The sequence below is a fragment of the Myodes glareolus genome, chromosome 6 (genome assembly GCF_982192425.1).
Source record: "Myodes glareolus chromosome 6, mMyoGla1.1, whole genome shotgun sequence".
Taxonomy (NCBI): domain Eukaryota; kingdom Metazoa; phylum Chordata; class Mammalia; order Rodentia; family Cricetidae; genus Myodes; species Myodes glareolus.
The window spans coordinates 17014630-17129118 of NC_142031.1; the positions used below are offsets into that span (position 1 = coordinate 17014630).

Below are 114489 nucleotides of genomic sequence, written 5' to 3' on the forward strand. Positions count from 1 at the left end.
GGTTTCTGCAGTGCTGGGGACTGCATAGGCAAGCACTCTACAGACCAAACCACAACCCCAGCCTGTGAGTTGCTTTCTACTTGTGAGACACGGTCTCACATAGCTCATGCTTGTCTTAAACTTGCTGTGTAGCCAAAGACGATGCTGAACCCTGATCCTCCTGCCTCCATCTCTAACCTTCTAGGATTCCAGGTATGTATACCCGGCTTCACAACTTCTCTGAACATAAAGAGAAACCTCTTATTCCTTTAATGCTAGCACTCAGGAGGCAGAGGCAGAGGCAGGCAGATCTCTGTGAGTTCGAGGCCAGGCTGGTCTACAGAACAAGTCCCAGGACAGCCAAGGCTACACAGAGAAACCCTGTCTCAAAGAACCAAAGAGAGAAAGAGAAATCTCATTTCATTCCTCAAAGTGAACCCTTCCCTGGGCTTTCTCCCAGGGACAAGGGCTATGACCTTCACTTTTGTCACCAATGTCCAGAGCCTAACTCACTGGAACATGAAGAAGGGCTCCAGATACTGAAGAGATGGTGATTTGTCTTATGTAACTCTACTCTGGCCAATTTGGGGGACATCCTTCACTTGTAGAGGTGGGAGTCCTCTTCCTTCCTGGTGTATGTGGGGTCCCTTCCTGCTGTTCTTGGCACTGTGACCAGGGACTATGGGATTAAGGCCCAGGGTTGACCTACTTCTGCAGCATAGGAAGTGGGTTTTGGAAAACTGTGGATCATGGCACCGAGCCCAGTTCTGAGACCGTAGTTAAAGTGTTTCTCTCTCTGGGCCTTGAATTCTCTCATCTGTCAGAAGAGGCCTGTGGTGGTCCTGACATTCCAGCCAAGCTATGAGAAGAAAGATCTAGCAAGATCCAGAGACATATAGGATGTTGTCAATAAATGAGGCACCCCTGCCTTCCTGGTGGTGATGGTGCATGCCTTTAGTACCAGCACTTGAGAGGCAGGTGGATCTCTGTGAGCTTGAAGTCAGCCTGGTCTACAGAGCAAGTTCTAGGACAGCCAGGGATACCCAGAGACACCTGCAAGGAGAAGAGGAGGAGAAGAAGAAAGAAAAGGAAGGAAGGAGAAAGAAGAAAAGAAGGAAGGGCGGAAGGAAGGAAGGGAGGAAGGAAGGGAGGAAGGAAGGAAGGGAGGAAGGAAGGAAAGAAAGAAAAGAGAAAGAAAGAAAGAAAGAAAGAAAGAAAGAAAGAAAGAAAGAAAGAGTGCAGGTCTGACGTAGCCAGGTGGCTTGGGTTCAGATTTCTCAGCTCATTAACTGGGTGACTGCTGCATCTGTCTTTTTCTAATAGAGTCACTCAGCTCACCAGACTTCATAATGAAGTAGTGGAGAGTGCCCGGTGGGGACTGTGACTCATCGCTAGAGCATGTGCTTAGCATCCACAAGGCCCCGGGGTGCAAATCAGTGAAAGTGTAAATCCTCACAAAAGCAGTGTGAACCAGCTCTCTTCCAGTCCAACAAACTCACACATTGACTTGTGTGAAACATCCTGCTAACCGCCCAGGACCCGCCATCCCACCGGGACTCGGTTTCTCCGGAGAATATTTCGGCTTCCATTCCTTACTGATTCTCACTTCAGTCCAGACCTAGAATCGAAGGGAAACCTGACCTCAGTAAATGGACCCAGGTGTACGGCATGGCTCCAGTGTGTACCCCCAAAGTTCATGGACTGAAAAACGGAACCCCCAGAGATTACACCGATGGTACTTGGAGGGTAGAGGGTGGATCTCGCAGAGTAATGAGGAGCCAGTGAAGTCATGAGAGAGTGGAACCCAGTGATGGTGTTCGTGGAATAATGTCCACAGTCTGGACATGCCTGTGCAAATGTATGCACACGTGTGAGCGTGCACATGGAGCTAGAGATCAGCTTTGGATGTCATTCCTTTGCAGATACTCACCTTGTTTCATGAGACAGGGTTCTCCTGGGTCCTGGACTCACGGATCGGCTACGTGGGCAGGCTCCTGGTGACCAAGTCTACTTCTTCAGCACTCGGATTACAGAACTATACCATGCAGCTGACTCTTTTACATGGGTGCCGGGGCTCAAACTCTGTTCCTCACGCTTGCAAAGCAAGCGCTTCACCGACTGAGCTGCTCATGGGTTTTTAAAAGAAGGAAGGGAGCGGCAGGGTGAATGGTTCAGTGGTTAAAAACATGTCCTGTTCTTGAGAGGACCTGACTTCAAGTCCTAGCCTCCAAGTCAGGAGGCTCACAGGCACCTTCAACTCCAGCGCCAGGGGACCTAGTGCCCTCTTCTGACCTTCTGCAGACACTCACTCACATGTGCACTGACATACATATTATGATTAAAAGTAAAATATGTGAGTCAGGCATGGTGGCACATACCTTTAATTCCAGCACGCAGGAGACCAAGGCGGGCCGAGACCAGCCTGGTCTACATAGTGAGTTCTAGGACAGCCAGGGCAACAGAGGGTGATATCCCCCCCATTTGGGTTTTCAAGAGTTTCTCTATGTAGCCCTGGCTAGCCCGGAACCTGCTCTGTAGACCAAGCTGGCCTCAAACTCAGAGATCCACCTGCCTCTGCCTCCCAAGTGCTAGAATTAAAGATGTGCACCACCACTGCCTGGCTTTTGAGACCCTTTCTCAAAATAAATAAATTATGCAGTCTGTGGTAACAGTTGCAGCAACAGTAAACAGACGAGGAAGATGTGAAAAGCCAGGGCTCTGGATCTGGATTCGAATCTCAGCCTCGTATCTCTAAGGCTCCTCTTCTCCAAATCCCAGGTTCCCATTGAGAATGACCATATCCATCTCAGAGAGCCGACTTGAAGAGCACATGGTCAGAGGCTTCATTCTGGGGCCAGGCCTACCGCCAGTGCTCAGGGAATAGCAATTTCCCTCCTCGCCCTCTGGCATCCGGCTCCTTTCCCAAGCAGGCACTACACACTGAATTCCAAGCGGCCACGGTGGCTATTATTTCTGAGAATACAACCCTTGGCTATTCTGTGTCTTTTCATTCACACCATTCTCCAGCCCTCAGCATTTCAAAGGAGGAAAAGCCCAAGTGTTGTGCCACGAGGTTGGCAAACATCCCAGAGAATCTTGTGGGCCAGCCACTGAGCCCGACACTCAGCCCCTCGGTCCCATTCACCCAAATCTGACAAGGTCAATGAGGGAAATACACAGCAGTGATCAAAAGGGCGGTCTAAAGCTCTCAGGGGCAACTCTCCCTGCAGGATTTCTCACCACACAAAAGTGCATGCAGGGGGTGCTCCATAAAAGCTCCTCCGCTCGCAGACATCCACCATGCCCAGAGATACCAAAATCTGGTTCCCATGACAACACTGCTGCAAGCGTTATATATAAATGTGGGTGTGTGTGTGTGCGCGCGCGTGCTCCTGTGTATGTGCTCCTGTGTGTACACAGTCACCCAGAGATGCACGGAAATAAACTCTTGGCACAATCTCCCCCACCCACACTCCAAACAGGAAATAACCTGCAAAAACTTACTGCTGGCGGGCCAGCTTTTGAATAAACAGGCTTCCAACCCAAGGCTTCCCAACGAGTGACAGCTGTTTCGGTGTGCATCTGCTTTGTCTCCGGCACCTGGAATAAAGCCACAAATCACGGCTGAAAGAATGAAGAAGTGTGCCGTGTGCACGCCTTTAATCCCACACTCAGGAGGCAGAGGCAGGGGGATCTCTGAGTTCAAGGCCAGCATGGTCTACAGTGAGAGTTCCAGGACAGTTTCCAAAACTTTCCAAAGCTACACAGAGAAACCCTGTCTCAAAAAACAAAAAAACAAAACAAGCAAACAAAACCAGAGATAAGCAAACAAAAATAAAAAATATGAATAAATGATGGATAAAAAAGAAAAGAAAGCCAGGTGTGGTGGCACATGATTTTAATCCCAGCGCTCAGGAAGCAGAGGTGGGAGGATCTTGTGAGTTTGAGGCCAGCCTGGTCTCAAACAAAGTTCTACAAAGCAAGTTCCAGGATAGCCAGGGTTACACAGAGAACCCCAAAAAAGTCGGGGAGGGAAGACGGCAATTGGGGCTATAAATGTCTCGCTGAATGTCGAGTCACATCTAACCCATTTTGTTTTGTTTTGTTCTCCGATGGAGAGACTGCGGCTCACGAGGAGGATGGTGTTAAGTTGGAAGCATAGCCCCCAGCCCCTGGCATCCATCCCAGCTCTGGGAATTTTATTGCTCTGGACACCAAATCCCAGCATGCCAGGTCCTGACCCCTCCCTGGGTATTTAAATGGGCTCCCAGAGGAGAAACACATGGTTTTCGAGTCTGCAGGGGCTCTCTGCCTCCTGTCTCCCCGCCATGCGCTTGACCACCCAAGGGCGTCTTACTTAATAAAACGATGGGCATTTTGATTCTGTTTGATTTGACCTAATTAGATTTCTTGCACCGGCAGAGCTGCCCGTTTCTTATTATTTTTTCTTAACAGATGGAATTGCTAGGCACAGAAGAATCTGTAATCTCAGCACTAGTGGGCAGAGGACCCGAAGGAGGAGGATTGCACATTGAAGACCACCTTAGGATAAAAACAGTGAGTTCAAGCTCAGCTTGTGACACACAGTGAGATCCTCTCTCAACTGGTTGATTAATTTAATGAATGAAACAAATCCTCCTGGAGAGGACATGTGCATTGCACTCATGAACTCCCCTTAGCTGCGATTACCTACACAGGGTCAAGTCAGCACTCTGGCAGGCCAGCACTAACTGGACTTGGTTACAGAAAACCAACCACCTGTCCTCCCACCAGCTGACACAAAAGCAAAGGACACGCGACAGGGAGAGTTTGGGGTGGGTGGACATGGCTGGGGAACATTATTCTCAGCTGCGTTACTTCTGTTCATGCTGCATCTGATTAACTGTGAAGCTGTGAGTCTTTGTCTAAAACACCCGATGGTCCAATAAAGAGATGAACGGCCCATATAGAGAGGGAGGAACAAGGATAGGCGGGCTCGCAGGCGGAGAGGATTAATAGAAGGAGAAACTGGGAGGAGAGAGAATGAGGAGCAGGGAGAGAAGAGGAGGACATCACCGGGGCCCAGCTGCCCAGCGACACAGCAAGCCATGGAGAAAGAAGGAAAGTAAGGTATACACAAATAGAGAACGATGAAAGCCCTGAGATAAAAGGTAGTTGGGATATTTTTTCTTTTTTTTTTATTGATTTTATTGAGCTATACATTTTCCCATGCTCCTTTCCCTTCCTCTCCCCTCCCCTTCAACCCTCTCCCATAGCCCCCACGCTCCCAATTTACTCAGGAGATCTTGTCTTTTTCTACTTCCCATGTAGATTAGATCCATGTATGTTTCTCTTAGGGTCTTCATTGCTGTCTAGGTTCTCTGGGATTATGAATTATAGTCTGGTTTTCTTTATGTCTAAAAACCACTGATGAGTGAGTACATGTGATAATTGTCTTTCTGGGTCTGTGTTGCCTCACTCAAAATGATGTTTTCTAGATCCATCCATTTGCCTGCAAATTTCAAGATGTCATTATTTTTTTCTGCTGTGTAGTACTCCATTGTGTAAATGTACCACATTTTCCTTATCCATTCGTTGATTAGGGACAGTTGTTTCCAGGTTCTGGCTATGACAAACAATGCTGCTATGAACATAGGTGAACACATGTCCTTGTGGCACGATTGAGCATCCTTTGGATATTTACTCAAAAGTGGTATTACTGGGTCTTCAGGAAGGTTGCTTTCTAATTTTCTGAAAAATCGCCACACTGACATCCAAAGGGGTTATACCAGCTTGCATTCCCACCAGCAAAGCAGGAGTGTTCTCTTTACCCCACAACCTCTCCAGCATAAGTTGTCATCAGTGTTTTTGATTTTGGCCATTCTTACAGGTGTAAGATGGAATCTCACAGTTGTTTTGATTTGCATTTCTCTGATGACTAAGGATGTTGAATATTTCCTTAAGTGTTTTTCAGCCATTTTAGATTCCTCTGTTGAGAGTTCTCTGTTTAGGTCTTTATTTCATTTTTTTATTGGATTATTTGTTCTTTTGGTGACCAATTTTTTGAGTTCTTTGTATATCTTGGAGAACAGACCTATATTTGATGTGGGGTTGGTGAAGATCTTTTCCCATTCTGTAGGCTGTCATTTTGTTTTGTTGACCGTGTCCTTTGCTTTACAGAAGGCTTTCAGTTTCAGGAGGTCCCATTTATTAATTTATTAATTGTTTTTCTCAGTGTCTGTGCTGCTGGTGTTAAATTTAGGAATTGGTCTCCTGTGCCAGTGAGTTCAAGTGTACTTCCCACTTTCTCTTCTATGACTGACTTGATGTTCAGTTCTTTGATCCATTTGGACTTGAGCTTTGTACATGGTGATAGGTATGGGTTTATTTTCATTCTTCTACATGTTGATATCCAGTTATGCCAGCACCATTTGTTAAATATGCTTCCTTTTTTCCATTTTATATTTTTTGCTTCTTTGTCAAAAATCAGGTGTTCATAGGTGTGTGGATTAATACCTGAGTCTTTGATTTGGTTCCATTGGTTCTCCTGTCTGTTTGGTAGTTGTGATGATTTAAGTTAAGAAAAACTGGCAAGAAATAGTCCACACTAAGGCTGGGCATTCATAACTAAGAAGCCTCTGTGTGATTTATTTGGGAGCTGGGTAGTGGACCCCTCAAAAAACCAAGAGTAAAACATCCACAAGAGGACATGATCAAGATACATTGTTTACACATGTGAAATTGTCAAAGAACAAATGAAAGAGATTCTAGTTTTTAAATAGGGGCTATGTGTGGTGGCTGGCACGCACCTTTAATGCCAGCATTTGGGAGACAGAGATCAAGGCCGCCTTGTCTACAGAGGGAGCTCCAGAACAGCCAGGGCTACACAGCTTGTCTACAACTAAACAAAAGACAAGTCTGTGCTGGCTAGTCATTTTGTTGTTGTTTGAGACAGGGTTTCTCTGTATAACAGTCCCGGCAATTTTGGCACTAAATTCATAGACCAGGCTGGCCTCAAACTCACAGAGATCCGCCCGCCTCTGCCTCCGGAGTGCTGGGATTAAAGGTATGTGCCACCACCACGGCACCACAATGTGCTGGCTAGTTTTCAGTCAACTTGGCACAAGCTAGATTATCTGAAAAGAAGGACCTCATTTGAGAAAATGCGCCATGACGATCATGGATTAACCCTCTGAAACTGCAAGCAAGCCCCCAATCAAATGCTCTCTTTTATAAAAGTTGTCTCTTCACAGCCGAAGAATGGCGACCAAGGCGCCTGACTTGCTCCAGTACTTCCTTATCCAGCCCAGCACCGCTGCTTAGGGGCGGTAGGACCACAGTGGGCTGCATCAAGTTAGCAATTAAGAACCTCCCCCCATGCCCGCAGGCCAATTTGATGGAGGCAATTCCTCAACTGAGGTTCCTCCTTCTCTGGTGACTCTAATGTCAACCAGGTTATGGTTAGGGGTTGGCATGGAGATTAAACTCAGGTCTGAAACACTGAGTTCTGAGCCTCCAATACTGGCCGGCTGTCTCTAAAATGAGGGTGATGTGGAGCCTGGGCCTGGGTTGTAACTTCTGTTTTTGTTACTGTTAAGGTTCAGAGATCAAAGTAGCGTGCCCAAGCCAGGAAGTTGTGGGAGAGGGACTAGAACTCACATCTTCAGGAGCCTAGTCCACGATTACTTTAAGTGTCCGCCCTGCCTCTTAAAGTCAGGGTGGGTCCTGTCAGCTAGATTACCAGGATGTGGACCCAGGCCTGAGTCCTTTGTGTTTTGGCGCCACCTGGTGGTCATATACGAACACTGTCGCGAGAAACTGCTTGCTTGAGCCCGCGTATGCCCTCTGGAAACGGTGGGTAGAGCCCAGACACGGGTTCCTTGCTACCCTGGGTGTGTCCATGCTCCCTACTGACTGCTGTCTCCTTTTCTGTTCCAGCCACCTGCCACTCCAGTCTTCATACAGCTCCAGAACCAGCTGTGAAGAACCTTTCAAAGCTGGGTCAGGTGTGGTGGCACACACCTTTAGACTCAGTGCCCAGGAGAGAGAGGCAGCTGAATCTCTGCTTGATCAAATCCCACATTCTCCCTTACACGGTGCCACTGCCTCATATGTGACACACTTCCCTTTACCTTAGGTCACTGCATGATGTGTTCACCTGGCAGGGTCAGAAGACACATGTTTCACATGATGTCCTGGGTTCCACCTGGTGCACACCTGTAGTCTCCATGCCTGGGAGGTGGAGGCAGGAGGACCAGGAGTTTAAGATCGGTCATCCTCTACATAGCAAGTAAAGGTCGGCCTGGGCTACATGAAATTCTGTCTTAAATAATCAGAACATAACATAAAACAAAATGGTCTTTGGTACTGTTGTGCATTTTCTCATCAACATCAGTCAGCTTAACAAATTCTGTTTAAGATGACAATGTATCAGTCGGGTGGTGGTGGTGCACCCTTTAATCCCAGTACTTGGGAGGCAGAGGCAGGTGAATGTCTGAGTTTGAGGCCAGCCTGGTCTACAGAGTGAGTTCCAGGACAGTTGGCGCTACACAGAGAGACCCTGTCTCAAAAAACAAACACTACCAACAAAAGACACGTAGCTGCGGAATACTACTTTAACTAGGCGAAGGTGTGTTACATTTGCTTATACTGCATTTGTTCAGCTACGGAAAGATGTGCTGCCTACCTAAGGCACCTGATCGGTCTGAGGAAAAGCTGACCAGCCAATAGCCAGGCAGTAGAGGGATAGGCAGGGCAGAGACAGTAAGATGGAATCTAGGGTTGGGAGAAGAGAATGAGAAGAGAGAACTAGGGAAAAAGGGAGACACCTGGAGCCAGTCAGGCAGGGAGCCGCCAGCTAGACACACAGAGTAAGAAGCAGTAAAGTAGGACATGCGAGAGAAAGGGGGGGAAGGAGGGAGGGAGGGAAGAAAGAAGGAAGGAAGGAAGGAAGGAAGGAGGGAAGGAAGGAAGGAAGGAAGGAAGAAAATAAAGGTAAAAGGCCTGAGGCAAAAACGTCGATGAAGAGAAACAGGTTAACTTACAAGAGCTAGCAAGAAACAAGCCAAAGATAAGGCTGGGTATTCATAATTAAGTTTCCGCGTCATGATTTGGGAGCTGGTTGGTGGCCCACGAGGAAGCCTGTTACGATGACAATGTAGTTTAGTGGCTGTGGTGCCCACTAGCACCGACGCTCTCACCCAGCACCACACCCACCTTCATACACACTCTCTCACAGATAGTTCTGGTGGGATTTCGGTTGTGAGAATGCTGGTGCTGGGATTACAGATTGGCTCGGGGGAGCATTTGAAGCATTTATGGTATGGACCTTTCTGTGCGTGGCTGGGGGATGCATCTGCGCTTACTCATCACAGTGAAGCAGTAAAGCAGTACAGTTCTTTGTGAAGTCATCTGTCCGTAGGCCCATTGCTGTGCTGGCGTCTATGAGCACGGAATGGCTCCTCTAATCCCTCCGTGCGCAGGATACCCTGCTGGCTCTCTGGCTCACAGTTAATGACTTCAGATCGCTTACGTTTTCAGTTCTTCTGAAGACACAGCTCTGTTGTCTCCACCGTCCTCAGCTGGAAGGGCAAGCCCCAAACAGCCACGCAGGAAGTTTAAGTCCTACGTGGAGAGGGGCATGGCTAAGGATGGCAAGGATGCATTGTTTTCAAAGAGGCGGGAGGAGAAGGCTGGGGACCTGGAGGCCATCTGTTCTCTTGGTTGTTGGAAAAGGGGTCTGCTAAGAGTACTAATGTGCCGGGCGGTGGTGATGTGCAGCTTTAATCCCAGCACTTGGGAGGTAGAGGCAGGCGGATCTCTGTGAGTTTGAGGCCAGCCTGGTCTACAGCGTGAGTTCCAGGACAGTCAGAGCTACACAGAGTAACCTGTCTCAGAAAAAAAAAAGCAGGCTGGAGTCTGGGGGTACAGTGGGAATCTGACAGATATTAGGTGTCTCTTCTTGGGAAAGGGGTGGGCAGCAGCCAGTGCCACCTCTGTCCTGTGTGTGTATGGGTGTGATGCCTTCAGGAGCCAGGAGAGAGGCCTGGAGCATTCTTCCTGACATGCAGAGGAGGAACCAAGCCTGTCAACACGTTCATCTTCAGCTTTGAGCTTCCAGAACTATGAGGTAGTGAATTTCTGTCATGCTAGGCAGTGAGTTCGTGGTAACTGTGTTGGCTCAGAAAACAGACACACCCTAGTTGGAAAGAGAAGCCCGTGGAATAGGAGGTGAGGGAGGGCTTCCTGGAGGAGGTGATACTGCATGGGCCTTGAAGGATGGGAAGGAGTTCATGAGGCAGAGAAGCCAAGGGAGAATGCTGTAGACAGAGGATGTTGTGGGCTGTTTTACTCTTTTGGCTTTTTGGGGGGCTCACCACCCAGATCCCAAGTAAATCATACACACAGGGAGGCTTATTATTACTTATGAATGCCGGGCCTTAGCTTGGCTAATTTCTTGTCAGATTTCCTTAAGTTATTCCAACTGCCTTTTGCTTCTGGGCTTTTATCTATCTCTATTTCTGGACACCTTTCTTTACTTCTGACTCCATGACCTGCTGTGTAGCTGAGTGGCTGCCCCGATGTCCTCCTCTCCTTCTCTCGCGCCTCTTTCTCCTTGTTTCTCCTGCCAGCCCTGCCTACCCTTGCTCCTGCCTCGCTATTGACTGCTCAGTTCTTTATTTTAGACCTGCAGAGAACCAACAACAGCCTCAGTTAATCAAATGCAGCACAAACACAAGTTACACACCTGAAAATAATACTCCCCAACAAGAAGATGCACAGAAAACTGCTGGCTTGCTCTTGAGCCTCTTTGAAAACCCTTGTTCGACCCAAACGTCTGAGATTGTAAAGTCCTTTGCTCTAAGACAATGAAAACATGACTTTTCAGTGTATGTGCACGCATGTAAGCATGTATGTGTGGGGGGCACAGTTCTCACCAACAACGGGTACTCACACGAGCACCTCCTTGAAGGATGAAGGAGTGGCCAGGAGTGGGCACAGGAAGCAGTAACTTGGTATTTCTCAGGGTCTGAGACTTCTACAAGGGTGGGCAGCTTTGGTTGACCAGGGTCCCTCTCATGGTCCCACAGAACACACATCACCGAGGAAGGACGGACACTCAGACACACAGCGCTTGGTACAAGAACTTTATTGTAATTACAATAGTGCCACGCCAAAACTACAGTAGCACAAACATAATAATACAAAAAATAGATTCCCCAGCTCCGAACCCCACATTCTATACCCGCAGGGAAGCTCCCAGCATTGAGAGAAGGGGTCTTTCTGAGAGCAGTTGCCCGTCTCGAATCTCCGGGGGGCAAGGAGGGGGGGCAGGCTGTTGCTTTTACACCCATCCATCCTTGCTCAGTCTGGGTTTTCCTGCTACGGCTGCCTTGCACACCCTGAGCAATGACCGGATTGCCGACTCCCAGCTGAGGACCCTGCCTCTCCGCAGGGAGGCAGGAGGACAGAGAAGGGGCAGGGGCCCAGAAGGTCCACCTCTACGTGGCAGGACATGGCTCCAGCACCTTCCTGCTTCCCGTGTTACCTTTCCCTGAAGAGCTATGAGACCTTGAACGAGCTTACAGGAACCAGGAACTTTGTCAGGGGCTAGCTTGCAGCTCCCTGGCTAAGAGCTAAGGCTAACCCTAAACTGGCAGGGCAGAGACTACGTTTCTGAGCTTCTTGGCAAAGGAGGAATGGGGTTTGCTGTGTGATGTGGGGCGTGGCCTGCCAGGTGGTGGGTGGCACTCCTGGGCTCCCTGCTCCCAGGTCTGGGGGGAGGGAGGGGGCTTGCCTCCCTACAGCAATCATGAGAACCACAATAAACACCACCTAGTGGGGACCCATACATCTACTACTGGGTGATGCTGTTGGGTAGAAGACTTCCCTGTAGCCCAGATGGGGCCGGGATCCTTCCATTCTCAGCTTCCTCTGGCTCACAGACCGACCCCCTCCCCAACCCCACCTATAAGAACTGGTTTAATTCAACTTGAGTGCCACGGGAGGCTGGAAGCCTGAGAGGGACCAACAGCTCCCAACACTGGACATCTGGAGCAGCTGCCCTGTAGGCAGGCTGGGACGGCAACCCTGGGGTCCTGGGTGAGGGGCTATGGTAGTGGCTTCTGATCATGTGCTGCCTCCTTGGTGGGACTCAGGGGCCACAGCCTCAGTTAAGGCACTAGAGAACCTGGGAACCAGGCCAGGGCAGCTCTGGGCTACAGAGCTTGGAGGGAGAACTGGGCTACTTTCTCTTTTCCTTTACCTTGGTGCCCAGGGTCAGTGAGGCGGATCACTTCAGAATGTCAGGATTGCTACAGAGCGGCATCCGATCCCCAAGGCCAGAAGAGGTGGGACCAGAAGAAAGACATCTTTGGAGAAGAGTGTGGGTCATGGGACTCAGCCCTGAGGGGCTCCTATGGTCTAGTCCAGGCTGCTCAGGTGCTCCCATGGGAGGGCCCTACTCTGGCCTCAGCCTGCCTCAGCTATCAACTCTGGGTAGCAGACCATCCTTTTGGGGTTCCCATGGTTAGATTCCACAGACAGGGCAGGTGAGCTGAGAAGGGTCATGCCCAGAAGGGAGGCCCCTCAGCTGGCTTCTCCCTCGTCCTGGTCCCTACGTCTCCTGTCTGCACAGGTGACAGTCACACCAACAATGGGCTAAAGTGTAGGGGCTTGCTCAGCAGCCTGGGGTCTCCCGGGGTAAATCAGTGGGGCTTCCTTTGTCCACAGGTTATTTAGAAAAAGAGAACATAATAAATATACTAATTTTTCCTTTTTTTTTTTTAAAAAAAAAGTGTTTTAAATGCATTTTTCCCTGAAGATTTCCAGTGTATTCCATAATGCTTAAAAAATAGTCTCCCCAAAAATATATCTTTAAAGCATTTGACACAGTGGTATTGTGGTATAACTGGCATTGGATGTGGGCGAGGGTTGTGTCCCATTGCCGTTGTCAGTGTGAGGCCCACCAGCTTGCCACGCAAACACCCTCTGGCATCCGACATGGGTGCCAGGGCTTCACAGGGGTCAGATCTTGGGTCCGAGTGATGAACCGCCACCATAGGCTTAGACAGGATGGCTGTATACCCTCCAGGGTGGGGAAGGGGCCCTAGGCAGCTGAGGGGCTGGGTCAGGAGCTGGCTGTGGGCCCCTTCCCCTCTTCCATGTGTGCTTTCTGCGCTGCAGCCCTTACCAGACTTCGCATTTGTGATGAGGGTTCATGGGGGAGCCAAGAGGGCAGTGAAAGTGTTCTGAGAACTCCTTGGAGTTGGAGACGGAGCCGATGACCCGGAAGCGGGAGGGGCTGTGTGGGTCGGTGATGAGGCCTTCATGGGAGCTCTCAGGTGTACGGACAGAGCACCAGACCTTGGGAAGGGGTTAACAAAGGGAATCTGGGGTTACCATGGGGCCCTGAAGCTGCTCAATTGGGCCCACCATGACAGCAACAGAATGAGCCTGAGATCTTGGGGAGCCAGGAGAACCTTTAGGTGGATTCCTGCCCTTCCTTGCACCTTGTCTTCATACAGGGGAATGTCCCAAAGACAGTCTGCTAATTTAGGAAGGTGCCATTTGTGGGGAACCTGCCTTTGGCTGTGGAGCTCTTGTACATGCCCACGATGGAACACACCTGCCTTGCCTCCCAGTGAGCTCACCTGTGCAAATCCCAGGAAGAAGAGCTGGTTGTTGGTGAGACCCAGGGTGGGCAGCGTCTGCTCGGCTCCATTCTTCTTCACCCAGTTCTGGTAAGCCTGGAAGGAGAGAAAAGCAGAGGTGAGAGACGATACAGGTGAGGGTGGGTCCCTTGTGGAGGTTCAGGGAAGCCCTGCTACCGGGGCAGAGGTGGGCACCTGGGTGTCAGGGTCCTTCTGTGTTCTCGTTCAACCCGATGACCTAAAACACACACCCAGTCAGGCCAGTTGTCAACTGGATGCTTTCCACTCGAATCTCTTTCCCACGTACACCTGGACAGATACCCACGAAGCACCTCAAGTTCAATACAGCAGGAATGGGATGAGAGCTCTTCTCCCCATGTCCCCATGCACACACAGGTGCACACCAAGCTTTCCCATCATATTCAGCAGCCACCCTCCCTAGCTGCTCAAGCCCAAAGACTAGACAGAGCACTCCTTTCTTTGATTCTTTGCTTCCTCCTCCTCCTCCTCCTCCTCCTCCTCCTCCTCCTCCTTCTTCTTCTTCTTCTTCTTCTCTCCTCCTCCTCTTCCTCCTCCTCCCCCCTCCTCCTCCTTTTCTCCTCCTCCTCTTCCTCCTCCTCCCCCCTCCTCCTCCTCCTTCTCTTCTTCTTCTTCTTCTTCTTCTTCTTCTTCTTCTTCTTCTTCTTCTTCTTCTTCTTCTTCTTCTTCTTCTTCCTCCTCCTCCTCCTCCTCCTCCTCCTCCTTCTTCTTCTTCATTGTTTTTTTTGAGACAGGGTCTCTCTGTATCATTGGAGCCTGTCCGGAACTCACTCTGTAGACCAGGCTGGCATCAAACTCAGAGATCTGCTGTGGGATAATACTCTGTACCCTATAAAGATTTGTCACTTGTATTGGTTTAATAAGATGCTGATTGGCCAGTAGCCAGGCAGGAAATATAGGCGGGGTGACCAGACTAGAAGAATTTGGGAAAGAGGAAAGGCAGAGACACAGTCACCGGCCAGATGCAGGGAAGCAAGATGAGAATAATGCTTCACTGATAAAAGGTACCAAGCCACATAGCTAAACACAGATAAGAATTATGGGTTAATTTTAAGTTGTAAGAACTAGTTAATAATAAGCCTGAGCTAATAGGCCAACCAGTTCATAATTAAAATAAGCCTCTATGTGTTTTGGTGGGACTAAAGAGCTGTGGCACTGGGCAGGACAGAAACATTGTTCTACAGATGGCACCAACGTGGGGCAACTACATCTATATAAAACCTGAAAGAGCTTGGGAAGGAATTCTAGACACAAAAAGAACAGAGTCAAGCATTCTGGTGGCAGCATTTTCTCGGGTGGGCTCTGTTTCCTAAAGGCAAGCATGTCTCCTTTAAGAGAGGCTTCTTGACTCAGCATTAGCAGCAAAAATGGTGCAGCTCTTTCAAGAGGCCCTACCACCAAACACTTAAATGGTGTTTATAAGCAGCTGCTGGCATGCTTCTTGGTGGTGGCATGGACCTAGGAACGCCACAGAGTTGTGGAAAAAAACAAAACAAAGCAAAACATGGCTCCCACCAGTGCCTCTGCCATGAAGCTAATCTCTCAGGAAGCCAAGGAGTGGGGTGGATGCAGTTGCCAAAGCTGCAGACTAAAGACTTGTGGTCAGAAAGACATACAGTAAAGACAGATTTAGAGAAAAAAACACCTCTAAACGGTTTACAGTGTGTTTAAAAATATACATAGCCTTGGGAGAGAAAGAAAAAAAGAACAGAGAAAGCCCTTAAAAAAAGAAATATAGTTAGGTGTGGTGACACATGCCTTTAATCCCCACACTTGGGAGGCAGAGGCAGGTGGATCTCTGTAAGTTTGAGGTCAGCCTGGTCTACAGAATGAGTTCCAGAATAACTAAAGAACACAGAGAAATCCTGTCTCAGAACAACAACAACAACAACAACAACCCAAAAATTAAAAATAAAATAAAGAGTTTAAAAAAGCCACATAAAGATGGAAAATACAGACAGAGTCTGGATAGCATATGTTATTTTGTTGTCTTTGAAATGTTTGACTGCTGAGAAAGGAGTAACAGCTGCTAAAAAACATTTGATTATAAATGTTGCAGGATTAATCCAACCTATATATTTTGAAAATGCCTTGACTTCAAAACTTAAGCCCAAAAATATGTTACTTTGGATAAGAGGTTTTGTTTTTGTTTCCATAGGAAATGAGAAGCTGTAGATTCATTCTGGGTTAAGAAAAATCAGGTTTGATCGAGGAAGAGATCTGGAAGCAATCTCCCGTGGGGGCAGAGGATCCAGCATCTCAGAGCACCTCTTCCCGTGGGAGCGGAGGATCCAGCATCTCAGAGCACCTCTTCCCGTGGGAGTGGAGGATCCAGCATCTCAGAGCACCTCTATTGCAGTTTCCTCTGAGTTCTGCATCCAGAACAGCTTCAATGCTGCTTGAGGTGATCAAGCCTCAAAGGATACTCCAGTCAGGACTTGACCATAATCTTAAATTTTCTTTAGGTCCCCATAAGATTATTAGTGCCTCTAATCAGCAGGAAGTAGCCTAGAAAACTATGCCCACATTCCCAAAAAATGGATTATGGATGTTTTTCTTTGTTTATCATGTTGTTTACAGGTTGATAATGGTCAGGAAAAAGGCTAAACAAAGGAGATTAGATTTTTCTTGTTTTGAAAAGAAAAAAAAGGAGAAAGTGCTGTGGGATAATACTCTTGTACCCTGTAAAGATTTGTCACTCATATTGATTTAATATGGTCAGTAGCCAGGCAGGCAATTGGTTTAATTGGCCAGTAGCCAGGCAGGAAATATAGGCAGGGTGACCAGAGTAGGAGAATTTGGGGAAAAGGAAAGGCAGAGATGGAATCACCAGCCAGACTCAGAAACCAAGATGAGAATGCCTCACTGATAAAAAGTACTAAATCGCATGGCTAAACATGGATATGAATTATGGGTTAATTTAAGTTGTAAGAGCTAGTTAATAATAAGCCTGGCTAATAGGCCAATCAGTTTATAATTAAAATAAGCCTCTGTGTGTTCTGTTGGAACTGAATGGCTGCAGCACTGGGCAGAACAGAAATTTTCTGCTACAGAGGTCTGCCTGTCTCTGCCGCCTGAGTGCTGGGGTTCTGGGACTAAAGGTATGAGCCACCACTACCTGACATCCCCCTCTTTTTAAAAATAATTTCTACTAAAGTTTCTTTTAGATTTATTTGCTCTAAGAATCTGAGTGTTTTGCCTGCATGTACGCGTGCATATTGTCAGAAAAGGCTATCAGGATACCCTGGAACTTGTGTAATAGATGGTTGTGAGCCATTCTGTGGATACTGCAAACCACTTTTTTGTTTGGTAACCTAATCATGCAGTTCTCAAGCATGAAGTTTACTAACAATAACATCATGTTGCAATGTCCAAGGTTGGCCGCCCCTGGTAGGCTACAATTCAAATGTCATTCCTTCTGGAAGGCCAGCTTTGGACCCAACCATCCATCACTGGCTCTATTCAATGCTCTTTGCACAATCAGTAACACACAGGCTCTCCCTTCTGTCGTCAGGCTCTCTGTGCTTGCCTTCTGCCCCCCAGTTCACGTCACAGGCTGGGCAGGAGCAGCTCCCACCTGCCAGCGACACTCTGTAGCAAGTCAAGTGCAGCACAGATAGGCAGAAAGCTCCTAATACCTGCCTCCGGGCAGACAGATGTTAGGCCAACTGCAAAATGCTACTGAACTCAGTTTCCAAATCTGCAAAACGGAGATTCAGTGCTGCTGTGGAACAATCTTTGTACACTGTAAATAAGTATTACTCTCGTTGGTTAATAAAGAGCTGACTGGCCTAGAGCTGGGCAGGAAGGGATTGGGTGGGAGAGCCAGACTAGGAGGACACTGGGAAGAATAATGGTGGAGTCTCGGGAGTCATGAGGAGATGCAGAGAAAGCAGGAGATGAATCTGTTGTACTGAGAAAAGGCACTGAGCCAGGTGACAGAGCATAGATAAGAAATAAAGGTTAATTTAAAATGTAAGTGTTAATAAGCCTGAGCTATTGATCGAGTATTTATAATTAAGTCTCCGGTTATCTGGGGGAGTGGTTGGTGGGGCAGAAAAGTCCGCCTACATGATGCCAACACCAAGTGTTGAACTTGCTGGGGACACCGAGCCTGCTTGCAGAATGGCTCCAGCAAACAGCACTTTTCGGCATGTCAATGCTTTCCGTCACAGCTAGGAACCCCTGTACCATCCTCTGCCCGATCCTACCTGTTCTCAGCCAGTTCTCTCTTCTAACTGACATCTCCAAGTGCCTCTGTGGGTCAGGAGTGGGTCCCAGGCACCTGGCTGCTCTTTCCCAACAGCCCATTGGTGCAGCTGTGAGTTCTCAGCCACACAACTCAGGTCAATTATGCTAGCCCTGAGGCTCGAACCCAGAACTCTCAGTTCAGCTGGGATGTGAACATGAAATGTCCCCCACAGGCTCACATATCTGAACACTTGGTTACCAGGTAGTGGTGCTGTCTGGGACTGCTGTGGAATCTTTAGGAGGTGGCGTCTCACTGGAGAAAGTGGGTCACTTGGGGGGGGGGAAATCCAGGCTTTATAGTTCAGTTCACTTCCTATTTACTTTCTAAACCCTGATTACAGAGGCTATGTGGCTCCTGCACCACGCCTTCCCACCACAACAGACTATCTCCCACTGCAAACCAGGACAGTGCCCATGGGGAGCAGACGTACCCGGTAGGCAGCCTTAAGTCCCCCATTGTCAGCGATGTTCTCCCCGAGGGTGTGCCGGCCGTTCACAGGCTCCCCATTCACGCTGTAGTTGCTGTATTGCTGCACCATGCACTCGGTCTGCTGCTTGAACGCCTCCACAGATGAGTTCTTCCACCAGGGCCGGAGGTTCCCGTCCTTGTCATACTCCCGACCTGTGGAGGAAGGAGGGTGGTCACATGGTGGGACCGGCTGCTACTCCTCTGCCACCCTCCAGGCCAGGTGACGGAGGCTTGGCCAGTCACACCAGAGACCACACGGGGAAATGGTCCAGGCCACTGATGGTAAGTTCCAGGGCACAGAGGACTGGGGCTGGCTTTTAACACTGCCAAAGAGTCTGTAACCCCAAGGAACAGACTCCTAGCCAGGGCTGGCAGTGCCAGGATCACAGGCAGGCCCCAGCTTTTCCCTCTGGGCTATGGGGTTCCCAAGGCAGGAAGCAATAAGTGGGATTCTGGCTTTTAGCTAACGATGTGGGCTTGACGGCCATTTCCCTACGGTCAGACCAGAGAAGTTTCTAGAATGGTAGAGCGTGGACTATTCCTTTAAACGATGTCACTGTGATTGGTTTAATAAAGAAGCCGACTTCCAATAGCTGGACAGGCAGAGGCAAGGTGGCACTGGCAGACAAAAAAGAGCTGGGAAAACAAGAGACCACCTCTCGGGAGTCTCAAGGAGACGAAGAGAAAGCAGAAGAATGGGCCATACTGAGAAAAGGTACCGAGTCACGTGGCAGGCGTAGAGAGGGATATGGGTTAATTTAAGTTATAAGGGCTAGTCAGTGACAAACTGAGCTAGCAATCAAGCATTTATAAATAGTAAGTCTCTGTGTGGTTATTTGGGAACTGACTGGCGGGACAGAAAAATTCTGTCTACAGTAGAGAACTGTACACTCCCTGCCGAATACTGCTGACTTCTAAGTAAGAGCAGGGGCTTCAAAGTAACCATAGACCTTCCCACCACTACACGAAATCCTCATGTTCACAGCAGAGAGAAGAGGCGTGGACAGGAGATGGGACTGGCTGAAGCTCATACTGAAGGCAGCAGAACCAAGCTTTGGACACTGATCCTTCCGTACTAAGAACCTCAGCAGTGAAGAGACCAGGAAACAGGGCAAGAAGCAGCCAGGGCAGCAGGAAGCAGACGGGGTGGGCAGGGAAGCAGACAGGGCGGGCAGGGAGCAGCCAGGGCAGCAGGAAGCAGACGGGGCAGCCAGGGAAGCAGACAGGGCGGGCAGGAAACAGCCAGGGCAGCAGGAAGCAGACGGGGCAGCCAGGGAAGCAGACAGGGCGGGCAAGAAGCAGCCAGGGCAGCCAGGGAAGCAGACAGGGCGGGCAGGAAACAGCCAGGGCAGCAGGAAGCAGACAGGACAGCCAGGAAAGCAGACAGGGCGGGCAGGAAGCAGTTAGGGCAGCCAGGGAAGCAGACAGGGCGGGCAGGAAGCAGCTAGGGCAGCCAGGGAAGCAGACAGGGCGGGCAGGAAACAGCCAGGGCAGCAGGAAGCAGACAGGACAGCCAGGAAAGCAGACAGGGCGGGCAGAAAACTGGCCGGTTCTGCCAGAATGGGGTCCCACGTCATGTGTACCTTGATCGTCGAATGCGTGTGTCAGCTCATGGCCCACGACAACACCAATGCCACCGAAGTTCAAGGCGCTGGAGGAGGGTGAGGAGCACAGGTGAGGGTGAGCCCGCTGTGTGACCTCTGGTTCCAGTACCCAGTAGGGACCTGCAGGGCTTTCTGGGAATGTGGACCCTGGAGATAGCAGGGGGCTGGGCAGAGTTAGCCACAGCTGACTCTGCCCTCTGGGAGCCATGCAGCATGTGTAAATCACCTCAGCAGAGTTGGGTCCTTTTTTTAAATTGATTTTTATTGAGCTCTACATTTTTCTCTGCTCCCCTCCCTGCCTCTCCCCTCCCCTTCAACCCTCTCCCAAGGTCCTCATGCTCCCAATTTACTCAGGAGATCTTCCCGAGTTGGGTCTTAATACTCATGAGGGTCCAGGTCAGCCTATCTGCCTCAGTGTCAGGCAGTGAATATCCAGCCTGGAGTTCAGATCCAGGACGGTGCCTTTCAAAGCCTGTCTGCGGGAGATACAGGCACAATGTCTGCCCTTCAGCTGTGTTTTAAGATGTTGTCCAGAGAGAACCTGATCCTGTGACGTGCTCCTCCGAGTCCCACAGAAGCTGTTCCTTCCACTATCTCTGTCTCCCTATTTCAGGCTTCCTGGCACCCGTGGCTGGCTAAGTGGTCGGCTATGGGAGCTGGGCCAGACTGGACTAGGGGCTGCTGAGGCTGGCGAATGGTTGGTGTCAGAGCACCCGGCATGACCTACTTGGGCGAGGAGCGGGTATAGAACGGCGCCTGCAGGATTCCAGCTGGAAACACGATCTCGTTCTTGGTGGGAGAATAGTAAGCATTCACCATGGGCGGGGTCATACTCCACCTGCAAGCCACAAGCACACGTGAGATCTCTGGCAAAGCCGGTGGAAGTGGAGGTGGTCATGACTTAAACACTGTCAAGGGGCTGAGCTGGGCGGTGGTGGCACACGCTTTGATCCCACCACTCGGGAGCCAGAGGCAGGCGGATCTCTGAGTTTAATGCTGGTCGGCCTACAGAGCAGTTCCAGAGAGTCAGAGCTACGAAATCGTGTAACTCTGTTCCAAAAAAGGGAACGAACAAACAAACAATGTAGACTCTGGGGCCTAGAAATATAGTTCAGAATGGTAAAGTGTTTGTCAAGTTGTACGAAGCCCTGGGTTCAGTTCCCAACGTTGTATACACCAGGGTAACAGTATATGCCTGTAATCACATCATTCGAGAGGTGGCATTCAAGGTCACACATTTGAGCAGAAGGCTCAAAAGCTGCTATCAGCAGTTCTCCAAGTGCCTTAAGAGCCACCAGGGCCTCCCCAGCAGGAACGCTACCAAAACCAGATCAACATGTAGGGATACTTTGTGTTTTACCAGATGAAGCTTGCCTGAAGATCAGAGTGCAGAGCTAAGCCACTAGGGGCCAGGCAGTGGTGGCATACACCTTTAATCAGGACTTGGGGGATAGACGGATCTCTGTTAGTTTAAGGCCACCTTGGGCTACACGAAATTGATCCAGTCTAGAAAAAAAAGGGAACCCAAACGAAGGTGACCCCATCACTTGGGATCCCACGACTTTAATCCCAGCACTAGGGAGATGGAGACAGGAGTGATGTGGTTGGGCTGAGAGAGGAACATAAGGAGACAGGAGCTCAGAGCAGTCTGAGGATGCAGTCTGAGGATGCAGTCTGAGGACAGGATCACCCTTTGGTCTGAGCACTGGGAGAGGTAAGAACTCTAGTAGCTGCAGCTCTGCTTCTCTGATCCTTCAGCTTCCACTCCAATAACTGACTCTGAGTTTTTATTATTAAGACCAATTAGAATTCCAGATACACAACACAGCTGGGAATGGTGGGATATGCCTGAAATCCCAGCACTCAAGATGCGGAGGCAGGAGGATGAGAGCAGGAATCCAAAGCCATCTTCAGCTGATGTGAGGTCAAGGCCAACTAGGGCGACATGAAATCCTGTTTCAAAAACATCTAAAAATACAGGGCCGAGGTGGGGTGGGGGAGGAGACTGGGGAGATGGTTCACTGGTGAAGCGCTGGCTATGCAAGTATGAAGATTCAAGTTCAGGACCCCAACAGCCATGTAATGCCAGGTGTCATACACAAGGCGGCTGGCCTGCAATTCTAGCACTTGGGAGGCAGAGATAGGAGAACCTCGGAACCAATGTGTTAGCTAGATTAGTGACTCTTGCTGAAGCAGGAGACCCTTCCTCAACAGAGGGAGTGGAGCTGACTGAGGAGGACACCCACATTTGCCCCGTGTGGCTTCAGAGGTGCACGCGCTCCCACATGTGCTCACACTCATGCAAACATGCACACACATGCAAACAAATAAAAAACAAGTCAGAAAAACCCACAATCAAAAGGAAAAAAGAAACAACGCCCCAAGCCCAGCCTATCAAAGCCACCGTGGCTCTCTGAATGCCCTTGAGGGACATTATAGCTGCTGAGTCCATTAAACCCAGACACTCCCCTCCCCCATAGGAGCCTCTTAATTTTCTGTGTGACCCATGGGATCACCCACGAAGCACTCTAGCCTTCTTCTTCTTTTTTTTTTTTTAAAAAAAAGGTCTTACTTGCCTGCCTTCTTTTTTTTATTTTTTATTTGTTTGTTTATAAAAATTTCCACTTCCTCCCCTCCTCCCCATACCCTCCCATTCCCCCCACTCCCTCTCCTCCCCACACTCTAGCCTTCTTGATGCTGTTTCCGGCATTTCTTTCAGGGTGGCTGACAAACCACAGTAACCTTGGATACTGAATGCTTTCTTGCAAATGGGCAGAGCAAGTTCACAATCTCTGGGAAAACAACTGATGTCATCTGTTTACCCATGACAAGAATGTGAGGCTTCAAAATAAGTTTTGGGTGGGCTAGAGATGACTCAGTGGTTAAGAGCACTGGCTACTCTTCCGGGGGATCTGGATCCATTCAGTTCCCAGCTGCCACAGGTCAGATCACAAATGCCTGTAAATCCAGTTTCTGGGGATTTGATGCCCTCTTCTGGCCACTACAGGTATTGCATGCATGTGGTACAAATACAGGCAAAACACACAAAATGAGTAAAAGTTTGAAAGGGATGAGAGAAATTATGTAGTTATATTATAATCTCAAAAATTAAAGAAAGTTATAAAATTGTATAATCTTGGATGGGGTGTGTGTGGTGGCGCACACCTTTAATCCTAGCACTCAGGAGGCAGAGGCAGGTAGAGCTCTGTGAGTTCAAGGCCAGCCTGGGCTGCAAAACGAGTTCCAGGACAGCCAGGGCTGTTACACAGAGAAACCTTATCTCAAAAACACAAAAATAAAATTAAAAAAAAATTTTTTGGTTTATTTTTTTGAGAAAGGGTTTCTCTGTGTAGCCCTGGCTGTCCAGAAACTTGCTCTGTAGACCAGGTTGGCCTCAAACTCACAGAGATTCACCTGCCTCTGTCTTCCAAGTGCTGGGAATAAAGGTGTGCGGCACCACCACCTGGCTATTTTTTTTTTATTATAAGCAGAATAGGAATATATATGTGTGTGTGTGTGTATGTGTGTGTGTGTGTGTGTGTGTATTAGAAAAGACTATTAAAATTTTTCCCCTTCCTGTGGGACATGGTGGTACATGCTTTTAATCCCAGCATTTGGGAGGCAGAGGCAGGTGGATCTCTGTGAATTTGAAGCCAGTCTGGTCTACAGAGCAAGTTCCAGGACAGCCAGGGCTATGTAGAGAGATCCTGCCTAAAAAACAAAACAAAACAACCCCACAAAAATAACAAAAATAAATCTTCTCCCTTCCTAATCATATGTCTGTGTGAGGCTGGCTTTTCTATCTCTACTTCAAAACAACTTGTTAGAGGAGAGGATGTTGAGGTAGCCATGAAAACCCAGCTGTCTTCTGTTCAGCCAGAATTAAAGAAATCTGAAGAGGCTGGGGTATAGCTCAGCAGTAGGGGAAGGCCCTGATTCTACCCCTAGAATGTGTTCTGAAAAGAAATGTACAATACTTCTGCCTCTTTCTCCTTCCTCCCTTCTTCCCTTCCCCCTCTCACACGCGCGCGCGCGCACATACACACACACACACACACACACACACACACACACACACCCTATGAAGATTTGCATTTCAGGGGCCAAGAGATGGCTCGTCAGTTAAGAGCACCTGTTCTTACAGAAGATCTGGGCTTGGTTCTCACCACTATGTGGTGGCTCATGGCTACCTGTGGCTCCAGTTCCAGAAACTCTGACCTATTTTCTGATCTCTCTGGACACCAAGCATACCCACAGTACACAGACAGACAAGCAGGCAAAAACACTCATATATGTGATTAAACAACTATAAAACATGCATTTTATTTATGTGTGCATGTGTGCCTGTGTGGGGGTATGTGCAGGGGTCCAGAGAGGCCAGAGGCACTGAGAACTATATTTGGGTCCCTAGAAAAGTAGGGTATGTTTTCAGGTTTTTGTCTTTGTTTTATTTTCGAGACAGGGTTTCTCTTTGTAGCCCTGGCTGTTCTGGAACTCTCTCTGTAAACCAGGCTGGCCTATGCCTCCTGAGTGCTTGGATTAAAGGTGTATACTACCACACTTGGCCTCAGGATGTGTTCTTTACTGCTGAGCTATCTAATCTCTCCTACCCCGATTAGAGATAGAGACAGGGTCTCACTATGGAGCCCTAGCCGGCCTGGAACTCTCTCAGGCTGGCCTCAAACTCATAAAGATTTGCCTGCCTCTGCTTCATGAGTGTTTGGATTACAGGCATGTGCTACCATACCCTGCACATAAAATACTTTTGAGAAAATATTCACATTATAAACTTTTCATAAAACCAGAAGGATGCATGTTTTAAGAGCTCTCCGGATGTCTGGTTTGTTTTAGATCGTTTCATGTGTGCGAGGCCGAGCAGGGATTTGTTATGTCGCAGGGGTGGCCTTAATCTCCTGCTCCTCCTTCCTCCATTCACCGAAATTCTGAAACTGCAGCTGTGTACATCCCCCCGTTTTTATGAGGTGCCAAGGGTCAAGAATGCCATGCAAGCTCTCCATCGTCCGAGCGACACCCACAGAGTTGAGGACCCAGTAATAATTTCTTAAGTATATGGAAGGGCCCTAAGACCACAAAGGGGGTAACTAACCATATAAAGTGAACCAAACAGCTGGCATTTCAGCGTTTTCCTGGTGCAGCGGCGAGAGACAACGAAGAATGGGAAAAGAGAAAGGACATTTTCCACATGGGCCCAGTTGTTCTGTTTGCTCCCAGCGAGCACCACAGAGGTTTTCTGTCGGGAGTCATTAAGCCATGTAAAGATATCGAGAGCTTTCCCACATGACATCTGTATCCAAATAACCACCGACACATTCGCGGGTGCATAACAAAATTTAGCTGATAGACCGAGTTAAATACGCTTAAAAGCCCATCTCTTGCTTTAGGAAGTACCGCTGAAGCCTTCAGAGGAAACAGATTTCTGCGGCTCTTGTCCACAAGAGGGCGCCAGAAGCAAAGAGGAGTTGTCAGTAGTGAGGTGAGGAATTCTGCAAGATGCTTTTGGGATGGAGAAAGGAAATCACAGGAAGAAGACTGAGCTGAGGGGTGCCTGACTTTTCTAAAGAGACTTAGTCTGTTTGTTTTATTTTATTTTGTGTTTTTGTTTTGTGCCTGGGGATAAAACCCAGGGCTTTATGTACACCAGACAAGTACTCTACCCATGAGTATAATAGACGTGCTTAGCTGAGGAGCCAGCGTGTGCGTGTGTGCGTGTGCGTGCGTGCGTGTGTGTGTGTGTGTGTGTGCGTGTGTCTGTCTGTCTGTGTTTGTGTAGGCCAGAGGTCATTGTTGAATGTCTTCCTCTGTTGTTGTCCACCTTAGTTTTTTGAGACAAAGTCTCTCATAGAACGTGGAGCTTGCCGATTTGACTAGACTGGCTGCTGCTATGGTGTGGTACAGTTCAACAGTTACAGCGGTTGGGGCCCCTCCAGAACCTTCCACAAGCCCCTACGGAGAAGTCACCACTTTTGTTCACGAGGAATGGAGGACCACCTGTGGGGCCTGCCCCTCCCCAGTGCTTCTATCACCTCACCAGGGCCCAAGAGTGAGCTTCTGCCTCTGAAAGCTGCTGAGTCAGCAGAGACAGGACAAGAAGTCAGCTCCAGAGCTCCACCCACTCCCCAGCAGGCCGGGCGCTGGGGAGGATGCTGACTTGCCAGCCCCCAGCCAGGACCACTCCGGCTTTCAGTCTCTGTATCTACCGAGTGGGAGCACCGCCCTCTCCATTTCTTAGACAGCACTCACGACCACTGTATCTGGCTTATGGCGAGCCAGTGATGAAGCCACACGCCACCCAACACAGGTCACTCTGGGTCTCCCCCGTGTTCAAGGAGCCCACACCTTGGGGAACTCACTGATCTCTGTTGGGGGCTTTCCTGAGCTGGTCGGCTGTGACTCTCCACGAGAAGTTAAAAAATCGCATGGCATTCTCAAAGTAGAGGTCGGGAACGGCCGTGTACTGCGGAAGCAAAGCAGAACGAAAGATCAGCGCATGCCCGAGGGAACCGAGGCCCCACAAAACCAACCCATTAGTCTACAGGCCAGAGACAGGATGGAGGGCACAGGGCTGTAGTCCCAGAGCCTCTTTCAGCCTTGACCTTCCTCTTTAAAGACACTAAAAGCATCACCCAGGGGTGCCCGAGATGCTCTGTGGCTGCATTTGGGACTTCGGCAAGAAAATGCCCAGCATGACAGACGTAGCCTATGCCTGCCCTAGCCAATACGGCAAACACTGATTACGAGGAACTTTAAATGGACTTGTGTGGCTTTTACACTTTAATTTAATTGGGTTAGGGGCGTAGCTCAGCTGGGAGAGTGCTTGCTTGCCACGAGAAAAGCCTTGGGGGCCCAATCCCCAGTATCACAAACCAGACGTGGTGGTGTCTGTCTGGGACCCCAGCACTTGGGAGGCAGAGGCAGGAGGATCAGAAGTTCAAGGTCACCCTTGGCCACACAGAGTTCAAGGCTAGCCTGGACTATATAAGACCCTGGCTCTGAGTCAGTAAATGAGAGAGAAATGAGTTGTTAAATAGGTCCCTGTGGGCAGCACAGACCCAGTGACCGGAGCGAGACTATCTCAGAAGCGGAGGGGTGGGCACACTCCTTCACATGCCCTTCAACACCCAGCCGCACCTCATACATCCCTCAACCAGCAGCCTGGATTCTGTCCCAGACAAATGCAGAGTTCAAGTTTAGATCTTTCTAGCTACTGGAAACAGCCAAGGAGTCAGGTAGCACCTGGCGGCCTCCAAGAGTCCTTGGTTCTGACAGCCTGATACCCAGGGCCACTTTAAATGATTCTCAAGAAATCGGACTATGGACAAGAGTCTCACAGCCTCAGAGGTAATTTTAACAGATTCAGGGTTTAAATGTAACCACAAGGTGAGGCTGCTGTAATGTCACAAGTGCCCCAGCTCACAACTCTAAACCAAGAGAGCTTGGAGGACCAATCACAGAGATGGGAGAACAGCAGCCTGCTCAAGGCAGCTGATTGGCTGAGGGCTCCAAGGGCAGGGAAGGGCAATTACCCCTTGCTGCCTGAATGAAGCTTAATGCTTTTGGGGTGTGTGTTTCCTCTTTCTGTTAGCGTTTCAAGGTCAAAGTCAAAAGTTCAATCATCTGAGGAAGGAAGAGAGGACCTGGGGCAGGAGGACGTCTGGGAGGAGCAGCAGGGGGTGGGGGCCTCACTCGGATGCTTTCGGCTCACCGATTCTCACTGTGCCTTTGAAGGTCTGCTTTCTTCCTTCATTTCTTCAAAGTAATAATTTAAAAAAAAAACTTGTGTGTGCGTGTGTATGTATGTGTGTGTATACTTGTGTGTGCATGGTGACCACGGAGCAAGAAGGGGTCAGATCCCTAGAGCTGGAGTTGCGGGCAGGTTTAAGCTGCCCAGCGGGAGTGCTGGGAACCCAGCCCAGGTGGTCTGCAGGAGCGGTGTGTGCTCTGAAGCACTGAGCCAGCTCTCCAGCTCCTCTTTAACCTCTTCACTGTTTGTTTGAGACACACTCCACCCCATAGTCCAGGCTGGCCTTGAACTTGCCAGGTAGCCAAAGATGGCCTTGAACCCCAGCTCCTCCTGTCCAAGCTTTTGGAGAGCTAGGATTAGAGACGCGTGGAGCCATGTCTGGTTATTCCCCTGTTCCTTTTTTCTGTTTTGTGGGCGTTGGAGATGGAACCTACGGCCTCACACGCTCTAAGTGCATGCTCCGCCACTGAGCCACCCGGCCCTGGCCATTCTCCTGCACTTTCCTACTTGCTCCCTGGAGCTGGCCGTTTCTAGTGGAGCACACAGCTTGTGTACCAGTAACAACCACCGAGCAATGGCTGAGGGTGGCTCTGGGGAGACAAAAACGCCCACTGACCCATCACCCAAAGGAACAGGAAAACTGTCCTTAGGCCCATATCCCCAAACTCCACCCCAGGTCACTTTGATACAGGCTGATAATCATGTTATCTCCGGTGTCTAAATCAGGCCAAACCTGAACTTTCTCACATGGGCATACGGGAGTTTGCGAGGCAGGTGGAAGCCACTTACATCATTGAAGACTTTGTCCAGCTCCTTGGGGTCCATGATGAAGTTGGGGTAGCCTATCATGTTGTAGATGGCGTCCGCCTGGACAGAAGGGATGGAGTATGTCAGTGCCAAGTGATGTTGGCCAAGCCTGCCCCGGCTCTGTGGGGTCCAGGGCTCAGGGTGTACGTCAAGGAGAGCCAGGGATAGCCTTCCGCCTCCTTAGGGCTTCTCCATCTTTTCCTGGAACAAGTCTGTAAATTCTGATGAAATGCCACTTCCCCCAAGAGAGCCATTATGGTTTGGATGTGTGCCCCCAGAGCCGATGCACTGTAACTGAACCCCATGTGGAACAGAGGTGAGAGGAAAGCCGATTAGATCACACAGCCTTCCTTGGCCCTCGTGGATGCCGCCACGGTTGCAGGAATGAGAGGGGAGGGAGGATTAACTATCACAGGCGTTAGCTGGCTCTTTATGAGAGGGTTGGTCCAGTCTCTCTATGGTGTGCATCTTCCTTACCCTTCCCGCCTCTGCTGTGGGATATCTCTGGATATCTCACGCCAATGTGGGCTTCAGGGTATCAAGCGTCCTGATGAAGTCGCAGGGCACAATGGCATCCATGCGCATTTTGACTGGACAGAATCTCTCCCACCCACTCCCTCCTCCATCAGCTCTGTCCTGGAAGCCTAGTGCCCTCTGAACTCCCAGGCAGCCAGCCTCACCTTTTCCTTGGCTGATCTCCGGGTGTCTTCATCCATCCACTTCAGGGTACTCAGGCTCTCCTCAAAGGCCTTCTTGATCTCCGAGATTATCTCGCTGGCCTGAGGGGACAGATGCCAGGACAGTAAGGGCTGGGCGATGACATCACCGAAACGCAAGAGGAGCTCTGTGTAGGAGGATGCTGCCAGCCAAAGGTTACTCTCTGGTGCTAGGTCAGGGAGGAGCCCAGTTTTCCACGAGTCCTCTCCCGATGACATCCGGCAAGACAAGACAGGCCTATCACTACCATGGCTCAGGTCAAGTAAGATGAGGCAGGCTTTGGGGAAGCTGGGAAAGCTTCCGTTGTAGGACTTTTTCAGAGTCTCCAACATGAACCAGTACACCGAGATTCCTTCAGAGAAGGAAGTAGCCTCGCCCACACTGACTGGAGCAAAGAAACCATTTTTAATGGAATAAACTTTGAATTCTAGAAAATTTGCTTCTGAGGGATAGTTCTCAAAAGATTGTGATCACTCCAGAGACAAACAGCAGCTCCTGTCACGGTTGGACCAGGAGGCCAAAGACAGGTGGAAGATTCTAGAGGACCGTGGCACCGTCCAGCAACAGGAGGGGTGGGGTTTAGAGGCAGAGAGCCCTTGACTCCGACGGAGTCTGTCTGCTAACCACCAACTGATATAACGTCTGTGCAGTCGGCACTATTAGCAACAGAGCCTGCAACAAAGGCTGGGGACGCGGCTCGGTTGGTAGAGTGCCCACCTGGCATGCACGGGGTTCACACCCCAGCGCCCCTAACCACAAGAGGAACTTACGATGTTCTTGCTGTCTTCGGCAAAGGTGGCTTTCACAAACATGGGGCCCAGGGCAAAGCCCAGGTTGTTTTCCGTGTCACTCACACAAAACTTCCAGCGGGGCAGGCAGGTCTGGAAAACACACGTGTGGGTGTCAGTGGACTCAACCCTTCCTCCCGGCCCCTTCCTTCCGGGAAGCGGTGCCACCAGGGGCCTGTGCTTCCTTCTGGAGCTTCAGAGAGAGACACCTTTTTTGACTGAGTAAGGGCTTCTCGAGGCACTGAACCAGGAAGACACAGGCCTAGAGGTATAGCTCAGTGATTGAGTGCTCGCCCCGGTATGCAGCAGAACCACATCTCCCTGGGACCTGAGCCCACAGCCGCAGCAGAACCACATCTCCCTGGGACCTGAGCCCACAGCCGCAGCGGGACCCACGTCTCCCTGGGACCTGAGTCCACAGCCACAGCCACAGTGGACCCACGTCTCCCTGGGACCCTGCCCATACATGGGTGCGTACAGCAGTGTGCTCACCTTCTTGGTCCCGTACATGACCTCCATGAACTTCTCATCGGCATCTTGAAAGCGCTGATCCAGGAAGGAGCTTGTTTTCCTAACCAGGTTCCACATCATGTAGTTGTTGAGGAGGCTGTGGCAATAGGGCCAGGGAGAACTCAGAGACCCCAGGCAGCATCTCAACTCAGTTTCTGCTCTCAGCTCTTCCCCAGCCTGCCCCCAGGGCTGGCTGTTTACCACCCTCTCTATGCAAAAGGAACATAAGCTCTTCAAGGTAAAGCTTAGCTCTCCCACCACAGAAACCCCCGGGGTCTAACGCAATCACTTGGATGCCGCTTGTACTCAATAAACGCCATGGCTTGATTACTCCACCTGGGCTTGAACAAAGGGGCCCATGGCCTGCCAGACTCAAGGTTCCATGGTTGGCAGCTCCCTCTGACCCATTTCCAGGGCATAGGAAACCTGCCAACCACACTTGTAAAGAAGCCACCTTAGCACAAAGATGTCTGTTTAAGCTGAACGCCTGACAAACGTATGTAGCCAAGCAAACTTATGTATACGATGAAAGACTTTGACCAAGAAAGACTCTGACCGAGAGCTGGGACGTTATTAGGGAAGATGACAAAGGCCATGGGAAAAGCATCCGGTCCTGATGACGGAGGAGTACCATGTATCAGGAAACCTCTCTTTCTCCGTGAGCACACATGAACAGAAGCTCCTGGGAGCTTCCCCTTTCTCTACACCTTCCAACATACACCCTCTGTCTGTAAAACCCTAACGGCATCTCTGAGTATCCGCTGGAACTAGTACCTAGCATGTACTGGACTGAAGTACTTGTCAGCGTTAGCCTCCCTTAGCCCTCTCTCTCCACAGCCTGACTGGGCGGGAGGCGACCCCAGGGAAGGATGAGACCTGCCCCAAAGTTACAAAGCTCCAAGGAGAGGGCCTGGGATTCGAAGCTGCACTCATGACCAGAAGTTTCACACAGAAGCCTACCCAGGGCCCCTTTTCTGAGTCCCCACGTCACCTGTCCCCACCAGGCTTGAGGGCAGCGCTGCCAGCTAAGGAGCTGTCCCAGACCACCTTGTCCCTTCAGCACCCGTGTGTCGCTGTTACCATTTGTCGGTGTTGTTGATGAGGGTGGAGACTTGTCCCAGGTATTCCTTGTCGTAGACCACGATGGGCTCAGATTCATTGATCTCCACCGGGTAAAAAATGGTGTTGAGGAAGGGCAACCAGTTGATGGCGGGTGCCAAGGTCTGCAAGGGCAAAGGTCAGTGTGAGGGTGGCCAGGCCACATCCCCCTCAACCCAGGTTTCCAGGCCATTCCTCAGAAGAAGGTATCATCATGACCTGACTAAGGGCAGAGAATGATGCTGTCTGCCAGGGCACAGGGCAGGGTCAGGACCGGCCGGCCAGTTTCTGTCGGAAGCAGCCTAAGGAGCCAGGTGCCAAGACCTCGTGTGAGGGTTGGCGAAGTGACTTGGGGTTTAAGAGTGCTTGCTGCTCCTGTCTGCAAGTTTGGTTCCTAGCACCCACGTCAGGAGGCTCACAACCACCTGTAAATCCAGTCCCAGGAGATCCGACCCCTTCCTCTAGAGTCTGCAGGTACCTGCACACACATATACACATCCCTGGCAAAACACACATACATATAAATAAAAGTTAAAAGTAGACCTCACTCGAGAGCTGGTGCAGCTGAAGCCAGCACTGAGGAGGCAGGGGCAGACAGATTTCTGTGAGTCTGAGGTCAACCTGGTCTACACAGCAAGTTCCAGGCCAAACAGGACTACATAATGAGACCCTGCCTCCAACTAATTAAATAATTTTAAAAATGGGGATAGCTGGTCAGTGGTGGCACATGTCTTTAATCCCAGCACTCGGGAGGCAGAAGCAGGCAGATCTCTATGAGTTTGAGGCCAGCCTGGTCTACAGAGAAACCTTGTCCTGAAAAACCAAATAAATAAATCAACAATTTGAAAAAAGTGAGAGTACGTGTGTAATTTTGTCTTCCCCTTGGGCTCTCCTACGGACTAGCCAAGGCTATCTGGTACACGCATGAAGCTTTTCCAGTGCACGTGCCATGCTTGGTGGATGACGGCAGCGACATCTCCATCTTCCCTTGTTTTGTTGTGGTTCCCCTTCAAAAAATAACAAGAGCCTCCTACGGCCTGTTGGGATGAGAGGCCTGCATCACCACGACTGGCTTGCCCCATTTAAAAACCTACAGCTGGGTATCTGCATATGTGTACACACCACAGCGTGCCTGTGGCGTAGAGAATAGCTCGAGGAAGCCACTTCTCTTCTCCCACTGGGAGTCACGGATCCAGCTCAGCTCGGCTTGGCGCAGGCGCCCTTCACTTGCTGAGCCATCTCGCCAGCTCTGTATCATCTCAATTCCCACCCCCCAGAAAAGCTTCATTATGTAGACCAGGTTAGCCATGAACTCGCAGTGATCCTCTTGCCTCTGCCTCCCGCTGCTGGGCCTGCACCGTCATGCCAGGCTCATCTTAAACGTGACTGAGTCTAGTTGAGTGGCATTAGTCATTCACTGTTTTGCCACCATTACCCCGTCCCCTACCCAGCCTCAGGTTCTTTGCCTCTTGCCAGGCTAAAGACGTCTGCTGACAACTTCTCAAGTCCCCAGAAAGTGGAATCACCCACTCTATTCTCTGTCTCTATCAAATCTACACCAAGAGCCTCAGCTAAGTGACAACGAAGACAGGTTGCTTTTGTATAGTTTTTTCTTCTGATGCTTGAACCGGGAGCTTTGCACACAAGGTCAATGCTCTTCCACGGAGCTGCCCCCCAGCTCCCAGTCCCCCGAAGTTTGCCCTTTTGTAGCTGGCTGGTTTCACTTAGCACAGTGTCCCTGAGCAGAGTTGCACAACTTTGGAACCATCAGTCCCAGCCCCGTGCCACCCACATGTCCTGTTATTTTTAGTGTGCCCACTCTTCAGAGCGTGCGGTCTTTCAGGGCGACGGAGACTGAGCGTCAGCACAAATGACCATCTGCAGAACGCGGCACACCACGGACACCTGGCTCTTAGCAAGCAAGCCGCCAATGGCAGTCATTCTGCTCATTGTTCAAGTTCTGTCCCAAGCGGCCCTGGCCCTGAGGAATTTCAAATTCCGTTCTCACCTCCTTGAGGAAATAGAAAATGTCAGTTAAACAAAGGCAGGAGTGACAGCTACGCTGTAAAAGCCCTTCGCGTGGTAAAAACCAGGAAATGCCACAAAGTTCGTCTGTAAGATCAGAGCAGCACACAGCCTGTACTCGGGGAGAGTGGAGGTCAGCTCTAAGACTCTCGACTTAACAGGCGACTGTGCGCGGTGAAAGATGACCTTCCTGAGGTCTCGTGTGAGCTGAAGCCTGTGCAGGGCTACAAATCGGGTTCAGGCACCACTGGGTTTGTTTGCTTGTTGGCAGTGTTGGGAATTGAACTTGGCCTCCCAAACGCTAAGCACGTGGGCTACACCCATAGGACGCTACTTCTGGGCTTCAAAGGGCATTTCAGCTATTGCAGTTCAGAGAGCTGGAAGGACGGACATGAAGCTGAGGGTGTGCCTGGCTCCCAAAGGCTTTGGTGAGCCTCTTAAAGCTACGAGTCAGCTTCCAGCAAGGGGCTGATTTGTGCCATTGATGGTGACTGTACCGGGCTGGAGACTGAACAGCACAGCAGGCAGGGAGCCAGTGGGCCATAATACATCCCTGCTGCACGGGAGATGTGAGCTGGATGTGAGCAGAGCTGATGGGAGTCCCCGGCAGGAACCAGTTCAGGGTTCAGAGCCACTTCACAGCCTTCCTCTAACATGCAGACAACTCCCTCAGCTTCCAGAGCCGCCTGCTCTGCCCTCTGGAAACGGCCTGCCCTGTACCAAGCATCCTTGTCCCCTGGCTCGTCCTCCCTGCCCTCCTCCTGGCAGATCCTCTGGCTCTGGGAGGCTCGGAGGCTGAGAGGTGCACTCGTGAGATCTTCAAATAGGCCTCAGTCATCAAAGCCACCTGATGGCAAGATCCTCTGGCAAAGACCCGGGGAAACGGATACACTTTCAAATGTCACTGCTCACATAATCTGTGAGAACCACGAGTCGCTGGGACTCTGACAGAGATATGGATGGTGAAAATCACCGCGGAATCTACACAACCTGTCCCTGTGGGGCAAGCAGATGTTAACAGTGGGAAGTGCCCTGGCTCTGAAGTAAGGAGCTGTGGGTGAACATTAGAACTTTCAAATTTCCAGCCTCGATTGCTTCGGTGATTCTTAACTTAACATGTTTCCATGGAGATGGCTGTTTTAGTCAACTGGGACATTCTCCCGTGACTCAGTCCCCCTGAGGACACCGATGAGCTCTATTTTCCATACTTGAAGCCAAGGAGCCCTGCTGAGTACCAACCAACGAGGCTTGAGGAGTTAGAGAGACCAGCAGAGCGGCGCACAGCTGTAGTCCTGGCACTGGGGAGGCAGAGACAGGAGGATCACTAGTTTGAGGCCAGCCTGTACTATAGAAGACCCTGACTCAAAATTCCCAAGGCTGGGGTGTGATATGGACATCTCACTGATGGCTTGACCTTGCGCAGGGCAAAGCAGTGTCTTCTGGGACACAATCGGGCACTGTACTCATAGCAGCTGTGGCTACCCGCTTGGGATCAAACCAATCAGCATTCCAGCATGGAGTGAGAGGGTCCCCCAAGCTCCCACCCCAGCTGGGGAGCTGCTGACATTGATACTCCCGGAAGACAGGTTAGCTTTCATTAAGGGTGTGATCCTTGGTAGGTCGACCACGTCCAGTGGATGGCCCACACCCATGAGTACAAGGGCGGCACAAACACAACTTGGTAGATATATATATATATATATATATATATATATATATATATATATATATATATATATATTTAAAAAGGAATGAAACTGGGTGTCAGTGGGATCTGGGAGGAATCAGGTAGAGGAAGAGGACAGGGTGAATTTGGCCAAAATACATTGTATAGCTAGTTGGGTATGGTGGCACCTGAGTGTAAGTCTAGTACTTGGGAGGTAGAAACAGGTGTTAGCTGTGAATTTAAGGTCAGCATGGTCTACACAGCAAGTTCCAGGTTATGCAGTTTGAGGCCAGCCTGTTATACTTACACACACACACACACACACACACACACACACACACACACAAACACACACACAGACTGTGCTATAGGCTAGCACAGGCTGGCCTCAAACTATATAAAACACACACACATATACATATATACACACACATATATGTGTATATGTATATATATGTGTGTGTGTGTCTGGAGAGATGTCTCAGTGGGTAGCAGCACACAACACTTTTGTAGAAGACCCAGGTTCAGTACATAGCATCCATTCAGGCGACTAACAACTGTCCATAATTCCAGCTCTAGAGGGTCCAACACCCTCTTCTGAACTCTGTGGGCATTTGCACTCATGTGTACATTCAAGGGACATACACATATACAGGCAATTTACAAATAATAAAAATAAATCTCTAAAAATCAAGCTAAGACTGGGATGCGGCTCAGTGGTAGCCCAGTTGTCTAAATGTGCAGGTTCAGTTCCCAACACTGTAAATAAAATGGGAACAAAGGGAAGAACTGACACTCTAAGATTCCTCCCCAGGGGAGAAAACAGGCAGAGAAGGGAGCCTAGCCTCCAACAACCTTTGACACAGAAGCTCCTATGAAGGGATGGACACGTGTCTGGAGAAGGGATGCAGGGTGTTTGATTCGTGGGCCTGAATTCAGCCTTTACTCCGGGCTAGCCCGAAGCCATCTGATACAGCAGCAGGGCTAGCCGAGAACCACCATGAAGCTGGCAGTGCCTTTATCTACCCAGAGTCTGGAAAGAAAGAAAGTCTCTGGCAATCAGAAGAGACGTTGTGTGCTAAAGTATTTGTAGCTATTTTAGTGCCGGGGACCCAGGCAGCACTGCCAGTCACAAAGAACAACCACCAGCAGTGTGCATGCTCACCCCCCTCTGCCCCATCATACCCTGTGGGCCGGTGGGGAGACAGGCCTATGCCGGCCTCATGGGGTACAGGGTACCTGCACATCTGCCCAATGCTCCTGGCTAACATCCCCTGGCAACCGCTTTCCAAAGACCCCAAGAGTTACAGTGGAGAATGCTGGCCGCTTGGGCAGGCAGGGGCTGTGTCCCATTTACCTTTGTGTTCTGACCCAGAGCAGGCTCAGAGAATGGGTCATGTGTTACTTTACCAGGAAGGAGACTGAAGCTCAAGGGGATGAGTCATGTGATCTGCCTCAACTCACACAGCTTGAGATGGAGTAGGGCAGTGCCATGTTCTGACCCCAAGCCCAGGCTAGCCCTTGTAGGCTGCTGCCTCTGAAGAGACTGTCCCACCTGAGCACTGAGGAGCAGGCTAGGGAGAACCAATCATCCATCTTTTCCCCCTTTATTCTGTGGACAAATAGCTCATAAGTAAGGGGCAGAGGAGGTGGAGCCCAGACTCCAGTGACCACTGGCTGACCACAGTTGTCCCTTATACCATTCCGGGCATCAGTTTCAGCATGGTAAGCCCTGCGGGGCTGGAGCAAACTGAATTACACCAAGCAAACAACATCTCCCTCAACCTTTTAGCCTCAGAGCGGAAAACAGTGCCAGATGGTGCCCGGCACAGACTACCTGTCTCCATAACAACTCACTTGGTGCCATGTCCCCTGGGAACCTGTAGGCAGCTGGCAGCTACGGGAGGCCTGAGTGGGCTCTGGCTCCTCCTGGGACTCTTACTGCCTGGCGTGAGTGTGACAATCATTAAACTTGAGTCCCTGGCCTTCCCTGCCCAGGTCACGGCCCAGCTTCCCCTCCTCCAAAGCTGATAGCAGAGAAATACAGACTGTCTCCAGGGCACAGGAGAGCAAGCCCATATACACCAGAAGGAAGAAAAGAGGGTAAAACATAGTGTACCATCTGAGGGAAGGAACAGACAGACAAAATCTGGCTGGGTCAGATGGGAGGACACGGTGGTGAAACTTTAGTTCCATGAAACAGACATGGTGTCCTTCCTGGGGCAAGAGCAAGGCTCAGTCAACAGTGTCACCTGATGGAAGGCCCTCTCCCCTTGGGACTTAAGGCAAGGCTGAACAGCAAGACAGACCACAAAGGAGGATCCAGCAGGCCACCAACTGAGGAGTCCTGAGGTCCAACCAGCCAGCAGGGGGCAGCCGAGGACAGGCCCGACTAAAGAGGCCACCGCGGGCCTCTAGCAAGCCTCTATTCTGGTCACGCCAGAGAAAGCACAGGGCCAGCTGGCAGTGACAGCTCAAGGATGGGTCACAATCAAGAGCGGAGCTCTAGGAAGTCAAGCCTGAGTCCCAGCTTAGGAGCCTCTGGGCCCTAACCATGCTACTTGGCTGACCAGCTCAGAAAATGCTGGGGGTGGAGCTCAGCTGGGAGAAGGGCAGAGGCAGGTGGATCTCTGTGAGTCTGACAAGGCCAGCCTGGTCTACAGAGGGAGTTCCAGGACTGCCAGGCTACACAGAGAAACCCTGTCTCAAGAAGAAAAAAAAAAATTGACGTGGCATGGTGCGGCCCACCTGTAGAGAGATAGAGGCAGGAGGATCTGAAGTTCAAGGTCTTCTTCCTTGGCTACCTAGTGAGTTCAAAGTCAGTGATATATAATGCTCAATCGCAAAATAATGAAGTGCATTAGGCTTTGTAGGAGTTTTTATAAAAAAAGAAAAGAGAAAAACTATATCCCACAACTCCACGGTGCTCCATCACCAAGCACGGGACACACGGTACACAAAAGGACGCAACTATTCTACCCGTGGGAGCTGTCATCACCACCACGGTCTCCAGGGAAACACCTCAGAAAGCAGCCTCGCTCTGGCACTCCTTCCTACCCTTGTGGTCTTTACTGGGTAAGGTTCCCTCCCTGAGCGCATGGATCGACACCCTCCTTCATCAGGAGGATGATCCTTGATCCTTCATCAGGACCTGGTAAGGTGGGTCCGAAGCGCCCATGCCCAGCGGCTTCATGAATGCCCTGGCCCCGCCCGATGCACGGGTACTCTTCAACCTACCTGCAGCTCGGCAGCCGTCACTTTGTGGTAGATGAGCTCCTCATCACGGCGCTTCTCCTGGGGGATGGTGATATTGGCCAGCGCTGTCTCAAAGTCCAGGATCTGCTGCATCTGGGGCCGGATGGAGTCCTCGTCCCCACCGCCCAGCAGTTTTCCCAGCTGGACCATGTAGTTCAGGTAGCCAGTCAGCACCTGTGGGATCCAGCACCCCAGAACTGTTGGTGGCAGCCACCTGCTGTCCTCTGAGTTAGAGGAGGGCAGGACAGACTACAGCCCAGTACTTATAGCCAAGGAACTCACTATGTAGACCAGGCTGGCACTGAATTCACAGTGAATCCACAGAGATCCACCTGCCCCTCCTCTAAAGGTATATGCCTGAATTGTTTTCCTATTTTTTTTAAAGATTTATTTATTATGTATACAGTGTTCTGTCCGCATGTATGCCTACAGACCAGAAGAGGGAGCCAGATCTCATTACAGAAGCCACTATCTGGGAATTGAACTCAGACCTCTGGAAGAAGAGCCAGTGCTCTCAACCACTGAGCCAACTCTCCAGCCTTTGTTTTCCTATTTTTGAGACAAGGTTTTACTCTGTAACCCAGACAGGCCTGGAACTCATGGCAATCCTACTGCCTCAGTCTCACAAGTGCTGGGATTACAGGCATGTGCCACCAAGTCCAGCTTCTGAAACACAGCTTCAAGAATGATTTTGATGCTGTGTCTGTCCACTGTTCCCTACAGCCCTCAGGAGTGAGCTGAAGTGTTCCACAGGTCCCAGGAAGGCCCTGGGGGACCCTGCTGCCCCGGCCCTATCTCTCTGGGCTCATTCCAGAGTTGATCTATAGTTTCCATTTTTAGTTTTAGTTTTACACTGTGTGTATGTGTGTGTGAGGAGTGTTGGAGGCTGCATGCACCATGCTGTGTGTGTGGAGGCAGAGGACAGGCTTCTGGGCTCGGTCCTCCCTTTCCACTTTTATGTGGGTTCTGGAGCTCAAACTCATGTTGCCAGGCTTATGTGGCAAGCCTCTCTGCCTGCTAAGCCATCTCACTGGCCCCATTTTTATTCCTTTAATGCGCCTGCTCTGAACCACCTGCCGCTGTGTGTCTTCTGATCTGAGCCAAGTCCCCGCATTACATTTCCTCAGCTGCCTCTCCACACGAGGCTGGGCCTCTAGCTGGGTGATCAGCCAAGCGAGGCTTGCCTCTGCTTGACCTCGAAGTCCCTGGGGACCTCCTCCTGAGCACTGGGCACTGAACAGGTGCAGGAGGAATAATGGAAGGGCACGGGGCGTGAGCCTCTGACCAGGTGTCCCTGAGGGCATTCCAGGCACAGAAGGTTCTGGAGGAGCTGGCTTGGGTGTACAAACTGACCTCACCCCTATTATGACCGTGAGCAGTCCCCGAGTGTCCCCGAGTTAAAGGTGAGGTAAAAGGCCCATCAGCTTGACAGCGGTGGTGCCCAATAAAGGCCCAGGGTCTACAAATGGTGGCGGCTGTCACCATGGTCTTCTTCAGGGAAGGGATAAATGATGCCCTTGTGCCTGCCATGGCTGACAGTGATGTAGGAGGATGGGGGACACCCCTCCCCCACCAAGGGCTGCCTGTCCACCCTCAGGAAACTGAGCCCTCCGCAGAAGCTCAGTTGTGCTGGCCGTGCACAGCGGAGCAGGCTGGGCAAGCTCACCTTCTCGTTTTCCGTCTTGTTCAGGTAATAGTCCCTAGAGGGCAAGCCGAGGCCAGACTGGTCCACCTGCAGAGGGACACGGGGTGAGAGGGAGGCTCCCTGCAGGGCTACCACCTTCCCTGGGGCAGGTCCCAGCAGGAACAGGAGGAGCTGCTAGCCGGCACAGACACATCCACCCAGGGACCAGGGATGGGACATACACATTCCCAACTATCTGAGGGACTTGGGTTCTTCCAAGGGGCTGGACAAACTTCTTTAAACCATCCCTGGCCTAGGCAAACACTCTGTTTCACCAAACACTGTCCATGTGGCTCAAGCTACCCCAAGCTATGTGGTTGTGGTGAAGTGACCAAACCTTCCTGATTCCTTGGTTCTTTAGAAACTAAGGGGAATGGCAGCTCCCGGTGGACCTGGAATGGGAACTTGTGGAGAGTCGGGCAGGGAGGAGAGGAGCATTCTAGAGAGCTGCCACGGAGTCTTTTGGTTCCCATCTTGGCATACCTCATCTCAGGCAGGAGTCATTATAGTGCATTTGGCCAACAAGGAAACTATAGTTCAGAGAGACTGAACCACTCGCCTAAGATCACACAGCAAGTGTGATGTATGGATGGGTCGGGTGAAAGCAGGGAGAGACGGACTCCAACCCATTCCAAGCAGAGCCACAAAGCCCAGGGGCTGAGGTAGGGGAGCAGAGGGTGTCACCAGTCCTGTCCAGGAGTTAATGTCACTTCCTAGGCTCGGCCCACCTGGATCACATTGCTGTTGGAGTTCTTAGAGTCGGCACTGACGTAGACAGAGAAGAAGGGCGAGGTGCGGTAGTGAGCTGTGACCACCTGCAGTGTGTCCTGGAAGTTGTCCTTGGCCCAGGGTCCTGTGATATTCCAGCCTCCAAGCTGTGGGGAGAGAGCAGATGGGGTGATGTGTGTGTGCACAGGTGTGTGCCTGTGGTGAGCTGGTGTGAGAACACTATGCAAATCAGAGTCACATGTTCTATGACCCTGGAGCAGTCCAATCCTCTTCCCTTTTAAGCAAATGAACAAATGAACAGGGTGATGGTCACTGAGGGGTTCTGTGCATCTTTGTGTCTGCGTGTCTTGGTACTTAGGGCACCATTCCTCTTGGGTTTTTAGATTCTCTTTTACAGACAGGGTCTCACCATGTAGCCCTGGCTGTCCCGGAACTCATTATGTAGATCAGGCTAGCCTCAAACTCACAGAGATCCCTTGCCTTCACTTCTACAATACTGGGATTAAGTGTGTGCCAACACACCCAGCCACTTATCCTTAAGTGTGCTAAGAGCACACAAGGCTGTTGCTCCCACACGGCTGGGAGGGAGGTGGGTTGGGAATCTGCCATGGACAGTTTCTTGAGCCACACAGACACGGTGGTATTAAAACGTAATTCCAACTTATTGGGAAAAGTCTGAGAAATCACAGTGGTCTTGTCTTGCAAACTGGTAATGAGTGCTTGCTTCACAAGCATGGAAATCCAAGTTGAAATTCCTAGCACCCACAATAAAAGTTGGGTACAGCTTCTTGCAGGAATGGAAGGATCGCTGGGGCTTGCTGGGTATTCCCCAGCCCCATGTTGAGTGAGGAGACCCAATCTTAGGGCAGTAAGGAAGAGAGTGATAGAGTAGGACACCTGATGCCCTCCTCTGCCTCCATGTGCCCACATGCACGCATGCGCGCGCGCGCGCGCGCACACACACACACACACACACACACACACACACACACACACTATACCTTTGGTACCCCCTAGCCTGGTACAAGCTGGCCCATTGGACCTGTGCAAGAGAAGAGAGACAGATACTGCCCCACAGTCACTAAACCCCCATGCAAGACCTTCCTTAAGGTGAGCTGAGAGGCAAAGTCCATGAGGAAGCAGGGGTGTCTAGAAAACATTTCTAGCCACCTCTTCCTGCACCGGAAGTCTGGCTAGCCTTGGGCAGCCCTCCCTGGAGGCCACTCGAGACTGCAAATGTGCCCAGAATGGACTGATTGGGGCGGGAGACAGCGATGTAGCTCAGCCGGCAGAGTACACATCTAACGCATGCCAGGGCCTGGGTCCAGTGTCTAGCACTACCCAAAACCAGGCAGGATGGCGCACCCCTGTAATCTCAGCCCTCAGGAGGTCAAGGCAGCAAGAACAGAAGTTCAAGGGTGTCCTTGGCTACACAGCAAGTTTGAGGCCAGCCTGGGCTACATGACTCTGTTTCTAAGAAACAAAACAAAACAAAAAAACAAAAGAAAAAACAACAAAGGAAAGAAGAAACGGTTGGATGATTAGTAGAACCAGCAGGTCCTCCTCCTGCAGAGAGCTTCACATATATACACAGGGCCGCAGCAGCAACAGAGAGGAAGATTTTGATACTGATATCTGGCCTCCACCTAGACATACACATTCCTCTCCCCCCAGATGTTGATACACACCCTATAACATCCACGCAGACAGATCCACCCACATGGAGCCATGCACACACATGCTCAGGCAACCCCAACACCCACAGCAGACAGAAGGGCACTGAGCTCCGCCTGGGTGGGGTAGCTGGAGGTGTGGGCTGGCTGAGAGCTGGGGCAGAAGCCGGAGAGGGCCTGGCAGGAGGCTGAGCAGAGGGAGGCAGTGGACGTCCACCTGAGCACCCACCTTCTCAATCAGCTCCATCAGGGGCTTGGCCCGCAGCTCCTCAATCCTAGTTTCGTTCATACACGCACGGTAGTATACTTGGGCCTTCCTTTCTGCCTCACTCACGCTGGCCGTGGAATTTTCTAGAACGTCAAGAAATAACAGAGTTGTGTCCCAAGTGGGTGCGTCCTTCCCGGCCCTCAGAACTCTGGACTGTACACGGCAATTACTGTCCATGGTGGAGAAGCCTTGTCCTGGGGCCATAAATGAGGGTCTGTGGGCAGAGCTGACAAGACCAGAGGCACCCTGAATCTTAGCTGACGTTTTCCCTCTCTGCAAGATGGCCTTACAGACATGTCTCTGGGATGGCAATGTGTGATGTGTTGGACAGTGTTATGTCAACTTGACACAGACTCGAGTCATCTCTGAGGAGGGATGCTAATTAAGAAAATGCCTTCAAAGGATCAGGCTGTAGGCAAGCCTGTAGAGCTTTTTCTTAATTAGGGATTGATGGGGGAGGGAGGGAGGAGAGGGAGGACCCAGCTCATTGGGAATATATACACCCCTAGGCAGGTGGTCCCGGGTTCTATCAGAAAGCAGGCTGAGCAAGCCACAAGCACAAGCCAGTAAGCAGCTCCCCTCCATGGCCTCCGCATCATCTCCTGCCTCCAGGTTCCTGCCCTGACTCTCTTCAGCCATGGGCTGCAATGTGGAAGCCAGATAAACCCTTTCCTCTCCGACTTGCTTTTGGTCATAGTGCTTCATCACAGCAGTGGTAACCCTAACAAAAATATGTGTGCCCACCCAACAGGATGGTTGGTTTTCCTACCAGCCAGCACATGGCCCTGCATCTCTGCCTGAAAGGTGGGCATCCTGCCATGGTTTTCAGATCCCAGATGACCTCGCCTGGGAGAAAGGCAGGAACTGGATAAGGCTTGAAAGGCTTCATTCATTAGGCACTGACTTCCCACTTCCTCCTGGGAGGGCTAGATTATGTTTGCCAGGCTTACAGAGGGTTCAAGGGGTTGTTTTCCACGTCCCACCCTGGGGGCCCAGGCTGTGACTGTATCTCATCCCATTGGGGGTGGGCTGGGCACCCAGGAGACTCCTCCCCCTCCCCTTCTCCTGTGCTTCCTGCCACCTGCTGAAGGCCACATGTCTGCACAGGTGAGGCCTGGAAGGTTCCTGTTGCTCCCAAGGTTGATGCTACCACTTGATGCTACCCAGGTTCTCAAGGGGTCTACTGTGTACTAGAGCTCCTGCATCTGAGCAACCACACACGCATGCACGCACACACACGCATGCATGCACATGCACGCATGCACACACAAACACCAGAGTTCAGCTTTAGAGTGGGCCACTCTGAGATGCTGAGACCATCTTTTCTTCCCCTCACATCAGTTTCTGACCTTGAAGCCTTTTCCTTTGTCTCCTTCCAAGATCTCCCCAGCCCTTCCTCATCCTGAACACATCTCGGGTGGGACCCTAAGCCTCCATTCACCGGGCAGACATCAGAGGATCACTCTGGACCACACACGGTGTAACCACTGGGATACCAAAGGCAAGGCCCCTGCTCCGTGGGGCTTCTGCACAAAATCCTGTGGAAGCCAGGCTCAGCTCCCAGGTCTTCTCAGAAGCTCACGGATCTGAAACTTTTTATTCTAGGTCTTCAGCACACTGGGCAAGGCCTGGATGCCGGACACCAGGCTGAGCATGAAGTTTTACGACAGACATGGGACCTGCCCTCTGACCCCAGAAAGCTCATGAATGACGGATGGGGATGTGCAGAGAAAAGCCTGCAGGGGACAAAATGCTTTGAAGAAGGTGATGGCTCTGGCTTCAGGCTAGGATGACCTCAGGTGCCACCCATGCTCACATTATCCAGTGCTGGTGCCACCCCCAGGGCCCGGCAATGCTGGGCAATGCTGGCCAAGCACTCTACCAACTAAGTACAGCCCCAGATGATGTCCTGTCTGAGCGGAGTCTCAAAGATTAAAGGGGTTCACAGGATGGGGGAAGGGCTCTTGATGGGGGCAGGACGGTAGAGAACTAAGGAGAGGAGCAGAAAAGAGAGAGCCCTTCGTCACAGGCAAGTGATGATACTTCCTGGGAAGTGTCTCTCTCTCTCTCTCTCTCTCTCTCTCTCTCTCTCTTATTTATATGTGTTGATGTTTTATCTGCATGTATGTCTGTCTGTATGAGGGTGTCAGGTACCCTGGACCTGGAGTTACAGACAGTTGTCAGTTGGTGTGTGGGTGCTGGGAATTGAACCTGGGTCCTCCAGAAAAGCAACTCTTAACAGCTCTTAACTGCTGAGCCGTCCCTTCAGCCCCTCATGGGAAGTTTTAATCACCAGCTGCATCTCTCCAGAGAGTCCCATTACCCATCCTCACCAGAAATGGCACCAAAACTGTCACTGATCAGCAGTCCCCAGGGGAGTGATGGGACAAGGCCTCTATTAGAGGGAGGGTGGAAACAGGAGAGCCAGTGAGTGTCTCAGGCTTGATAGGCAAAGCAGGGATGGGAAGGGGGAGTGCCCCACACCCCAGGGCCTCATCTCCATGGCAACACTCCCACCAGCTCAGCTCTTAGAAGGGAAAGCAGGAGCCCCAGGTGCTGGCCAGGCCCCAGAAGCTTTCCCTCACCATTCACACCTGGCTCTCGTTAAGACCCTTGGAGGTCAGGGCCAGCATCAGAGGCAGAATGCTGTGCTCAGAAACCGGCCTGGCATCTGCTTTCCCCGGGGCCCCAAGGCCACGGAGATAAGAGACCTAAAGACAGGCTCCCCAGGGACAGCCTGGCTGTGCTCATCACAGAGTGTTCTGAGTTCCAGCTGGAGGCCACTGAGGGTGGAGGACACCCCTCCACCCCCACCCCAGCATCTGGAGGGAGAGAGAACACTTACTTCACCAACAGCCACCCTTTCACCTTTCCTGCGAGGCTTCCTTGACCAAGTTTGGTTTCTGTGGCCAGGCTCCTGGCTCCCACAGCAAATCCCTCAGTTCTCAGGGTTTGCAGAGGCTGGGCTAGGCGTAACGGATGTACGGGGAGGGAGCCAGCCACTGAGCAGTGGCAAGAGCATCTAACTATATACTGGGATAGGGGCTACGTCTAGCCTGCCTCTGCCTCATGGCCTCTTTGTGTCCCTAGGACCAGGCACACAGTAGGCCCTCAGTCACACGTGTTACAAGAGCAGAGCTCAGTTCATGGAGAATAAGGCAGAACATCCTATCTGGAAGAGCAGGGTGGTATGGCTCTCTAGCAGGCCCGAGCATGGCAAACATGGCAGGACTTGCCCCCCTCCCCATTGCTAAACCATCAGATTGCACTCCTAAAGTTAGCCCCCAAGGTCCATTCCTTTATTTTGCCGCTGACTCCTTCCTGAGACTAAACACCAAGGTCCAACTATCAAACTTCATTATTTGGCTACACTGGCTGACCTGTCAGGTTAGGACTTTCCAACTCTCTAGCAGAGACTTCCCCTTTTCTCCTTAAGAGAAAAGTCATTCCTGCAAAAACCAAAACAAACAAAAACCACCTGCTGCTGCTCCTTGCTGCCTGCTTTTGTCTGATCCAGAGGCAGCCCCCTACCCCTGGGTAATAAATCTCCTTTCTGCCGAGAGACTGCTGTCTGGGTAGTCCTGTACTGACTCCAAGGCCCCAACCCCATCCGCTACAATAAGGCCAGAGACAGGTTAAGATCTGTCAAAAGAGGAAGGTAGGCAGGATGTGTGGGCACAGTGGGGAATGGGCATTCCTATCTCTGCCCGCTGTATCTCACCTGTGCGCCCATGAAGACCTGGGTGGGGCAGAAGTTGAGGGGCAGCCTGAGGCACAGTGGCCTCCTCTTCTCCTCACTCCTCATTTGGGAGCAGCTACCACTTTGCAAGTTCCAGAGGGACCTGAACCGAATCAAGTTAGCCATATTGAGCTGGGGGATGGGCTTGGTTGGGAAAGTGCGCTATGCAAGCAGGAGGGCCTGGGTTCAGATCCCCAGAACCCATGTAAGAGCTGGGTATAGCTACACACACTTGCAACGCCAAGGCTGGAGGGTGGGGGTGGGGACACGGAGACATGGGTGGATTCCGGGAGCTCATGGGTCAGTCAATCTAGCTGAGTCAGTGAGCTCCAGGCTCAGGGAGAAATCCCGTCAAAAAAAACAAAACAAAAAAACCAAACAAACAAAAGCGATCGGGAGCAATGGAGAAAAACTCCTGCCCTTGCCCTCCGGCCTCCAAATGCAGACTCACACACAGACACACACCTGTGAGAGAACACACATGACGGCTGCAGGAGAGGTACTTCCCTAGACCAGGTAAGAAAGGCAGGTCTTGGTCAGAGGGTAGCAGAGGAGGGAAGCTCTTGGGACGTCAAATGAAAAATTGAGCAGTGGGCTCGACTTCTTCGGCAGGAGAAATCTGGGAGAAAAGGAGACCTCCAGGGCTCCAGTGGCGTGGAAATCGTTTGGCAGCATGGGACCAGACAACAGAGTTTCCAATTGCCTAGGTACTTCCTTCCAGGGACCCCATGTTCCAGAAACTTCCACAGTCTCTTCCCCAAAGTCCCAGAGAGGAAAGACAGCACACTGTTTAATTGGCCCTCATTTTCCTCTGGGAGTTTTTCTTGGATCCCTTTCTCATATCAGCGCTGGGCTTAGGAAGCAAACGCCCAGGCAGCCAGGCAGGCAGGGGGTCGAGATGGGCTGCAGGAACAGGGTGCCTGCGAATTCCGCGGTCTCCCTGGCTGCCACGGCATTGTCTGGGCAGAAGCATGTGGGGCCTGGTGTCTCCATCAGGGCAAGGCCAGTGTTTGTTTTAGATAACACCACAGACTCAGTTCGGACAGCTCCAGGCCTCAAGAGTTACGTACTAGAGGGGAGAAGAGGGACTGATAAAGCGGAGGCCAGCTCTTTGTGACAATACCATGGGTATTTCCTGGTGCCGAGTGCAGGCTGGGCCAGGCCTGTGTCTCATCACCACACGACACAGAGGGATGGATGTGGTGTTATCAGCCAAAGGGAAGGAAAAGGAGGCCAGGAAGGTGAAGGAGCCTGCCAACAAAGGCTAATCCATTAATGAGCCTCCTGGAATTTGAACCCAGGCATTCTTAAGTCTCCCTGAGAAAGCAGACTGCCTCTTTGCACGTGGGTGTGGCCATGTGTGCAACTAATCATAACACTTCCCACAAGTGGCTCTTACTTGGATCACACCCAATCTAGAGCCAAATAACTGGGAAACTAGTCCTACGTCACATAAGCAGCTGAGGCCAGGATGGGCGCTCCAGTCTCTCTGTTTGCTTGTTTATTCTTGCCAGTCAGTGTGCTGAAAAATCAGGCCAGAAGACAGACCATTCACAGCCCCCACCGCCCACCCCCGTCTCCCCTGAGAAGTCCTGCACCCACCTCTCTGCCTGAATCATCAAATCCACCAAAACCATTCTGCACTGAACGTCCGCCAACTGCGGGAGACACTACACCAGGGGAAGCTTTTTGCATGGCAAACAGAGGACAGGAAGAGGAAACCGAGTGAGACAGTAAGCATTGGGAAAATGTAACCCAAATGAAAACGAGATGATAGCATTCGTGCCAACTCACCAACGTGCACTCATCATGAGTCTGGAATGTTCTGTGCTCTCAGAGTGGCTGGTATCAGGGATATAGGAAAGGAAGGGAGATAACTATCTCCCTCCTACCCCCGCCCCATGCACCGCCCCCACCCCCTAGCCCTGGAATTGGGGGTGGACCCTGGGGCTTGCGCATGCCAGGCCAGCACTCCCCCCCCCCCAGCTGCCTCCCTAGTCCCGACAGCCGATTGTTCTTTACGGCGGGCGTCCGTGCTGCTTCAACCGCCACAACAAGTCTGTGTTAAATACTTTAAGTATCTACCCTTGTTTGGCTTTTGAGTCTGGGTCTCATAACCCAGGCTGACCTTGTACTCCAATATATAGCAAAGGATGGCCCTGCCCTCCCGCTCGTCCCACCTCTGCCTCCAGAATGCCAGGATTACAGGAATGCACCACCATGCCCAGCCTTATGTTCTCATCTTATAAGATGTTGCCAGTCTGAAAGGTACAGCCAGCAGTGTGGTTCACTGGTACAGGCCCCAAGAGGCCCTCTGATAGAAGACATAACAGGCAAATAGGCTTAAGAGAGTTTAAAAGGGCTTAGGAGATGGCTCAGTGTCCTAGAAACATGAGGATCTAAGTCTGGAACGCCAGCACCCACGTAGAAGCTGGGTGTGGCAGCACAGACCTGTCACCCCAAAGCTGGGGGATGGAGACAGGTCAATTCCCGTCTAGCACTAAGATCTAGTTTCAGGAAGAGACCCTGTTTCAAATACACAAGGTAGAGGAGTAACTGAGAAAGATATTCAGTGTTGACATCTGGCCTGAACACAAATGTGCACAGGCAAGCACACACACACACGCACACACATGCACACACACAAATACACACCAAACAAACACAACACTGTACAAGACAGGGAGGGAGCTATTGGTCTGGAGGGTTTGTGGGGCAGGCTGTCTAGATGGTGAAATAATATGAGCTAAAGCCAAAGGCACAGCCAAGTCTAAGGGCTGACAGAAGCCAGTCCCAGTAATCCCAGCACTTAAGAAGTGGACACGGAGGCTAAGAAACTGAAAATCATCCTTGGCTTCCTTGGGAGTTCAAGGCTAGCATGCGCCAGGGACTCTGAGGGAGGGGGGGGAGGGAGAAGGGAAGGCAGGGCTCCTTCAGAAGACACGGTCTGTTCAAGGCTACACGTCTGTTCATGCTAACACCGGCGCTGCTGGGCCAGGAGCACAGTCCTCACTTGACACTCCAAATGCTTCACTTTGTCTCCCTAGCTCCCGAGAGCCGGCCCCTGGTTACCCTGGAGGTGCTAAGCACCCCGTGTTTCAGTGCCTGCCCACTGTTAGCCCTGGCGCCTCCTGAGGCCTGAGAGCTGCTGACCCTTTGTCTTAGTGAAGCTGAAACTGGCTGTTCCTTTGGGGGTTCCCAGGTATTTAAGACCCAACTGAGGCACTTTTAGATTAGTTCCCAGTAGGGAGGCTGGGGAAGGTGACCCTAGGACACGCCTTGGGAGTGTGTGGGGGTTCCTGACCAGCACGACTTGGAGGTGTCCTCAGCGATGTGGGACCCAGGGCTTGCCTGGTCTACAGAGCTTAATCAAACAGCCACTGAGGAAGCAAGTCACAGGCCTCACTCCCAAGCAAAACCAGGCCTCTCCATAGTAGATGTGGTTTAAAGAGAGCCAGGAATGAGCCAGCACAGACTGAGTCTCCACAGCTCTCGGTCTGAACCCCTAGCTCCACCACTTCCTAGGAAACCCATTTTTGCCTCTGAGTGTCATTTGCAACAGAGTCACAGGCCTGGACCTCTGTGGATGCATAGGGAAAAACCAATTAAAAACTTAGTACCTTACAGAAAAACCCAGGACCACCTTCCCTGATAACTGGTCCACATCATGTTGAGATATAAGATAGTCTAGGATTTTGCCATCCTCTGATCCTTCGCCACATCCTTACCAGTGATCTGTGTGAGATTCCATGCTATGGAGGAGTCAAGGACCTGGGAGCCCCTCTACAGTCATGCAATTTGCTAGGCAGGAGTCTTCTTGGAATTCACACAAAGCTATGCTCTGCGCAGCACTTCAGGGGCCATGCAGCCCTCATGTTCCGCCTCTGAACCGCTGCATGAAGGGCAATACTCACAGCGGCCTTCCCTGTCTAATGGCACTGAGAGCCATGTTTTAGAGGGTTTGGAACGGTGGCGTAGAGCCGCCAGCCTGGTCTGCAGGGAGCACACCTGGCTTCAGAACTCTACAGTGTGGTCCCAATACTGCCAGACTCTACTGTTCCCAAGGTCTTAACTGGTTGTTACTGCACAGGGCAGATCCCTACCATCGACTTGACCCCGAGGGACGGAGTGGATAGAAAGTCATAGCCCAGGACTGGAGGTCACGCCCTGTGAACCCTGACAAGTTAGTGGGTAAAGTGATGACCTGAGGGGTCCTGTGACCTGAGGGGCCCTGCTAAGGAGCTGCTGGGGATGGTGGGGAAGAGGCTAGGTAGGTAGCTTGGCAACAACAGCCCTGGTCTGAGGCTGGGGGTGGGAAAGAAAGGTAAAGTCCTTAACCCACTTGCGCCTGAAGGACATGGCTGCCTAAAAACCAGCTGTTAAATCGGAATCATTCGCTATCTCCTGAGAGGACTTTCGTCGCTTAGAGAGGATCTGTCCTCTTTTAGGCAGCTCCTTCTGTGTCACCTACTCCTCAGTATGTTGAAGAGCCGGGCGTGGTGGCTCACCCCTGTCATCCCAGCCCTGGGAGGTGAAGACAGGAGGATTGTTTCAAATCCAAGGCCGGTCCCGACTATACAGGGAGACCCTGTCTCGAAAATCTGAACAACTGCCAAGACACAGTTAAGTATTCATGGGGTTAAACTGTGTCACTGACAGATGGCCTAATAGATGTTTCACTACCTGACCCTTCCCCAGCTTTGGGAGCCTCCTCCCCAGCAGAGGGCAGAGGGCAGAGGGCAGCAAGAGACGGGGCTGGAAAGGATTGCTTGGGGTCAACGCATGTGGTCTAACACACACTGGGACTCCTGGGGGAGGAGGCAGTGGGTGGGCAGAGTCTTATATATTAATCCGGAAAATAGCACAAACAACACGGACCTGGGGTCTAACCATGGACTCTACGGTCAAATGGACTTTGGATAGTCAGGTGTCCTTCAAGGCTGATGATCACCAGCAGCCCAGGTGACTCTTACCTATGGAGTGATGAACTCTCTGATAATCTGTTAGTATACATTTTTTTCCCCTGTTTTTTCTTTTTGAGACAGGGTCTCATGCATAAGTCCAGATTGACTTTAATTTATTTATTTTTATTTTATGGCATAGATGTTTTGCCTGCATGTAGGCCTGTGTGAGGGTATCAGATCTTGGGGGTTACAGACAGGTGTGAACTGCCATTCAGGTGCTGGGGATTGAACCTGGGTCTTCTGGAAGAATGGTCAGTGCTCTTATCTTAACTGCTGAGCCATCTCTGCAGCCCCCAGGTTGACTTTAAATTGAACTTTAGATCTTCCCGCCTCGCCCCCCAAGTGCTGGGATTGCAGGCATGTGCAGATGCCACACCAGGTTTCACATGAGCTGGGGACTGAATCCGTGGACCTGTGCTTGCCAGGCAAACACTCTAGCAACTGAGCTATATGCCCCGCCCTCTGGGACACCACCACTGATCAAAATATACAGTCTGATCTGGACCGTCTCGCCTCCATTCCTTTCACTCACAATACTGCAGACTCAGTCCGTTTCAAAGAGCTCAGAGCTAGTGCCAACCAGGCGCTGCGCTGTGCCTTGAAAGCTTCGGCGAGAAGCTCTGTGTGCCTGCTCAGTGCCAGCGGCCTCACACAGGCTCTCTAGTGCTACGAACTGTGCGTGCTACTGATCTCATGTCACAGACGGAGAGACTAAAGCGCAGCTTTAACCAGCTCACTCGGGCTCGCACAGCGAGGGACATCGCCCCCCTCAGCCCCTTCGTTGGTCCCCCTGGTTCTTACCCAGCAGGTGCTTGATGATGGCTTGATTGTGTTCCCAGAGGTTGCTGAAGGTCCCCCAGCGTGAATGTCCATCGGGCACGGGATTGGCCTTGATCCAGCCCCCACAGGCGTAGCTGAAGAAGTCCTGGCAGGGGTCTACCGTGGGGTCCATGGAGTTTAGGATGGAGCTGGTCACTGAGACGCAGGCCTCACTCAGACATACTGGGGGTGTTCCTGAGGGTCAAGGACAAGAGACCAATGAGAGGTGGGCAGTGTGGGTAGCCTGGAGCCCAGTGTCCCCGGGGCCATAAGCCCCACCAGGCCCGGACCTAACTGGGCAGGTACTAGATCCCTTATGGGATACAAACTCAGCAGATTTAGCGTCTCTTGGCGCTTAGAATAAAACCTCTGTTAGCTGAGTAAACTCCCTTCCGTGGTTTCAAAGAGCTCGGAGCTAAGCCGATTTTTCTCTCAGCGATCTCTTCTCCACAAAGACTTCTGATCCTGATGCCAACAAATTCATCTGACTTTTCAATACAATTAACAATGAATGTCTTCCAGGTTCTCTCTCTCTCTGTACAAGTGTGTGCGTGCGTGCGTGGGTATTTGTATGTGAGAGAGAGAGAGAATATTATGCAATGTGCATGCCACACACATGTGTGTTCATACAACATACATATGCACACATGTACACATACACACATGCACAAACAAACACACACGCATGCAAGCACACAATTAGGGCAGAGAATGTAGCTCAGTTAGTAGAACCCTGGGTTCAGTTCCCAGTACCACATAAAACAGGACATGGTGGCACAGGACTGTCATCCTAACATTTGGGAGGTAGAGGCAAGAGTATCAGAAGTTCAAAGTCATCCTCAGCTACAAAGAGATGCGGGAAGACAGTCTGAGGTGTATGAGACCCTACCTCAAAAAAAACCCAAAAAACAAAACAAAATTATTGTGCTATTGGCATCTGAGTTGAAAAGAATCTTCAAGGGCAGGGAACGGAGCCAGGGCCTTCCTTGCATATTCTACCACTGAGTCACAGCCCACAGGGAGACGTTCTATGGCAGGGGCGACAGTGTCACTTACAGTAATACTCAGATCATCAGAGTCGCACACCCCAGTTCCCGGCCACAAGGAAGACCAGCACTTGGCGAGGGGAAAGGGAACGTGCGCGTGTTTGAAAAGGGCTATTCGCTAGTATGGCATAACTTCGTACCGGCCGAATAATACCCATTGTTACACTCAGCCAACTGCAGGAAGTCTAGCCTGACAAGATCTTGGCTGGAAATGCCCAGAAGACAGACACTGAGGGGACTTGGGTTTGAAAACAACATGAGAAGTCAGGCGGTGGTGACGCACGCCTTTAATCCCAACACTCGAAGGCAGAGGCAGGCGGGCCAGCCAGGTCTACAGAGTGAGGTCCAGGACAGCCAGGGCTACCTAGATCAGCCAAGGCTGCACAGAGAAACTGTCTTGAGAAACTGAAATAACAACAACAAACCCAAGCATCCCTGGCCCATCAGGAACTTAATGTCTATCTAACTGACTAGTTAATGGTTTGGGGGTCCCCATCTGACCAACTGTCATTTGGGGTCCTCTCACCTAAGTTTGCTGTTCCTCAGAAACCTTCCCAGGCCATCTTGTTCTGTGCTCCTTCCTGCCTTTGCACCTGCTGTCCTTCCATAGACTGTGCTACACCACAGCCACATCCTTGTCTGCCTCCCGGCGACGATATGAACTTGTTCTCACACAGCCTTTGTCCAGCCCCGTGCTTGGCATCCACTGCTGTTCAGTGGATGTTTGTGGCATGTATAAATGACCTACTGAATGAAAGTGTTTGGAGACCTGGTCTCCTTCTGGAGAAGAGACACATATTCTTTTCTTTTGGGACACACACAATCAGCCGAGAAGGCAGAAACCAGCTCAGATGTAATTTACTCATCCGACAGTACCTGGCCTCCATGCCAGCCAAGGTGCTTTAATTCTTTAAAAACACGTATTTATTGTGTGAGAATGTGTGTAAGTTCACGTGTGAATGTGTGTATGTGTGCGTGTACTATGAGATTGCATGCCACAACATGCGCGTGGAGGTCAGAGGATAAGTTCCAGGCACCAGGGCTCTCCTCCGTCTACTGTGTAGGCTCTGGGGATTAAACTCAGGTCATCAGGCTTGACAGCAAGTGCCTTTACCCACTGAGTCATCTATCTGGCCCTCTAGATGCTTTAAAATGCTCTGCGGAATAGGGTTAGGGAAACAGGTTAGTCAGTAATCCCAGAACCCACGTACAAATGCCAGGAGTGATGGCACACACTTGCAATCCCAATGCCAGGTGCTGGAGACATGAGCATTCATGGGTTTGTTGGCAAGCTGGTCAAGCGTAATAGGTGAGCTCCAGGCTAGTGAGGGTCACTATCACGATGAATGGCGTCCCTAAGGATGACATCCAAGGGTTGCCTGGCCTCTTCAAACACACACACACACACACACACACACACACACACACACCCCACAATAAAAAAGCCAACCATAAAGAGATGGCTTGGTGGTTAAAGAGCACTGGCTGCTCTTCCAAAGAACCCGGGTTCAATTCCCAGCACCCACAAGGCAGCTCAAAACTGTCTGCAATTCTGGATTCTAATTTCCAGTATCTGCTTCTGACCTCTGCAGGTACCAAGCATACATGAGGTGCACAAACACATGGGCAAAATGCTCAGACAGATAAATAAAATAAATAAAAAATTTTAAAGTATTTTTTAAAAAAATTCCCAGAAGAACCTTGCGTTGGTTTCGTTGCCATTTGGAAAGCAGCTACAAGTCTCTGGAAAGGAAGCTTCCGAAGCAGGGAAATGGGTCAGAACGTCCTCAGGGGCCCAGACACTGCTTAGAGGTTAAGGCTTCCAGAATCGTCTGAGGAGCTGCTTTGCCTGGCCTGGCTGTTTGCTCAGATGTGGCCAAAGTCAGGGCCTGCTGATGTACAATGAGGTTCTGCCAAGTCCCAAGGCGGCTGCTGCTTTCTCAGGTGCTGCATGGATTTCCTGAGCCTTAGCCCAGTTCCACCCTAAGGCGAGAGGGCCATTCCATCCCAGGTCCAGGCTTGGAGACAGAGAGAGCAATGGACCGAGGCGGACACTAGACTCCTCCCCAGGAGCCCAACCGGCAGCAACAACAGCTGTGTGAGGTCTGGGTATCAAACTCAGGCTGTCAGGCTTGGTAGCAAGCACTCTAACCACTGAGTCATCCTGTCAGCCCCCACCATGCTTCTTACTTTGAGTTGTCCTTTGGGAGCACCCTTTGAGTACTGAAGAAACCTGTTGAGGTTCCTAAGGGGAGTCCCAGGGCAGCATATTTGCTGAGGTCCAGCCTGCTTGTCATTTCTGGGCCAAGACTGAGCAGACAGTTCTGGGCCCACCCTGCCTGGCAGGATGCTCTGAACTGAAGTTGTCTCAGGATGGGGTAGCTGCAGAGAGTGCTCTAATTTTCACACACTCATACACATACCTCCACTGTCACACACATGCACACACACGCGCGCACACACACACTCTCCTTTATGCACCTTTGCCCACCCAGCCACTCATTTATTTACTCAGCTTCCACACACCTGTGGTTGCAGACACTATGCTGAGCACAGGGCTGGAGTATCAAAAATAAGGACTTAATCAGCAAAGTATGATTTCAGCACCTCTGAGCCAGGCACGTTTGGAAAACTAACTCTGCAAACCATTAGTGAGTCGGTTAAATAATCAAGTAATTATTTCTGAAGCACCTTGTAGACACTTGGGCTAGTCTTAGAGTGAGCACTCATGAAATGTTTGAGGAATGAATGAATTAATGACTATGTGCCCCACACAGGAGGGGCATATGAATGAAGTCCCAGCCCTCTATTTAAGAATCCAAAATGTTCCCTCTCCCATTCCAGGATAGCCACCCTCAATCAACTTCACAGTGGAGGAAGGCTCAATACAGCCACTATAATGGGGTGGGTGACAGTCGGTGGGTGGGACCCCAAACAAAGTCCTCCTTGGATTTCTCTGACTGACAAAAATAGTAGACAGTTAGGGGTGGGAGAATGGAAGACCCTAGACTTGATTTTAATGTGGATCCATTCTTCCCAGATCTTTCAGTGCTAACCTAGCATGGAGGCAGCGGCTGTATTCACTTGACTGACAGACAGAACCAGACTCCAACCCTGACAGCAGAATAGGTCACTGTCATGACACCAGCATGACAGCGGGGTCAGAGGGGACCCACCATGACAGCAGGGGCAGGGGGACCCACCATGACAGTGGGGTCAGAGGAACCCACCCTGACAGTGGGGGCAGAGGGATCCATCATGACAGTGAGGTCAGAGGGACCCACCATGACAGCGGGGACAGAGGGACCCACCATGATGGTGGGGGCAGAGAGACCCACCATGATAGCGAGGTCAGAGGAACCCATCACGACAAGTCAGGAGGAGCCATCATGTGCCCATTCAGTGTGGAGGAGAGTCATGTGTGCACAGGGACACACAAAGGCCCTAGGGCCTTTCCAAAGAAGCTGCCTGCCCCGGAGTACACTCAATTACAAAGAGAGGTGGGGCCCTGACTCTGGATTCCTCTGAAACCTGGAAACTGGCAAGCAAACCCAGACTCCCCCACTTAATCCCCCTGGCCTGCAGCCTTGGCTGAGTTGGTCTCAGTGCCTCCACCACACCTCACAGGGCTCCTGGGAGGAGGAAATAAGTTGCGCGTGTGAGGAGAGGGTCCACGGGAAGCACCCAGTAAACAGAAGCCATGACTGTCCTTCTACTGAGAGTAGGAATGGCAGGAAGTCACGCCTTGAGCAAAAGCTAACTGAAAAAGTCCTCGGGGACACCAGATACACGTCATCAGAGTCATCCCTCAAACTGGCATCCCTCGGCCCCGTTTAGAGAAGGAAAAAAAACCCACGTAATTAAAGTGGTTTGTTCAGCCATTAAGTTGCCGGACCAGGGTGTAAACGTGCGTACTTTTCATTGTGTGGCCTTGGTGTAGCCTAGAAAGGCTCTGAACTCACTATGTGATCCAGGCTAACCTTGAAATCCCTATCCACCTGCCTCAGCCTACCAGGGTATTGAGATTATAGGCAGGAGCTGCCACACCCAAATTTGTTCTTCTGACTTCAAAACCTTTACAGTACCCCTTCCACCCACCTCTGTCTGCACTCCGAGCCCCTAGGCATCTCTCTCCTTGGCTTCGGAGGCCAATCCCAGCTTGAACAGAGACCCCCGCCTTGCACCAAGTGACAGGCAGAAAGGATGGTTACGCCTACCACAACTAGCAGATGCACCTACTTGCCCGGTACTGGACTCCCAGGGCTGCCAGGCAGGCTACCAGCCCTGCTGCCAGAAGTGCCACCAGCACCACCAGCCGCTTCTCCACCGAGGTCCGAGCTGCCCAGCACCTCTGGCCGCTCCGGGGGCTTCGAAAGTTCACCTGCAGGGAAGGAGGCAAGAGGGGTGGCAAGACTGTGAGCCCCGAGCCCCCCTTCTCCAAGGGGAAGGGGTTCTGCTGCAGGCCCAGACCCTGGGGAGGCATCAGGCTGCCGGTCTGTCTCAGGGGTGGTCCAGTTCCCAGAGTCTGCCTTAATCCAGGAACAGAACCACCACCCCGGTCAGTAGCTTAGACTTGCGCTCAGACATCAGAACTAGCAGCTCAGCCCAGGAGGGCTTGTGTTTTCTGTGACACCCGATACCGGTAGATGAAAAAAATCTACAGTGTTCCCATTTCTCCAGTAAGGAGCTAAAAAAAAAGAACAGGATGTTTGGACTTGAAGGCATTCAGAGGGTGGCCAGCTGGGCCCTCCTCAGAGCTCCCGCATCTACAGAGTCAGAGACGAGCAAGACATGACCGATCACAGCTCCTGCTCCCTACACGTGGGGACACATTCAGCTTATCAAGCCTTTCTAATCCTATCAGGGCTGCTGCCTCGTTGCTTCTCTTTTTACAAAGGAGGAAACTGAAGTTCCCGGTCTCCTGTCACATAGCTGAATGGGGAGGTCTGAGATCTGAAGTGGTCTGTAGATGCCAGAGCCCACCAACGGGCCAGAGACATGGGTCTCAGAAAATGGTCAGGGAAGACAAGAGAAGAAAGAGCTTCGTTTGGGCAGATCTTCTAAGGGAGAAAAATGTGCCAGGCCTCCATCGTCTGGCTAAACAGGAACGGAGGCACAATGGGGGGAAGTGGAGGGTGTGGCAGGCCCTTGGGGGCAGGGGACTCGAGGAGGGACATGCCTGCCAACAGCACTCAGAACCCTCAACCCACGCTCTTCTTCACACCCAAAGCCAGTCGGGGGGGGGGGGGGGGAGGTGTCTTCTCTTCTGAGAGGTACTTCCTGCAAAAGCCAGGAGGGGCAAAGCCAGGAAGAGTCCCCAGAAGGTGGGGCTGTTCAGTGACGTCACCCTGGACAAACAGCTCGGCACCGACTCAAAGGGGAAGAACTGGATTCCTCTGTTTTCATCAACGGCAAACAGCCAAGATGGGAGACAGATAATGAACAGATGGGTGGGCATGGAAGGCTTCCTGGAGGAGGTGATGTCTGGGTTGGAGGTGGAGATAAGACGGCCAGGGATGCAAGGCATGGCTCTGAGAAAGAACAGGAACTTCCTCCACAGGACTGGCGAGAGATGTCACTACACCTGGCCTTTAGGGTGAACAAGGAGGAGGGAGAGACGCTCTCAGGAAACAGCAGAGGAACAACATGAGTCCCTAAGACGTCCCTGGCATGCCAGGGGACCTAGCGATACCTGACTCTGTCTCTCTGACTTCCCACACAGCTGTGCAGGGGCTGCCCCCAGTGCAGACGAGATCTAGGGTGGGGCACCTTAGGGAAGGGTATCTTGGTCATCCTGGGGTACCCCCTAGGTGCTAAGAGAGAAAGAGGAACACGGATGGGGACTTCTTATGGAAGAAAAACTGGGATCTAAAACTGAAAAGGGGACACCAAGAACTGGGACACTCTGTGACCACCCAGGAGGCGTGCACCCCATGGCGGTGGCCAGCTGGGAGTGGGGTGGCCAGGTGGTGGTGGTGGGCCGCTTGAAGAGATCCTCTCAGCTTTCTCAAACAGGCTTCTGACCAGGGTATCTTCACCTGCTCAGAGACAGCCTGGAACACGTACTCTGGTGCAGACAGCACCTTTCGGTCATCATTTACCTCACTCAGGTTTATCTCAGGTTCTGGTACACAGAGAGGCCTCAAGGTCTTCAGCCAGGTGCAGCCTTGCCCCGGGGACACTGACATCAGTGTCCCTTCACCTGGATGTTCTGTTCCGGGACTTGTCCCAACCTTTCTCTTCCATCTCGTAGCCTCTCCTGCCCTACGGTCATGGTTCAGTTGACAGAGCATGGACCCAGGGAGACCTTGGTTTAAGAGGCCTCCTCTGCTTGGTGGCAACTCTGGGGAACGGGTGGGACAGACTGTTCAGCTTGGGGAAAAGCAGGGGAACCACCTCATCGGGACACCAAAGGGCTGCGGTAAGGGGAACGAGGAGACAGCCAGGTGCAGAGACATCAGGCAGATGAGAGGACGGAAGAGACGGCAGATGAAAACAGACGGAGAGCAACTTAGAGACACTTGAGAGCTGACGTTTCTGCACCTGCCACCCATTTATTCTGCTTTGTTGACTGGTGGGGGAGCTCCCAGGAACAGGTCAGCGGGAGCCCTAGAGGAGGCACAGCTAGTGGGGGGTTAGGGGGACAGACGCGGGAGGGCAAACCAAGAGCCACCTCTCTAGACCATGCAGTCTTGACTGTGAGGCCCTGCCGCCTCCCCTACCAGAAGACAGGAAGGCTGGGACCTCGTTGCTCCATGTCAAGCTAAGTGTTTAATCTAAACAGATGGCATCCACTGTGAATTAAATTAGAATTAAGTCAGAATTGAATTAAAAAGCCACAGTTCCAAGTAAGACCAGCGAACGGGATTTGAAAATAGGGCCATTAGCTTTTGTCATGCTTATTGCCGTCTTTCAAGGCTGGGCCAAGCACTTCTAGGTTTCTGGACAAGCCTTGCCTCTGAGGGCAGAGGGAATTCGGAGCAGTTCCTGGGGATAAGAGTCACCTGGAAGTTCTGGGTTGGGAGCAGGGGAAGCTGGGTAAATGGTGGTATGGTAGACAGGTCTGTGTGGTTTTAGGGTACCATTCTGTCCCTTTTCTCTGAGCCCCTAATACATGTGCCTGGAAGTGGATTCCATGAGATAAGAGAACAAGGAAATATGTTAAGTGTTTTCATGTTTCCTTTCAGAAACGAGGGCATGTCAATCACAGGAGACCACGCTATGGCCACCTGGATTAGTGGCAAGCAGCCCATTCCATTTTGGGAGAGGTGACTGGGAAGTGGCTGTTGTCCAAGTCACAGAGCTGACACCTCGAAGACAGATTAAAGTCACTGGACTCTCGGCCCACTGGCAGGCTTAGCATCCTATGATACTGTGAGGTAGAGACAGAAGGAGAGCGGGAGACAGGGATGCCCTCCCAAGAAAGAAGGGGAGGGAGCTCGAGATGGGAGGGAGAAAGCAGAGGTGTGCAGCCCTAGTGTTCCCAGGGTTTGCAGAGCGCGGGAACAAAGCCTATTAGAAGCGGGGATAAATATTTGGTTACAGAAGTTGAGTGCCTGGCTCACCTAGGCTTGTAGCAAGAACGAGTTCTACAGGTGAGGAAGGGTGCCTGCCCCGGGGCCCAGGAGAAGAGCCAGCAGTGCAGGGTTGGGAACTGGGCTAAGCCTGCTTTCAGAGTCTAAGGGCCCCCAGCAACCTGGCTTCACGGAGCAGCAAACAGGGGTTGCCTGCCAAAGCTCTGGCAGGGAGCCTACTCCTCACAGCCCAGAGGCCTAGCGTCGTGATGGCTGGCAGGGGGACCAGGTTCTCTGTCACAGACTCAAGTCTTTCAGAGCAGGCGGACCATGACAGCTCAGCCTCACGGGGGGGCTCTACCTCCGTGGGGGAATCATCTGGGGAAGTTACTTCCAGGAAAGTTTCCATGAGGTAGACTTCCGGCTGAGGCCACTGAGGTCAGCTCTGAGCAGAATTCTGATGTCTTCCCAGCTCTGCCCGAGCACCACCTGCCAAAGGCGCCTCCATGCCTGACCTTGGAGAGACTAGGGATAGCTGAATAACCCCTCCTATGGGAGCGGACTTCAGAAAAATCAACCTTTAAGGGGAATCGCAGTTTCAGGAAATGTGTGTGTTCCCAGAAGGAACAGGCAGCTCTCAAGCATGAGGGGAAAGAGGTGAGCCAGGACCCTGGGCGTGGGCCAAGGCAGCCTCTGGGCCTGTCTCCCAGCTCTAATACTAGGAAGCTGGGGTGAAGTCCCCAGGAGTGACCATGTCAGATTCTAGAACCTGCTGGCCAAGAGTCTTACGTTGTAACTGGTGGACAGAGCCTGAATGTCTCTCCTGACAAGAGGAAAGTTGTCTGAGAGTCTTAAGTGGGTCTGTCCTTCAAATCACTCGCCTAAGACAGCCCTATGCAGAGGGCGGTATGTCATGGTTCTGAGATTTTCATATCTCAGTTTTCCTTTTCTTATTTTTCCCCAGAAGTAAGTGGATGTTTTTCAAAGGTTTTGGTAGGCAGCTGTGGCCAGGCCCCTCAACTATTTTCCTTCAAGAGACTGCAATCGGGGTGTGTGTGCATGTGTGTGTGTGTGTACCCTCATGTAAGTGCGAGAGAGAGAGAGAGAGAGAGAGAGAGAGAGAGAGAGAGAGAGAGAAACGGGGAGGGGGGGTAGCTGGCATTTACAAAGCAGAGATTTGAAGGAAAATGCTACTATCACAGGGTATCCCAGAGGCATCAGGCACGTTAAGTTTCTGCAACAGCTAGACTCATTTTCAGAGCACTGGGCATGACATTTTTTCTTAAAAATCAATATTGTCTCATTTGAATCTAAGACATGGGTTGCCAACAATAACCCATCTTGTAAAGAAAGCTGTAGGAGTAAGGTTCCTTTAAGTTTCTAAAGCCCCTGACAGACAGACAGACAGACAGGGCTGCATGGCTTTAAACCTGTGCTTAGAGTGCTGGGGCATGGAGCTGAAGAAACAGGAAGCCCCAGGTTTGGTCCCCAGCACTGACTGACTTGTGTTTACTCTGGGGATGTCATGGAGGCTCGAAGCAAGACTTGCAGAGCACCTAGAGAAATGGCTCCAAATTCTCGGCAACCTTTCTGCGGGGAAATCAGGAGATACACCTACACAGGCAGCTTGCTATGGAAACACCAAGACTGAGGTTCAGCCCACACAACAAGTATACCTTCATACCTGTCCTGTGCCTCACTCAGCTTCAGCACCTACAATATAGCTACCATGTGGCTACCAGCCCTTACGTTGTGGGTCACAAAACGGTGATCCCAGCAGTGACACAGGTCACTCTATTTTCTCTTGTTCTATCTTACAGATGAGGACTGGAAGGGACTCTATGGCTTGCTCAGAGTCTCCAGTGGAGTCAGAATTCACAGTCAGGCCCCTGGCTTCAGAGAGAGAGAGAGAGAGACAGAGACAGAGACAGAGACAGACAGAAAGAGAGAGAGACACAGACAGACAGACAGACAGACAGACTTCTCTGTGCTCCAGGGGAATCGCACTCAGATGAGCATGCTGCTGATGTGGAAAAGCTATCTATATACACCCAGGTGAACCGCTGCAGACAGTGTAGTAGTTCCCTGTGAATTTGGAGGTGCTTTCACGCTGACACACTTAACATCTTCTAGGAAAAGTCAGACTGAAAGAGATGGCGGATGAGACTGGATTCATGAAGGGAGAGAGTTGCTTAGCCCCCCCATGAGGAGTCCACCGGGAAGAGGTCCCAGACAGGCGGGGTCTGGCTGTCCTGAGGTGAGCTGTCAGTCTTCCCAGAGCCTCAGTTTTCCCCAGTGCAGGTAGAGGAAGTAACCCTACAGGAAGTCCTGAAGGTTGAGTGGGATGCTGCAGGGAGGGGGCCGAATCCCAGTGAGCGGAGAGGCACTGGGGAGAAGGCGCATGGAGTCTCCTGGGGCCTACTCACTAATCAGAGGAGACCAAGGGAGGCCTGGCAGGCTGAGCCTCCACTCCTTCTGTGAGATAAGTTTTGATTAGGTGTCCTTCACAAGGTACCCAAGACTCTTTTCTGTCCCTCCCTTGGCCCGCACAGCAGAAATTTTCTTGGTCCTGGCCCTCTCTGGGATGATTTTTCAAGAACCAGATCCCAGAACTATCCTATTCAAAACTCAGTTTACCCACCCATGTCTAAACCCTACCCACAGAGAGGGCTTGGCCAGAAAGGTCTGCCCTGGGGCAGAGGAGAGGAGAGAGCCAGGCAACAGCCCTCCTGCAAGGCACTATCAAGCCAGGAGGCAGTGTAGAGTCTCTGTGAAATTCCCACAGGGGCAGACCCTAGAAGGAAGGAACCAGGCTTCCGGAGTAAGCTGGCAAAGGGCAGAGGTGGGGGAATGAACGGGGGTTGGGTCATTCCTTTCCCCAGTTAATACAGGTAGTCAGGGAGGAGGGAGAGAAATAAAGAGGTCACCCTTCACAGATAGGGCTCCAGGGAGGCAGGACCCGCCATGCAGAAGCTAAGACAGCTTTAAACTGTGGTGCTGGGAGCTGGGCGCCTGTTACCCTGGGCAGGTTCCCCACCACCATCGCCACCACCCAAGCTGTTCTGTGGAAGTTCAGGGCAAGAGAATGCTTCTGCATCTGAGTTGTGACTTGGAGGATCTCGGGAAGGATGGAACTGTAGGTGGGATGGAGGCCAGCCTCTGAGTGCGCTTCTTGGGGGGCTCAGAGCTGCGGGGTGCACGGCCCAACTTCTTCCCCTCCCTGCTAAGTGGGGGCGGGGCACAGCTGAACTAGCAAAGATCAGAGTTCCTACCTGCAAGCCATTGGGGTACACCTCGCCCTCGGAGAGTGAGTCCACCAGGTCCTCTTCGTCCAGCGTGGCCCGCTTGTAGGATGACATCTGCAATGCCAAGTGCAGTACGGACTCCCTCAGCGTCTCCATAGCCAAATGGGGAAGCGGGCCCCGGCGCCCCGCCCCACCACGGCCACCCGAGATCAGCCCACGGATGGCTGGCCCTCCCTGCGCGCCACACCCGCCTCACCCCCAGAGAGGACAGAGCGGCGGCCAGCGGCGGCCACACACTCCGCATGCTGTGCCCCAAGTTGCCTAGAACGGATCGGATCCCCTGGTATCTCCACACGCAGGCTGCCGGGGGCGGGGCCCGCTGGGAAGTGGGCGTGGCCTGTTGGGAACAGGTTTCTCCCCTGTCCTTCCGCGTTCGGGAAGGGGACCTCTTTCTTCACATGCCCAGCCCCTGATCATAGTTGGCAGGACAGGGCTCCATAGAGGCTTCATTTATAATGGGCCCCACAATGGCAGAGACCAAGAGGCAAGATCAGCAAAGGCTAGCCGGGTCAAGACAGATTGCTTCGCCATTAGCCCTTAGGTGAGACAAGGGGTCTTCCGTCTAGCTAGAAAGGCTTGCAGGGTGGGGGTGGGAGTGAGGGGTGGAGATGAAGTCAGGAATCCCCTCCACATCTCAGTTCCTTTCCCCTCTAATTCGGGAGTTTTAAAGCCAGAGTTCTGAGTGAAGTTCACACAATTCTAAGAAAGTCCCCTGATGTGAGGAAAACTGCTGAGTGAATCTGGAGGGTTTTGCCGTCCAAAGACCTATTTCTTTTCTTTTCCTTTTTTTTTTGGGGGGGGGGTGAAAAATATGCATAGGAAAAAAATGTGTACAGGGGCTGGAGAGATGGCTCAGCAATTAAGAGCACTGAATGCTATTGCAGAGGACCTGGCCTCAATTCCCAGCTCACAACTGTCTGTAACTCCAGTTCCAGGGGACCCAACACCCATGGCAAAACACCAGTGCACACAAAATAAAAATAAAAAAACAAGTAGATATTTGTAATCTCAAAAATATTAAAGCTATCTTTTTAAAAAATGTGTACAAGGGGCTGGAGAGATGGCTCAGTGGTTAAGAGCACTGACTGAACTCTTCCAGAGGACCAGGGTCTCAGCACCTACACAGCAGCTTGCGAAAGTCTGTAACTCCAGTTTCAAGGGACCTGACAACCTCACACAGACATCCATGCAGGCAAAACACCAATGCACATAAATAAAAATAAATTATTTTTTAAAAGTGTATGAAAGTCAGGCAGTGGTGGCACACGCCTTTAACCCTAGCACTTGGGAGGCAGAAGCAGGCAGATCTCTGTGAGTTTGAGGCCAGCCCGGTGTACAAAGTGAATTTCAGGACAGCCAAGGCTACACAGAGAAACCCTGTCTCGGAAAAAACAAAAATGTGTATGAGTGTTTTGTCTGTCTGTTTGTATGTGTACCGCATCCGTGACCGTGAAGGTCAGAATAGTGGACTGGATCCCAGGACTGGAGTTATGGATGGCTGTGAGCCCCAGTGTGGGTGCTGGGAACTGAACCTAGGTCATCCAGAAGAGCAGCCAATGTTCTTAACTGCCGAGCCATCCCTCCAAAGCACCATACTGTTGGGCATGTATGCAAGTGAACCAGTGTGTGTGTGTGGGGGGGGTAAGGTGGCTGTACAAGGAAGGGGAAGGGTTAGTGAGGAAGGTGGCTCCTCGGGTTTTCCGGGCTTTATGGGCCATCAAGATGGCTCAGCCAGGTAAAGGTGATTGCCGCCAAATCCGGCCACTAGAGTTCATCCCTAGGACCCTCCCTCTGACAGCCCACTCAACTGCCAGAGTCAGCCCGCCATCATAAATCACATACTCATCACACTACACTTGCTTCAAAGTCCTCTGTGTTCCCCAACCTTTTGCCAGGCTCAGGGCTGCCCCTCCCTGGCCCTCCTCTTCAGTTACCACCCACCAAGGCCCCAGATCTCTCCCTTGGCTTTTGTATCTGCGAATACCTAGGCTGCTCCTTCTCAGCCAAGTCCTTCGTAGCTGCTGCTCCCTCCATCTGGAACATTCTTTTCTGATTTTTGCTCCTCCCCCAGGCAGCTCCAGTCTCAGATTAAATACCACCTGCTCAAATGTCCAAAACACTCTAGGTAGCTGCCCACCTTCTCTTCTAGAAGCCTCTTCCGTATAGATGTGATTGCGGTCTGTTACGTTTGCTTTGTTTTGGGAGACAGGGGCTTATTACGTAGCCCAGACAAGCCTGGAACTCACGATTCTCTTGCCTCTACCTCCCCAGTACTGGGATCAGAGGTGTGCACCTCCACTTACACCCACCAGCACTCGCTGTTTTTATGTGCTTACTACCTGCTGCTCTTCCCCCCCCTCACCCGCTAGACCTGTGAGCTTTGCCTACAGCAGCGGGGCTCCTGTGGGAGACTCGCCATCCCCAGGAGTGGAGCAGGTGCTCAACAGTAGTTCTTCAGCTGAATGGTGGAGCAAGCAGCGGTGCCTTCGAATTCTCACGAAAGCCTCAGTGTCTAATGTACTGCCTGTGAGAACACAGAACATAGAAACACATCCAAAGGGATGGAGGGGGGAAGGCCTTGGACTTCCCACAGGGCAGAGTACCCTGCCCTCTCTCTTAGGACTGGAGGGGGAGGGAGGAAAATGAGTAGGGGAGTGGGAGAGAAATGGGAGGGGGAGGAAGTGGAAATTCTGAATGGTATTATTTACAAAGCAATAATTTTTTTTTAACAAAAAAGAAAGAAACACATCCAAGGGACACTGGTCCTGGGGAAAGCAAGGTATGTGAGGAGGGGAAGCATCTCTTTCTAAAGATTCATTTATACGGGGGGCTTCAGAGATGGCTCAATGGTTAAGAGCACTTGCTGATCTCCCAGAGGACCCAGGTTCAGTTCCTAGTACCCACTATGGCAGTCACAACTATCCGATCAGTTCCAGAGGATCAGATGCCCTCTTGTGGCCTCAACAGGCACTGCACTCATGTGGTGCACTTACATATGTACTTGTATATAAGTGAAATGTTAAAAAACAAAAAACTCTGCAACATGAAATAAAATTTTTAAAAAGATTTGCTGCTGGGTGTAGTGGCACACACCTTGATTTAGTCCCAGCACTCAGAAAGCAGAGGCAGGTGGATCCGAGTTCAAGGCCAGTCTGGTTAAAAAAATGAGTTCCAGGAGAGCCAGGGCAACAGTAAGACCTTGTCTCTAAAACCATTGGAGAAAAAAAAAAATTGTGCACTCTTATTTTGTGTATATAAGTATTTTGTTTGCACATATGTATGTATACCATATGGATAACTGGTGCCCAGAAGAGGGCACTGAGTCTCTGGAACTGGAATCACAGATAGGTGTGAGCTGCCACGTGGGTACTGGGAACTGAACTTGGACCCGCTGCAAGAGCAGTCAGTGCTCCTAACTCCTGATCCATCTCTGCAGCCCCACCTAGGGAGGGGGGTAAACCAAATTCTCGAAACTTCTGCCTCTCTTTCACTGGGTGGAAGATTTCCTATTACCTCACTCCAGGAGAGAAAGACACCTTCCCAGGGCATCCAGACTCATGAGGTCCCCTCAAAACCAAGAGATTTGGCTGCATTAAGTGACAGTGCTAATCACGTGAGGAAAGGCCCCCTGGGAAAAAAGCACTGGTCCCCCCCAACACTCCCCTGGGACCCAGCAGGGCAGCGCAGTAACAGTTCCTACTTTTGAGCCTCTCAGTCTGGCATCCTTTCCCTTGGGTGGGTTTCCTCAGCCCGTTTTATGCAGACTGAAATCGAAGCTAAGGGAAGTAGCTTGAGGGCAGGCAGGTCAAGCAATGGCTCCTCCCACTTCAGTTCATTTCAGAGACCTCCCCTTCTGGGAAACCTCCTGACCACTGACAGCATCTACCTCCAGAGGTGTCCTCCCAAGCCCCCCCGCCCCACGCTGCCCCCTCGGAGCAGGCATCTCAAGATAGGAGTGGGCTAAATACAGAGCATAGCCTGTTTGCTCAGGGGCCTGGTCTGGGGCCACAGCCTCTAGATGTGTGAGCAAAGGTGCTGACGGGTGGGTGGGTGGACAGCCATGTCCCATCCATCCCATGGGACTTCTATCTAGTGACCAGATGACGTGAGGCTCACATACCTCTCAAGAGAAATAAGCACTGCAAAAAGCTGTGGATTTCTCAGCCCGCAAAAGCCCCGCCCCATTTTTGTAATGTCAGCTGAGGCCTGAAGTGAAACTTCACCTACCTCCGAGGTGGGGAGCACCTTATCCCACCTCTCCTCAGTGGGAAGCATGTTACGGCTGAGTGGGTGACACCCAGCAATGGTTGTCCTCTCTCTGGACCTGCCAGGTACTCCACAGACGACAGGTCCCCACAGCCACCTGGGCTAGCCCAGCAGGTGTGCTTTCCATGTACAGAGGGAGGAAGGTGAGGTGGTGCCTGGACCCTACACCTACTGGGTATCACTTAAGATGTCTTAAGTGTCCCTTTGGTCTCACGCAGCACTTCATCCCTCTCAGGCAACATCCTTATCTCCACTTAACAAACAGTTGAGTGAGGGTCAGGGAGGACTCACCCTCCAGTGCCCCGGCTGAACCATGAGGTAGCTAGGACACAAGCTTTTTCACCTTCCTGCAAACCCACCTATACTGGCTTCATTAAGCTGTCTCAAGGAGGCCAGGCCACATACCAAGTCCGTCAGTACCAGAGTCAGGTCACAAGCCTGGGCCCTGGATATCAGGGCCTATGTTCTTTGTGCAAGGCAGGACTACTTTCAGTGGGGACCTCATGAGTCTGGATGCCCTGGGAAGACTAGACCCTGGGCTGGCAGAACAACCAAGGCTTGCTTTAATGGCCTCATTTGTGGTTATATGGGCACCACACCCTGCCCTTGGGAAAGCAGAACTGCTGCTTTGTGGGGACCCCCCCGCCCCCGCCCAGAAATCTGGGCTGCATCTGGGCCCGGCACGCACGGAACTGCTTGGCTGAGATCAAGAATGGAGAAGTGGGAATGGCAGCTCCCTGCGGAATGCAGGTCCGGGGTCCCCGATGCCCAGCTGTATGGGGAAAGTGATGAAAATCAGACGAGAAGGATGTGCCTGATCTGGAAGCCTGCCCTGCAGCGGCCATCGTGAGTCTGGGATGAGCACAAGTGACACACAAGGATGCTTCCATGTTTCTGATGACAAGGGCCCGTGGCCTGGCGGTACCCAGGAACCCCACAGGCCCCAACAGCTTTCCTCACTCAGACGGCCCTCACAGTTGGTTTGCCCAAGGCAGAGAGCTTCTGGGAATCTCGGAGTGGGTCAGGAGTGGCAAAGAGTGGCATTTTGCGCTTGGGCTGGGAAGCCACACCCTGAGCTGTTTTCACATGCTACATCTCCATTGCTTAGGGGGCCACTCTCGCGGCCAAGCGCCCATCAGTTGTCCGCCAGCAACATGCTGGGATCTGGGAGAAGCCACGTGTCACCCAATACACATTCACTCAATGGGTATGAAGATGGAGCTGGCGAAAGCGCTCACTGAAACTTCAGTCTGCTAACCCATTCTGCCACTTCCCAGGGGCAGGGAAGTGCCAGGTCCACAGCAAATGCCTGTGTTATTCCCACCATTATCAGATATGTGTGTGTGTGTGTGTGTGTGTGCCCGCCCGCAGGCCAGAGGACAACCTCGAGTGTGGTCCCACAGGCACGGCTGCCTTTTTTACTGAGACAGGGTCTCTCACTTGGCTGTAACTCCCTGAGCAGGATAGACCGGCTGGCCAGAGAACCCCAAGGATTCTTCTGTCTCTACCTCCCCAGCTTTGGTGTAACAAGCCCCCACCTCTACACTTGACTTTTTAAAAATATATATAATTTATTTCTATTTTATGTTTTTTGCTGTTTTACCTGTGTGTATGTCTGTGTGAGGGTGTCTGATCTCCTGGAACTTAAAGATCTCCTGGAGACAGTTGTGAGCTGCTACATGGGTGCTGGGAATTGAACCTGGGTCCTTTGCAAAAGCAGCCAGTGCTCTTAACTGCTGAGCCATCTCTCTAGCCCAGACATTTGGCTTTTTATGTGGGCTCTGGGGATTGAATGGAGGTCCTCCTGACTGCACGGCAAACATTTTACTGACTGTTTGCTCCCTGTAGCTACTGCCGTTACTTCTAAAACAAGGTTCTTACACTGTCAATTGATCCCTGCAATGAAACCCAGGGCTGGGGATGTAGCTCAGCAGATGGAGCGCTTGCTTAGCATGAAGCCCTGGGTCCAGTCACAAACTAGGTATGGTAGCTAGTCTGTAATCCCACCTGTAATCCCAGGTTTTAGGACGTAGGACAGGAAGATCAGGAGTTCGAGGCTATTCTTGACTACATAGTAAATCCAAAGCCACCCTGGAAGACAAGAGACCCTGCTCCACATACACCAAGCAAGGAAGGAAGGAAGGAAGGAAGAAAGGAAGGAAGGAAGGAAGGCAGATGGGAGGAAGAAAAGAGATGTCAGTATCAGAATGGGGATAGAAGGCCATTCTGACTATATAAGACTGTCTTAAATAAAACAATAAATAAAAATAAGTGTAACTGGCCAAGGCTAGCAACCTGCTTGCATGCCCAAGGCCTTGAGTCTGAGCAAGCATGCTGTAGTAGTAGTAGTAGTAGTAGTAATATAATAACTGGCCACCCCCCAAGTTGCTGACTCTTTTTTAAAATTTATTTATTTATTATGTATACAATATTCTGTCTGTGTGTATGTCTGCAGGCCAGAAGAGGGCACCAGACCTCATTACAGATGGTTGTGAGCCACCATGTGGTTGCTGGGAATTGAACTCAGGACCTCTGGAAGAGCAGGCAATGCTCTTAACCTCTGAGCCATCTCTCCAGCCCCCAAGTTGCTAACTCTCGACAAGGCTCTTTTATGCCCTTATCTTATTCATGTCTATGATCATGGACCAATCCCGAGACTCCTATTTCACAGGTTTGGAAACTGAGTCCTGCCAGTTAACACAACCAAGACGATCTCAGATTTTCTTCATCTTCTCTAATTCCCCCTTTTCTTGTTGCTCCCCTACAACAGGGCCTGGCTCTTAAGCAGGGCTCTTTGGAGGCCACAGGCCACTCCATCTGAGCTGTGGGAATAGAGGGCTAGAACTTGGTTGGTGGGGGAAAGAGACTTGGCTTTGGGCCACCAACCATTCTGGTGGCCCTGGCCTAGCAGGGAAAAGGGATAGTAGGCGAGAGGTGGAAGGCAGGGAAGGCCTAAAGCTGAGGTTCAAGGAACCACTGCAGGTTACAATAGAGAGGGGAGATCAGGTTGCTGGCTGCTTCCTTTGAGATACATGGCAGCCCTGCCAAGGAGTGGGTCACTATGATCGGTTTGCAGTATAACAGAGACTCTACAGATGTCCACTTGGCCCATGCTGACATCTACACCCTGAGGCGTGTTGCTGTTTGGTGCCTATGGTAGAAGTGGCCCATGTCTGGCCACCTCCCCTTCTCTAGTGTATGGGTGACCCAATGTATTCTCTTTCCCCTTGACTGGTATCCACACCTGTCACCTCTGGCCTCCATGAACAGCCTCAGAGGCTCAGCTCCCCCAGGAAGCCCTCCCTTATTAGCTTCCGAGTCCCGGCTCTTCCGGTGGCTCATCTCCTACTGAACTCTGGGTACAAAGATGCAAATTACCTGACAAGATCCAGCCTGTCTCCTGCTGACAGACCGACTTCCTGGGGCTACACAATGAAAGCTGCCAGCTGGCACCTTCTCTCCACCCCAGGATCGAACTTAGTTATCTATCTTGCTTAGTATACCCCCCCCCCATGCACATTGGAACCACAGCAGAACACAGGGTCGGGTCCCCTAATGCACGGATTTCCTGCTCCCAAGCCTTTGTATGCCCACAGCCCTCGAATTTCTTGACCAGTGAACTTCTGAGCTCAGACATCTTCCTCCAGGCAGCCTTCCAGGACATCACCAGGACCCTTCCCCGCTCCTCTCAAACAGGCCTTCGCTAAGTATCTCACTCTAAGCACAGCACGGCTTTGACATCTCAGTTCCTTCTGTGCTTTGATCCCTCCTCCCCCATCTCATGGGGATGGCAAGAGTACCCAGCATGTGGGGCCTTTATAGGTGCTGGGCAAAGCAAGGCACATAAGCTTCTTAGTTCAGTGCCTAGCAGGCAGGGAAGTGACATCCAGTCACTGTCCCTTGCATGTGGCAGACTGAGAAAGCACCCGTTTTTTCAGGAGGGAGGATACACATGTGAAAATCAAAGGACGGCAGAGGGAGTTCACACATGCCCAACAGTCACACACCTGGAAAGCCAGAGTCTGGGTCCCCTCCCTGGGGGTTCCAGCCCACGGCAGATAGTTCTACCATGACAAGAGCAGCCACCACCTCCTACCTTCCCACCTCGCACCTGTCCGGTACTATCTGCCTCGGGCATCGCTCCCTGGGTCTTCTCAGCGCACCGCGTACAAGGCAGACCAGTGAGCTGGCCCTGAATCCGGAGCCACCAACAGATGCCTGCACCTTGGTGCTCCAGCACCCTGTGAGGAATAACCCAGCTGCGTAAGTCCCAGGCTGAAGAGGCCAGGGGTGCCGGAACAATTCGCTGACCTAATCATGTAAAAACACAGGACAAAGCTAATCTGTCTGGTTTAATGATATTTATAACGTGCCTGACCTGCTTGGTAATTAGGTTCACCCAGGAAACAGCTTGTGGAAGTGGTGGTAATTAGTATTTGTGTTACCCCTGGTGGGCAGGCGGTGGCTGGAGAGAGGAAGAAACAGATGGGACAGGAAGCTTAGGCACACCCAGATTCGTGAACCCCAAGACAACCAACTTATGTGGACAATCCTGTCCAGCCCTCGTTGAGGTTTAAGGTGGCCATGATGAATCCTTCTGAAGGTTGAGAAAACTAACTCAGAAAGGTCCATTCCCTTGTCACAAGACAGCCAGGGTTCACACAGGTTTCTTATTTCCTTGGGCAGCAGGAAGTCATTAGGGGAAGGAGTGGGGGACAGGAGGGTTATGTAACAGATCTGACATCGACTTGCCCTTGACAAACACACAGAGAGATGCTGTAGCTCAGTTGATACAGGGCCCAACACACATGAAGCCCTGGTCCAACACCCTGAACCACATCTGTGGGGTGTGACAGCACACATCTGTGATTTCAGCACCTGGAAAGAGGAGGCAGGAGGATCAGAAGTTCAAGGCTGTCCTCAGCTCCATAGTGAGCTGGAGGCCAGAGAACATATGAGATTCTATCTCTAAAAACAATTTTTTTTTAAAGAAAGAAAACAACAGCAACAAAAAAATCTAGGGCTGGAGAGATGGTTCAGTGATTAAGAACGATGGCTATTCTCACAGAGGACCCAGATTTGATCCCCAACACACACATGCTGGCTCACAACCATCCGCACCTCCAGGTCTAGGGGATCAAAGCCCTCTGTCACCTCCAGGCACTAGGCATACATGTGGTACACAGGAACACACAGAAAACACACTCATATACTTAAAGCAATTTAAAACAAGATTCAGCCCAGCACCCAAAATACAAAGGTGACATAGGTCAAACCAGGAAAGGTGGCACAGAAGGGAGAAAACCTCAGTGCCACCCTCAGCTACAAAGAACTAGAAGTCGGCCTGGACTAGTCAGCAAAGGTCCAATGAGGCATTGTAGACTAAGCTTCATTGGGCTAAACTGGGGACCTGTCTTTCCCTGTCCTTGAAAGGCCAATGCCGCTTCACAGCCATCTCACAGAGGTCCTGAGAGCGGGTATTTAAGCCAGGCTTTCCCCACAACTCTTCCCATTTCACAGACTGAGAAACTAAGGCTTGAGGAACTTCAGAGTGAGGGGACACAGCATTGGCTCGAGGGGAACAAGCTGCCTGAGCCCCTGTGCCCAGACTCCAGCCCATGTCTCTTCTCACCCTGCCACCACCTCTAGCCTGTGCAGCTCTGTGCAGCTCTTCGAACTCTGGGGAGAGAAGTCAAGTGTGGCGGCGCACACATTTAATCCCAGCACGCGGCAAGTAGAGGCAGGTGAATTTCTGAGTTTGGGACCAGTCTGGTCAACAATAAGAGTTCCAGGACAGCCAGGGCTACATAGAGAAACCCTGCCTTGAAAATAAATAAGTAAATAAATAGTAGTATTACAATAATAACAGTAGTAGTAAATACTATCACACATCTCAAAAGTGGGATTTAAAAAAAAAACAGCAAATGTTTATTTAGCACCAACTCTACACCCACTCAGGGATTTGCAGGCAGGCTACAGCACAGGGGAGAGTCTGGACAGGTCTGCAGGCCCTGTTATGCCATCTTCTTCAAACACTAGAGACTGCAGATGCTTTTCTCCCCAAAGTGGGTCCTGAGGACGCAACAAGGATCCCAGAGTGAGCGTCGGGATGGGAGTTCAGCTGAGCTCCCCCAGCCTCTTCCCCGGGAGGCAAAAGGTTGCCCTGCCAGTGATCCTTACCCTCTGCTTCTCCAGATAGCAGGCCTGTTAGGACACATCCTCAGGAAGTAGGGGTGCCCAGCCCCTAGCACCCCTGAGGCAGCAACATGTCTTGGCCCTGTCAGATCTCACCCTCGCCTTCCTGAGCTGGGCCCCACTTCTTACCTCCCACAAGCCCTCATCAGGCATTTACCAGGTTCCTAGCCTCCTCCCCTCCCCTTGCTGCCATGCCAGCGTTACTAAAGTTGGGGTCCCATCACCCGGCTGCTAAGACGTGAAAGTGGTCCATACCAGGGCAGTCTCAGTGGGCAGGGCTAGGTCCTCTCAGGCCTGTTCAGGGAAAAAGCCCCTTACTGGCTGGCAAAGCTGCACCTCAGGTGGCATTGCCATGCCAAGCACCCTCATCTTCCCTGAACCCTGAAGGATCATGGGTAATGGTTAGGAACCCAGTCCCTGGAAACAGCTATGCTTAAATCTCTGCTCATCCTGGAGCCGGTGCTCAATCTCTGCCTGTGGCTCAGCTTGCTCAGCTATGAGATGGATTTATTAGAAATCATTACAAGGATTAAATGGCTTCTCAGGACAAGGACCTGCAACAAAGGAAGGGCTGGACCAAGCATCAGCTGTTCCTGTCACTGCTGCCTACAGGTTCCCACTCCCACTGCCAGCTAGTCAGATCTGGCCAACAGATGTGTCAAAGTCTTTAAAATACCAGCACGGTAAGGATTTTACATGAAAAATCAGTATTTTTAAGTTTCCTTTGTAAAAGCAAACAAAACAAAAACACACGAATGCTGCTCGGTCCACATTCTCCAATAGCTGGAGGGAAGACAGATGCCCCCAGTGGACAGATCACAACTCCCCAGGGCATCACAGCCTGGCCTCACTCCTCCTGGCCTCCTCTCTGAGGCCCAGGCTTGGTTGTTCCTTTTCACCACGCTGGCGCCATGACATGCAACAAAGAGAAAAGATGCCTCCCGCTAGGAGGCTCCTCAGTCAAGTGTGGGAAGATGATTTAAGCCAGACCAACTAAGCAATGGTGACAGACGTCAGGAGGGTGGTGACCTCAGAAGGCAGGCTTCCTAGAATGGAGCAAGGCTGGGAAATAGGGACATTTTGGAAGGGTCCCATCTTGACTTCACTGTGATGGCCTACAGATGTGTGTGTTTTTGTCAAAACACGTGTAGCTGCCACCTAGGTGCTTTATTCTACGCAAGTGACACCTAGACAGGAGAGAAATGGGGACAGAAGCGTGGGGGGAGAAGCCGAGATCCAGACAGGGCCTGACTCCTCTGGTTGTGAGGATGGGGCCTGTTAAATGTGGCAGAGACCAGAGAAGACATCAACCAGTCCGCTCTCCTTGCACAATGCCGGCCACATCAGAGGCTGAAATTCAGAGTTTAAAGCTATGAGTGGCTGAAGACCACTGTACAGACCCATGGTGTCCAAAACAGAAGCCATCAGCTGTGTGCGACAACCTATGGGCTGAACTGGGGCTGGGGATGCAATCGAGTTAGTGAAGTGCTCTGTGTGGCACGCAGATGCCCCTGCATTCCAACTCCAGCCCCACGGAAACTGGGGTGGGGGGGTGCACTCAGAAGGTAGGGGCAGGAGGGTCATCCTCAGCTATAATAGTGAGTTCAAGGCCAGCCCTGTATCAAACTTTTTTTAATTAATTAATTTTGGTTTTTTCAAGACAGAGTTTAGAGCTCTATATAACAGTCCTAGCTGTCCTGGAACTCACTCTGTAGAGATCCGCCTGCCTCTGCCTCCTGAGTGCTGGGATTAAAAGTCTGTGCCATCACCGCCTGGCTAATTAAAAAAAAATTTAATTATATTTTATTTGTGTCTGTGTATATGTGTGTGCGCGCGTGTGCCCACGGAGGTCAGAAGAAGGCATCAGATTCCCTGGAGCTGGAGTTACAAATACTTGTGAACACCCCTAGCACACCTGGGGGTAAAGCCACTCCTGGCCCTCACCACTATAGGGCATCCAGCAGTCTTGTCCCCCAAGACTCTGACCTCCGAGTAGAGGTAACATTCTACCTCCCCTTCCCTCTTAAGCTCGTGTTTCCAGGGCACACAGAACACGAGGGATCAGGACAGGCTTGCAGGAGAACTGCTGTGTCAGGGGCCCACCCTGAAATTCTAGAGTGGGGGGCATAGGAGCATGTCGGGGCCAGGAGAGAGCTGTCCATTTGTGACAGGGTGGAAAGTGAGTGGGCAGGGAAGATAAAGCAGGCTGGACTCAGTGCTGCGGGTCTGGGAGGAAGAGCTGCTGAGCACAGGGAAAAACTCCCACTGGCCCCCATGTCCGTGGTTGGACTAGGATCCGGGAACAGCACTGAACTGACACTGCTGGGGTCACACTGGTGCAAAAGGGAGCCACACCCATCTCCAGAGAGGTTCCTCTGCCCGGAGGGGTATGGACCCCCGTCGGGATGGTAGAAGCGGCTCGTTTGTCATAGGGACTGCTGGGAATAGAGTTAGCAGGGCTCAGAGCTCACAATCAGACAAATCTGCCCTTCAAACCTCCACCCAAACCTCTTCAGAAGCTCTGAAGCTGGTATTCAACTGCTCATTCATTCATTCATTCATTCATTCATTCACTCATTCATCCTGTACCTGCATCCCAGGAAATGAAGTCCCTACAGAGAGTATATCATTAAACAAGACAAGAGTCCTCACTCCGAGCAACCCGAATTGTGATGTGGGAGAGAAATAATAAACAATGTGGCTGAAATAATCACATCAAACATATACTGAGTGCTTGCTCTACGCTAGCCAATACTACATGTAAGTACTTTAATGTATCTCTGTATATATATCAAATGTATCCTCACAAAAGTAGCAATACCTATTGTTGCTGATTCTCTCTGGTAGGTGAGGAAAAAGGCACAGAGAAGTTACATCCTGTAGCCAGACAGGGTCATGGGGGGGGGGGTTTGGATCTAAACCCCAGCAATGGGACTCCTGTTTCAGTTCCTGAACTGACCATGTACTGGTGGCCTCATTAAAGAAAGGACAGCAGGGAGGGGTCATGCAGGTGTTGGGAGAAAGACTCATTGCCTGAAACCAGAAAAACCAGGGTGAATCAGGTGAACTCTATTTCAGGCCCTCTGCAAAAGCTCCTGAGGCAAGAGGAAGAACAGAGTTTAAGGAGTAGTGGGGCAGTGTGGTGGTGGGGATCCTGCCTTCCAGCCCTGGTGCATCCTACAGACTAGTAACCCAGGCTCGAGAGAAAGCCCAGCCCTGGGGCCGCTGAGCAGGAGATGCAGCCAGGAACAGACCTCTGCCATCCAGCTGGTGCTTCTTCCAGCCCCATGTGTCAGCTACCAGTGGTAAGGGCTCGAAGTTGAGCCAACTTTAGGTGCAGGAAGACAGGACAACAGAGTGGTCTTTGTCCCTCGCACCCAGACTACCCTCCGTGCTGAGCAGTGTGGGCCTCCTTCAACACTGTCCTGGGCAGGGCTGTGTGATGCTGACCACCAGTTTTAGCATTCCTGCATGGGGTGAGTACTCTCTGTGGTCGGATGTTGGGTCACATTGTAATGTGGCAAGAAGGCTGACTTCTGACTTAGCCACTTAGGAACCATGTCATACTGACAGCATCTTGCCACTTCTCAGAACCTCAGTTTCTCCCTTTATACAGGAGGGCAGCAGTTTCTTCCTCATAGGGATTTTGAGGGAGAAAGGACTCTTTGGGTAAGGTGCCACACACGGCGGCTAGCTTCGAAGCCTCCAGAAAAACAAGGTTTATACTGGCATAGTCATCGATGCAAGGACTCCAGCTGCACTAGGAACTGGGGAGACCTTATCATGCACCCCAGAGGACATCCTGGTTACCTGCCCCCAGGCTTGGGGCTATGGATTCTTCATACCTCAGCAAAATAACCAAAGGCAGGAAGTGGGGAGCTCAGACTTGACAGCCAAGAGAGAGAAGCACTTGTGCCCACGCAGACAGCTGCTCTGAGCACTGGGCTCTAGACAGGAAATGGGAGGAGATGGGTAAGCTTCTAGTATGGAGGTGCCTAGCAGAGGAGAGATTCACTCTGCTCAGGGTGGGATCTGGCCTCCAGCATCCCTCTGCATGCTCACTGTTTTCTTCTTTTCTTTCTTTCTTTTAAGATGTATTTATTTTATCTTATATGTATGGGGATGTTGCCAGCATGCACAGATACGTGCACCACATACAGGCCTGGTGCAATGGATCCCCTGGAACTAGAGTTACAGACAGTTGTGAGCTGCCATGTGGGTGCTGGGAATTGAACCCGGGTCCTCTAGAGGAGCAGCCAGTGCTCTTAACTGCTGAGCCATCTCTCCAGCCCCACTCACTGTTTTCTTAAACCCACAGTGGGTCCCATTTGTGTCACCAGGAAGTCTAGAACAGTCACTTTGAAGAAACCTGGCTGGCCTGCTCTTGGCAAGGAGCCATGACCAAGCCCCCTCATGTGGGAATGATACACCATCCCCTCAGGGACACCGTCTCCTTCCCTGGATCCAGATCATCACTGAAGCTGTTCCTGTCACCTCCCTCTGGCTCTGCTGTTAGCAAACCCTAATTCCCAGGGCTCGGTCTATGCTGGGTCTCTTCTGTTCCAGGGCAAAGTGGCTTTTACTCAAAGTTTCCAAGGCTGGCTGTTGGCCTGTTCTCCTAACTCCAGTCCATGAGGGGCAATGGAAGCCTCAGTCCCCAGCCCCAGCCTCACAGGCCACTTACTGTAGGGATTCCTGGGCTGCTGGGTCCTCCCCACAAATGCACAAGCATCTGTCCTTGTCATCAGGGAAAATCCCTTCTCTGAAATTGGGGATAACAAGAGGAAGGGTGCTTGGGACAGGGCTGGGAAAGCTGAGGTGGTCCTGGCACATCTTCAAGAAACACTTCAGGTCAGACAGGCAAAGTCCACAAGGTCGCACAGAGCCCAGCAAACGGGCTGTGTGACCTCAGAGAAGTCTTCTGCTCTGGCTGAGCCTCCACCTTTCCCTTGTAAACAGGGCTTTCGCCTTTGAATGAGAAGAGAAAAGCATGCGGGAGGAGTCTGTGTGTGAAGGAGGGCAAGCTGAAGCCGGGCTGTTGCAGAAGGTCCTGGCTGTCCCCGCCCCCCACCCCTGGGGCAGGCAGGGGTGGGGGTGGGGGGTTCCTCTGTTTTCTCCGTTTGCACACTCAGCAGCATTCAGTGCACACTCCCCCTCCTGCCTGCTCAGGGCTTCTCTGGCTGCAGTCACTGCAACTCCCCAGTACTAGGCTACCAGCCAGGGCTTCTTAAAGTCACCAGCTTCCCGCCGAGGGCTCAGCAGGGCCTAGCCAAAGCCCATCACTCACCGCTGGAGATTATCACATCACAGCTTGCAGAATGGCAGGGTGCCTGGCAGGAGCCTGGCACCAGCTCCAGGTTTGCCTGGGCTGGGAAATGGCTAGGACAGCACCCCACCATTCTGTCCTTCCAGAGAATCCATAAGGTCCTCTCTGTCTTTCTTTCCTATCTCCCAGGCCACCCAGGGGCTCCAGAGTTCCAGGGCCACATTCCAGCCACGGACACTTTTGCCTCATCCCCACTAGGCCAGAAGACAGGGACAGAGCTCTGAGTTGGGTTGGGTTTAAGAAGAGAAACTCAGGAGCCAGACTGTATGGAGTTCAAGTTTAGCTGGGTGACCCTAAGTGAGCAATTTAAGCCCTTTGTGCCTAGGTATATAAAGTGTCAAAATAATGGCACCCACCTTCCTGTTTGTTGGGAGGAGAATCAGTTCTTTATAAAATGTTTGGAAGGCAGCCTGAATGCACGGGTGAGTGGATGAGTGTGTCACGTGTTCAAGCTCTGCTGCCCAGACACCGTCATCCTCTTAGGACCGCTATCATGACCCTCCCACTGGCTGGCTGTCTTTGCCATTGCTCCACAAGAGCCCTTCCCACACAGGATCGCTGAGACGCTTCCTTAATTGGGACCCCCAGGTTTGTGAATGACATAATCTCAACTCCGGATGGATTCCTGCCAGGCAGTAAGTATCCCTCTGGCTGGCATTTCCTGAATGGGATGGAGGAGCAGGCATCAGGCAGGACTTGATCCAGACCTTCAGACATGCTGTTGGGAATGCCCCCCATGTGGGCAATGCCCTCCCCATGTGCTACCCACACTCATTCCCACCTCCTGAGACCAGACATCCTTCCCAATAGGGGAGCCAGCCATGCTCACTGTGTGCAAGCCTAAAATCCTTCTCCCTGTCTGGGCTGACTGATGAAGTCCAGGAAAGAACTCAGGTTGGCCAGGCCTGGGCCATGCCAGCTAAGCTACCATCAGTTCCTGCATGTTCTCCTTGTCTGTACAGCCATGCAGCAGACACCATGGTACTGCTGTGATGACTCTGGGAACCCATCTGTTACCAGAGCATGGCGTCTTGAAGGCCCAGGCTCTGGTCACCTCGGCCCCACACATCCAATTCAGCAGAAAATCTCAGCTTGGGCTCTCTCAAGCCCTGGAGACTTAGCCCCATTCACCAGCTTCGTTCCAGAAACCCCACACGATAAGAAGATGGTGATGTCATCCCTCAGGAAACAGGAGATGGGCCACTGTGACCCATGGAGGAGACAAGATCTATACTCAAAACAGATTTCCTCACCCCACACGAGGCCCAGGCCTCTGAGACACGCCAAGAAGACAGCTTCTTGGTGTCTCAAGCCCACATCGATCATCTTGCCTTCCTCTCCCAAGTGCTGGTATTGCAAGCATAAGCCACCAGCTTGGTCTTTTTTCCTTGAGATTTGGTAGTCCAGAATGATCTTGAACTTCTGATCTTCCTTCCTCTACCTCCCAAGTGCTATGATCACTGGCGTGTGTGTCACCAGGACCATTTTATGTGGTGCTAGGGATGGAGCCCAGGGCTTTGCCCATGCAAGGCAAGTACTCTACCAAATGAGCTATATCCACAGCCTGGAAGCTTCTTTATTAGTCAGAGAAAAGAATTCCAAGGGTCACTCAGGTGGTGGTGTCGCATGTCTTTAATCCCAGCACTCAGGAGGCAGAGGCAGGTGAATCTCTGTGAGTTCAAGGCCAGCCTGGTCTACAGAGTGAGTTCCATGACAGCCAAGGATACACACAGAAACGCTGTCTTGAAAAAACCAAAAAAGCAAAACAACAACAACAACAAACAGATCCAGAATCCCTGGGTCTCCGTTTACAATAAAAATAGAACGATGCAAACGTTCTATGACGCTGTTCATTCGAGTCCCTTATACCCCAAAATAAGTGCTGGCAGTGTCCCCCAACTTTGCAGATGTGAAACCTGCTCTTGTTGCACAGCCAGAAAGAGCCAGAGTCGGGGGGGGGGGCTCCAAATGCCTGAGTCACTCTGCCTCTCTATCCCCACCATCTGGTCCATGATACCAGGCTTCCCTGCCAGCACGAAGGGCTGGTCCTCAACCCACACAATGCCCAGGCCTCTTGGGATACCAAGGCTCCACACTGTCAGCCCCAGCCAATCAGAGTGGATCCTCAGTCAAACAGGCTCCTGAGCTGCAGTTGCCTTGGTGACCAGGAATGTCTCTGCCTCAGGAAGCCCACCCAGGCTCAGCTTCCCACCAGGTCCCCAACACACCACCCACCACCACCACACGTGAGCATCTTGGGGTGGGAAGAGCCCAGGAGAGGCCTTGGAAGGGGAGGGAGAGTTGTACTGTCTCAGAGGACACAGTCTTGGCTCAGGGTGGTCCCCAGGTATAGGGTAGATTTGAGGGGCTTTGGGGAAGTTCTAGGTTCAGCGTAAGCAGACTGGGAGTGAGCACCAGGCTCTGAGTCCTCAAGAAACAACTGCTCCCCCAGTCTTGGAGGCACAAGAGCCAAGATGGGAGACCGTGGACTGTGTCGTGGGTCCCTGTGACCGGCGCTGTAGGGCTCTACACAAGTGGTCTCACCACTTTGAGTATGTGTGACGGACACATGAAAGTCGACCTCACTGGCCCTGGAAAGAAGGAAGGGTGAGGATGCAGGAAAGGACACATCACAATCAAGCACTGTCTCCCGAGAGAGGCACTCCCAGACACCTGGCGTGACGCTGCGTGCTACTGTGACCACACAGGAATGTCCTGGCCACAGGAACGTGGAACAGAAAGCTGGAATATACTCCGGGTTCAACCTGAGGACTCTGGGGCCGCTGTTGATGCTTGCTGCTGCTTGCAGTAACCAGCAATGGCATCTGCGACAGAAAAGAAGCTACTTCCCGGAGGAGTGACTCAGTTGGGGCCATGCAGGTTCTGAGGTAGCCATGCCAGCAACCCCATGTTAGAGATGTGAACCAGGGAGGCACAGCGAGGGTGAATGCAGCCCTAGATCACACAGCTGGCAAGAGGGTCTCTGCTGCTATTAGTGCTAAGCGACAATGCCAGATGCAGTGTCTGGGAAGGGTGTCTCTGCTGGGAGACTCACACAGACGGCATTCCCAAACCCCCTCTCGGGTCCCCGAAATGCTGACTCTGTAGTCACCCAGCCTGGGGTTCCCCTCCCCTCTAGGGCTTGGCTCTGCTCAGCCCAGTTCTAGAGCCAATTTGCAATTGCATAATGGACAATTAGGGACAAGCTTTCTCCTCTTCCAAGGGAGCAGTCAGCCTGATGGCAAAGACAGAGCAGAGAGGACCCAGGAAGCCTGTCCCCTGATTCCTGTCAAGATGGACAGCCCCTCTCCTGACCCAGCCTAGTTGGAAGAATCAGGACTTGAGTGTACTGTCTGTCCCATGCCCCCTCCCCACCTCCCCTGTCCTCCTCTGCCTCATGGCTCCCCTCTAGGAAGACATCGTGACAAGGCTGGGCTACGGCCTTCCTGTGACGTTGGTCACTCCAATGCCACCAGGTCTGCTGTCTGCTTGGTGACACCTGGCCCGTCCCACACTTACGACTACCTAGGCTCTGTGCCCAGAGTTAACTTTATACTTGCTAATCTCCACCTACCAGTCACTTAGTCCGTATTCTCACTTTGCAGAAGGAAACGGAGACACACAGCTAGCGAACAGGGCAGCGCACACTGCAATGACTTCCATCAGAGGACGTCAGCTAGTCGCTGGCCCAGATCCAACCTCTGCACTTCCCCATGGGTCAGTGTCAGACACGAGAGCCTCCTCAACCCCCAATCCCCAATGGTCTCCTAGGCCAAAGGTGACCAGCCAGCTGGCTCTGCTCAATCTAACAGCTGCCAGGATACCTCGGAAAGCCCTGTATACCGACGTCTAGGCCACCAGGCGTCCAAAACCTCCCTCATTCCCGTGTTCCCGAATGTCTACACAACAGCTTCAGGAGGGAAACAGCCGGCCTGGGTGCTATAATAGGACTGGGGGGTGGGGGGACATGATTAACTGTTCTCTGAGGTAGGGAAGACCCTCCACAAAAAGGATTAGGCAAGTCCCCAGCATCTGGTACAACTCAATCAATAACCAGATACCTGCACGGAACAGACACCGTTCTGGACACTGCTCATCATTGGTTGATCCGGAGCCTTCCCTCGTTCCCCTCCCTAATGGATAGCTGTGTATACCCAGCCACATGCATGCCCTCGGAAGCTACTGTGGTAACCAGGAACCAACGACAGAAGCATCAGAAGACTGGTGACAGCAGGAAAGCAGTCACCCAGAGCGTGGACGGACCCCAGGACACCAAGTGGACACAACTCAGACCCAACAGTTAGGGACCAGCCAGCAGCAGAAGTAAACAGCTTGTGGCCTGTAACTCAGGTGATTCCTGTTTAGGGCACCACGCCATGCTGTGGACCACTGGAGCACAGCCACTCAGGGCAGGAGATTCCCCAGAAGAGGGAGTGACACGCCATGGGACCCCAGGCCACAGGGGTGTGATCCACTGTACTCAGAATGTTCTATTTCAGAGGTTGGATGGCTTGTCTGCCATCGTATTTTCACTGAGGCCTGGCTTCTCCTTTTCCTTTTTTTTTTTTTTTTTTTAAATATGAGGCTTTGCCTGCTCGTGTGTCTATGTGAGGGGTGTGAGGGTGTTAATCCTCTGGAATCGGAGTTACAGACAGATGTGAGTCACCATTTGAGGGCTGGGATTGAACCTGAATCTTCTAGAAGAACAGTCAGTGCTCTTAACTGCTGAGCCATCTCTCCAGCCCCTCAGCTCTGTGCTTTTGATGGATCTGAAGTACCTTGCTTCACATCACAAAAGGCCGGGGCTTTGGAGGGAGACAGACGTGGGAGACCCTGAAATGCACAGAGGGTGACAGCTGGTCCTCCAGGCCTCAGACGAAGGGCCCACTTGTCACCAGGACAGTTCCAGCCTACAGCGATGTTCAGTTGGAAGCATGCCAGGCCTCAGGGTATTGAGCAGTCTTGACCTCTCCATCATGGGTCTGCACTGGCTAGACTCCTCCCTATGATGTTTCAAACGTCTGTTCCTTGCCTGGGGAGGAGGGTTCATGTCACACAGTCCCTTCCTCTCAACTGATGGACTCCCTACGCTGGCCCTCCTGAGACTCTGTGTCCCATTCTGGAGAAGTTACTAGCCTGAACCAAAATCAAACTCCTGGTGACATTTACAAATCCCTGCTATAGGCTGGGTGGTGGTGGCACATGTCTTTAATCCCAGCACTTGGGAGGCAGAGGCAGGCAGATCTCTGTGAGTTCGAGGCCAGCCTGGTCTACAAGAGCTAGTTCCAGGACAGGCTCCAAAGCTACAGAGAAACCCTGTCTCGAAAAACAAAAACAAAAACAAAACAAAACCCAAATCCCTGCTATAAATACCACTTTTGGTTATATATCCAAAGGATGCTCAACCATGCCACAAGGACATGTGCTCAACTATGTTCATAGCAGCATTATTTGTCAGAGCCAGAACCTGGAAACAACCTAAATGCCCCTTGACTAAAGAACAGACAAGTAAAATGTGGCACCTTTACACAATGGAGTACTACACAGCAGAAAAAAGATAATGACATCTTGAAATTTGCAGGCAAATGGATGGAGCTAGAAAACATGATTTTGAGTGAGGTAACCCAGACCCAGAAAGACAATTATTACATGTACTCACTCATAAATGGTTTTAAAACATAAAGCAAAGAAAATCAGCCTACAAATCACAATCCCAGAGAACCTAGACAACAATGAGGACCCTAAGAGAGACACCTGGATCTAATCTACATGGGAAGTAGAAAAAGACGAGATCTCCTGAGTAAATTGGGAGCATGGAGAAGAAGGTTGAGGGGGAAGAGAGAGGCAGGAAGGGGAGCAGAGAAAAATAAATAAATCAATAAAAACATATACAAAAACAAAACAAAACAAAACAAATCCCTGCTATAGCAGGGCTATTCAAATGTACAGCTCAAGTCTCTATCTCCTGGCTCATAGACAGACTCGGATGGGACCCTAGTATTCTCCAACCAAACTGAAGCCAGTGCCACCTCCTCAACTTGAGGTGTTTCCTTGAAGGCACCAGGGTGGTCCCCAGCTCTGCCATAGCCCTGGTGGGCTCTCTGTTTGGCTGGAAGGTGACTGTAACTAGGGGGGATGTCTGGGAGTAGTTTGCACCTCGGGGCTGGGAAGTAGGGCGCAGAAGGCCCTCATGGAGGTGCTGAGGGCCTGAACCACTAGAGGAGCCATGCTGTGGTCCACATGAGGGGCTTTATCCACGTTCCTGAGCACTCCAGGGCATTGCCAGGGCTCAGCTCAATGGCAGCAGAGTAGTGTGGCTGTGATAAACGGTTTGGGGTCATGGCATCTTGGGCTTCATCTCTGTCCTTTCCTGACCCTGTCCCATGCCACCAACACAGGGAAATTCGGCCTTAGGCTCCTTCTTGGGGACCTGAACTTCAGCTTCGCCTTAACTATTCTTTGGGATTCTCTGGGGCAGACCTTTCCCCTACTCCATGTGACGGGTGGGGTGGGATCTGAAGTCCACTCACTGCTCTTATCCTTCTTTTGTGACAGGGTCACACGCTGTAACACAGCACAGTCTCAAACTCATAGCTGTCCCCCTTCAGATCCAGGGTTTGGGATGATGGCTGAAACCCCATTTTTGAGGACATCAAATTAGTGAGCCTGTCTGAGACCCAGTACAGGCCTAGGCTTCCAGAGCTGAGGAGATCTTTTTCCCAGTGAGGAGAAAGAGGCCACCAGAAGCTACAGGGGGACCACTGCATCTAAGCCACCCCAGCTGGGCCCGTCCCTCACCCTGTGATGGAGAAGGCTCGGGGCGAAGTTTTGTGGCAGAAGACTTACTTGTCTGGTACACACAAAGCTCTGGGCTGCAGCCCGATGCTTAAACAAATGATTGAAACAAATTTCACCTTTTTTGGTCGGGGGGAGAACATTAAACTCAGGAGTCTACAGCGAGAATCTAAGTAGGCAGATGGGGGTATCTCTGAGGCGGAGGCTGATGTGCTGAATAAGGGTTGGGACTAAGCTTCCTGGGAAACACTGAGGCAGGTTCAGGTATACTGTCCAAGCTGCACTTCCATCTACCCATCCTCTGCCGTGTTTTAAATGTGTCCCCCAAAGTCTGTGTGTTAGAAAAGTACGCTCTAGACTCCCATTAGCGTAAGTGGATGTTTGGTCTTTGGGAGGTCACTGGGGATGGGTGTGGCTGGGAGGGTGGGGATTTAATTGCTTATGAGAAGGGGCTGGGAGAGGTAGATGTGGTAGCCCACGCGAGGCAGGCAGATCTCTGTGAGTTGAAGGCCAGCCTGGTCTACATAGCAAGTTCCAAGCCAGCCTGGGCTACACAGTGAGACCCAAAATGCTATTTCTCACCCTGCTGCATACAATGCTCTGGATCACTATAAAATGGCAGCAAGGGCCTCACAGATACAAGCACTGTGTTCTTGAGCTTTCCAGCCTCCAGGACAAATAAACCTCTGCTCTTTAAAAATGACCTGGTCTTGGTTATTTTGTTATGGCAACAAAAAATAGACCAGGACACCCTCCCGGAAAACCAAACTTTGTGGTTTTCAAAGGAATTAGATTTGTACAACTCCTATGGTTCAGTTTCTACATCAGCTAAGTAAAAATAATAAACCAGACTAAGACACTGTCTGAAAATGGCCTGGCACATGCCAAGTGTGCAGTAAATGTCAGCTCCGTGGCACCCCTCATCCATCTACCAGGACGCCCCGGCACCAAGTGAGGTGCAGGAAGGCGCTAGCAGCTGGTCCCTGGTTTGCCTCTGTCCGCCAGTGAGCTGACAAGCGTCCGGATGTTTACACTAGATGGTCAGGGCCCCCTGCCTGTCCAGGACAGGCTGTATAAACACATGCAGTCCCACGGTGCCTGCCACGAGCTTCCCAGGAACACACACACTGCCCACCTCTGGGTTGGCCTCATTTTGAGGCTCTGCCTATGGATGTTTGCCGTGTCCCACTGGCACCTGCGAGACATCCTGACCAGGTCCACGCCCACCCCAGACAAGGATGAGCTGAGAGAGCCGAGTTCTGCCACATCGAGTGCATATTTATAAATGTGGAAACAATAGAGCCAGACTATGATGATCATGAAGTGATGTAATGTGGCACAAACATTCCAAACAGTGCCCGACTCATGGAAGGAAGCAGAAAGATAAGACTGAACAAAATGTATTATTGTTTCCTGGTTAGAGCATGGCCAAGAAGTCAGTGAGACACTGAGAACACATCCTAAGTACAAATAAACTCCCAGTTAGACTGTGCCAGCGATTTCCTGACGTTAACTTACAAACCACTTACAACAACCTCAGAAGCTACATCACGGCCCGGCATTTGTAGAAAGAAAGCAAGTCTCAGAGAGGCCAGGTCACTTAGCTGGGGTCACACAGCCCCACCCTACAGAGACCTGTTTCTGGGTTTCCCTCTCCATGTCTCTCCTCATTCTGGGAAGCTACCAAGGGGTGGGGGGGGGGGGTCCCACTGCATCTAAGCCAGTGGTTCTCAACCTGTGGGTTGCAACCTCTTTGTGGGCCAAATGACAATCAGAAAACACAGATATTTACATTACAATTCACAGCAGCAGCAAAGTTACAGTCATGAAGCTACAATGAAATAATTTTGTGGCTGGGGGTCACCACAGCATGAGGAACTGCATTAAACGGTCGCAGCGACAGGAAGGTTGAGAATCGCTGCGAAGTCATCTGGGCAAGGGCTCAGCTGTCAGGCCATCCTTGCCCACTGCCGGCGGACTGCCACTGACAGGCCTCTTGGTTTGGAAAGCGGAGGAGGGACTTCCTTTTCCAAGTACCTCACTGACACATCACCCAAGGCCACAGGTGTTATTGGTCCCTTTCACAGAGGAAAAAAATGAGGGTCCAGGAGACCTCGCCTAAGGTTCACAGTCACTAAGTAAACAGGACAGCAACTCACACAGCTTACCCAACAGGCTTACACACCTCTTTACAAGAACGGACAAGGACATAGGCACCTTCACGTAAATGAGAAGGCCTTCCAGCTTGTAGGGTGGACACACACAGTACAGGCTCCTGAAGAATCTGTGCAGCACATACAAAGGGTCTCCCCACTGGGAAGAGGGCCCCTCAGACAGACCCAGAATCTGCTGGGAGACCCCGGAAATCCTTTCCCTGAACAACCATATATAGACAGCACCTTCCTGAGGAGAAGAGACTGCCCTGCAGGCATGGATTTGCTGGGCCAGCTATTCGCAGAGTCCATTCTCCAACAGGTCTGCTTCAGAATTCCATTTGAGAGAAGAGAAACTGAAACTCCGAGGGGCAAGCAGTGTTCTTTAAGACTGGAAGCGTTCTTTAAGATTGGAAGGTCTTAATGACACTCGTGTTCCTGGCCACCTTCCGCCTCTCTCTGAAGACCCCTGACGGTGGCTCCTGTGGCTCTCAGGCAGCTAGGACAATATCTGAGGTCAGGGTCAGCCGCCTGCCTCACTCACTTTCCACGTCATTGTGACCAAATACCAGACAAAAGCAACGTAAGGAGGGAGGGTTATTCTGGGCCACAGTTGTGGATGCGGTCTATCCAGTTTGAGGGTACCCTCTACCGCGGGGGAAACTGTGGTCACAGGAGTGTGGGCCACCAGTCACATCGCATCCACAGGTAGAAAGCAGAGGGAGATGGATTCTGGGTACTCAGCTCGCTTTCTGTTGGGACACCAGCCCAGGGGATGGTGCTGCCCACATTCAGGGAGGGCCTTCCCACCTTGGTCAATCTAGTCTGGAAACTCTCACAGATAGGCCTACCTCCTAAGCAATTCTAGATCCTGACAAGTTGCCCCATCTTAAACAGGAGGAAAGAGAAATGATGGATACAACGTGAATATGCCCCCTACAATCCAGGGCGTGCTCCAAGCTAACAGTGTAGATGACCCAGTGACAGTCCCCTCCCCACAGATCTATCTCTTGACAGAGACTTCTCTCTCTATGACATGGACCCCCAGAAAGAAGGGGTCCAGTCTTTTTTCTTTTTCCTGAGACAGGGTTTCTCTGTATAACATCCCTAGCTGCCCTAGCTTTGTAGACCAGGCTGGCCTTGAACTCACAGAGATCCATCTACCTCTGCTTCCCGAGTGCTGGGATTAAAGGTGTGCGCCACCACTGCCTGGCTGCAAAGAGGATTTGATGGTCCTTTTGCAAGCTGAAGCAAAGCATCCATCCTGGCTGCACAGTTGCCACAGAAATACCAAAAGATGGTCTGGAGAGATGGCTCAGAGGTTAAGAGCATTACCTGCTCTTCCAAATGTCCTGAGTTCAATTCCCAGCAACCACATGGTGGCTCACAACCATTTGTAATGAGGTCTGGTGCCCTCTTCTGGTCAGCAGGCAGATACACAGACAGAATATTGTACACATAATAAATAAATAATTTTTTTTTTTAAAAAAAGAAATACCTAAGCCGGGCGGTGGTGGCGCACGCCTTTAATCCCAGCACTCGGGAGGCAGAGGCAGGTGAATCTCTGTGAGTTCGAGGCCAGCCTGGTCTACAAGAGCTAGTTCCAGGACAGGCACCAAAAACTACAGAGAAACCCTGTCTCAAAAAATAAAAAAAATAAAAAAAAAAGAAATACCAAAAGGTATTCCTAAGGGAAGTAACAGGTCAACCTCTCTCACCGAGCCAGTACATAAAGCAGGCAAGGGCATACAACTAGGGCTGTGCCAGGGCCCTTCCATATGCCCTGTCCCAAAGCCCCAGGACTTGCGACAAAGATGGCAGGCTCTAGTTGGTCCAGGACCAACGAAATAGCAAGAAAGTGGTGTCATTTGTGGCCCCAGTTGTCAGGAGTTGAACTAAAGAGCTACCCAGGTGAGCAGGACAGAAAAGCACAGGCATGAAGCCAGGTGTGGTGGCACACACCAACAATCCCAGCATTTGAAATGTGGAGGTAGGAAGATCAGGAATAGTTATCCTGAGCCATACAACAAGTTTGAGGCCAGCCTGGGCTCCATAAGACCCTGCTTCAAAAACAAACAAAGAAACAGTTGGTAGCCTCAGAGGACCCTCTGTGTGCTTCATCTCCAAGTCCAGCAGACGGGAGTCTCTCTGGGCTCACTCCTCATCTTCAAAAAAGGGAAGTGTGATTTGTGGTTTATATGATAGCTGGTGGCTCAAACAAGGTCACAGATATGGAATATGAACACAGGTGCTTGGGGACGGGAGCATAGTTCACCCAGAGCAAGCCATATGCTGCTTCGAGAGGAAGTGAGGCAAGCTGCTGTCAGTTTGCTATATATTGTGAGAATGAACAGCTCTGACCCTGCCCAGTGACGCAGCCAGGCCACAGAGCTGCTCTCTTATAGCCCACTGGTCCAAGTAGGACTAGGAAGGGCAGACCGTGGGGATCTTAGGACATCACTGATCAGATGACACTGGGTGGGGACAGATTAGATGGGGCAGGGCAGTCAGAAAGCAATCCCTTACTTCCTAGGGCAAAGGTCAATGGTGGCCAGCAGGGACAAAACCCAGGTTCCTGAGGTGAGAGGAGAAGGCTGGGCTAGCCTGGAATAGGGGTTTGTTAAGAGCCTTGGCAGCTTGGGGCCATAGCAGAGGTCGGAGCAGAAGGGAATTTATCAGACATCCACATGTGCAGCCCCAGGGGATGGCATCTCTTGCTTCACATTCCCTACAGACTCTGGGATCTGGCTGCATTTTCAGGTGGGCACACAAAAACCGAGGCTTCAGTCCTGGGTGTCTAAGGCCACACCACAGAAAAGGAGGAGATTCTTCCTCTCTCTCTCTCTCTCTCTCTCTCTCTCTCTCTCTCTCTTCCCTTTCCTTCCTTCTCCATCTGCACCACTCCACTTTATCTGTTTACCTTTTTTGAACAGGGTCTTACACAACCCAGGCTGGCCTTGAACTCTTGACCCTCCTGTGTCACCTCCCAAGGGCTATCACTGCACATGTGCACCAGCACATTTGGTTTTCTATCATGCAGCGGAGGAGGGTAGGCGGAAGGTGAAGGGGAGTTGGGGGGCGAGAGGACTGGGGACCAAGGCCTTTACGCATGCTCAGCAAGCGCCCCATCAGCTAAGATATGTCCTCCTTCAAACCCTACTCAGTGGCCTCCTACTGCTCTTAGAATAAAGGTAAAACTCCCAACTCTGGTCTACAGCCTACAAGGATCCCAGGCTCTAGGTTTGTCACCCTGCTCTGCCTCATTTCACAAGCTGCCCCCACCCTCATGATCCTGTGTCCTAGTGAATGCTTTTTTCCCTTGCTTTTCTTTATTCTCATCTATCTATCTATCTATCTATCTATCTATCTATCTATCTATCTATCTATCTATCTACCTACCTACTTACCTACCTACTTACCTATGGCTTTCAATTTCCTAAAACCACAGGACCTTTGCACACACTATCTTCTAACTCCACAAGGCTCTTCCCTCCCACCAAGTCAAGCACCTCCTCTGCAGGGAGCCTTCTCTAAGCTCCCAGGCTGGGGCATGGCTCCTGTGACAACAGGCATTTGTCACGGCTGCAACATTACGCTTCCTGAGACGGTCTGCTAACACTCCCCCTTGCCTTTTGCTTCGCTGTTACACAGCAGGCATTTGTGGGAACACCTACTATGCTCTAGGCCGTATCCAAGGTCCTGCAGGGACATGCTATGTAGGATCCCCCCATTCATGGAATTCAGGGTTTCAGGACAGGAAGTGAGAAAGGCATGACCTGGGCAAAGGTGTGGAGGAGGGAGGAAGCGGAAGCTGTGTTACAGGACTTCCTGTTAGGCTGGGTGGGAATGGCACACAGGCAAAGCTTGGCTGGCACGGCACGCCAGCATTCTGTGGGTAAGACCGAGCCTCTCCTCGAGGTAACAGGCAGCCATGGAGGGTTTTAGGCAGGACTGCAGCCTGTCTAGATGGAAGTTTCAGAGATACAGTGGGACTTTAAGGAGAAGGGAAAGCAGGAGGGTACAGGTGGAGACTCCACCTTTACCCAGATGAGCATGTGGCCTGGCCGAGCCACGGAGGGAGACAGGAGTGGGCCATCGATGGAGGAAAAGGAAGGGTCATCAACATCTCAGATCCCACACCGGTAACCCCTGGCTGGGGTCTGGAGGAGCAGCAGACTCTGGAACTCTGGAGTTGGGCTCATTTCCCAAAACAAGGTTTCCTGTGCCTTCCCAAGCGGCCCCGGGGACAGAGGTGTGACCTGTGCCTGGGGGGCTGGAGGGCTCAGGCAGAGCCTTGGCAGAGTCGCCTTTCTGCCTAAAAAGTACGCCAACTCCGCATTCCACTCCCAACAGTGCCTTCTGACTTTACCGTAAAAGTGCCCGCTCTGTGCCCCAGGGCAATCTCGTGCCCGGCTGTGAGACCTCACGGGGGCAGCTGATGCTGGGCAGGCGGGTGAGGGACCAAAATGTACTTGGCCCCGGTCCAGGCTGGTCACTGCTGGCTGCTCACATTCATCCACTCACTTACACATTCATTTCCCCCAAATGTTCCTTTTATTTCAAGATGATGATGATGATGATGATGTTGATGATGACTTTCAGACAAGGTCTTTCTATGTAGTCCTGGTTGTTCTGGAACTCTCTGTGTAGACCAGGGTGACTTCAAACTCACAGAGATCTGTCTGCCTCTGCCAAACAAGTGCTGGGATTCAAGGTATGCACCATCACATCTAGCCCAAAGGTTATTTTTTTAATTAAAAAACTGTATTCACTTTATGAGTGTTTTGCCTTCATGGATGGATGCGTACCACGTATGTATGCGCCTGGTGTCCACAGAGGTCAGAAGAGGACATTGGAGCCCCTGGAACTGGAGCTACAATGATTGTCAGCCACCATGTGGGTGCTGGGGATCAAACCCAGGTCTTCTGAATGATCAACAAGAGCTCTTAACCACTGAGACATCTCTCTAATTCCCTAAAGATTACTTTTTCTTTTTATTTACACCGATGTGTGTGAGGCTGCTCTTGGAGACAAGAGGGCGTCAGATCCCCTGGGATAGATTCACAGGTGGTTGTGTGTGATGTGGGACTCGAACCCTAGTCCTCGGCAAGAGCAAGTGTTCTTAGCCACTTGTGCAGCTCCAGCTGACTCATTTCTGTTTTTGGATTTTCGAGACAGGGTTTCTCTGTAGCTTTTGGTGCCTGTCCTGGAACTAGCTCTTGTAAATCAGGCTGGCCTCAAACTCACAGAGCTCTGCCTGCCTCTGCCTCCCGAGTGCTGGAATTAAAGGCGCACCGCCTGGCTGACTCATTTCATTCTTTTATTTATTTACTGATTATATACGCCTGTGTACATGCCATGGTGTCTATCTGGAGGCTGGAGGCCAGTTGCCAAGAGTCAGGTCCCTCCTTCCACAGTGGGTTCAGAGGACAGAACTCAGGCTGTCAGGCTTGTCCACATATGCCTTTGCCTGCTGAGCCATCTTGCTGGTCCCCTAGTTACTGCTTTTGCAAATACCTGCATGCCAACTATGTGTTAGCACTGTGCTGGGTGGGTTTAGCAGGGGACAAAGCAAATACAGCCCTTGCCTTCATGGAATGTCCATGCTAGGAGGCAGAGGCAGAACGAGTAAGACAGAAAATACAACCAGTTTTGGTGAATGCCAAGAAGCGCAACTAAACAGTGGAGGGAGCCAGGTTGTAGCACAGTCCTCTCATGCCAGCTCCTCGGGGATGAAGGCAGGAGTATGGCGAGTGTGAGGGCTGCCTGAACGACAGAGCGAGTTCAGGGCCAGACCAAGCAACTTAGTGAGACTCTGGCTCAGAATCCAAAGTAAAAGAGAGCTGGGGCTGGAGCTCAACGGTACTTATATAGCATGCATGAGCGCCTGGGTTTAGTTCTCTCTCTCTCTCTCTCTCTCTCTCTCTCTCTCACAAACACACACACACACACACCACGAAGGGGACAGAGGCTGCGAGGTGAGGGCCGAGGATGAGAACGGCTCTCTGAGATGGCCTTCGAGTGCAGACTCAGAGGAAATGGCTGCTGTACAGATAGATGTTTTCACAGCTGGGACTGGCGCTGAGTCCGCCTGCCTTACAGACAAGAAAAGGGAGTCTCGAATAAAACGGCTTATTTCAAGTTACCTACGAAGCGCCTGGGACAGTGGATGGGCACTGGACTGGACCCAGGCTCGGAGTTTGTCGCTGGAGAACCTGGAACAACCATCCTTGCTTGCCCTGATGGCCATCTTGCTTGTCTCCCTCACTAAAGCCTGATTTCTAAAGCCCCACAATGACTACGGCCAGTCAATGGGTGAGAGGGACAGTATGGAAGGACCAGGGCTGAGGAGGAGAAGATGGGGGGCATGTTCAGGGGTACTCTATGCCCACTGTGGGCCTTCTAAGCTCATTCAAGTTTAAGAGAATTTGGGGGGGGGATCTATATGCCCCCAGGCTAAATCCCGAGGTGGGCAGAAGAAAGGGGAAAGGGTCTATACCAGTCATAGCCAGGCCACAAGATGGAGACCATCCATGGGGGATCAAGGGGACCCCTCTACCTACTCAGCCCGCCCAGTGCTGTTGGGGTGACTTGGTGCTCTCAGAGCTGGGAGCCACTGCCGTAATCAGTTCTGGCTGCTCCACAGAACACTGACCCTATTCTTCCGTACATGGCTGAAGTGTTTGTTCCTCAGAGCTGAGGACTGAGTTTGAAGGGAACCAAAGGGGACTGTCCCTACTCAAGCCTTTCCCCTCCCTCCTCCTACATAAAGTGAAATATCTCCTCGTTAGAAAGATGACTCATTTTCCTTGGGCCAAGGCAGAGCAAGCCAGGCTGGGGAGCCTCGGGGTCACTAGATCCATCTTCCACCCAGCTGGGGGCTGAGATGGCTCTGGGCCCCAGGAAGACAGAAAGGTGCAGCCAAGCAGAGAGAGGGTGCTGCCTCGCCTCTCCTTACCCAGTTTCGCATGTGTCACTGGGTGTTGTCCACACTGATCCATTAGAACTGACTGAGAAGAAAAATTCCTCTGGACTTTCCTGAGTGAGTTCTGTGGCTGACTCACGGACAGCCGGAGACAGGATGAGAGACACAAGGTACCAAAGAAAGAAGAGCCCGTCTTGGTTTGCAGGCTCCTTGGTAGAGGGCCCAAGACCTCCGCAGAGATGTGTAAAGGTGTTGTGTTTGGGATTCTGCTTGCTTGCTTGCTTTTTTTCCTTCCTTCCTTTTTCCCCTTTTTTTCCTTCAAGATTTATTTATTTATTATGTATAGTGTTCTGCCTGCAGGCCAGAAGAGGACACCAGATCTCATTACAGATGGTTGTGAGCCATCATGTGGGTGCTGGGACTTGAACTCGGGTCCTCTGCAAGAGCAGCCAGTGCTCTTAACCACTGAACCGATTCTACAGTTCCCTGTCTACTGCTTCTTAAAAGACTTTAAAATTACTTTATTTGGGGTTGGAGAGATGACTCGGTAGTTAAAGGCTCCAACTGCTCTTCCAGAGGATCCAGGTTCAGTTCCCAGCACCGACATGTCAGCTCACAACTGTAACTCCAGTTCCAGGGGATTTGGTATCTTCATACATACATGTAAGCAAAACACCAATAAACATAAAATAAAGTTAAAAAAATAAACTTAAGAATTCTATTTCATTTATGGTTTTTGTGACTCTAGTCCCAGGGGATCTGGTGTCCTTTTCTGACCTCCTATGGGCACCAGCCACACATGGTATATATAAATATGTATGCAGGCAAAACTCTCACACACAAAATAACAAAATAAATCTTTTATTTTATTTTAAAAAGTAATAGAGCAGTAGTCAGGAACCGGGTTGGAAGGCCAAGAGCAATTTTGTATGTTTGTCACTAGCTAACACTGAACCCTTAGCAATATCTCTCTGGTGACCATGTGAATATGAGTTAGCCCTAGGACTGTCCACCTGCACACGGCATAGTCCTGCCAGGGGCTCCTTCCCTCCATTTGCCCCTTCCTTAATGCAAGTATAGAGCCAGGACATACGCTACAACACCTGGGAAGTTCCGTCTCCTCCAGGGGACAAAAGTACCAGTCACCGTGGAAGGGCGTGAGTGTCCTAGGACAGACTGGGCTGCCTCCTCGTTCAGCTCTGAACCTGCCTGTACCCGCCTGCACCCGCCTGCACCCCTTCACAGCAACCCCCGTTGGCTCCCAGGCAGTCTTCCTGAGTTCAAACAAAACACCAGTGGAAGACAGATGCTCCCAGGGCTGTCAGAGCACCCATCGAGAACCCTGGCACCTCTCGGTGATGGGCCCTGGGCATGTTCCTGCATCTCCTAGGCCTCAGTCTCCCCGTGTAAAAGAATGGGACACAGGTCAGAGAGTCCTAGTTACTCAGGAGGCTGAGGCAGGAGGATTACTTGAGCTCAGGAGTTCAGAACCATCCCAAGCATTATGGTAAGGCCTTTTGTGTGTGTGGGAGGAGGGGCAGGACCCGTTTCTTTGGGTTGACTCTGTGTGAAACAAGCCAATGTATTTGCCACTTAGCCTGGGGCTTGGCTCCATGTTAATGCTTAATAAATCATGTTTCCACCTCCTGCTCCCTGGAGCAGAATGGGAACAAGGCAGCGAGGCAGTGAGAACAAGTGGCATGAAGGGTCCTAGCTTCTGTCCTCCAGGTGCCAGGTGAGGTTTAAGGACGCCTTGGCTTCAGGAACCGTCAGGGGTCTGTCACTGTCCGCCCTCTTTGGAAACTCGCTATCCTATGCCCTGATGCAATCAATGATCCCATAACAGAGCTGCATCCTGACCCACTTAAACTTGCTCCCCCTGGCCCACAGGGCATGGGGACCTGAAGCTAGAGTTTACTGGGCCTGGACCCTTCAGTTTTCTTCCTGTTCCTCAGCCCCCCTCATCTTCTTCCACCCCAAGTCCTCAGCCAGCAATAGCTACTTCCCAAGTGAGTCGCCATGCATAGCTCCCTGAACAGAGTACTCATGGGAGAGGCTGGGGAGTCTTGGGGGTGGGGGAGCAGAAGAGAGACTGGGGGTTACATTTTCTGAGCACCTATTAAGCATTAGGCAGATGTCAGAATACAGGACCCTGGGAGACTGAGGGAAGGGAGGTGGCGACAGAAGACTGGGTCTCAGAGCACGGGAACTGGGTCCAGGGACAGGGACAAGGCCGGTGGTGGAGGTACAGCAGCTCAAGACCAGGTGAGAATAGAGGGGGAACTCCAGAGATAGCTGATGCAGGGGATTCCCCACTGTGGCCCCCAGGAATGCCCCAAAGAAAGGAGGTGGAGGCAGGTTCCCAGTTGAACATTCTGGTAACTAAGCCCTTAGAGATAACACTGGCCAAAGAGGATCAACCAAGGAAGAACACAAAAGTGTCTGCCAGAGCTTCCAGCTCAGGAGAGTCAGATGAGGGACTGTCTTAGCTTCTGAGGGGACCCCAGAAAGCCCAAACTTTGTTCCTGCAGCTCCTTTCTGTGGCAGAGACATCATGGCAGACCCCTCCCCATCCACAGTGATTTTTGTACACTGTGGATCTCGCAGCATCCCCGGTCCTTGTGAACCTCCCAGGTCCCAAGGGCCTGGGTCACTCCAGGGTCAGAGAGGTCACAGGGAAAGAATTTGGAGGTCAGAGTGCTGCCCCTCCCTGTTAGCTGCTTCAAAGACAGAAGGCATTCTGCCCTCACAGCACTCCCTGCCTTGAAGTCCCAGGCTCTGCAGGGGTGGGGGAAGTGGCGGGGAGCCGCCAGAGGCTTGGAGGGGGACTCCAGAAGAACAGCTGCCAGCAATGTGGATCTCAGTCAGGGTCTGGCGGGAAGGCCTGGGCAGGGGGGCTGTCTTCCCCCCAGCACCTGGGCTCTGCTGCTTCAGCTGTGGCGCCAGTCACTCACACAACCCTTTTAGACTCTGGACTGTCACCTGCCAAAGCCATGGGCTGGATCTCACCCTGCCTCCATCAATCGCAAGGCCCTGCCAACTCCATTCCTCCGCCAATCCCAGGCAGCATGACCCTCCCCGCCCAAGGGCCAGAATGAGCATGACAGAAGGCAAGAGGGATCTTGCCATTACCCAGATGGCAACCCTTCTAATTCAAGGGAAGTCTCCACTCTGCCTGCTACCGATTTTCACCTCTTCCTTTCAGGGTTTAAATACGACCTTTGGTATTGAAGAAATAAAAGTTTGACTTGAATGTCTACACAGCCTTATAGCTCTGCATTCACTGCTTTGGGGACTAAGTTCAAAGCTCTAACCTGGCTTATACGGCTGTGTAGGGCCCAACCCCTGGCCACCTCCTGCCCTCACCTTAGATCACCTTAGATCTCACCCTTGCTACTGATTCCAGCTCTATGGAACAATACCATATAGGCCACTTACCTCAGGGCTTTCACCAGCAAATCTTCTCTTGGCCGAGAGCCTATGTGAGCCATCTCTTGTTAACATTTAATTCACCCTTCCAAGTCCTCCAAATGGGTGTCTCCCCTCAGGGAACAACCCTTCTGCCTGAGGGCGGATGGTTCCTCGGGCACTACAATTACAGCACACACTGCTCTTCACAGGCAGCCTAAGGCTAGCACACACTAGCAGGCACCATCACTGTTCATGTATCTATTTATTTGTGTGTGCGCATGTGCGTGTGCATGTGTGGAGGTCAGAACACACGCGTCGGAGTCATTTCTCTTCTTCTACCACGGGCATCCCCCGGACAGAACTCAAGCTGTCAGGTTTGGTGGCAAGCGCCTTTACCCGCCGAGTAACTCTGCCTGTCTTTCACTGTCACCACGGGTCACTTATACTCTGCTGAGGCCGTGGTTGGCAGAGCAGAGTCTGTGTTTTCCAGAGTCTCTATGCAGGAGGCAAGAGGAAGCTGGGAAGAAGGTAGTCTTGGCAGCTCAGGGATACATGGAACACGAATTCTAATTGGTCTTAATAATAAAAACCAGGAATCAGATATCGGGGTGAATGCTGAAAGATCAGAGAAGCAGAGCAGCCGGCCACTAGTTCTTACCTCTACTGCAGACCGAAAAGGTGGTCCTGTCTCTACTACAGGCTTAATCTCAGCTCAGACACTAAACTAGGTACATTTCTTGATGGTGTATTGGACAAAAAGCAACTTAAGTGGGGGCTTACAGTTTAAGAAGCTGAGATGGCTCAGTGGTTAAGAATGCACTGCTCTCATAAGGACCCGAGTTCTGTTCCCAGACCTCATGTCAGGCAGCAAGGCAGCAGCCAATCACTTGCAACTCCAGTTCCAGGGTGAATCAACATCTCTGACTTCTGCATGCTCACGTGTACACACACACACACACACACACACACACACACACACACACTCCCCTAGCAGGAAGGCAAGAGTCAGGGACCAGTGGCAGCAAGTCACATCGTATCCGGGGTCAGGAAGACTTGCTCAGCTTCTCTTCTCTTTATAATTCAGCCTGCGACCTCCAGGCCATGGGGTGGCGCTGTCCACAATCAGGTCAGCTATTCTCAACCCCAATTAACCCAATGTAGAAACTCTCTGACAGCGTGTCTAGAGGTTTGCCTGCTAGATGAGTCTGCATCTCATCAGGCTGACAGTCAGGATTAAGTACTATAGCACTCTAGCTGGCTTTCGGAAAATTGCCCAAACTCTCCGAGCCACCATTTCCCCATTTGACTGAAGATTCCCAAGGTTTTCATGACTGCTAGAAATCTCTCTCAAGACTCCCTGGATTCTTTGCATCAATTTCCCCAACTGAGTGATAATCTGATGGTGGAAATGATAAAACAGAACACTGGGGTACAGTGCTGGGCCATGTGTAGCTGTGTAACCTGTTAGAATTTCCCAAGTGAGACCTGTCACTCCCCAAAGTGAGAGTCAGGAAGTTTGCTGGAACTGCAGGTTTCAGAACCCCACTCAAAACCTAATGAGTCAGGATCTCTGAAAACAAAGTAAAAATGCCCTGGCAGCCAATATCCTTGGCTGAGAAGCTGAGAAACCTGGCATAGCTGACAACATAGTCACCGGGAAGGTGTAGTGCCCATCACATCCCAGGCTGTTCCTAGTAGTTTAAAAGCATGGCCCGAGTCTCTGAGTTGAACCTGTCCAGGGGCAGGTTCCAGTCCTTCCACTTGCTTAGGCCTGTAACGTTGAACTCTGGACTCTGTGTCTGAGGGCAGCTAAAGACCTTGTTGTTATGAGCAGAGGAGGTGCTGGGCCTGGGGCAGAGGGTCCCTGCAAAACAGAACAGAAACCTCTCCTCTGTTGCCAACTCCAGGGTTGGAAACGGTGTGTCCTGGGGACCTCCCAAGTCCTAAGCATCCTCAAAGGCAGAGTCTCTCCCTGGCAGATGGGCAGGAGTCTGCAAAGAACAGAGGCAGAGGGTGAAAGAGGATGCAACTGGTGAGCTGTCCGAGGCTCTGTGGAGCCACCAGGACACAAGTCACATCTAGTTGGCATGCCATGTGGGTGAGAACACGGAGTCTGGAGCCAGGCTGTCCAGGTTCTGGCTTTGCCACTCCTGGCTCTGCCTGACTGGTAGACTCCAGGCGCCAGCTCAAACATCAGATCCCTGGGCCTAGTTAGCTGCCCGTTCCTCTGGTCCTTCAAAGCTGCCCACACACCCACACAATACCATCCAACAACTTCCCTGCTGGCTTGTCTAGCTCTCCCACAGGCCTCTCACTTCCTGATGAGCCCAGATACCTCACGGCTGGCACTCAGCAGATGTTAGTTCTGTCAGAGTTCCACCATTTTCTGCCTTCGAAGTCCCCTTCCTCCCCCTTCCAAATGCAGCGATGCTAATCCCCAGTACTCCCTCCGAGGCAGCCCCTGGATCTGCTAGGGTCTGAAGTTCTGGATTCCTTTTCCTGGGGATCTGAATCTGCTCATCCCAGAGCTGTGCTGGAGACTTCAGAAGACCTACTGTGACTTTGTTCCCACGGCAGGTGGAGCACAGAGTCCACACAACCGTCGTCAGGGTTGGGGATGGAGGGCATAAACTGAAGAGCTATGGATAATACATTGCTTAAGAGCTTGGACTCAGGAGACCGTGGGATGGCTCAGCCAGCAAAACACTTGCTACCAAATCCAACAACCTGAGTTCAATCTCCAGGGTCTGCATGGCAGGAGAAAACAGATTCCCACACATTGTCTTCTGCCTTCCACACACAGACCCAACACACACAAAGCACTTAGACTCTGCAACCAAAACACCCAAGTTCAAATTCAGTTCCTGGGACTAGAGAGATGGCTCAGCACTCGCTACTCTTGCAGAGGTTGTGGGTTCAGTTCCCAGAACCCACTCGGTGGCTCTCAATCATCCATAACTCCAGTTCCAAAGGAATCAGATGCCCTCTTCCAACTTCCACAGGCAGCAGGCACCCATGCGGTGTACATGCATATGTGCAGGTAAAACACTTACACACAAAGAATAAAATACATAAATCTAAAGACAGTTTAAGCTGGGCAGCAGTGGTGGCACATGCCTTTAATCCCAGCACTCAGGAGGCAGAGGGGTGGGGCTCTGTGAGTTTGAGTCCAGCCTGATCTACAGATCTGGTTCCAGGACAGCCAGGGCTAGACAGGGAAACCCTGTCTCGAAACAAACAAACAAACAAACAACAAACAAACAAAACTATAATAAGACAGGATTGTATGAAGTGGATGGACACAGAGACCTAGAAAGCTTCTGATAGCGACACAGAGAACATCCCAGAAGAGTCTGTGACGTGCCATTCCTGCCAGCAGTGCCCACCTTCTCTGTATCCCTCTCATTTGCCATCTGTGGTCACTGAAGGATGGAGCCACAGCTGCTACTCCAGGGACTGGAAAGCTGAGTCTCAGAAAGGAAAACTCACTAGCAGCAAGTCCTTCACAAGCCAGTGGCATAAACGGGGTTAAAGCGCCCATCAATGCAGGGCCCCTGCCCATGACCACTAGGCAACACTGCCACTAGTGGGTGCAATGCAGGACATGGCAAATCACTCTGTCCTTACTCTGGCATGACCCTGCCTGTTTGCCATTGAGACATGGCTCTAGACACCTCAGTCTTGTTTGTATGTGTGTGTGCGCACCTCTCTATCTGTATATGTGTGAGAGAGAGAGAGAGAGAGAGACAGAGAGAGAGACAGAGACAGAGACACAGAGAGACAGAGAGTCAGAGACAGAGAGAGACAAGAGAGAGATCCTCGGTGCCTGCCTGCTTGCCAATGAGACACAGCTCCAGCCACCTGAGTCTTGTTTTTATGTATGTGTGGGCCTCTGTGAGTGTGCATCTGTCTGTGTGTGTGACCCTCGGTGCTTGCCTGCTTGTGTGTGTGTGAGACCCTCGGTGCTTGCCTGCTTGTGTGTGTGTGAGACCCTCGGTGCTTGCCTGCTTGTGTGTGTGTGTGAGACCCTCGGTGCTTGTCTGCTTGTGTGTGTGTGTGAGACCCTTGGTGCCTGCCTGTTTGCCACTGAGACACAGCTCCAGTCACTCCAGTGTTGTTTATACGTGTGTGCACACCTGTGAGTGTGTGTGTGTGTCTGTCTGTCTGTCTGTCTGTGTTGAGGTGATGGTGATACTAAGGGTCTGCACTGAATCTCTCAATTATAATGGAAAAGCAAAATAAGACAGAACAACAACAGGGCTCTTCCTACCTCCCATCTACCTGCATCCCCCAGGACTGGAGAGTAGCATGGGGAACAGCTCTTCAAAAGACTCAGGGCAGGGGCTTGGGAGATGCTTCAGTGAGCAAAGCGTTTGCTTTACAAGCAAGAAGTCCTGAGTTCTAGCCCAGAACCCACACAAGAATAGCTGTGGGTGGGGCTGCTGGAGCCATGACTTCTTGCAGAGGCCTGGGGTTTGATTCCTGGCACATCAGGCAGCTCACAACCACATGTAATACCAGTTCCAAGGGATTCACTGTCCTCTGACCTCTGTGGGCATCGACATGCATATGGTGTACATAAACTCATGTAGGCGCACACAACACAGGCAGGCAGACAGACAGGCAGGCAGGCAGGCAAACAGACAGATAGACAGATAGAACTTTAATTAAGGAAACAAAAACTGGGCATGGTGCTGCACACATGGGATCCCAAAGCTGGGAAGGCAGAGAGAGGCAGATCTCTAGGACTGAATGACCAGACAACCTAGCTGATGTGGCAGATTCCACCCTAGTGAGAGATTCTTTCTCAGAAAACATACAAAAAAGGAGTAGAGGGTAGACAGTGCTTTAGGTACAATACTAATGCTGTCCTCTGGTCTCTGTGTGTCCAGAAGTGTGTTGTGCGTGTGCACGTGTGCACACACACCTTACATCAAAACCATCACAGCAGCAATAGCCCCCATTACTAAAGACTTGCCGTGTGAACCGCCTACAGGCTTGAGACTTGACATCTGTCCTCAGCCGTGCCACACAATAGGAGGTGTTAGCCATCCTATGTCAGAGAAAACCAAGACCCAGATATGGTTGTTCACCAAAGGACCCAGCTGGGACTCTTCAGGGACAGGAGTGAACCAGAACCCATGCCTGTTGGCTCCAGAAGTCACATTCGGAACAGAAAGAACACAGGATCAGGACCCTGGATCGGGTTCTAAGATGCAGTACTGAACTTTCTGTGTGGCCTAGGGAGGACTCTTGTCCTTTCTGAACGCTTTTTGTCTTGCTTTGTTTTTAAATTTTTGGTGCCTGTGAGTGTGATGTTGATAGTGTACATATGTGTGGTATGTGAACATATGTGTGATTGCAGGTACAAGCTCCCTATGTATGGTGTGGAGGTCAAAGGAGGACATCAGGTATCCAGCTCCATCACGCTCCGCCTTATTCCCTTGAGGCAGGATCTCTCACTGGACCTGGAGCTGGGCTGGCAGCCAGCAAGCCCCTGTGATCCTCTTGTTTCTGATCCTCACAGCACTGGGGTTATAGACGAGTGCGGGGAGCTGGGCGGTGGTGGTGCACACCTTTAATCCCAGCACTCGGGAGGCAGAGGCAGGCAGATCTCTGTGAGTTTGAGGCCAGCCTGGTCTACAAGAGCTAGTTGCAGGACAGGCCCCAAAGCTACAGGGAAACCCTGTCTCAAAAAACAAAAAGAAAAAAAAACCCCAAAAATTCCCAAATGCATGTGGGGCCATGCCCATCTTTTTACATTGTACTGGAGACTGAATTCAGGCTCTCATGCCTTGGGCAGCAAGCATTCTTATCCACTGAGCTGTTTCCCCAGCCCTCTTTCTATTCTTTGCCTCCCCTAGAGGAAGTCAGTCTGGAGGACGCCTACATCCCACTTCCAGAGAATTCCATGAACTCTCTTACCCTCTTAGGTCTCCCCACCCTGTTCACTGTTCCTGGAAGTCCAGGAAGAAGTCCACTGACCACCTAGACACTCGAGGAAAAAGAAACGCCACCCGGGAACCACAAAGCCACAGGAATGCCCAGAATAGGGCTATAGCCGAGGGCATAGGGCTGTCCTTGTAACCATGGCCACCCCTGCCCTCATTTCTCAGTAGGCAGTGTATGTAAAAACAGGGGAAGCAAGCTCAGACGCTCTGGGGTTCTGGGAGCCTGGTGGTGAGAACTGGATCACATGGGAGAATGGTGAGGCTGAGTTCACGCGTAGGCGAAAGGTGGGTCTGTCTAGCTGGAGAATAACGACCACCGAACCTTCCTACCAGGAATGGTGGTCGAGATGCATTTTGCATCTAACCCTCTCCATCCCTAAAGTAACTAAAACCTAGCCTCTGGAGATGCAAGCACAGTCACACCCTTAGGCCAGGACGCCTCTCCTGCTGGACACAGCCTCTCTTTGCCTCGCTCCTGCCCCCTTCAGTCTATCCGGCACACAACAGCCAATACCTTTCTAAAACAAATACAAAGGAGTTGCCTCATTGAAGACCTCCAGGGGCTCGACATCACTCTTGGGAATGAGATGCCAATTCACTTCCCCTCCAGATGGGGCTCTCACGACTAGCCCCCATCCCGTCCACCTCCTTCGACACCTTCCCATGATGCCTCTGCTCAGCCATGCAGGCCATCTTCCACCTTAGCATGCCAAGTCCTACGGCTCTATGGTGTGCTCTCTGTACTTCCTGTTCTTTCTGCCCCAAATTCCTCCTCTACATCTTTACCCTGCTGCCCTCTCCCTAACCTTCCCGCTTGGCCACCACCGAGAGCCACCACATCACAGCCATTCTCCCGCGCCACCCTGCTTTGCTTTCTTGCTGCTCTCTGAAATGATCTCTCTGGCAGGCGGGCTTGCACATGGTGTCAGATTTTTCTCCACTGAACCTGAGCTCCTTGCAGGCTGGGATTTGATGACCACAGAGATTTTTGTCCTTTGGATGAGTTGGGACCTCATTTGTCTTTTACGACCCTGTAGGTGAAGACGGAGTGAATTGCCCAAGGCCAGAGCCTTAGTGTGTGATAAAAAGCACACACCCAGGCTGGCCTGATGCCAAGGCTGTCTCTTCTAAACCTCCTAGGGTGGGGCGGACTCAGAAGGAAGGGGGTCAAGAGAGGAGAGCCATCTTCTCTCCCGGGGCCTTCTGTAGAGGGAAAGAGTAGCTGAGGCTAAGGGATTATCTTGATTCAACCCAGGAGGCAAAAAAAAAAAAAAAAAAAAAAAAAAAAAAACTATTGATGGGAGCAAGTGGTCCCCAAACAAGGAGACCACCAGAAGCCAGTGATGGGGATCTTCAATCCAAAAGATGCTCTGTATGGGGTGGGGGTGGGGGACTCAGGGTGAGGGAGGGGAAGGTACAAGCCTAAGTCATATAGCTAGCCAATCAGTGGCAGGAAATGCTTGAAGGCGAGGGATCCCCTACAGGGCCAGAACCTCTTCTCTAACCTGAGGAATCCAGGGCTGGCAGAATGCAGTTCAGGGTTTGCCAGGCCCGAGGGCAGGGGCAGGGCTATGGAGGAGGAGCCAAGGGATGAGACCATCAGGCCCTGGAAGTGTGTTCTAGGCCAAGCACTAGCTGTGACAGGGAGGGTAGTGGCAGGCTCCGAAATGGAACACCTACGTCAGAGGGTGGTGGGGCAGCTACATAAGTCAGACACGTATGGACATGAACAAGAATGTCACACTGGCCCCAAACTGAGAGCAACCCAAATGTCAGTCACAGATGGTTACAAGTTTATCTACTCAACAGGACACAACTCAGCTTAACCAAGAGCAGATTCTGGAAGAGGCACCAGGAGCGAAGTCCCTCAGAGGCTCTCAGTAGTGGCCAAACTGATAGGAACCAGGCCCCAAGGAACTTGTGTGTAAGAGTTGATGCTGCTCAAACCAGGCGACAGAAAGGACAGCAAGCACACCTGGGGTAGCCCACTAATGACGGGCGCCTGTGACAGGCGGGCCCTATGGGGGCTGTAGAATGGCATCCATCTTGGTCCAAATGTTAAACCCACACTGGGAAAACCAGGCCGGGTAGGATGCGTGTGCCTGGGGACACTGCCAACATTTATGCATGATCACTGTGCACCAGTGTTACCGCATCACAGCTGGGCAGTGACAGCGACAGCAGCTGAGCTCCGTGGAGTCCCAGGACTTCCCAGCACTGAGCCAAGCGCCAAGGAACCCCTAGACTCCCCAACACTGAGCTGGGCTTTGTGGAGCCCCTGGACTCCTCAACACAGATCCTGAAACAGGATCTGCTCTACTCTTGCAACTACTGAACAAAACGTCCCAGCAGGTTCACACTGGAGAGGAAACCAAGCTCAGAGGGAAGACATAGAGCAGAAAGTGACACAGTGGAAAGGGATGCAGGCATAGCTCAACGGGTAGAGTGCTTGCCTAGCGTGCATGAGGCCCTGGGTTCAATCCCCATCACGGGGTAAACCTGGTGTGATTGTACTTGTAACCCCAGCACTCATGTGGTAACAGTAGAGGTTCAAGGCCCACTTCAGCTACCCAGAGTGATCCAGGCTATACAGAATGATCCAGGCCAGCCTGGGCTACATGAGACCGTATCTCAATTAATTAACTAATTAAAAAAAAGTGATGGAACCAGATTAGATTCTGGGTTTCCTGGTCTCCAAGACCAACTCCCGAGATTTAGCCAGTCCCCAGGGCCCTGCCCCGCCTTGTTTTCATGGCTGTTTACCCTCAAGCCTGCCACCCGCGGTCCCTCTTCTCAGGGTGGAGGGGACTGGACTACTCACGTTGCTCAATGGACTCACTTCTACAAAACAACTGCTTAGGAAATTAGTCCTCCCTCCCTCCCCATGAGCTGCCTCCAAGCTCTGCACCACTCTCCCGACCACACATCACTCTGGCCATTCCAGTCCTGGACCTCAGCCCACTCGTCAGGAGCTCCACCGTCTGAATTGGCGGCGGGGGGGGGGGGGGGGGGGACCGCTACTCAAGCCCAGCTCCTGACCTCAGAGCACAGGGAGGCTGTGAGGTTAGAGTCCCCACCCTCAGCTGCAGTTTCCAAGTGACGCAAACCAGAGTCTGGATTCAGAGAATCATAAAACATTTCTTCGGAATAACGAGGGCTGCCACGGCCATTTCTCCTGTCCCTTCCTGTGCCAGCTCTGCTGAGGGGTTTCTCACTGACCATCCAGAACGGGGGCCATGGAACCCCCCTCCTCTGGGCCCAAAGTCGGAGTTCAAAGGTCATATGAAACATGTCCACCATCCCCGACAGGGAAATGATCAAGGCTGGGCTCGCTATGCTTAGTGCTCTATGGGGGCTGTAGAATGTCAGGAGGAGCCTGAAAATGGCTGTTGACTATTCCAGCCATGTCATTTTGCAGACGGGGAAACCAAGGCCTGGGAAAGGAGTGTCTTATTGGGGTGGGGGGTGGGGGTCTCTGTACTTGGCCTTGGTTCTCTTGGAGCACCTGCAGAGGCAGCAGATGGGAGGGGGAGGTTCTGGCTCCAGGCAGAAGTAAATATTGACACGATGTGTTTACACTGTAACCCGAGTCCTCCTGGCTGCCGCCCACACCCGCCCTTGCATCCCAGCCAAGAAGGCCAGGGAGCAGGCCAGGAGGTGGGCTTGGAGAGACCGCTTCTGGGCCAGGGGCTGTGTAGTCTACACACAGGAGTATGTGGTCCGAAATCCCAGGATACAGCCAGTCCGGAGTCCCGGGCACTGACAGGCAGAGAGTGACCGTCACAGAAGCCAGGGAGATGGGAGGTCTGGATTGTGCTCCAGGCCTGGCTCTGCCATTCTTCAGCGGTGGGACCCAAGAATGGTGAGCAAAGGTGATCCTGTCCAAGGAGCCAGGCCACCAGCCTTTCAGCTGGCCAGCACCCAGTCCCAGCGGCCCCCAGTACCTCTGCCTGTTGCCCAGGGGTCGGGTCCCCATCCCCAGGAGCTTTCTCAGGAAGGTTAAACAAGTAGCAGTTAGGGGTCAACACCCTTTGCTACCTGGCTCCAGACCTCAGCTCCCGAAGGGAATTCCAGGCATCTGCTCTCACAACCCCAGGCCTAAGAAGCCCCAGCCCCAGGTTTAAAGAAAAGATGAAAGCATGAATGGCCTGGGGTTAAATGTGGGGGAGCCCTAGCTCTAAACTCCCAAGTGGCTCCCCATTGTCCTTAGAATCAAGACCCAAATCCCTCCCATGGCCCTCCCCAAGTGCACCAGCTCTGGCCAACTGCCAGACATCCCTGGCACCCCTAGTGAGCAAGCAGAGGCCAACTGGCTCATCTTGCATACACAGCCCCATTGCCTGAAGCCCCTTCTGGACTCACTCACTCTTCTGTGGTGATGGAGACTGAGTTTCGCTACGCATCCCTCAGTTGGACTAAAACTCTGGCAATCCTCTCGCCTCTGTCTCTTCAAGGTTGGGATTACAGGCTTGCACCGTGACGCCCGGCTCCACTCATTCATTCTTTCTTCAGGCTGTAGCCTGAAGAATGTCATGGTCTCAAGGAGCGGCTTCCAATCCCCAGGCCAGGTGCCCCATCCCCATCCCCTCCTGCCCCCATGTCTCCATAGCAACAGGAACTGCGCTTGTCATTTCCTGCCCATAGGCTTGCCTAACCGACTGTGGCAGAGACATGTCAATCTTAGCCACACTGACCACAGTCCCGGGCTGACTTGGTGGATGCATGAACCGGTGATGAACAGCCAGGTGCACAAAATCACTGCAGCGGACATGACAACGCAGACACGCCAAAATGACCTATCTGCGGATGCTCCCCCTCCTTGTAGCCACCTCCCGCTTTCCAAGCCCCCTACTCCTGACAGGATGGAAGGCTCTGTAAATCGATCTTGGAAACTGGGCTCATTCCTTCCCAGAAGGCAACAGCATCCTTCTTAACCAAAAACTTTATCAAATCTCTATTGGAAGCAATGCAAAGACACATGAGCAGCCACCACTGCTTGGCTACCCAGCCAAGCACAAGTGCAGGGACATGAATAACCTGGCGTAACCCAGTCTCGAGGCCAGGCCTGCTGCCCAGGACAAGGTGGCCACTACCCTACTCTCAGAGCCCCTTGCCTCCTAGCTTCAAACAACAACACTGTCCCTTGTGCTTTTAATAATTTCTCCATGTTTCCATGTCGGTATCCTCACAGTGACGTCCTCAAAAGCAGCACATCTGTCCCTCATGGCAGGAAAGGGAGCACAGAGAGGGAGGACGCCTGCCCTAAGGTCACACAGCAATCTGACGGGACATCAGGATTCAAATTTGGGTCCTGGATCTTGTCTTCAATTCAACCTCTGTTCAGTGAAGACCTCCCTCTATTCAACAGCAGCCTCAACTCAATTGCCCTCCCCACTGTATAGAATGTAAGACACCACCGGAACTGTGTGGGAGTTGGGTTTGCCTCCTTCCCTTCAGCCCCTCTGCCTGCTTAGTCCTCCTAGACCTAGCTGGCTCATGCCTTTAACATCCCGCTAGCTGTGCCGCTGGACCACTTCTTTTCCATCCCTGCCTCCGGGTGATTTGAGGACATCTGGAGGTAGGAGATATAAAAAGCCTCTTGGGAGTTCGCATCCCTATAGCTTGCGCTGAGGGCTGGCGAGGGGTGGGGGGGAGCTTTCGACAGGAGGCCATTAAGAACAGTGCTGATCCTCTGCCAAGAGGTTAGGGACCTGGGTGGAGAGCTGGGAGGACCAGGGAGATTCAGAGCCAACAACAGGAAGCAGCCTGCACGGAGTAAAGAACCCCATAAGAACCTGGGGGTGCTCTGCCGGAGGGGTGGGAAGCTGGATTTAAGGCCCAGAGTGAAGTAGCCCTGAATCCAAGCCCCTCTAGGGAAAGATGGCAAAAGGAACCAGCTTTAGGGGAACCCAAGGAGGCCTGACGTCAGTCCTCACCCCACCCACTCACAAAGCATCAACACCGTGCGTCAGCGGACTATAGTAGGCTCCCACTCCCCCTCCCTTGGTGGCAGTCAAGGCCTCTGCTCTCTGTCCTTGCTATTTCCCAAGCCTGCCTTGTCCCCTCTCAGCTGCTCCTACATACCTGAGTGGTAAACAGCCCTATTCTGGTCCTGCCCTGAGTATTCTGTGTCCTCACACCTCTGGTTCGCTATCACACAGGTTCCCTTAACTGGAACAAGTGTGTCCCTCTTTGGATCACATCAGTTTGATGACTCTCCCACCTCTCCAGCCAGAAGGGAAAACTTGCTGGCTATGACACAGTCACCTCCCCGAAGGACATGACACCTGACCCGAGGACATTTAGGGATGGGTAGAAGCCATGTCAACACATGGTTTATGCCACCTTTTCTCCCTTGTAGAAGATCTGGCACAGAGCAAGAACCCTGTAAGCCTCTGTTAAACAAGAAACAGGACATTGCCTTTCTTTAAGAATCACTGTCATCTTCTCCTACACATGACAAATATCAACGACTCTTCCAGACCAGCAAATAGGGTGGGTGGTTAGCAGAACTTCCTAATTGGAGCTCAAGGTTGTAGAAGAAAGTAAATGGTATTCCAAACACTCTCACTTGGGTTTATCTCGGCCTGATCCCCACACCGTCCTAGGAGGGGAACCATCAGCCATCTCATTGATGAGAGTGCAGGATGGGGTTATAATAAGCCCGACCAAAGCCCCTGTAGGGACATGAAGGAGCAGGGACAAGAACCCAAATCTGATTGGGGACAAAGTCTAAGTTCTTTCTGATGGGCTAGGAAGCTTTTCAGGTGTTAGCCGGAGATGGCCCAGTCAGCTAAGGGCAGTTGCTCTTGCAGAGGACCCCCAGGGGTCAGTTTCAAGCACCTACATGGTGGCTCATAACTGTTACTCCAGGTTCAGGAGATCCGACACTCTTTTCTGGTCTCCCTAGGCACCAGGCATGCATAAGGTACACTCACATACATGGGAGCCAAGCACTCACAAATAAGCACTCACAAGCAAATAAGTGATCAAATTATAAAAGAAATGTCACCAAGGCAGAGTGGGCTGTTAGTTGGTTTGTTTGCGCTCCGGCTGCCCTTCAACTCACAACCTGCCTGCCGCCACCTCCCAAACACTGGGATGAGAGGCAGGCACCACGACACCAGATTTCCTGGTGCTTGCTCGGGAGAAGAAACCTCCTCTTTGTGAGCAGCTCAGGTTGGGGTGGGTGCAGAGAGAGGATGTGTGACCTCAGAGTCGTTCCCTCTTTTATTGATCTCTCACATCCTCGGATTTTAAAGCAAAAGCTGGTCCACAGGTGACGCATTCCCCAGCCATGAAACTATCCAAGCGACCCATTCCCGGGCGATTCTTAATGGAGGAGGTAAGTCAGGTCCAAGATGACTGCTTCTGGGCACCTTGGGGGTCGAATTCAGTCATCAGTCTCTAGAGGGACAAGTGATGTCTCGTGGGAAAGATGCCAGTGGGTAAGAGAGGAGACTCAGAGAACAGAGGAAAACGGTGTCGAAGGGGAACTGACGTTCCTATCAGTAGGGGTTTGGGGGACGTAAGGGCAGGACAGCTGATCCTGGTGCTGTCACTGCAGCCTTTTCCTCTCTCTCCATGGTACCCCTCCATTCCTCACTGAACCCCTGAGACTTGAAAGTGACATCATAGGAGTAGGCAAGTCTCTGGGACCAACCGCGGAGAGCCCAGAGGAAAATCAGGTCAGACAGGGTGTCTTGGATCCAGTGCACAGGCCAAAGAGGAGGCAATGAGAGGTTCACAGGGAGAGAAGCACACCTGGCGAGTGATGGAGAGACAATAACAGGCTCTGAAGAGGCAACCTGAGGCTTTGGCTCTGCGTCAGAGACAACTTGCCTACCCGAAGCTCCCAAAAGCAACCAGGACTGGATTAGTTGGCTGTCACTCCTGCGGCTTAAGCCCCAACGAAATCCCCTTCCTCAAGAACCCCTTTACCCTGGTGCTTTTGCCCAAAGGAGCTAGCCCTTGGCCCCTCCTCTGAGGATTCATTACTGAGGGATGCTGGAGACACCAGTTAACTCGCAGAACCTCAGACTGTCCGCCCTCCTCTCTGAGCCACCCTACCCCACGCGCCACACAGCAGGATCAGCAGTAGGAGAAAAGTACCCAGTCTCCCAAGATGTATAGAGCGTTCTCGAACACCAAACCCACTTGAACTATGAGGGATGGGAGCTCAAGGCCAGCCGAACCCTGACGTCTCTTGAATCGACCCGGCCTGGCTGCCCAAGATCTCAACGCCAAACCAAGCTCGGAGACTTACGTATACCTAAACCTATTTCACCAGCTGCCCCCCCCAAAAAAAATCTAAAGCGCCACCCCAAGTCTTCCACGCAAGGCCGGAACTAGCAGTCCAAAACCAAGGTACTCGCGGCCCGGACGCCCCCCGGCTTCACGCCTAAGAACAGCGGGACGCGAGCCGCGGGCCGCAGCTGCAAGGGACGCCCAGCCCCCCGCGAGCCGGCCAGGATGCCATCACCGTGCTACTGCCGGGACCGTCGGGGCTGCATCGATCCGCGGCTGGCTGCGGGCGCACTCACCATCGCTCGCGGGCTCCGAACGGCCCGGCTCTGGCTGCGCCTCCTGCTGTGGCTCAGGCTTCGGCTGCTTGGCGCTGCGCTGCGCTCTCCGCTCGGACGGCGCGGCTAGCTGCCGGGGCGGCGCGCGCGGCTTGGGCGCCCAGGCCAGGGGGCGGGACCCACCGCGAACCAATACCGAGGCGCGGGGGCTGTGGGCCCGGGGAGCAACAGCCAATCAGACGCGTAGGCCCAACTCCCTCGCCCCCGCGGGCTTCTTAACCCGTGGCTTGCCGGAACGCAGGAGCCCGATGCTGGTGAATCCAGGGGCGCGCGCCCGGTCCTCCAACTCGGCGTGCCTAGACTAGACCTCGTGGGGACCCGCTTCTAGGGTCAGATGGAGTTGACGACAGGCCCACCTGTGCCCAGTTGGGGCTCTGAGAGTTTTGGCGACCTTTGTCTCTTGCCTGGCGCCTGCACTGGAGTATGACCCTGATCGCTGCAGTGTGTGTGTGTGTGTGTGTGTGTGTGTGTGTGTGTGTGTGTGCAAGGAAGGAGGGAGGAGACAGAAAAGGGGGAAGGGATGGATTCTGCATGCCTGTGTGT

General features: G+C 51.7%; 1 protein-coding gene across 3 annotated transcripts; it reads right to left on the minus strand.

The window, feature by feature from the left end:
- Positions 1-11091: 11091 nt before the first annotated feature.
- On the minus strand, positions 11092-114058 carry Ece1 (endothelin converting enzyme 1). 3 transcript variants are annotated; one of them, XM_048443306.3, is made up of 19 exons: positions 113908-114058; positions 64310-64396; positions 57763-57904; positions 52460-52672; positions 42917-43038; positions 41014-41160; positions 40268-40333; positions 38584-38775; positions 31638-31780; positions 30540-30654; positions 30030-30140; positions 29223-29321; positions 28525-28602; positions 26345-26448; positions 20701-20811; positions 19953-20020; positions 18332-18522; positions 13611-13706; positions 11092-13323 (listed from the first exon to the last, which is right to left on the minus strand). In XM_048443306.3, exons 1-19 carry the CDS (start codon positions 113908-113910, stop codon positions 13147-13149), a joined length of 2265 nt encoding a protein of 754 aa, XP_048299263.1. In that variant the 5' UTR covers positions 113911-114058; the 3' UTR covers positions 11092-13146. The 3 variants fall into 3 exon arrangements, with proteins under 3 accessions (XP_048299263.1, XP_048299262.1, XP_085546577.1); XM_048443305.3 differs by lacking the exon at positions 113908-114058 and adding an exon at positions 64539-64662; XM_085690451.2 differs by lacking the exons at positions 57763-57904; positions 113908-114058 and adding an exon at positions 109731-109782.
- Between the last annotated feature and the right edge of the window lie 431 nt (positions 114059-114489).

What these genes read in the sequence shown, in the direction of transcription:
- Ece1 (XM_048443305.3), bottom strand. Translation starts at nt 64,586, where the DNA reads ATGCGGAGTGTGTGGCCGCCGCTGGCCGCCGCTCTGTCCTCTCTGGGG. An exon ending in TGACGGCTGCCGAGCTGCAG is followed by an intron (nt 31,781 to 38,583) that starts GTAGGTTGAAGA and finishes TTGCCCTTGCAG; the next exon opens with ACCTTGGCACCCGCCATCAA. An exon ending in TGGACAAAGTCTTCAATGAT is followed by an intron (nt 26,449 to 28,524) that starts GTAAGTGGCTTC and finishes TTGCTTCCGCAG; the next exon opens with TACACGGCCGTTCCCGACCT.